The 144,179-nt window shown below is 38.6% G+C and overlaps 4 protein-coding genes and 1 long non-coding RNA gene across 9 annotated transcripts; 2 read left to right on the top strand and 3 right to left on the bottom strand.

The window, feature by feature from the left end:
* The first annotated feature begins 214 nt into the window (after positions 1–214).
* LOC137179766 (uncharacterized) lies at positions 215–11,714 on the top strand. Of its 2 annotated transcripts, XR_010927865.1 has the most exons (6): positions 215–1,096; positions 2,051–2,199; positions 10,047–10,135; positions 10,628–10,707; positions 11,168–11,240; positions 11,546–11,714. It is a non-coding gene; the product is annotated as an uncharacterized lncRNA (long non-coding RNA). The 2 variants fall into 2 exon arrangements; XR_010927864.1 differs by having other exon boundaries at positions 10,628–11,240.
* Positions 11,715–38,684: 26,970 nt separating this feature from the next.
* Positions 38,685–47,065, top strand: adra1d (adrenoceptor alpha 1D). Its single transcript, XM_067584707.1, has 2 exons — positions 38,685–40,032; positions 45,624–47,065. Exons 1-2 carry the CDS (start codon positions 39,075–39,077, stop codon positions 46,172–46,174), a joined length of 1,509 nt encoding a protein of 502 aa, XP_067440808.1. The 5' UTR covers positions 38,685–39,074; the 3' UTR covers positions 46,175–47,065.
* Positions 47,066–51,628: 4,563 nt separating this feature from the next.
* Positions 51,629–52,750, bottom strand: LOC137180561 (trace amine-associated receptor 1). Its single transcript, XM_067585948.1, has one exon. It carries the CDS (start codon positions 52,741–52,743, stop codon positions 51,667–51,669), a length of 1,077 nt encoding a protein of 358 aa, XP_067442049.1. The 5' UTR covers positions 52,744–52,750; the 3' UTR covers positions 51,629–51,666.
* Positions 52,751–60,776: 8,026 nt separating this feature from the next.
* LOC137179763 (mucin-2) lies at positions 60,777–109,146 on the bottom strand. Of its 4 annotated transcripts, none has more exons than XM_067584704.1 (42): positions 109,000–109,146; positions 105,557–105,628; positions 98,228–98,433; positions 98,012–98,076; positions 97,651–97,799; positions 97,419–97,490; positions 89,791–89,996; positions 89,577–89,641; positions 89,221–89,369; positions 88,982–89,053; positions 88,418–88,543; positions 86,649–86,854; positions 86,050–86,114; positions 85,433–85,581; positions 85,204–85,275; positions 83,781–83,986; positions 83,173–83,237; positions 82,720–82,868; positions 82,490–82,561; positions 81,075–81,280; positions 80,466–80,530; positions 80,012–80,160; positions 79,782–79,853; positions 78,610–78,815; positions 78,000–78,064; positions 77,548–77,696; positions 77,318–77,389; positions 75,810–76,015; positions 75,247–75,311; positions 74,794–74,942; positions 74,564–74,635; positions 68,622–68,858; positions 68,287–68,465; positions 67,079–67,143; positions 66,540–66,688; positions 65,868–66,412; positions 64,672–64,736; positions 64,133–64,281; positions 63,533–64,005; positions 62,594–62,658; positions 62,362–62,504; positions 60,777–62,115 (listed from the first exon to the last, which is right to left on the bottom strand). In XM_067584704.1, exons 1-42 carry the CDS (start codon positions 109,097–109,099, stop codon positions 62,012–62,014), a joined length of 5,916 nt encoding a protein of 1,971 aa, XP_067440805.1. In that variant the 5' UTR covers positions 109,100–109,146; the 3' UTR covers positions 60,777–62,011. The 4 variants fall into 4 exon arrangements, with proteins under 4 accessions (XP_067440805.1, XP_067440804.1, XP_067440807.1 ...); XM_067584703.1 differs by having other exon boundaries at positions 60,778–62,115; positions 68,287–68,486; XM_067584706.1 differs by lacking the exon at positions 88,418–88,543 and having other exon boundaries at positions 60,778–62,115; positions 68,287–68,486.
* A 1,395-nt stretch (positions 109,147–110,541) lies between these two features.
* LOC137173417 (mucin-2-like) lies at positions 110,542–128,221 on the bottom strand. Its single transcript, XM_067578234.1, has 14 exons — positions 128,120–128,221; positions 126,169–126,220; positions 125,881–125,925; positions 119,188–119,262; positions 117,403–117,608; positions 117,188–117,252; positions 116,829–116,977; positions 116,573–116,662; positions 115,763–116,158; positions 112,108–112,313; positions 111,892–111,956; positions 111,531–111,679; positions 111,349–111,420; positions 110,542–110,858 (listed from the first exon to the last, which is right to left on the bottom strand). The coding sequence occupies exons 2-14, from the start codon at positions 126,200–126,202 to the stop codon at positions 110,542–110,544; spliced, it is 1,869 nt and encodes a 622-aa protein (XP_067434335.1). The 5' UTR covers positions 126,203–126,220; positions 128,120–128,221.
* Positions 128,222–144,179: the final 15,958 nt, after the last annotated feature.

Genomic DNA, 144,179 nt, shown 5'->3' with positions numbered 1-144,179 from the left:
GGAGGGTGAAATGGGGGAGGGGCGTGCTGGTGGAGGGGGATAGACAGGTGGAATGGCGGAGGCCAGAGTGAAAGTGCTTACAGAGACAGGCGGAGCAAGGAGACAGGTGACGGGGGGAGCTGAGGACACAGAAAAAACATTTGGGTGTTGGGGAAGGGAGGGGGAGGGAGGGGGAAGGGAGGGGAACAGGGATAGCACAGTGGGAAATTGACTGGGTCCATTAGAAAGAGCGCCGTGGCTCTGTACAACTGTGGCCGAGTTAACAGCAGGACCGGAGGTGGTTGTGGAGACAGAGAGAGAGGAAAGAGCTGCTGAAGCGGGTGGGGCTGAAGCTGCAGCTGAAGGAAGGGAAGAGGAAAGGATGTGGGGATGAGGGGATGCGTGTGCGAGGGTCGAATGTGCAGCCTGTGGACACAGGGATGAAAGAAAGGACGAAAATACATGAGAAAGATCAGACACAGAGGGAGCAGGCACAGGGGGAGATACGACCTGGCCCTGCAAAAGGGCTGGAGCAGTCGGCTGCGTTATGACGTCATCGTCATGCCGTGTCCAAGTGACGCTGGGCGGGGAACCCGGAAATGACCGGCCATCCGTAGTGGTGGTGGAGGTGGAGGCAGAAAGTAGCTGGAAAAGCCTTGCCTTGTTGTCAGTCCGGCGAAACGGGACGTTCCTGTCCTTGAGGGCGCGCTGGAGACGGGCGACTGTCCGATCCGATTTGGTAGGACGGGTAGGAGCCGGAGTCAGGACATGTGCGGGGGCTGTGCTGTGGCGGCGGGTCGAGGGCAGGGAGATGGGTCGGTCGGGCGAGCTCCGTCTTGACAAGCGGCTGTCTCCGGAACGGCGGCAATGTCTACTGCGGCCTCTACGCTGGGGTGGAGGTGGAGGTGGAGGTGGAGATGGTGACCGGTCGGAGCTACTGGATGAGTAGTGGACAATGTTGTGTCATGGAATGCGGACTGTGGAGTGTGGACGAGATGGTTGGGTGGTTGGCTGCATCCGGACGGGGTTGACCAGAGGTGGAGGAGATTCGGTGACCAAGGAATGGTCATCGAACAAGTCACTATCCGAAGCACCGAGGATCAACTCGTAATCCATGGTCGGTGAGCAATCTAAACTTGCTTGTTTTTACTTTTTAAAGTGGTAGTCGGTTAGAGCGCAATCGAACGAACGAGAGAACCAAGATGAACAGGAGAGGTGGAGGCTAGGTGTGCTTATATATGCGCACAGGTATGTGGCCTGGAGGCACAGGTGATTTGGGTTAACGACGCGCAGGTGTTGTGAATTGGTGAGAAGGAGCGGGGCGTGGTTTTGTTCCTGAACCTAGTTATTATAATAACTTTATAAATTGAAAACTCTTGATGAGTTTGTGTGTAAAACAAATTAATTTCCTAATTTTCATCAAGTCTATTTTTAGAAAAGGAAAGACTTTTAACCCACATGACCTGGTCAAAGTTTGACTGAAATGTGTACTGTCAGGTGTGTAGAGACAATAAGTAACTGCAGCTGGACACTCATATATTTGAATGGAGAGTGTGAGCGAACCGCTAGGTGCTTGGGCCCTAATAAAGGAAAAACTGCAGTACAAAGCTACAAATTTTAGTTTTGATTTTATTTTTCTGATTTTTAGTGGCAGATTAATAAAGAAAGAAGAAAGAAAGAAACAGAACAGATACAAGAGGGTCTTCGCCCCTTTGGGGCTCTGGCCCTAACAATAGGGTCCTCGCCCTTAGGTGAGCCCAAAAGTCCTCTGCCTTTTGGGCTTGGTCCCTTATAAGGATTTTTTTGAACTGTAAATCATGCAAAGATATTCTAATAAAGCCCCAGAGTAAAAATATAGAAATAGAAATGTGCATGATATGTCCTCTTTAAATCATTAAACTCACTGTCACATAAGGCATTTGGGGGCTGTCTATCTGCCTGTGCCCTATGTGCTAGGGCACAGTACATCATAGAGTGGCTCACCCAGATTCCTCTGCCCTCGGTGAATATGGGGAATGTCCAGTTCCTGAGGAACAAAGTGGATGAACTTTGGGGAAATGTTCATTTTCAGAGGGACTTCAGAGACTGCTGCGTCATGGCTTCCACTGAGACATGGTTCACTGAGCACAACCAGGACATCAACCTGTTTATCAATGATTCTGGAGCTCCATTTCATCTGACTGAAAGGCTGAAGTGACGAGGAAAACACAAGGTGGTGGGGTATGTTTATACTCTAACAAATGACACTGTAGCTCTGTGACTGGCAGAGAAAGCATCTGTGTGCCAGATGTTGAACTTTTATCTGCATCATTGTGTCCTTTCTATCTGTCCCGCGAGTTTCCACAACTTTTTTATAACATCCACCCGAAGGCAAATGCTGCCTCTGACTCCAGCACTTTCTTTGATGTAGTGCAAAAACTGCAGTCAATTTCACCTGATGCAACAAACTTCATACTGGGTCATTTTAACCATGTCTCCCTTTAAAAGACACAAACCTTTACCAATATGTCTCCTGTTCAACCAGGCAGGATAAGACAGCAGATCTTTCTAATAGGTCAGTAAAGGATGCTTATAAATCACTCCCACTACCCTCACTGGGCCCTGCAGATCATAACTGTGTGCATCTACTGCCCATATATAAAACGGTTTTAAAGAGAGAGAAGTCACAGACAAAGGACATAAAAGACTAGACAGAAGAATCTGTGCTCTGCCTGCAGATGTTATGATTGCACTGACTGGGACATGTTGAAACAGTTGTAGTGATGATTTAGACAAACTTGTTGATGTAACATGCACAAATGCTGCCTTTTGTAGGGACATGATCATTCCTAGTAAGCGAGCTAAAGTTTACACTAACAACAAACCATGGGTGACCAAATCCGTTAAGTCCGGCATGCAGAAAAAGAAACTTGTTTTTAAACAGAAAATAGCCTCTGATCTGCATGTAGCTGCCAAAGAGCTGAAAACAGAAATCTTTAAAAGCAAAACAGAACTATAAATCTGAACTAAAGAACAAGATGGCTGCAAACAACCTTGGCTCAGCCTGGTCTAGCATGAAAACTATAAACTATAAAAACCTCCAGAATCCAAAGAACAGCAGTCGTGTCACTTTGGATGGCTTCAATTATGATACTGAGTTTCCTAATGCCCTTAATGATTTTTATATTCATTTTGATACTTTTGATTTGAGTAATGAAATTCAGGAACTGAGTCACAAACTTGAAGACAATCTGCACTTTGACATAGACCAATAGGATGTTGAAAAGGCCTTGCTCACAGTAAGAGTAAATAAGAGTCCTGCACCTGACAACATCTATGGTTGCTTACCTAAATCTTGTACAAAAGAACTGAGTCCTGTATTTCACTACAAGTTGTTTGTTTCAATAATTTGTTGTAACTGTTTTAATAAGCAGGCACAGTATGTACCTAAGGTTTAGAAGGATGCTGTGGTAGTCCCTGTTCCCAAAGATCAGTTGCTCTCATATCAATTTTAATGAAAACCTTTGAAAAGCTGGTAAGATCAGAAATCTTAAGGAAAACTGAGAATGCACTTGATCTCTTGATAGGCCACGCAAAGGAGTAGAAGATGTTGCAGTTGCCTTGTTTAACTTACTTGTTAAACACTTGGATCTCATGTTAGACTTTATTTGTTAACTTTTCCTCTGTTTTTGACACAGTTCTACCCCATATTTTAACCAGCAGGCTTTTAGAACAATTTGGCTTAAATAACAATCTTGTGGACTGGATTCTTAACTTTTTAACTCATATGACACAAACAGTGAAGGTAAGTTTGCTCATCCACTGGCTCCCCACAAGGATGTGTGCTTTTGCGCCTACTATTTATCCTACACACATATATGTCAGAACAGGTGTGAAAATTGACCATTTTAAAGTATTCAGATGACTCTGTTATTGTTAGTTGTCTCAAGGATAATGAGACCAGCTACGGCCCAGTCACTGTCAACTTTGTCAAGTGGTGTGAGAAGTCATATCTTCAATTAAACAAATCTCAAACCAAAGACATGATAATTTATTTTAGAAGACCTACCCACACACATGAAGTCATATCAATTAAGGGTCAGACAGTGGAATATGTGTAATCCTACAAATATCTTGGGACAATTATTGACTCACAACTGAACTTTGAAGCAAATTGTGAAGCCGTGTGCAAAAAGGGGCACCAGCTTTTGTTGTTTGTTGTTTGTCTTATTTCTATATTGACAAAACCATGATGACCTTATTCTATAATGCTTTTACTGAACTGAGTTATTCTTCTTTGGTGTCATTGGTTTGGAAACCTATCTTTAAAGAACAGAAACTCTCTGAATCAAATTGTTAAATGGCCTAGATCAAGCCACACCTTAACCCAGATTCCCTGTACACCAGACAGTTACAGCGGATAACCAGCTCGATTTTAAATGACGATTCTCACCTTTTGCACATTGAATTCCAGCTTCTTCCCTCTGGAGAGAGGTTTTCTAGTCCCAAGGTGTAGAACAAAGCGGTATAAAAATAGCTTTGTTCCAGCAGCCATCACTCAGATGAACAAGACGTAGCAACATTGCACAGATGCTATAGAAGTATTGTTTATTTATTTAATTTAACCTTGTATTTTACCTTATTTATTCTAGTGGTTATGTATTTTAGTGTGTTTTTATTGTTATTTTTCTCTTTTTAAGTCCTGATTATTGGAGCTTTGAGCACTTTATCATGTTTGTCTGCTGTCTGTGCTTTTTGTAAAATGCGTGTCAAGATCGATGCCTGTCTTCTCCTGCTGCAAACCAAATCTACCTACACGTACAAATAAAGTAACCCGAACCTGAAACTGAGGAATACAGACTATGGAATTACCAAATATAGTATCTACAAAATGTAATTTAAAATCTTGGATTGGTTATCCACAGCATCATCACACATGCATGTACAACAAAAGCCCATGTGTGTAAAATGAGCTGAATCATTGTGTTGTTAGAATTCCTCTTCTAACACAATTTAATACACTGACAGGAAGGCCCCTGTCTCAGCTCAGATGAGAAGCTACACAGTGACAAAACAACTTCTCCTTTTCATTCTGTTAATGAGTCTTCTCATCTGACACTGTGATTACCTCCCATTCACAGCTTTCACTCCCTCCTCGAGACACGTCTATCTTCCTTTCATCCACCTCCATCTCGCTGCCATTCAGACCCCATCATCAGTCAGGGGTAGACACCTCAGATGTCGACCTCCATCCTGACACACACACAATGACGCATGGTCTTGCTTTTATAGTCAGGTCGCACTCTGCCTTACATGACTCATGTCTTTGAAAATGCCACTCTCCATGTGCCACCGTCTGGTTACACACCATCCAGAAGGCGAAAGAGCCTGTGTAGCTACCGAACACCATAGAGGAATCCTGATTGAAATGCTGCCCAGTGCAGCAACTGGGCAGCAGACTGTGATAGGAATAATGGCAGTAATGATCGAGATGGCTGGCCAGCACCTGGTTTGCTCTGAGTGCTCCCTGAATTGTGTTTAGAGTTCTTTAAGATCTTTTTTTTTTGCATAATCCTGTATAGTGAAAAACTAAGTGCAGCACAAAAAATGTTATAATATGTCTGTGGAAATATAGAATATGGAGACTGTGACCAGAATAAAAGAAATGATGATCCATCACAGGAGTAAAGCCAAGTCTAATACAGTAAGATTACAGCAAGAATATGAAGAACATGAAGTACCCGGAAAGCATGCTACTAAGGCTATAATCAACCCTATTTCTGAAGAAAACATTCCAGCTATAACTGTGTTTTTTCAGTGTTAGCAATGTTTCATTTATAATAGTAGCAAAACATCTTTTTGTTTCATTTTAGCATTTGGAAAATAATCAACGTTGATTTATAGCCAGGTGCAATAGCTAAAAGCACACACTTTGTCTTCGGTGTCACACTAATCACTGATTTGATTTCATGCATGGGGAACAGAGCCACTCATCAAAAGCCGAGCGGAAAATGTTTTGGAATGATCCTATTTGATATTATCCAGATGTTTAAACTTGGCTCTGTATATTTGAGTTAACAAGCGTCATATGGACAAGAACTTTTTTTTTTATTTGTTTGCTTGTAAATCTAATTAGCGTGATGGAGGATTACTGCTTTCATCTAATCCTTAAAACTCTTACAGCAAGGACTCAAGTCAAGGTTGGAATTTGGGCTGCATGAGGATCAAAACATCACTTTCAACCTATCAATCTGAAAACCAGTTCAATATTTCATCCGGATTCATAACAATGAAGAAAATGCATCAGACACTTGGTTTCTAAGGAATTTTTGGTTATGGCTCCTTCTGGAGCGAGTGGATTAATACTGTTTACAATCATCTTCCACAAGCTTATCTATTAAAACAGGCACATACACATTTATAACAGTACCTCCACTGCTTATTTTAAGTTGTGCCCTAAAACCTGCATACCTCAGAATACAATGTTGTGCACTGAAGATAAGAAAATGAAATGTTTCCAGGAAGAGCTTTGCTGGCTCCTTTATATCAACAGACAGAACATTTAATAATTCACAGCTTACAGTAATAACCATCATCTTGCAGCACAGAGTAGTCCTAAACTGTAATGAACAGAGGTTTACCACCAGTGCAGTTGATAAATCTGCCTCAAAATTGTTGCACACATTATTGTCCACGGTAGAAAAGGAGAGATTTATGACAGAAATCACACACTGAGTCAATCTGAAATGACTATTTACCTCGTTAAGGATTCAAGCTCTGACACGTTCTCCAGTTTTAATTTTCTTGAAGCAAAATGTATTTGTGTCATTCAGCGCTTATCTTTTCTGCAGGTGAATTATTTTCTGCAATAAATGAAAACCACTATGGGCCCCAAGTTAAATAACTTACCATAAGCATAATAAACTGATACAGGTTTTAACATTTATATAATTTTCTGTCTCACCATCAACTTCCCAACTTCTTCTCTAGGGAACAGTTTTGAGTTTGTCACTGAACACTCAAATTTGTTATTTGCTTTTGGTATCAATATGGGAGCCCTAAAGAACTATTAAAAAGAACATCACTTGCTGCTTTTCCCTTCAGAAATTTCTCATATTTAATTTCTTAAAGTAAGAATAAATATTTGAAACAGCCCAAGCAATTGGAAGAAATGCTGTGCTTAGTGAAGACACTTTGTTATATAACAGAGCATCACTTTGGTAATTCAGTGATGATGATGATGATGTCTCATTTTCTGATCTGATGCACCTGTGACAGGAGGAGAATAAATAACTTTTATGAAATGCGATAATGCTATGTTTCAGGTTTGGTTAGGGTTAGGCACAAAAACAACTTCGTTTGGGTTAGAATAAGTGCCTCCTGAAGGTTAGGCAACCTTCGTTGTCATGGTTACAATAACAACCATGTGGTTAAGGTTAGGGAATGATTGTGGTCATGGTTTAAAAAAAAACAAAAACAATGTTGACTTGTGGATTTCTAGTACTATCCAGTATTACCTCTTCACTATGTCAGACAATGTTAAACACTTTGTAAACAATGTTTTTAAATTTTACTGCATAAAGAAAACTAATTATTATTATGTCGATTTTGTTGCTGTATAATCATGCCACCTGATGTCCTCCTTTGCTGCTGTCGTAATTACCACGACCACTAGAGGACATTGTCACTTGAATGTAGATATATTGTATATGACATTTGGGGACATTTACTGAACCAACTGATTTTGTCATTTTTCATGCAAGCACAGTCAATTTTGGTCCTTCTATTCAAAAATCAATACAGTTTACTTCGTCTATCAAATAGACAGATGGAGAGATATATACATACAGTGCATACATGGTTACATACAAAAACAAATAATTTTTATGCAAATACATACATACATATACCTAAAGAGGGAAAGTTTCACAAAAGTTAAAGTTGGCCATAGTTATACAGAAATGCAATACCGCTTAAACTAATTTCAAACAATTTAAACTCTGCACTTTTATGAACAGCTTACGAAACTAGATCTGCCCCGTAGAGTCCCCTCCTGATGTAGTCTGGGAAGCTGACTGCCAGCCCACCATGATTCTCATATTGCAGATTGTCAAGTGCAAGTCCCAGACAGGGTCCCAAGGGGTTTATAGTAAATAAAGAATAGTTTAATTTCACAGTTATTGCATTTTCTCAGTGTAGGGGGCTGCGAAGGGAGTGTGTTACCATGAGTCCTGCAGGACTCAACACAGATGTTATAGATGCGGTCAGCGTCATGAGCGCAGGGTGACAAATAGACATCTACATGTAAAAATAACAGAATTTAAAATTAGATTCTGCTTATTTTGCAGCCTCCCCTGTTAGCTGGTGTAAGCATAATCCTAAAGCTCATATCCTGGGAGCCACTGCTTCCACTTATTTGAGAACCAGCTATTAATTTTTGTAGTGACTTTCTCACAAGAACCTCTGGTAATGGTTGTTTTTGCTTTTTAACCTATTTAAGAAGGATTGTTTTCTAAAGGATTATCTTTGCAGGCATATGGACAGTTTAATCAGTATAATATTTGTATTTAAAATTTTAAAAATGCTTAATGGCTTTATGTGTGTATTTTCATTTTAATTTGCCTATGCCACAGGCTGGCCTAACCAATAGCAGAATAGTCTTCAATTAATTATGGCTTATACTGCCCACATTTGAACATTTGATAGCATATTTGACACACAGTAATGTGTAAACTACATTTATTGCAGGTCTTTAATAAGACAGTATCAGTATCAGAAGATTGCTATCAGATGTTTTGATGTGACTTGGATGCTCTAATAACATAATTTAATTTTCTGTAGTAAATGATGATTAATTTTCTTGACAGGATACATTTTGAGCATGTGGAAAAGGGGCATGTAATTATCTTCATTTAGGACACACAGGATAAAAATTCAGGAAAACTTAACTGATAATTACTAACTAATTAGCCTATAGCGTATTTCTCCATCTTCCAACAGAAGCAGTTTGCCTTTTCATGTGGAGCACTGCTTTTTCTTTAGGAGAACTGGCTCCAGGAAAAACCTCAAGATCTCTGTGTAGCAATGAAAAAAAACCCTGAGCAGAGGATTTGTTGTCACATTACAGTTTAGTTTCTCTCTTGTGTATCCTGGCTCATGTTTTACCATATTTTGCTACTTTTCTTTTGTTTGAAAGAAAATTATTGCCATCTGAAACCTCTCAAGGTTGGCCAAGTCAAGTTCCCTGTGTTTGTGCTCTTTAGCATGCAGAAGGTCTTGGCGGGAACAGGCCACTTGGTTGCCTTGGCGATGTGCTGTAATCAGATAGGGCCTAATAGGCCGCTCTCTGTTAACTTGTATGGCAGCTTATTCAACATACACGCAACTTCAATATTTACTGTGTGATTAACTCATTATTAACTCATTTCAGGATCTAAGCCTGCTTTATAAAAATAGCCTCTTCCAAGGCTGTATGGAACGTCATGGAAAGTGGCAAAAGATGTGTCTTTCTAGAAAACTTATACTGTAGGAAATTTTATGGCTAGACATTTCTGAGTCATGCAGCAGAGACATGAGACTGTGAAAACAAGGCAGGAATTATGGCCTTATTTGGCATTAAATCTTGATTAATTGTAACAGAATGAAATTACTTTATCATTATTTCTTAATCACTTACTGCTCATTGTAACTGGTGGTATGATTGCTAGGCGCAGTGCAAAGCAAAGCAGTCAACTTTATCCAAGTCCTCTCCACACACACCCCCATCAATAAAGGGCTGACCATAATAGAATAATATAATATATAATAATATATATATATATATAATAATAGAATAGAATAGAATAATAGGTGTTTGTTTCCCTTTTTCACTCCCATTATTTCTAACTGCAATTTTTCTGCTTTGCTCCACTTTCAAAGTCAGTGTAATGGGATGAAATAACTTGCAGTGTCTCTTTCCTTTTGTTCCTGTAAAATGTGAGTGTTCATCATCATCATCATCATCACCATCATCTCATTTCTTACTAAGAGTTGAGTACAAAGCGTGATTATAGTAGTTAGATCTAACACTTTGTCTCTTTCTCTATCAGTGTCTTTGCACTCACTGCCAGCCAAGAAGCCTCCATCTGATTCTGCTGCTTGTGTTCTCACATCCTACAGTTACTGTACACAAAAACAGGTAAATACACACTAGCCTATCATTACCTCCTAAACACAAAGTCAATCTTCTCAAATTGACTGGAAAATGGCGAGTCTCACTATTTCACGGGTCAAAGTTCACTCAGATTGAACCTTGTGTGAGACAAACAAGGTGGGATCAGTTCACCACTGAAAGCAAAATGCATCTTGTCAGCCTCATCATTGAAATGAATGGGGTGTAAATTCTAGAGTGATTCCACCATAAGGGGAATTCAATACTGCTGCCACGAGCATTGGCAGAATTAGGCACATTAGTATGTACTCAACAGCAAGATCAGCAGGAAAAAAGTGCTTGCGCCCATGTGCTGTATGTTATGTAATCTTTGCAAATACTCTATGTCCTTCCTAATTTTAAGAAAAGCTGGTTGTGTGGTCCAATAGCAGAAGTGTGGCTAGGTGCAAAAAAGGAGGTCTGAAATTACCAAATATGGGGTGGAACTAATTGCTGTTTTGTTTTTTTTTGGCTTATTAGACCTATTCTCTTGATGCTGGGGTGGTGCTGAAGATTTGCCAAGATCCAGACCCTGCCATGAAATCCATCATTGCAATACTGTAATCCAAAGTTTTTACCTCTAGTTCTTTAATTTATTACTTGTCAAACTTTCACTGTCACTCTGACCCTTCTCACCCTTTAAATGTATGTGGAACAGTTGTGCAATTATTCTTCAGGATGATACTTTTTCAGATTTTAGTGAAAGTTTTAACGATCATAAGTCGTGTTGTGTCAAACGGTGCCATGCCAGTACACAGACTAAAGGTCAATACAACACAGACACCAATCAGTATTTGTTTGTGGAGGTGGAGAATCATAGTTCATGATTGCATTGATGAATCCTCACATTTGATTTTGCAGCTTAGTACAACAAACAAGGCCACAACAGTGGTTTATGGATTTTTGTCTGCAGTCAGTCAATATGTCTCATCACAAGCTAGGAAAGTATACTGAAGATGCTGTTGACTGTCGTTGTAATGAAGTACATCAAAGATACACAGTCCATTTACATTTTTTCAGATCAGACAAGGGATGTGAGAATATGAAGTATGCTGAAGTCATGATCCAAACAAGATGATCCAAACTTCTTAAGGTGAAGAGTCCACATTCAATGGCACAATGAATGATCTTACAACACTAAAGTCACATAATTTGTGAAACTTTATACCCATGGCCTCTTTAAAGTCACATGTTGGAACTGACTGTAAGATGGAAGCACAGGTAAAATTACGTTCAGGGCACTGCTGCTTGTCACACCTCCACCAGTGCCATCAGGCCAGCTGCAGGGTCATCAGCTTGGACCCTTCTTTGATGTTTAGCTCCATTAACCCCAGTACTGTGTCCCTACTACTGACCCTAAGATCCTTTCCTTCACTACATCTTACCTTTTCTTTTCAGCCAAAGCCAGAAGCTGGTTTGTTTTGCTTCTTCGCCCAGCTCCCTGAACATATTCTTTAGCTTGACTCTCCCAAAGTCTTCAGGAGAAGTTGTGAAGATTTTCCAGTGAAGCCTCTGCTGCTTACCGCCACAGGGAATGTGATTGCTGTCCTGCTTCCCTGCACTTAGCTGTCAGCTTTGTGTACTATAAATATAATTAAATATTTATAATAAAATGAAATAATGAAACAAAAGTCACCTGCCCTGGCTGCTAAGTTCATTTATTTTACTTAGATAAATATTCATTTTATTGTTTTTCACTGTTTATTAATTCAGTTTTCCACAGATATGTACTTTATGCACTTTACATTTATTTCACAGTTTAGTTATTATTTTTGAAACCCATACATTTATATTTAAATTGTTATTTCTTTATCTCAGTCTTTCAATATATTTTCCCACACCAGGTCATTCACAAGTCTTATCTCCATTGATAATAGATAACAAATGTGATGTTTGTACCAGCAATAGTATTATAACACTACCATTCATAAATTATTGCTGTATAGAAGAAACAATATTTTAACAAGCTTTAACAAGCATTGAAACAGAAAGCAGTCTGTTAAATTATCTACTTTTAAAATGCCTATTCACAGTTTTTCAGGCTGGTAAAGATGGACTGAGAAATTAAAGAGTTTTTTTGTTAAGCAACACTTTTCTTAACCTGCAGCTTGGAGGATAAAATTGGACGGATGCTAGTTAAGTTGCCTGACACTTTCTGCGTATGGCCGGAAGGAGGAAGCTTCCCCTAATGACATCTGAGGAATTTTCCCACAGCTGAAGGAGAGGGCAGCCAGGGGATTAATCGTTTTTACATGTTCGGAGTGGAACAGGACGATGCTGATTCCCAGTGCTACTACCACCTCACCTCCCGGTCCTCAAGGTCACTGCTGCTTTTTGTTTTTGTTGTTTGTTTGTTGTGTGCATGAAAGCATCTTTCTATACGGCGTTGCAAGGACTGAACAAAAAGGTATTCATTAGCAATTGCTTTTTTTCAATTGCTTTTCACTTGCATGATCATTGCAGGGAAAGGCACTGTAGTTCAGTCACAGGATATGACCTCAGATTGCATACAGGGATGGAAAGAGTACTCAAGGGTAACAAGCAGACCCTTGAGTACAGTATTGTTACTCACGTCTTCCATATTATTTAAATGAAAGTAAAATCATGTGTGTTGCAAACTGCTCAAGTAAAAAAATCTGGATCAAGCAAACAGACCCGAAGGTAGACTAGAAATGCAAAAATCGTCATTTTTAACACTTGATAATTTTTGAATTACCACATGAAGTAAATAATCTTTGAATTAATTTCCATTAAATAAAGACTTAAATCTTTATTAAAGAAATAATGAAGATTTACAGAGTTTTTTTGTTCTTAATATTTGTTGTGTCTGTGTCTCTGCTCTGTGGGTGAAAGCTAGGCTCAGACAACTTAATCCAGTTAAATGAGGTCTTAATAATAACAGTTCTAAGCTAATGTTAAAAGTCAAATTTGGCTCTTAAACAACACATGCGAGGTAAGGGACGGCATGCTGATCTCTTTAAGAGATGTTTTTCTTGGTGTCTGCCTGCCTGTATGTCTGCCTGCTGCTCTACCCAGTACTTGGCAAGAGCTGTAGTTTAGATTACGTTGGTTGTGTAGACGGATAAAGAAAAACTCCAGGCTTTATGTTCCTTTTGTAATCCACGCCTGCATAGAGGAAAAGAGGAACAGAAACAGAGCATGCAGATTTAAAAGCGTTCTCCTGCTGTCACTAAATGAAGCACATACAGAAGTTGTTTCATGCTTCACATATCAGCACTAACTAAGATAAATCAGTTGAACTGGCTCACTTGCTTGCATTAGCATGTATGTTTAGCCCTGTGCCAGATGCTGAATTGGAGTAAATGCATTCCCCTCTTTAAAGTAAGTGAATAAAAGATTCTAATAGAAGTAAGCTTTATACATAATATATGGGCTCTTATACGTATAAGATCATTTGATTTGTAGGTTGTGGTCTTATACATGTGAATGGGTAATCAGGTACAATTCAGGGCCACTAAACATAGAGACAGTAATTTATTTAGATATAAAAAGGCAAATTAGTAAGGAAGAGATTGTCCATCACCAGTGATATTATTAAGTGAATCTTTTAAGCTGGTACTAATCTCAAGCAAAACCATTTACAGGCCTCTTAAATCCAATTTTCAACTGCACAGCATCTGTGAGGACACGCAGACGTGTCTGGCACTGATTATACACTGGCACAGACCCTGGGCACTGGCTCTGCAGCCTTACTCGTCTTTCTCCCGGGGGAGGCATCCATCACCTCAGAATCACCTGAATCTGTGAAATGATGCTCTTATTTACAAACAAATGGTTCTTAAATTTATGGACAGCTGCAACTGTTAATGTGACAGTGAATATAATCACCATCTCAGACAGATCTTTTCCATGGTTTGTCTGGACTCTCAGACTGAATTTGTCAGAGATGATGGAAATCAACATGGAGCTATTCTCTTGGTTGAGCTCTTGACTTAGCAGAGCTGCCTGAGGCTGCATCTCACCCACTGCCTTGGCCTTATCTGAACCATATCCTCTTCTGCATAGCACTAATCTCATTGCTGGAAGCACATCATAATACTCACACATGTGGGCCACACACACAAGTTGAAGTGATGTTGTGTAATAAAGAGTACACAGTCTGCCAATATAACAAATGTACTAATTAAAGCATGATATAGCAGAACCCTTGTTTGGACTGACCTCCTGGAAATGGAGGTTGTTCAGGGGAATGAAATACAATTACAGAAAGTCAGAGAAAAACAGTGAAAATAGAATAAATTGTACTAAAGCCTGCCCAAAAGATATATGCATGCACATTGTTATGTGCTGCACAATGTCATTGGCAGTATACAAGCACTGTGCATGTGCAATATTTTCAGGTACATGTGATTACCCCCCCAAAAACTCTAAAAAAGTCAGATTAAGATCATTTATACTTTTTTTAATGCATGATTTTGTATATAATATCTGCAGGGTGAGAAAATATACACTGTACTGTATGTAGCAAACTTTATTTAGAAAGCAATTTTCAAAACCAAAGTCAGTGCCACAAAATCAAAAAGTGCTTTACAGGAAACGAAAAGGGAAAAGGGGGATAAATGAGATGGAGAAAACAAAATATAAAAAGGTGTAGAAACAAGTAAGTATAAAGTTATAAATGCAAGAAAAAAAAGCAATGAAATGAGTTTAATATTTTGTTCTCTCCTCTGTGTTTATGAGTTTTTCTAAATGACTTGTTTTGTTACTTTTTTTGCTACTTGTGAAACTGTCCATTTCAGATGCAAAGCACCTCATGGCTTCAGACCGTATACCTCATTCATTCATTCATTCATTCATTCATTCATTCATTCATTCATTCACATTCTCATCATTGGACTATCTGCTCCTTTATGGTGATCAGAAGGCATGTCTAAAGAGGACACACTGAACCAGCTCCATTTGCTCACCTTCTCTCTGTATTACTGCTGAACTGTCAACAGTATTTGAGCAAATCTCGTAGTTTCAGAGTCAGTGACATTGTGTGGTTTTGTTTCCTCTGCAGGTGCTCAATTCAGCAAGAGAGGATACACTGAAGGACACATTGTTGTTGTTTTACAACTTCTGAATAAATAACTGCATAAAAATCACTACATAAGCAGAGAGACAAAACCCCCCCCAGCTTATTTCAAGGGCCGATAATGCATTTCATATCATAAAATCAAATAACATTCTTCACAACTTCATGACTGCTGAAAGGCTGAAAAGGATTGCCAGAAGAGAATCAGATGAACTTTGCAGACATATTCAAAAATCAATAAAATGCTGGCAGTTATCATTCATAAGAGAGATGCAGGAGCTGTTAATGTGCATGCGCATAGGAGATGATAAAGGATGACACATCAAAACAGCCATATGCTCGCTCCTGGACAACACAGAAAAGCTTTGACGACCATATCTTTTATTAGTGAAAACACATCAAAATAAAGAAATCTAATGGATTATTTCTGGATTTTTGATTGTTGCTAAAAAACTGTAACTTTCTCCACATTGTGGCCCTTTGCAGCCAGAGGTCATTGAAAGGCCAACAAAAAATGGTGGCATAAATGTGGAAAGTTGTGTTGAAGTCTGCTGTTTATTTGATTTTGGCTTATAGTTTTATATTTTTTATGTATAAAACTACAAACATTATGTGGAACATATACCTTCATGGATAGTATTGTCACTAAAAACAGGATAAATAAGCCTGATTTGTTTTTTTTTTATATCACAGCATACAGAGGTACTATATAAAATATACAGTAAGAAAAAAAGATACTTCTGAGTTTCATTGTGCTCTTTATTCTTCATTGGCATGGATGTGAGATTGAATCAATACCTTCACATTATTTATTTAAACTTCACCTGCAGCGTTAGGCACACCTTGGGACAAGTGATATCCACTGACCAAACTGCAGTATATTGTCACAGAACTGGATATTCATGGCAGGGTTTATTTGTCTAAACCTTTAATAACAATGTAAGTAGGTTTCACAGTATGAAAGAATAAGTAAGATATTAGAATATTTTATTTGAATATTATATCTTCTTTCCTCTATATAGAATAATAAACAAAATACACACAGATTCAAACAAGATCACTAGATCTGTAATCACTCTCACTGTCAATGGCACTTGTCAAATCAACATCAAAGTTCAAACAAAAGTCCTTCTTATCACTCCAGTGTTTGAAAACAGCAAAAATTTACATTTCAATGGAATCGCAAGGTTGAAGTAAAATTGCGTGACTCTTTTGCATCATGTTAAACTTTGGTGAACCATGACGACATGCAAAACTGCATCTTTGATGAGTAGCAGATTGGAAGTGCTGACCTCTAAGGAAAACTGGAAAGCCAGTGAGTCCAAAGCAGAGGAAACTACCTTATGCTGCACCATCCACTCTTATATAACCTGTCCGTGTATAAACTCCACAAAAGAGGCATGGTTTGCAGACAGTGATGACTTAGGAGCCAATGGTACAAATACGTCTCTTATATAAACGGTTTTAACTAATTGTTTCACTAACGACCAAGCTAGCTAGCTTGCTAACTCAGTTGCTATTGTGATTGACTGGCACTAACATGTCCCTGGCTGGCTTGCATGTAGGCACGTAGTTAGCTCGCTAGCTACACTGGTTTGCCAACTAATTCTGCGAGTAGTCACCATATCATCAAGCTTCAAGTACAACCTATTTCATGAGGATGTGTGTATGAACTCTGCTGTGCCACTTTCTGTTGTGCCCTGGGATGTACCTTACAACAGGTAGCCTACAACAGATATTTATTAAGGCCATATGGGGAGTAATTGGTAAGGCTCAACCTATAGTCATAGAAATAGCAATACAATGCGTAACTTACATCAAGGACCTACTTTAAATGTGTGCTCAGACAGAACGTGAAGCAAATTTCAGACACGGCATGATTACATACACAAAGTCAATGCAAAGACAGAGTAAACACCAATTTGCCCAGGGTGGCATGAATTATGTGAATACACGTCTGTGTGAGTTGAAAATGTTTCAACTTGGGCAAAAAAATCCTGCGTATACTCGGTCTTTATGAATCTGTTTCATAAACGTACAGAGACAAGAGGAAAAAGGAGAGAGACTGGAGGGAAATAACCAGAGTTTCTCGTGAGTTCTGAGTTCAGCCAGAGGCTGAAGTGAACACAAACACACAGGCACACTCACAGACAAAGTCAGTGTCAGAGGCTAGTTTACAGCTAATGGACTGTTATTATGTTTGGGTGTTTTGGTTGTTTGGGGCTAATATGAACAACTGATCCAGCAGTCAAACTCACACGAATGACGTGAGGTGAAAGGTCTGTCTGAACGCACCTCAGAGACTCAGAGAGTTTACAACTTAAAAATGTACAACAAGAACATTGTGTAAAACTTACATTTTTGATTTGTATTGGGCACAAGTAGAGCTCATGGAGTCTCCAAAATGACCAGCACAACAACTCAGTTAACTTCTTTTGGTTTGACTAGTTCAAGTTCCAAGTTATGAAGGAAAAAAGACAAGAGAAGAAAAGAAAAATGGACAGAACAACAAACAAATATGTCACTGTCAAACAATGCCACATCTATTTCATCTTGTCTCACTGCACACTCACACCAGCACAACATTTATTTTTCCACCTCTCTAGAGTGATCATGTGCCTTTGTCCTCTTGTCACAGATTCACAGAGTGCTTGAGTCTGATCTAGCTTCTGTGTTTTTTAAAAAATGATTTCATAGATCTGTGTCTTTATTACCTCACAAACCATCACTTCCTACAAGCTCTTGTCTCCTCCATCTTATATAGTCCAAACAAAACAAACTGGGACATTTCAGAGTGAGCTAGGATACAGGGTGGGCATATCACAGGCATCCATCAGATACACTCTCCCATGAGTCCTGGATGGAATAAATCAACTGGCCACACAATACATAAAATTGCCCTATACAGCAGCAGAACAGGTCCCAGTCATGAGAGGATTCCATTTCATCGCTGGTCTACCCAACACAATCGGTGCAATAGACTGCATGCACATGCACATTAAAGCACCCTCTCCAGATCCTTTCCCATATCTCAACCGCAAGCAATACCACTCCATGAATGTACAACTCATCTTTCACTCCCAGATCCACCTTCTGAATGTGTCCCCCCGCTTCCCAGGAGGTGCACATGATTCCTACATTTTACAAAACAGTTCTGTGTGTATGCACCTTAAATAAGGAGCAGTAATTATAAATTCCAGCATAATGACTTGTTTTATTAGGAGACTGAGGATATGCCCTGACCCCCTGGTTAATGACACCCCTCACCAACCCTCGGACTCACCAGGAGGTGTCCTTCAATCAGCAGCACGCACATAATCGCTCCACCATCGAGAACAACATTGACATTAGGGGTGTGCCATCTCATGGCAGTCACAATAATGTAATTTTTAATATGATAAAAAAAAATTAATATTGTGATAATGGCATTATTTTCCAGCTTACTGTTATGCAACAACAAGCATGGCTGAAAGCGAAAGCAATATTGCTACTGACTCTACAGTGGAGGAATTAGTTCCAAAAAGGGGAGCGACTTTAGTAGCATGGAAGTTGTTTGGTTACAAAAGATCAGATGTACAACAAACCACAGTAATATGTAAGAAGTGCCACAAGACTGTAACAACAAAAGGGGGCAATACAACAAAATTATTTCACCCCCTCAAGCAGAAGCACCTGGTTGAGCACAAAGAGAGCCAAAAATCCTGCAAGGAGTATGTTGTCATATTGCCAAGAATATCATTATCCCAGAAATACCCTGAAATATCATGATATTATTTTAGGACCATGTTGCATGTTCAGTTGGCATCTTAAAAGGATGCTGGTTGTGTTTGGACATAACAGGTGGCACACTGCTTTACAAACTGTGCTGAGAAATTGTGTTTTGTTCTTACAAAAACATTAGAGAGCCTCTAGACCAATTTTTTGCATGCATTTTATCATCTTTGGGCATCTTTTCATCATTTTAGGTTTGTAGGTAAACATGGCCTGCTGTGTCTTGCATAACATTGCCATAAAACGTGGTTTACCACTTCCCCCTCAGCCACCACAACAACAAGAGGATGTGCGTCCTCACCCACTCCTGGGACCGGACAACAGACCTGCTGTCCAAGTTCGACAGCAATTAACTGCTTGTTTGTAAATAAAGGCATTAAAATTAATTTGACTTTTACAGTGTGATTATCTATAGCTTACAATTAATCTCAAGAGAGAAACACATCACTTAAAAAAATCAAGGTTTCAAAAAAACAGGTTTCAATGCATATCTTTATTTTTTTTAAATTTGTATTAATTTCCTCAAGTGTCTCAGACATTGTGGCCAGTGTTGAGGCCATCTGTGAAAGCGTTTGGGCCATTCTCTCTTGAATGTCCAGGATCATCAGAGATCAGACGTGGGGCAGTTGAATGGGACCTAAGTGCACGCATAGAGGTACTGCTGCAGGAAGGTACTAGCTGTGAGGTGCCAAGTTCCGCATCACAGGGTGGTTGCCTCAGTGGGAGTTCATCTCTAAATAAATGATAAAAATCAAACCATAGTAGTGACCTTTTATTTTTGGTGGTTTCAATTAAACAATGTTTGGTTAATACTGCAAAAGCAAATGTTTAAAATTTGAACACTTTTTAAACACATAGATATGTTAAAGGAGAGAACATTTATTCACAAAAATAATCACTTGCCTTTAGGTTTGACACACTGGTGTTCACATATTATATATGTAATATGTTCCATGGTTTTACAGCTTTTAGATAAAATGTACTGTCAAATTGTATTAATTCTGGAAAAAAAACAGCGTACCTTCTGATTGTGAGATAGGAGATGGCCTTGGAGATGAAACCACTGACACGGGGCTCAGGTCTGTGTCCAAATGCTCAGCTGATGGCACACCTGCTGACCATGCTGTTTCTCCCATAATGGCCCCTGTGCGCTGGTCCAGCTCAGATAACTCTGGGCAAGCCTGTCCCCCTCCAGTGATCAGTGTCTCTCTTCTGTGATTGGCAATATTTTTTTTGGCCTCAGATTTGGGATCAAACCAATTTTTTTGTACTTCATCAGTGGTGCGCCCTTCTCCGGATACAGTGTTCAGTGAACGAGTAATAGCATCTCTTACATCTTTTTTTCTGTTATCTTATATCCACTGCTGACTTTACAACAAGCTCGTTTGGTGTTCACTTCCTGCACCAGTACCTCCACTTCAGAACTATTGAAGTTCTTTTTTACGTTTGGTGTCTAGTGCTCCACCCTCTTTATACTTTTGTTTGGGCATTCTTGACTCCTCTTAACTTTTCTTTTCGATTTCTGTGTGTGATTTCTCTGTGTGCACACGGCCTTGCAGCCTCATGCCCTTTTACGGGGATTGGCGGGGCGTCTACCTATGCTTATTAAGATCACCTGGCATGCACTTTAAATTTACGAGGACAATGGGATTCATCTTTATAAGAACACACATGTGAACAATTCTGTGGTTTAACACAACAACAAATTTAAGAAAAAACTTAGGAAGATGTTGGTGAATGAGGCCCAGTATCCACTTGCTCTTTGACAAAAGCTTCAATCACAGTTCAGCTATAATCACACATCTGCCAAATGTTTTTCAAACAGCATCTCATTATTCAACAGGAGTACTGAGGAAATTGAAAGTTTATTGTTTTCAGTATGGCTTTTTTTGGCATTATCTCGGTACTTCTCTCACTGAGGATACCTAATTATACAAAGTGCTGTTTCATTATTGTTTCTGATGCAGAAATGAAATGGACTCTTGCTAGAGATATTTCTCTTGTACATATCCATTAAGGTTGGGAGCTATGCCATGTGGAATTTCAATGACTAACCTGAGCTATTTTTAGTTACACTTTGACTGATTTGTCTTCACCACTTAAGTATAACATTGAAGAAATATAAAAGCATGTACACACACTCTCTCTCTCTCGAACACGCACACATGCACAGAGCTGTCTGCAGATAAGAGGTATGACGCTGCATTGTCAATTACCTGTCACAACTTATCAAGCAGATGGAGTCAGTCAGTCCCAGAACATATGGAAGAATCCCACTGGGAATTCCTCCTGCCCAGGTTGTCCTATCTTGTAGATTTCTTCATCTAGCACAGATGTGCCACAGCCTCCGTTGAAAGCCCAGGACTAAGTGTGTGTGTGTGTGTGTGTGTGTGTGTAACATGTGTGTATGTAACATGTGGGGGTTATATTCTTGTTTTATTTCTATTTTATTCTCTTATTTTTTATTAATTTGCTTATCCATTTATTTAGCATCTTATATAATATGTAAATACTCTAAATTGTACTTAAGTATTATGTTATTGTAACTGTCATTATTGCTATTTCTGTTTAATTTTGAAAAAATATTATTATAATTTTCCACTGTGGGCTACAGATCTGCAATAAAACATTCTGAATTGAAGCCAAGAGGACACTAGTGTCTTAAAAAAGGAGAGAAAATTCATTCATCCTCTATCTCATTCTCTTCAGCTGAAGATGTATAGGTACTGTAATGGAAAGCTGACTACAGTCATTTATCAGGTATAAGCAATAGTTAGTGAGATATCCAAACTGAATCTCATAATGCTGAGTGACAAAATGCTAAGAGCTAAGTGACAAACAGATGTAAATAAAGATCAGAGCAACCACATGCAGCTATGAAAGAAAGAAAAACATTACTGCCGATGTCCTCTGCACAAAACTGGGGTTATGTGAACCGACCTGCTTGAAAACTCTGAGGCCAAGATACAGAGACCACAAAGGCTCTCTTTTTCCTCTGAAAGCTGAGGTTACAGTGGCTAATTAGTATATTTGTTATTGTTAATGTTGCTCAGCAGATAAAAGCAAACTGCTGGAAGCAACAAAAAAAGGGGAGTGGTGATTTCCCATAAGCGGGAAGTCCTCCTTATAAAACGTTTAGCCTAGAGTCACATTTAACCTAAAAGATAAACTTTATGAAGTGCCTCCCTGTGGATCATTCCACAGCACATCCATCTGTTAATGAAACAATATCAAACAAGTGTGTTCAAATAAACATGTCACTGACAATCTTAAACGGTTCATTTTGAAGATCTATTCTCAGCATTGGCTAAAGTTAAAGGTAAAGGCTGGAGATATTCTATATTTTTCTTTTTGTTAATAAATACAAGTATTGTCTGTGAATCCAAAGCCTGATACAGCCTATACATCTCCGCCACAAACCTGCATTGACGTCCAAAAAACACATTAGTGAGCCACATCTTTGCACTGTTCCCTCATTACAACCAACATGGGCAATGTAATTTACGTTGAGTCAATCCCACATACACTATCCTGCTGCTGGAAATACTCATGGAAATATAGAGCACCAAATCTGTATTAATACATGGCTAGAAATGGTCTCCGATAAAAGCACAATTTACTCCTTTTTGAGTAATGTTGGGTAAAAACCACACTGCCAGGCTCTTTTTTGGAAATTGCAGCCTTTTACAGAAATGAAACCGGCCTACAGACTGTATTCGTGAGCAGTTTTTTAAAGATGTACATCTTCAATAAATGGGAGCCAAGTGCCATAGTGTAGGTAAGTCAGAAAGTAAGTGATGAACACATACACAACACAAAACACAACACATACAGTAGATAGTTATGTTTTTTCATAGGCTTAAAAAAAAAGTAGAATAACACCTTGTGTCTCAAACTTCAACAAGAGCAACAGTAAAACATTGAATATCACTCTTTTTTATTACTTTATTTATATATGTATTTCTTATGTTGAATTTCAACTTACATTAGTGCTGTCCAGATTTTTCAAAGATATCTAAATTGTGCAAAAACCCTTTTAAGTTTTTAAACTCTAAAATAACCTCTTTTTATTGTTTTCAATCAAATTAACTCATTTGTTGCAGTAGCAGTTAGTTGTTTAACATACTCATAAATGCTTCATCACACATGGACAAACGTCTAAACTTGTAAAAACAGACATTTTTCTATTTTTTTTTCTTTACGAAAGTGTTTCAGCAACAAATTAACACAAAATCCATAAAATATGATTATGGAACAGAGCAATGTGTGGCTACTACAATGTGTTTTATTTGTATTTTTATATTGATAAGCATGATGAATGCACCCAATCAAATAGACAATCTGTAATCATGATATTTGATTTATTTTTTTAAGATGGTATCCTTAAGCAATGTACCTGTCAGTCTGTTCTCACCTCAGTTTGGAGAAATGTGTGAGCTCTAATTTGACAGCGCATGGGATGGTTTAATATTTTAGAGGACACATAACAGCCATGGCTTCTCACACACCTGTCACTCTTTCCAGTCAGCTATGGAGGGTATGAGAGTGAAAATTATTTTCAGTAATTACCACAACTCACCAGAATGAAGCAGGCAATCAGCACAGACCGAGGAAGAACTAAATCATCAAATTCTAACATCACAAAATGTCCACCTGTCCACCCTTGGGCTCAGAAAGGTACAGATAATCTTCTACTCTCCAGTTTAGATTACATAAATCTTTCCAAATTTACACAACCTAGTCACAAGTTGTGGCTGTACTGTTGCTTTGTGTTCTTCATGTCAATCACTGTGTCCCAAAGCCCAAGGTGTAACCACAGATGTCTTGTTAGACAGTACACAACCCAAAGATATTCAGTTTTGTATCATAGAGGACTAAAGAAACCAGAAAATATTCACATTTAAGAAGCTGGAAAGAGAGAATTTGTTTGTCTCAAAACAAAAAATAGTTGCTGATTAATTTTCTGTCGATAAACTAATTGATCCCAGGAGTGGGATTAGTTGATCATCTAATCATGGCAGCTCAAGCGTTATGTGTTTGTTTACTAAACCGATTACTATATTCTACTCCCAATGGGGACCAATTTAATACTTTGTTTCATTTGTTCTCTTCTGTGATGCATAAGAGACAATACAACTTATTTGACAGCTGATATTTACGGTTCTCTTGTTACTATACTAAATATTTTTACAATATCTTTGGTCTAACTCCTGATCATAGTATTTTATCTTTTTTTTCTGATTTATAATCAATATTATTGTGTTTTATCCAATACTGTTTTCATAGTTTCCAGGGATGCTTTATTGGAAGTATATTTATACTCACTGCATTTCTGTGCACCAGCACACATAGTAAGGACAGAGGACCTTTCTCATTATGCCCCACCTGTTTATCTCACTGTACTTTTCCTTTCTGTTCTAAATGATGGTTGCGGAGTCTCGGAGATGCCAAAGCCAAGCAACCACTACTGTAATTAGTCGGTCTCTGTGCTTCTTTATCACCATAGTTATAGTTATGATGTAACGTCATTAGTTATTTGAGGCTAAAGACAGAATCTCACTTATGATGTGTTTACTGCACTTGAAGTCCTATTCAGTGACATTAAATCTTACTCCCCAAATTACCTATTTCACCATTATCCCAGCAGGTATTTATGATACCATAGACTCTACAGGCCAACAGACGTAAGCATGTGTTTTATTATAACTCGGGCTGGCTAAGAAGGCCTTGTAGGATTATCCAAATCCAAATCATAAATCAGATGTAGTAATTCCTTTGAGACTGCCATTCAAGCTAAAATGATATAATAATAAACTAGATAAATGGTACCTGTCTTGCACTTGCTGATATTGAGTAATACAACTTACTCAGGTTTATATTTCTGTTTCCTTTGTTAACTGTGTCTCAGTTATCATACTTACAGGGATTTGGTTTTTAGAACAACAGTTTGGGTTTTTCTGGTTTCAGAAAACAATAGATGTTCTTCTTAAACACTTTATTTGAGCATATAAGTTGCATGCGTATGAGCATACATTGCATTTCACTTAAGCTATCACTATAGTTTCCATGGCATATTTGGCAGTAATCTTTGCAACTGTTGTCAGGGAAGTAGAGGGGGTAGAGCGAAGGAGCATGAGATTTGCTTTGTATGAACTCTGACTCCGCACAGATTTACCCCTGGACATTTCCATAAGCTTCACAGACAAGTTGACACGATGGAACTTACATACATGCATTACTGTATGGCTTCACTATGGCTTAACATTTTCTTGATCCTGCAGGACAGACCGTATAGTCTAAACCAGTATGGATATATGCATATAAGTATGCACATACACACACAGTCTGCCTCTGTTATCCTCACCAAGATCACAAGGCTGCTACCTGCCTGACTGACATGTTGTTACACAACTCTGAATTACCTTTCCAACTGATTGCATTCTCCTGGGAATTTCAGACCAATCTTGAATGTTACTTGTATTATAAGGACAAGAATCTTTCAAATACACCAATACTTAACAGGTAAAGGCCGTTTTTCAATTTTGTAAACAACTATTTGGGTTTTGCTGGGTTGTCAGTGGAAGGGTAACATCCTAATTGTCTGTGTAATGACAGGCACTACAACTTTCTCCTTAAACTAATAGAAGAGAATTGTCTAATTGACTCCAATAGAATTGTTGATACTGCATGTCATGATGCAGTCTCTGCCCGGGAGGTTTCTAAGCTCAGGGACAGTCTGTGTCAAGCTTGCTCAGATTTGTTCCAGAGCATCACATGAGCAGAGCTAAAATGTATATTGTTGCAATAAATGGTTAAAACCTTGATGTGAGTGTCCTGTCTGAATTAAAGAGGTGTGTTTGTTTTTCCAGAAACTTTGTGGTGGCAATAACGAAGACTTTCTTTCCTGTCTCATTGTTCTTCTCACCTTAGTGTACATCAGTCTGGTTTCTGCCTAAACGTTCCACACTGTTGAACATTAATTTTTGCGCTCTCCTTCTGTTGCTGATCCTTTGTTGCCTCTCTTGTTGAAAAGCCTCAGTATCACTGTTACAGGCAAGTTCCAACACAAAGTTTGCTCTGCTGTCTGACCCAGTAAACCATTCAGTTTGCCAGTGTACAAATGTGAAAAAACAATATGTGGTATGTCTAGTTACAATATAAAACAATCAACAATAGCAACTTTTCTGTTTCAATGGGTCTGTAGAAACAATGCATTCCTGTGTTAAGTGTACCACTGTTAGCAACAAAACAAATGGTGTTATTAAACGGCATATAATTATTAAAATTGCCCCAATTACAGGTTAAAATTGTAGAAAACGTAGAATCGCTGTCATGTTGATTTTTAAGCTGTCACTTATCCCACACAGAGAAAACATGTTTTTAAGATCAACGTGTTACCCATAATAGCCCCATTGTCCAAAATCATATGAGAAATGTCAAGTTGCTATTTTCATGGAAACCCGTCCTCTTGACGATATGACGATGATGATAGGACAATGGCCAAGAGCAGATTTTAAATGTTACATGTAAATCAGAGTTGATACTCTGTCAGACATGGCACCTGGGTGGCACAAAGGGCAAATCATCTCCTCATCAACTGAACATTGAGCTGCTGTGTTTCCAGCTTGGCTGCTATGTTGGTGATAAGAAGTGACTAATGCCAGTGCATGAAAATGTTTAGTGTATAGTATATGAGGAAATGCAAAGTCCAACATTGGACAAAAGTGGAGACAAGAAAAGGAAAACTAGCACGTTTGTATGACTTCTGTTGTTTTATTGGATTATTCCATTATTTTTATTTTAGCAGCACAATCTTTTAAAGGTAGCTCAGAGAAACCTTTTTAATATCAAACAGCGATAACAGTTTGACGACTCTAAAATAACTCGTGTTGTGTAAGGGAATCTTTTTTTGTGACAGACTTTATTTATAGAGATTGGGACAGGAGACAAAGTCATTCGTTTGCGATGCAATGTTATTGTCATGTCATATGTCAGAAGTTATAACAAATGTTATACCACTACAATGGTAGTTTCTGTGTCGTGTTAGTCTATGTGTGGTGGGCATGACACAATAAATAGGAAAATGTAAGGCACCATTGAAATAAACATACAGTACACACTTCAAGCACTAGAATTTATTATTCTTTATTGCTCTCACAGTTGCAACCATCAACTTTACACACATGCAGTACCGGTCAAAAGTTTGGACACCTTCCTGTTCATTTGAATGGGACTTTTGACTGGTACTGTATATACAGTGGGTTCCAAAAGTCTGAGACCATTAGTCAAGATACTTCTATTTTGCATCTGTTTTGAATGTACTTTTTTCATTACAAATGATAGTACCAGCTTTACAATTTGAGTGAAAAGTTGAATCTTTGAAAAATGTACATGAATTTCAAAATATCTTAGTATTTGGTATGTCCCCCTTTTGCTTTAATGACAGCATTTACTCAAACTGGCATGGGCTCCAGTTTGTGCAAAACCTGACGACCCCTGTTATCCCAGCATGATTTGACAATATTCCAAAGAGTTTCTTGTGATATCACAGAATGATTGGCTTTCTCCGTCTTCAAGTGTCCCCATAAATGTTCAGTGGGGTTGGGGTCAGGTGACTCTTTGGTCTTCTTTAGTCTTCAAGTAGTTCTTGCAAAGCTTTGAGGTAAGTTTGGGGTCATTATCCTGCTGCAGTATGAATCCCTCTCCACAAAGATGCAAACCAGAGGTGTACAGCATGTCTCCGAAGAATGGAGTGGTAATTCTCCTTGGTCAGGGTGGAGTCAATGCGGTGCAGGTGTCTGACTCCAGAGTAGGCAAAACATCCTCAGACTTGAATATTTCCACCACCATGTTTCACTGTGGGTTTGATGAACTGCAGTATCATTCTCTCTCCTGTTTGTCTCCTTACATACACCCTTCTGTTACTGCCATAAATCTCAAACTTGGATTTATCAGTAAATAGGACTTTTTTCCAGTTAGTATGAAAAGCTGGTATTTTTTAGCCCACCCCAAGCGTTTGGTCTTGTTTCCCCTCCTGAGAAGTGGTTTTGACAGTACTTTTGCTGATTGGAGACTTTATTTGGCAAATTCTGTATCTGTGATGAAGTTGCTTTTCTATCTCTCAGGGAACTAAGCCTGATGTATTGACCTTCTGATGGTGTGGTCACTTTTAGTGTACCTGATTTTGCTTTGGATACAACTGATCCAGTTCCTGCAAAGTGTTTTAGAGTTCCATGCTCTAAGTTTGATGCTGAGAAAGCCCCTCTTTGCTTAGAGTAACAATTTGACTTCTGACACTTTCACTTAGTTCTGATACCATGTTTCTCACTATCACTACGCTAATTAGTAAGCAATGATCTACTGGAAACTTGAGGCACAGCCATATTCATAACAGGTGAACACTGCCGCAAGCTGAGTTACTTTAACAAGCCTTTTATGAGTAGATCATCCGAACACATGCTTCAATGGAAGGGATACGATTCAAGGAAAACTGACCTTTTGTACAAAGGAATTAAGTTGATCAATGCCACAAAATTTGCTTAAATTTGATTGCTGACCAAGAAATAGTGCAGAAACCTAAATATTATTTATTTATTTTATATATTCATTTTACATGTCATAACTTCTTGTATTTTTAAATGTTTTTGAATCCTCAAGCTTTCTTATTATTTCCAGGTTTACATGAAAATAATAAAGATTTTCAGTATGGTCTCAGACTTTTGGACCCCACTCTATATTTTTTGTTTCTTTCCCTTTTTGCCTTGCATCAAACACCATCCTTTCTGTGCTCTCTACACTACAGTACTATAATAAATTCTATATAGTATTTCTGCTTTCCTGGGGCATTATCAAAAGTAGAGGTTGAATGAGTGGAACAAAGCAAAGCAAGCACAGAAAAAGCTGAAGCTGTATTTTTATTGTTGTTTTGAAGAACCTCCTGCCCAGAAGATTTGATTGCCAGACTGACACTGCAGCCAACTGTGGGATAAAGGCAGCATCATAACTAACAACAGCGAAAAAAAGCTTCCCTAGCCTTCCTGTTACAAAGTTGAAATGAAGTTTTTATACTGGTGGACACGATCATTCACAAAGGAAGAGTGAGCAATATTTAATCTGGATTAATGAAGGGATAAATGAAAACCTCAGTCTCCCAAAAGATGGATATTGTGGGCTCACATTAAGCGAACAATGATTGAAAAATTTACAAAAAGTCTTTAAGGAACTCATTTCTACGTTGAGGAGAAAGTGACCCGCGGCAACTTGACTGTGTTTGCAATTAAGTTGGAAGCCTGAATTCTAATTATGGAGGAAGTGATTAAATAATCAGACAGAACTGTAATGGATGTAAAAAGGAGATGATGGCAGGAAGAATGTGGGTGAGAATCCCATTATTGCACTGTCCATTCTGCCATTAAAAAGCCCACACACATACAAGAGATGTCTCAGTAAACTAGGTCTGTTGTGAGCAATCAACTGAGATCTACACAACACTAAATATAGGCCAAGAGGATAAGGGTGTGTTTTGTGTTTAACAGTATTTTTCCGGGGATCAGTGTTGATTTCATCTTTCCACACACACACTCAACAAAGCACACTGTAGCGTGAGAAAGGCGCTGCAGGGTTCCTGTGTTTTGGAGGACACTCAGAGTACACAGAGCAGATCTCAGGAGATTTGTTTCAGTAAACTCAGTCTGTGGCTCATAATTAAGTGAGATTTACACAGTGTCAAAGAGAGGCCAACAGAACATGCATACAGATGAAAGTGTTGTGTTCTGGGAGTTACAGTAAATTCTAAGGTGTAATTTTCATTTCACTGAGTGTTTCTTCATGTGTTCATGTGTGTGTGAGACAGAGACACAGAGAAGCAGCAGTTTGCACTGACACACTGCTAAATGTTAGTTGAATTATCTCGTAAACATTGCTTGGAGGCACTTCTGCTTGATGTGAAGAAAAAGTAGCAATAACAACGCATGAATATTTAACACCTAAGACTGAATATGACTGCCCCTTGCTTGTGTCTCAGTCTCCTAAGCTGAAGTTTCAGTAGTAGTCCAAAATTCAATTCAGAATTCTCTGTTGTTTTTTTTTCTTTAAATCTTAACACGACCTAGCTCCTGGCTATATTTCAGAACTTCTGACCGTATCGGCACTGTTAAGCCCGCAGGTCCAACTAACAAAGACCAAGGTCTCAGCTATAAAAATTCCAGGGGTAGTTTTCTATGTATATATATATATATAAAAGCAAGAATAGTCTAATTAGCTGACACTGTTCTGTCTCTTACAAATTGCCTAAAAACATATTTCTGCTTTGCTGAATTTTGTATTGATTTACCTTCATTCAAGTCTTGCATTCGCACTATTCACAATATGTGAATTTCTGGAAAGCTTATACTGTTTATGACTCTTTCTCTCTTTCTCTCCCTCACTCTGTGTGAGTGTGTGTGTATGTATGTGTGTGTGTGTGTATGTGTGTGTATGGGGAGATTCCTCTCTGTCTGGACATAGATGAATGGATGGATTTTTTTGGTCATTGAGGGTCTGAAATTGGGGGCATCATTTTTAATATAATCTGGGGTCTTTTCTATAATTTATAAACATTTCAGAAGACATCTGTTTTCTTGATATTATCTACATCTGACTATGTCTGAGGTCATCTGACAATATCAGGCCTTTGTGAATCAACAAGTCCTATTTTTCCTGTTGTCAGAGATCACTGTAGATATCACTGTAGAAAATATATTTTTTAAAATGTGGGAATTGATCTGCAAATTTAAACACAAACTGTGCTCATCCTGTGCAAATGCACAAAAAAAAACCAAATGAGGATCCCAAATCCAGTATGAACAGGGTTTAAACCCCCAATCCAGACAGGATATGCCCTATAACTGTAGCTGTTTAATTTTTATTCGTCAGACATAATATTATAAAATGTTATAAAATTATGTCCATGACTGTTTGGTGTATGTACAGTGCAGACTTACATACAGCAAATTCTGTATGCAGTTTGACATGGTTGTTCCATGACAGGAGTTAATTTATTATGTAACTAAATGCACTTCATTTAAAGAATCACATTGCTTAAAGGACCAATGTGAAGGATTTAGTGGCATCTAGCAGTGAGGTTGCCTTCCAAACATGTAGGAGAACCTACGATGGCCGCACAACTTGCGAAAAAATGTGAAAGACTTTCTCTAGAGTCAGTGTTTCATTTGTCCATTCTGAGCTACTCTAGAAACATGGCGGTGCAACTTGGCGGCTTCTGTGGAAGATGACCCACTCCCTGATGAAAATATAATTGTGAATATTATATTCCATTTCTGCCAATAAATTCCCTCTAAATCCTACACACTGGTCTTTTAAAAGGAGATTTTAAATACCTATGCTTTGTGAAGGCATACACAGTAAAAATGTCAGTAAATTACTATTTCTTACCAGTGCACTTAAAGTCATAAAGCATGTCTATAAAAATTCCTCAAATGGGTCTTGGAATTAAGTTTTTAAATTTACTACTTCGATAAACTCTTCAAAGACACTACTGCATGCTTACAACTACATGATACCACATTAGAATTAATGTACTGTTTGTGCACCAAATGCTTGATGGGGGCCATTACAATTATTTATTACCTAGGCTCCCTGTTTTGATAAAAGTTTCCGACTGCACTGAATCACCAGCATATTCCCTGAACTGTGTCATACAGAGTCTACAGATTCCCTGCATGCCTCCAAATACCAAAAATTCAAGGACTATTTCACCTGTGAAGCTGGCAGCGGTCTAATCTAGATGGAAAATCTCAGACCTTGGTACCTTGGTATCTGAGGAGACAGAAATCCACAAAGCTGGTTCAATTTTTATAGTAGAAGCCGGTGAGCAGAAAAAAATCAGGTTTGCATTATAATCAGGTTAAATGTCCAAAAGAGAGTTACGTCATGTCTCTGATGGAGACTGTCCTCCCAAGAAAAATGATAGCATCAGTTATCAGAAAATGCCTAAAATGCCCAATTTTTTTACCTTAAAGTTACAATGCCTTCTGTTGCCTTCAGGAATTGTGACTCTTGCCCATAAGGAACAAAGCAAGTGCACACAGGGAGGTCAAACATCTATAAATACAAGTCAAAGCCAGGGCTTCAACCTGCTCTGAACATTCCATTTGCAAAGTTACCTTTACTTCCCCATCGAACTGACGTCAGATCATTTGTGCATGCCCACAAACAGCTGTTCGTTCTTTAGCCTTTGTTGCTAAGGTTGTTCCATGAGTTGTTCATGCTGTCCATTTGCATATTTCAGATCAGATTAGGTCCGGATGTGTTTGAAAAGTTTATCTTTCGAGTAAAGATTGGGATAAAGAAGCTAAATGTAACTACTACTGTTTGTTTATGCAGCCTTCCGAGCCGCCGAAAGGGGCAGCTTCCAGTAGCTGGCCAATCAGAACACAGTGGGCTCCTTCCCCCTCCTTAGCGGGGCTCTAAAGAGACAGGAGCTAAAACAGCCCCATTCAGACAGAGGCTGAACTGAGGGGCTGCATAAAGGGCCAGTATAAGATAAATAAGGACTTTTTTGAACTGTAAATCATGCAAAGATATTCCAGTCAAGCCCCAGAATAAAAATACAGACCTGGGAATGTGCATGTTATGTCCTCTTAAACCAAACCTTATTTATTTTGCAATAGTGATTTGTAACAGTTTAGGAAGGCACTAAGAAAAAGTTTCCAATTCTGGAGTTTACTTGGAATATCAGACATTTTAAATCAATATGAATTTCAGATCACCCAGTGTTATTGTGACCTCGAAATAGAATTGTTTTATATAGTCTCTCCTAATTTGCAATACTCTGGGGTGCTTATTAAAAACTCTAGTAGAAAATATAGATGTATATGTCTTGTCCATCTCAAACTGTATCAATTTTTACAAACTGGAGAAAACATTAAAATGCAAAAGGAATTCACATTGCTGTTGGTGCACCATGCTGTCAACAAGATGCCAAAATCAACCTTAACAAGAGAACATAAATCAACATTTCAAATGACTATCTGTCAAACAGTGCCTACAGCACTATTTTACCACCCAATTTTTCTTCCTTAAAAACCAACACAACAAAAGGCTCTGGGGGCTTGTGTTAACTGCTTATGACAGCAAGTTGTTAGGCTGGTGATGTAATTTTCTGTTGTTACTTTGCCATTTTCGCGTCACTACCTCTTTCTGTATTGTTTGGGCTGGTAGATTTGTGTTACATGGCCAGTTTTCAGTAAACAGATGGTGTCCTACCTGTGTATCTCTGACTGGCCAGACCCAAATCTGCTCTCTAGGGGGAAAACCACTTGTGATAGTAGGAGTGTGTGTGTGTGTGTGTGTGTGTGTGTGTGTGAGTTTATATGTGTGTGTATCATGGCAGACGGTAATTACCTATGATCTACTGCACGCACCTGTGGCATCTGCCAGTGGTAAAGTAGTAGCTACAAGTAGAATGGTGCTGCATTTATATAGCGCCTTTCAATACGAGTAGGACAAAGAGTTTAACAAAGCCCCTAACTTCCCCCCACCCCCACACACACTGATGGTTGCCATGGAAAGTGCTGGTGTGCTAGTTGGGAGAAATTTGGGGTTCAGTGTCTTGCTTAAGGACATTTCAACAGGAGCCATACACTTCACAAATCTCTGCTGATCCACAGCTGCCTTATGATTTTATTTGCCGACATTAATCCTGCTTTTGAGCGAGCCAAGCTGAGAAGAAGCATCATGGCACGCTCACAATCCAACCTTGGACCGTCTATGAGGGGCAGACTTCCACCAGGTACTGGCTTTCTGGAGTTCCTCAATCTACTGTGTGAGCAACAATAGACTGCCTGCAGAGTTGGACCAAACATGATTTCAGGAGAGATGCTTTGTTTCTTTTACATGCGTGTCATTAATCTTCTGCTCCATGTGGCTGCATAGACACAGCTGTGTCTATGACCACATTTGGAGAAAGCACTGCTACCTGCCCCCTTAGTTGCAGCAGTGAAACATGTCAGATCAAAAGTCAAAACAAAAGTTTGCATCATTTAGTATTGATGTGCTTTGTGTCTGTGAACAACAATGTCTGTATGCAAGTTTGTTCATGTTCAGCATATTATTTATAGTATATTATTCAGCAGATTGTTGGAAGTTTATGCCCATAGATAATCTCAATATCGAATACTACGTAGAGTGTGTTTTTATATATGTCATCTTTTATATACAATGTACAGTTTATTTCATAGTGTGTTGTTAAGACATTGTGCAATAAATGATAGCAATATCATGTGTATTTATATTCTGAGCCTGAGTGTATATCTTTTATTTCCGAAAATATGTGAATTGGAATAATCAGAATTGTTCCAAAACAATCAGCAATCAGCATTTGCCTTGATGCTGTCATTACTGAAAGGTAATTTTAAATATACACCTTTCATATATTTGCAGCCTGTATTTTACCATGTTACCTAAGATCATAACACATCCCCAGATTTGGCCAGAAAATGACCTTTAACATGACTTTCGGGAGAGTATCTGAAACAGTGTAAGTTCACTGCTAATTCTTATAGCATATCATTGTAAGTTATTCAGATTCTTCCCTGTGTGTGTGCTGGTACTCTGGTCTATGTCAGGTCCAGCACCATGGCCTCTAGGACTCTTAGACAAACAGCGTATTCTCATAACATGCCAATCCAAACTGACAATCATAATATGATTCGCATTCCACTGCTGCCATAACAGCAGAGTCCTTATTTGACACTGTTTTCAGTGTTCACATCTTAAATCAAGAGCTCAGAGCAAATATCCTTATCCTTTACCTACAGTAGCTTGCCTGCAAGTCAAAAGACTGATGTGAATAACTGTATGAAATCACCAAAAGCGTCCAGAATTGTGCTTGATGGATAGAATTCTATAAACTTCACAACAATAAACTAAAATCTCCTGATCAAATAAACAGGGTTTAGAGTTCCCATCATTAAAATAAATATCAAAGAACTCACCAGCTATGATAAAAGTTCTAATGTTGTTAAAGTTTCTATACTGTAAAAGCCAGGATTGACTGCATTTTTATTATAAAAGGTGGTAATTATGTAATGTGCCCCTGATGACACTCTTGTTTCCCCCCTTCTCTACCTAGAGATAGATGTTTTTCTGTAATGGCATTAATTAAGCATGGGTAAAGTGTGATTAATGTATCCATCCCCACACTGTTAAAATAAAACAGAGAATGCAACTAAATTTCCCTGTCTGATGAGAGTGCTCTTGGGGGCACAGGACAGATACAAGCTGTAAATCACTTTTGAATGCAAATAGGATGAGAGTTGATGGTGCTGACGCTGCTTTACAGTGAAATTTGAGTGAAAAGAACACATCTTTGTTTGACTTTGAAGCAAAGTGGCTCCAATTTACAGCCTTCCAAAAGGTGCTTTTGCTTGTGGCATATAAGGATCCCGCAGAACAGAAATAACACCAAAATGCAGCACAATTAATCTTTAAAACATTGTGAATGTGAATTGTGTTAGCTTGGAATCAAACACATGAACGCTATACTGCCCAGTTTTATCCCTGGCTACAAAATGAGGCAAACCAAGAAGCAGTATGAGAAACTTCTGATCATTTGACCTTTACAAACATTTGAGCCTTTGAACAGTCATGTATGAAGTAATATCAGAGTACAACATGACTTGTGGTTGACTGAATCCCAACGCTCTGCTGTGGACTGATAAGATGGCACATAGTCAGAGTCTAGGGCAGATTACCATATTGAGACTCTGAGGGGAGAGAGAGAGAGAGAGAGAAAGAATGTGTTTGTTTTTGTGTGTGTTTGTGTGCAAATTCTGGGTTAGCACCATAACAAATAGGACCCAAAATATGGGTGGGCAACAGAATGCCCCTCCTTCTCCTGACCGCTGTCAGCTTGCAAGATCAGCTCATTTAAAATCACACACACAGTAAAAAATAACCCCCTCAAAAGATTTTTCTCTCTTAACATATACACATTGATGACAGACTTTTGACAAATGACTTAGGATGAAATAGCTTATTCAGACAGATACAGGCAAGAAGGCTGAGAGCGTTTTTTCAACTGTACGTATACAGTACACTATCACAGGAAATACCAGGCATTTTCATAGGTCATAAGCCTCTGGGTTGAGTGGAGTGCAGCTGAAGAGAAGGTTGTGTACGACACACACATTTCATTCGAGATTACTCATAAATGGAGATAACGGAAAAGTTTAGCTGTGCGGTGTAGTGTGATGTGGTGTAGTGTGGTATGGTGGGAATGCTCTTTGCTGCTCCTTGCTGCAGCAGTACAGTATAGCATCAAGGAATATGTATCATCATGATAAGTAACACACAGGAAACATTACAAATAATCCTCTAATGGGAATTAACTTAGACAGGACTAGGAAAGCCTCGCCCTCTGGTAAGATAGACTGCGTTTGCAACTCATGAGTATTTCACAATGTGAGTGGCAGTCAGTCAGTAAGTCACATTCACTCTGCTAGATTCTCAGCACAATGAATTTGAAATTAAACAATGATTATGGGGTTAAAGTGCTGACTTAAATGTTTAATTTGAATGTTGTAAAGTACATCCATGTCAGATTAATAGTTTAATTTTAGAGGGCCAAAGTGTGTTGGAAAAATTGATTCTTTGACAAACTTGTACACCAGCCACACACACACACACACACACACACACACACACTTCTTGTATGTTATGGGGGCTTTTTGTCTCCAGTCTGGTCTTGAGGGAGTGAAACACCTGCTCACTTCTATTATGGTCAGATTGACTAACTTGACTTCCAGTCAAGAACATTCCTCTGTTTGGTCTTAAAAATATCTTGGCTGTTTTGGCTGCTTGTTTAGTATCATTGTCCTAATGAACTACACTGAAAGTGGGACTAGGCTATGAGTCCTTCACAGTTCACTCAATACAGATGTGCTCTGAAAGCCACAACTCAATTCTAATTCATTGTTTCATTACAAGAAGCTGAAGTTATAAATTCAGAAGATAATGAGTCAGAAGTAGATTAATCAGTGGATATAAGAATATTATCTTTAGCCTTTGCTGACTAGAATTCATCTGATATTGTACATCATTATCTGAAACATATTTCTGACAGGCCCATATTCTATGCCATCAAACCATCTATCCTGTACGGTGTGGTCTAAAGTTGGCTCTGCATGACTGCAGATTTAGCTCTCTCTTAAGGAGAAGCAGGTGTGCTGGATGAGATTGTAGCTTTTTTATAAATCCAATAATGAGGATGTGCTCTGACAGCTGAGAGACCCGCCGTGACTAGAAACAGAAGTGCCGCTGTCCACAGCCAGAACACATATTAGACCTAGTTGGCTAATATATCTTGTGTGCTTTTTTAGCCAAACTAGCGTAGTGGTTGGTTTGAATGTGTCATTCAAGAGTGCATGGACCAAAGATATATTTTGTCAATAAAGTGACTTTGTTTTCTGGTGTGTAATCAAGTTTAGGCTATAATACATTTTGAAATGCCTGAACATTCACCCTCCAGCATGTATCTCCAGCATATCTAAAAACTTTATCTCTAACTTTATCTCTAAAAAGTTTATTTTAAAACTAATAAGAAAATATTGATAGAGCCCAACAAATGACTTTAACTTTTGTGACACTCTTAATTGTAATCATAGACCTTTGGATGCATAGCTGTTTTATGCAATGATGTGCAAACCAGTGAAATTTCATCAAAGTAAAAAGCAATCAAAATATCCCTCAGGAGTGGTTATCCATCAGTGATGCTTATTACTATAGAAACTGAAGTTGCAAGTAGAATATTTTATAGGTGAATTTGCAGGGAACAACTGTGTGTACACTCAGGCTCAGGTAATTAAATACATTTGTTTTAAATTAAACAGTAAGAGATGATGTGCAAATTAGAATCAGCAGGGAACAATCAGCGTAATACAACAGAGGTTCAACATCAGCAGAAACTAGAGTCTTCTCTAAAATCTAGAATTGCATTCACTTATTATTAGGCCAACATGAGTATCTTTGACTACTTTTTACCATTTTATTTTTGGAATAAATCATATAGTAATATGTAATATGTAATATGTAATATGTCACATCACATTGTCTCATCACACCAGTCAAAGTGGTGATTATGCTTCTAAGGCTAATGTTTTCCCATGCAGGGCTTGTTTGTCTCCTCTGTGACTCTGCATCTTGACCTTTCATCTCCTCCAGGCTCCCTGGTGGTTTGTACAGGCCTGTCCTTCTACTTAAGCTATGCACACCAGGCCTGGGGATGTCAGCTGCAGTGTCACTGGGAAACTTCACAGCTTTGCCTTAAGGCACTCATTTTTCACTCTGGTGGTCAGAGCTGTCCTGTTGGTGCCCCGTGGCAATTTAGATGACATGACTGATGCTGCTTTGTCTTATCTATGCAGAGAAAAAAAGAGATTGTTCCAACTTGTTTTCTCTCTTTTGTTAAAACCTAATTTTTCTATCAAGACCCAAGGTTTTATAACACCTTTACACATTACTAAACACATAAATACAAACAGGTGTGGCATTTGACACCTATCAATGAAAACATGTCACATGTGAAAAGTGGCTGAACATTTTCAATTAGTGTGTCATAAGGAATTGGTCACCAGATTTAAAGTGACGCTCTCTTGTGGAGACTGTGAACACAACAGTAAATATATGACGTGTGGGTGGAGCTGTAGGTTCAGACCTGCTGTACCAGCTCTTACTCTGTGATCAGGGAGTTGTTACAAAGGATGCCACCAGTGGAAAACGAGCGCAGGGAAGGATGAAGCCAAATTTAGGCTATTTGATTTACTTTTACATCCTCCAGAACCTAACAACAACACTATTTAGTGCGTTGAATACCTCTGTTGCCAGAAAAAATGACCTAATCATGCATGTATTTCCCTCTATCTACAGGGGCTATTATTTTATTTCTATTCTTCAAATAGTATTCTTCGCTTGGTAAATTTTGCGTGATAAATTTTGACTGCGAGGACGGCCGCTTGATTGTCTTGGTGGAAGGAGAACGCAAATGAGACTGAAAACAATGCCCAACACACTGCTTTCCACAGCAAACTTTCTCTAAAGTTCTCTTTATGGCGTTTCAAAATGACAGACTCTAACTTGAGGAACGAAAGCAACTATGGGATCTATTTCACTGAAGCTTTCAATGGATCTGTTTTGGACCATATATTTCCGAACGACAGCATCACGACGTGCAGGAACTTCACACTGGACTCACAGGTTATCGGGGTTGGGATATTTCTCTCCGTTTTTATTTTGGTGGCAATTGTTGGGAATATTTTGGTCATCCTGTCTGTGCTGTGTAATAAACATTTGCAGACTGTGACAAACTTCTTTATTGTCAATTTAGCCATGGCAGACCTGCTGTTGAGCATTATTGTGCTGCCTTTCTCCGCGTCTTTGGAGGTGCTGGGATGCTGGGTGTTTGGCCGTGTTTTCTGTAACATCTGGGCAGCGGTGGATGTGCTTTGCTGCACCGCATCCATCCTCAGCCTCTGCATCATCTCCATCGACCGATACATAGGGGTGAAATACTGCCTCAAATACCCCAGTATAATGACAGAGAGGAAGGCAGTGGCTATTTTAATCTTAGTTTGGGTGTCATCCACGGTTATCTCTGTCGGACCGCTCCTGGGATGGAAGGAACCGCCGCCTGTCGACGAGAGCATCTGCAGGATCACAGAGGAGCCGGGATACGCGCTCTTCTCCTCGCTCTTCTCTTTCTACCTCCCGCTTATGGTCATTCTCATCATGTATTTTAGGGTCTATGTGGTGGCCCGCAGGACTACTAAGAGTTTAGAAGCGGGCGTCAAACGAGAGAGAAATAAGTCGATGGAAGTGGTCCTTCGGATACACTGTCGCAGCGTGCTGGAGGACGCGCGTCCGACCAGCTCAAAGAGCAACAAAAACCACCCGTTTCGAAGTTCTCTCTCTGTGCGGCTGATGAAGTTCTCCAGGGAGAAAAAAGCTGCTAAAACCCTCGCCATCGTCGTGGGGATGTTCATCCTGTGTTGGCTGCCCTTTTTCTTCCTTCTGCCCATGGGTAGGTCTTATAACTTTATATTTCTGTTCAGTGTGTGCGTAAAATGCGCTCTCGTGCGTCTTGTGCAAAGTAACAAAAGTGCACAGATAGTCATGTTTTATGAATGACATGTAACTCTATATCAGAATTAGTAGATATCGAGGGCATGTTAAAAGGGTCATTTTAAAAAAAAGTCTAACACATTGATTACCTGCAAGTTCTGTTGCCTATTTGAATTTGTAATTCTCAGCACCCCAGCTGATAATGATGTTGATGTAAATCGTTGGCAGTAATATGAGATATGTTTAGATTGAATGTGATAATTAACGCAATCGCGTCACTGGGAGTGAATTGAATTTTCTCAGATCTGATAAATAAATAATCCTGATAATTACAACAGACCCGCGTAGGTTAACAGTGCAACCCTGGCACCAGTATTTAACCAACAAGTTCAAGAAAACCTGTGGGCTACAGTAAGATTAAAGGCACATCAGAAAACTTCACTCGCTGTTTATTTGGGGAATTAAATGCATATTTGGCATGTATAAAAACTAAGATTGTTATCTCGTTATTAAAAACAGTTTTGATTAGAAAAGGTCTGCAATAGCAACGTGATTATTAATGTTGATTGTTTTCATGCCTATAATTTTCTGCGAGCCAATTTTATCAGATGGTTTATATCCCATTTATAAAAGAGCAGCAATAATAGACTGACATTCTTCAGTAATGTGCACGCTAAAACTAAATGTTCCCAGCACCCTACACACGTCACAGCTGCCCAACAGTTCCCGTAGTCTACCTGTTTTAGTGGGAGTGCCACATAGTAATGTAAAATAATGATACAAAGACCTTGTTTTTGTTAGGTTAGTGTTTTGTTAAAGGTCTGCAGTCTTTGCAGTGAAAGGTCACTGCAAAATGATTACATTAAATGCCACCTGAAAGTCTTGAAAATACAAAAGGATTTGCATTGAGGAGTAGAAAAATATAGGCGTTCATGTTGAGACTACCTCTGATATTGGACCCAGTATTGAAAGGATGATATAAGAGGAAGGGTGGAGCATGAATAAAGAAAAACAGTCATTCGCTAATCACTGCAGATGGTTGAAAGGGCGCCTCAGTGGGGATGACCAATGCAAGTCATTATGGCTATACATAAATCAAACTGACAAATGCAAAATATATTTAGACTGTACTTACAGAAAGTAATAGTATTAACACACACACACACACACACACACACACACACACACACACACACACAGACACACACACACACACACACACACACACACACACACACACACACACACACACACACATTTACAGGGGTGCTCATGGATTTTCATTGGCATATATTTCATGTAATTGATTGTAAAAGCCATTATGAACGAATGGCCGATATTTTATCAGATACAGCACTCTCAGCACTCTCATTCCTGCTTTACATCCAAATTTATAGAATTGAATGATTAGTGAAAAAAAATCCTGCAGGGAGAGAGAAGGTGCCAGATATTGAACGTGTGCTGCTAATCACTTTATTCATTCAGTCAGTGGAAGTGAAAAGGGCAAGTTTATTTGTACCAGGAAGTCTTAGTCACAGAATAAGGATCAGGGGCAAATAAGGAGACAGCAAAGGTAACTTGAAACATGACTTTTTGAGCTGATTATAACACATTTTTATATTATACTATTTTCATTAACACTATCATATATTAAATCTTTGCTCACATGAGACTGCCTGCCTTTGTGAAACGTTATCTTATATTGTAAAGAGGTTTCATGACTCTCACTGTGGCACTATACTGAAAATCAATTTAAAAGAAAAACTATTCAAAAGATGACAGAAAGAAGAACTCTGCCAAATGGAAGATTTAGCTGTGAGAAAAAAATCTAACAATATCTTGAGTAGTTTCTTTTAAATGTTTGATTCCTTATAGATGGTAGAGGCCACTAATTTAGAGGCCTTGCATGATAAAGAAAGTCAGACTATCTTGAACACCTTTATCATCTAAACTAACTTGTAGTGTCTGTATAGTATCTTATAGATGTAATTTAAATGATCGATTGTATTTTTAGGAATTTAAGCTCCTTGCTGGAAACCATCTGTCCTCTTGAATCCCTCCAGAAGTTTAACACATGCTGTTCTGCAATTTGACCCCAAACTTTGACCTCCCTGGAGGAAGTGGTCCCCACAGGGAATAGTAAAGTTTCACATTGTTGTTTGTAACAATTCATTCCAATGGGGGTTTTCTGGATGATTGATACATGTGGAGCTCTCGCAACCCACAATTTATGCGGCTGCTCATCCATACTTGGTCAGTTGGATGGATTGATGACGTTGGTACGTTGTAGGGACACATCATTAATGAGTAACCTTTTGCTGAGAGGCAGACATGCACTTTTTAGCACCTCTTATACCAACGAGGCCCTTTCTCTGTGATGATGCAAATTTAGACAGAGCAGTCTGACTCATCTGAAAGTCAAGTGAGAGTGCCCTAACACACCATTTGCGTATATTAGTGCACCGGATTCATGAATACTGTTTTTTTTATTGCCAGAAACTGATGGAATAAAGAGAAATTGCTTTTTGGATTTACTTCGAATGCATTCTGCCTCCCAGTCATGAATAAAACACAAAGCACAACCAGATTGCACAGGGAGTTTAGAATGAGCTTTTTAGTATGAATAGTTTTTTAACTGTAATTAGTAATAACATGCATGATAGTATAACATTGCTACCATAAATCCAACCAGTAAAACTGTACATTGTGACTGTTCAAATAATAATAATACCATCTACATACTTGACCTCTGTATAAATTTTCAAAAATATACAAGAACATTGAAACGATGCACTTGTCTTATGAGGATGATCTGGCTGTGCACTGAATGTGTAATTAGAGACCTTCTGTCATCATAACAACAGTTCATGCATTGAGATTAATAGTATAATTAAGTTTTTTATTACTTCAATTATACTTGATCACTATGCCTATGCTTTCATTGATTGAAATTGTTTCATTTGGCCTTCAGCTCATACAATTTATTATTTTCATTTGTGTGCATTATAGTTGTTCATCAACTAAAGTACTCAAGTTTCCCTTCCTTGTTTTTGAGAAAATCTACTGTAATACTTGCAGTTACAATTGCTGTTAGTAAGTATTTGTGGTAGGTTTATGCATTATTATGCATTTGGCCACTATGGTTTGAACACCAGTGGTTATGGGTGTATTCACTAGACTACAACATGGTCCTTGGTGGCCATATGTTGAGACTGAGTTTTAAAAGCCCTGGCATCAAATGTTCGCCTTCACAAGGAATACTAAATGTCAAAAAGATAATTCCCTAAGCTCTGTACCTGAGGACTGATCAAGGTTGTGTCTGCTCACACAAAAGAGCCGTCATAAAAGTTTGTTGGAGAAATTGCACAAGTCCCCAGATGCCTTGACTGACTTCAAAGTGAGGCATTCATTTGCTGTTCGGCTTTATGATTTGTACAAGGATATGAGTCAGTGTGAACTTTTAAAAAATCACATCCTCAGAAAGGATTTAAAATTGCAAATATCTTCTGGGCACTAGACTTAAAAGACAGTGTTATCTCAACAGCAATACAACTAAACAAAATAAAAAACTAAAAATATAACCTGACATCATGGTGTTGTGGTAGTGCATCAGACGGTGAATCACTTTCTGTCAGCAATTAAGGTGATGTCATGTCAGTGAGAAGAATCATTGGAGACCATCACTTCCTTTAATCACTTTATTTAATCTTTAACCATGTTGAGTCAGAACTGGTTTACAGATGATCATTTCAACAAAAAGGGAATCAAAGTATGCTTAACACTGAGTACACGCTACAGAAAAGTTTCAAGGGTCTGCCTCAAGTTTTCATGCCACAGTTTTGTCTGTGAGTAAATGGCACAAGCCTCCTGTTTGCAGTTGTCAGTGCACAGTATGTTGTTGGTAGCTGATGTCAAAACAGTATGAAACCAGTACTTTGAAAATCACATACAGACCATTTCAGCTATTTCACTGTACGCAAATGAAAATGGACTTCTGGGCTCAGGCACCGCAGACTTGACATTAGCCCTGTGATATGTTTCCACTGTGTCCAGGGTCAACTCTTTGTTGAATTCAAGCCCAGGGAGAAGAGAACAACTAGAAAGCAATAGGAAAAGGCAACAATCCATGAAAAACAGCATGTCATAGCATGTCATCGCAAAATTGACGTTGCAAGTATAAAGAAATGAGCAAAGGAGCTGGAGATCGGTTGTTTGTGAGCTCTACAGGAAGCAGCTTTCATTAAAAAAATGACCTTTTTAACTCAAACATTTATGCTTTCATTTATGTTTAATCACCATGCTGTAATAGTATATGCAAGAAATCTACAAAACAAAAAAACCTGTATTGATTTCAAAAGGCTTTAGGCAATCACTGTCCTAAATTTTCATGCTCCATCATCCTGAGGAGGGTATTTAAAAGTTGTCCATGGCAGGATTCATGAGTCCATGACTCAAGTACTGTTAAACTGAATCTGTGCTGACTACATCTCATATAAAACATTACAACCATCTTACAAGTTTCCTTTTAGAATCTCAGAGAATGTATCTTTTTAAATACCCTTTGCATTGTTAGCAGCCTGGTCAATATAAGAAAAGTATGCATTAATTAACATTATTTAAGAGAGCATTTATATACTATATGAACACATCTTATCATCACATATTCTGTCTCTATTCTACTGAAGCACAGGCATCATGATAGAGTTCTGTGGGCTTGTGGTTGAAGCCTGTTCTGTAAATATCTATCCCATTAATGAAAGTCCACCAAAATGTCAGAACCTCCTCTGTTCCTATTAATAAACACAACCAAACAGCTACTGCTGCAAAATAAATCATTGCCAAACAATGCCATGAATATCATACTATCAAATGCTGAAAAATATATATACATAGAACACTAGGCCTTTTTCACAGAGGACATTTTGACATGTCACAATAAGAAAAGTACAGATGTAAATAATAAAATGAATGATGGCTGAATTCCATTTAGCTGCTTCAGTTTAAGGTCTTGATATTGTACCTAATGGCTCATTGTCACACTGTCATGGCTTACTGGTACACTTGAGTGGAACGGAGCCACTGTTAACCAAATTAGCTTCATCTGTGCTCTTCCCACTATGACAAGTCAAAATGTCTGCAGTGAAAAAGATCTATACAGCTGTGCACACATTGCATTGTTGTGTGTGTAGTGTGTGAGTCATAGAGAGCAGAGCAGAGCAGAGGAGAGGAGCAGATTCAAAACCACTTTAATAATGGGGTCCTATATTGTTTTGTACATAAAAAATGAGGTAACTTCTCTGATTGAAAGCAAAACTTGAAACAAAAGAAACCATTTGTCAACCATTTATTTCTCAACTCTCAACTGGAAAAAAATCATAATCATAAATGTGATATGTCTAAAAAAAAATGTTTAGAACAGAAACTCTACTTTTCCTACATTTTTGTTAAATTTCTTTTTAAGGTATTCTTAAATGAACATAGAAAGCAATATGCTGTACTTTAATTGTGCATTTACTCACATATCTTCCTGATGGATCTATCTCTTTCCAGGTTCCTTCTTCCCGTCACTGAAGCCATCTGAAACTGTATTCAAGGTGGTCTTTTGGCTGGGCTACTTCAACAGCTGCATCAACCCCATGATTTACCCCTGCTCCATCAAAGAGTTCAAGCGGGCTTTCACTCGGCTCCTCAGGTGCCAGTGTCACCAAAGACAGAGGGTCCTGCGTCGCTTCTATGACCAGAGGTGGCGGACAGCTGTCAGGGGAATGACAAGGGATCAGAGAGGAGAATATAAACCTGGCTATGCTGTGCACGAATCCTATGGCAGCTCTTTGTTACACAAGGGGAAAGGGCGTTCGCTAGGTTTCAGGAGATGGAGCCTGTTTCCGCCGCTGCAAAAGTCCTCCTTCCAGCTCAAAGAGAAAGTGAACAATCTGTCAAATAAAATCAAGGGAGGGACAGGAAAAGGTACCACACCTGCAGTGGGCCGGATTGATATAGTCGACACAGTCTCTATGGGGATTTACAATGCCTGTGAGCAGAGCAGCTATCAGTTATATGATCTGGCAGAATGTTATGGCCTGAAAGAGACTGACATTTAGAGGGGCACCAGAGAATGTTTTATTTATTTTCAAAGAGCCGTATTGGACCAACATGCAAGAAAGACTGATAGGGCATAATTTTGTGTTCACAGAATATCTTGGAATCAAAGCTTGATCAAAGCCGTGGACTAAGAATGATGGATTGAGCCCAGCATAAACATGACGAACACTTTATATCAATCCCTCATGACCATCATGTTTATTTAGATGAAACTTCCTGTGAACATCTTAAAGCAATGTTTTCGGAAGTGGACACAAAACTAGCCAGTTCCTTGGACTTCACTTTACCGCTGTCACTTTGAAGCTCTGTGCGTTGGCACTCCGTGACCCAAAGTTCACCTGTGTATGCACTTTTGGCATTTTTATTATCATTACTCCTCTTTCTTTACGTTTATATCAGGCAATCCATGTCTTTATTAGCCATCTGACACTGTGTGATGACTGTGATTCAGCTGATTTAAAAAAGAAAAAAAAAAAAACTGTAAGTGACTGAAACAAATGTTTTGAAGCTCTAACAAAGGGACATTAGAGTCATGAGAGCAATTTCTGTTGTTGCTAGAATGAACTTACTCAAATGTAATATGTGTTAGAATGAATTATGATACTACATCTATCATTTTGTTTTGACAAGGCATTGTAAAGATAAAGGGCCAGCTAAGAATTAGAGTGCTGCACAGTATTTATTATGACTGTTGGATTTATAACTGAACTTCTTTCCGTTGATATGTTCACTTGTTCAAATAAAAACCCATACATGTACTTGGCCCACCTAACTGTAATTTTCATCGCCAAGTGAGTGCTGATGTGAAATGAACATGCTTCTTTTGTTTTTTCTGATGTTATGTTTGTTTATGTCAAATGAAAAGCAAAATAAAAATGGGAGAAAGTTGAGCCAATAATCTTGTTTTTTAGTAAAATTATAGTAAGGCAGCCTTGAAATCTGCCCCATCCAGTAGATGTCACTGTTGTTTTAGTTGTTTTATGTCTTGCACCGTTTCACCTTTGGGTCAAGCTTATGCTTCTGGGATGCAAAAATTGGTTGCTTTAAGACAAAATACCAATGAAAAGGATGGAATTAAATCAATATTTGTATATTTGAATCAAGGGGAAGACAGCAATGAAAATCTAAGTCGTGCTGAGAAACAAACAAATAAAAACAGCCTTGTGAATGGTCCTGTGATTGTGGGGTATTTAAAGAAAGAAGGTAACACGCACACTCATGTGGCGTGAGGCTGGAGCTGGATGCAATGCAGAGAATCATAGCAAGAGAGAGAGAGAGAGAGTGAGTGAGAGAGAGAGGGGGGACTCTATCAAGACTAATAAATCTCAATTGCTTCCTGTTATTAGCCTCGTTCCACCATGAGTTTACTCAAATGTTTTCTTGACTTAGGGGAAAGTCAAACAGATTAATTCTTACTTTTTTATTTTTCATTTGTAATCATGTCCAGTAATACGTGACAGAAAATAAATACCCAAGAGGAGGAAAAACAGATGAAAATAAATACAAAAGGGTCTGATGTATGGATATTCCATATATACAGTATATACTGTACATATACACAGTTCAAATAGCATTTAAACCCTGACAACAGCTGTATTTATATAAAAGAAACAAAAAGAAAGCAGGCTTGAATCGAAAATATAACTTCATCAAAGCTATTTTCCAACTCGAGTGATAAAGTTACTGGTTCCTACTGCAATATGTTGATTACACTCTCACAGTTTCACAAAGCAAAAGAGCCAACCACAGAGACAGCCACTGCCTTGACTAATTGTGTTCTGACCGTTCTGGCATTTGGTTAACAGAGATAGACTTTGACTGTGGCTTAGAGCTAATAAACAGACTGCAGATAGACATCTACGTTCATTATTTGCACAAAGCTGTCTGGTTTTTGACTATCTTGCGAAGGACAAATTTGTTATGCATTCTGTATTTTGCAGGACTGAGTTACAGGATGAATGATGCAAAAGCACATCATACATACTTTCAAGAAGTTACTAATGTTTACAAAAGCTCTTTCCACTTTCCCTGCTCACTTAACCGCAATATTGGACCCCACATATTTTCTTCTTTTTGTCAGTTGTCAGCAGGTGTGATAGTTTGTTAAAATGGAAACACAACCTTAACTCTGTCTGAGATAGCCAGGGAATAGGTTGGCTGCAGTTTCAGTTTTAGAGCTAAACCTTTTTAGCCAAAATCAGTTTGCCTTTATATTTGTGCAACTCTCTAGTATTACAGTCAGTAGAGGGTCAAAACAAGGCTGGTCAAACAAATCTCCAAATCTCACAAAAATAAAGAAATAACAAAAATAACACTGTGAATGAGATTTTGGGAATGGATGAAGGTTATAGGCAAAGAGTGGGTGAGAGACTATCGAGACTAATAAATCTTAATTTCTTCCTATTATTAGCATCATTCCACAAAAATGCAATTAGCGTTTAGGCAAAACTAAAGTTGATGCTAAAACAATATTCCTTTACAAGTACATGTTTTAGAGTGGAAGATTACAAAACTGGTTGATAACTATTCTGAGTAAAAGTGGGAAAAACCCATCCCCAAACCTGGAACACTGACTGATGGAGCCACTTAATGCTGTGTCAATACAAAATAGCACATGTGTGAAAGTTTAAAATTAATAGTTTGATTTTAAACTACATGCTACTAAACCACCCAGAACATCAGTGCAGTGCATCAATGCAAAAAATCAGTGGCAGTTGTGATACTGCAAACAAAGGAGGAAAATGAAAGTTTTGTTCGTTCAGTCTGAAGTGTCACTGGACAATGATGCACCCACACTTCATAATGTTCCATCAAACTCAAGATCAGGTACCTCATTATACCAAAAATGGTGGATTGTATCTAATGTACTATAATTTAGCTAAGCAAAACACCAACAGGTCTATGCATTAGACCAACACTGAACTGTCTTAAATAACAATACTTAATATTTCATTTCCGACAACTTGCCACAAAACTTGAAAATGACTTGTACAGTACATGCTGTTTGTTTAATGCAAACATTTCAAAATTAAAATATTAATGGCTCTTGGATGCATATATATACGTATGTATATATATATATATATATATATGCACAGCTTTAAAAATCTATAAAAATCTCTATATGAACACTTAAAAATTTAATACAGAGATTTAAAGCTTTTTTGTGCCATCATGTAGGAGGCATCATGTATTATTATGCAACAATGATTTTCATATTTGTACTGGGCTGTGTAAGAATCTGTCAGTGCCTTTGCTTTTACAAAGGTTAGAGGGGAAACATATTGCATGTGATAGATTTAGAAATGGGATGTATTTCCTCAATTGTAATCATTTAACATGTGATGTGCATTGCCTCATTTAGTGTAAACACATCTGTAATTAATAATGACAGATATAATTTGTATTAATTTCAAATTAGATTTTCATTTATGGATTAGACAAAAAAATCATACATTGATTTATGTCTTTTCAATTTCAATTCAAAAGAAGAGTTAAACATTCTTTTTTTTAAAAAAAAATAAACTGCATTTTTTCATACAGTCTTTTAAAAAGGCAAGGTGCAGTGTATATTTCTAAAAATGTTATGATAAACTAAAAAAATAAAATCAAAGGCAAGAGAATACCTTCACATATACACTGACATGCACATCATCTACCACCTGCTACTTTGTCACAAGAGCTTGAGGTTTAATATTACTTTTTATATTCCTAGTATGGCTGAAATAAGTGCTGCAACATCTGGATTTATGTTTTATTCTGCCATAGACAAGAGCCATAGGCACTAAGTTAGCCTTAGTTTTGTTAGTTTAGTAATTTTGTCTTATTTCTATCTCATAAAGTAGGTTTGCATGAACAGCACTCAAGATTACACTTTCTGCAATATCTGGCAGGAGCACATTGAAGATGTTTATATTTCAATGTCAAATTATTTATTAGTTCAGTAATCCATGACTTGTTTTCAAACAACACATGACTAAATAAACACTGAATCACACAGGGCAGAAAACTACTGCTGCACTACTCACTGTGGGGTAAATTTTTTAAGAATGCAACATTTCTCACCATGCCTGCAGCTGGCAAACAGCTGTCAAAATACCAGATTTTACACCAGTCGTGAATGTAAAAGTAGCTATGGGTCCATAGAATCTAAAGAGCAGTGCACACACAACACACAGGGGTACAGTAGTGTATTTGATGTGGTATTGGTTAATGGTAATTTGTCATCTTGGTGGATTCAAGCAATTTTTATGTGTCTTTGGAAGTGTATAAAAAGTGGCTAACATTTGATTTTGATGAAGTAAGCTGTCATGTTCATTCCCTGAAATCAAATTTCACCCCTTAGCCCTCCCCAAAGCTGTAGCCTGTTCTACAGCTACACCCACTACTGCTCCTTCTTCACGCGCAAATGCACACAGACTCAGGCAAACAAACAAAAAACACTGAGTTGCAACATGCTGTCACTCCCAAGGTGGGTAAGAAATATTTTAATATACAGAAAGAAAACATTTTAATCTAAGTCAATTATATTTTCCAGTGATGTTAAAAGTCTGTTTACTTCAGTAATGTTTGTAAGAGTAAATAAACCTGTATTTTAATTATCATCTCATAAATTTGGTCTCTTATCATGTATTTAATTTATTTATGGTCAAAGAGAGTCTGGGAGTCCAACCTCTGTAATACAGCCAGTGTCGGTGATCATGCTAAAAGTGTTATTTTCAGTAGAATTTTAACAGATCAACTTAATACTACTACAGAATATAAATATAAGCATCAATGTAAATTTCTTTTTTGTCCTTCTAATGAAGCATTAGGTACCTCTCTGATGTTGCCTCCTCATCACTTTGTAGATTGAAGGAAACCAATCATGTTCAGCCATCGCCATTTCATCCTCTTGGTCTTGTTTGCTGCTTGTTAGTCACATTTCTCTTATATCATTCCAAAATAAGTATTCAAGGAAACTTTACAACAGGTTTGATTGCAGCTATAACCAGGGAAAACTGCAGTTTGGGTGATATGCTTCAAAATATATAAAATGGGGATACACTGTACTACTACTGGCAGGTAGGTGTCCTCCTTGCAAAACTGTTCCTGCAGTTCAAGACTAGTCCCTGGTTGGATTTTCATTTAATACACTGGGCAACTGATTCCAAGGGCAACAAAGGGACATAATCCAAGGCTCATTTACTAAAAAGAGCCAATACTGGAAAAAGCCTTTCTATCTCTTTTCTTTTTCACAAAATGAAAAAGTTTATGCCACAGGGTACATTGTTTTTATGTGGAGGTAAAAGAGGTGATTTCATACATCATAGTTGAAGGCATGGTTGGTGGCAGTCCCACCTCAATAATAACTCTTTTAATAATAATTCTTCCTAATTCCAACATATTTTTCCATGCTTTTAGCAAAAATGTGTGGTTGGAGTAATGACTCAAAAAACATAGTCTCTCACTGGTCTATCCCTACATAGAATCTACGGATATAATCTTTATTTTATGGTTGATCTGCATGTTCATTTTCCTCTTTCTTAGTATGCGATAGGTCCATCCCAGGGGAGGATCCAGGCAGGCATACTTTACAGCCCATGAACATGAGAAAAGCCCTACGGAAGGAACGGTAGAAGAAACCATACAGGAAGGGATTTAGTGATGAGTTGATATATCCTAGCCACAAAAATATATCCCAGACGACCACCTCCGTGCTGTATTCAATGAAAGGGTCCACAATGTTTACTGTAAAGAAGGGCATCCAGAAGATTAGGAAAACTCCCATAATGATACCCAAAGTTTTTGCAGCCTTTCCTTCTCTCTTCATAGTATTCCGATGTCGTTGTTTCTTGCTTGAGTCTTTGCCCACTCCAGCAGCCATCTGGCTTTCCATAGCGCTGATCTGCCTGGCCTGCCGTTTGGCAGCTTTGAAGATCTTCCAGTAGGCCACCAACATAATAGCCATGGGCAAGTAAAAGGCTACCAAGGAAGCCATGACAGCATAAATGCGATTGACCAAGAAGATGCATACATTGTTAGGGAGCAGGATGTCCACACCGGCAATATGGAGATCTAGCATTATGGGACCAAAGGAAATGAGCATGGGAACAGCCCAACATATGACAATGAGGAGAGCTACCCGATTGCGGGACATCTTTAAAGAGTAAACTAGTGGGTTGCAGACAGCGTAGTAGCGGTCAAAGGCAATACAGCTCAGATGGAATATGGAGGCAGTGCAGAGCATGACATCCAGGCTAGAATGAAGCTGACAAAAAAGGTCACCAAAGTACCAGCACCCCTCTACAGTCCGAATCATACTATATGGCATCACTACCAGACCAACAAGGCAGTCAGCCACTGCCAGGGACATGACAAAGGAGTTTGTGGGTGACTGCAATTGCTTGAAGTAGGCAATGGACAAGACCACAAGGAAGTTGCCCACCACTGTGCAAACAATGCCTATAGAGAAGAAGCCATACAGGAAAATGCGAGAAGCCTGATTCCTCAATGTCGTACAGGACTGAAGTTCAATCTGAAGAGATGTGTTAGCGTCGTAGTGGAATCCCAAGCTGCTGTTATCCATGGTCTAATCAAACCTGTCAAAACACACAGATACAGTTGTAAATAATGACAGTTTTGGTCTGACTTTGTAGTAAGTGACGCATTTCAAAGCAGTCTTCTACGGTACATTAGCACAGAAAAAGTATACAAACCACCCAGATTTCTGTTTGTTTCAGACTCAATTGCTGCTCCATGGTAACTTCTCATTAGTTAATCTCTAGACCATAAGCTTTAGTTGAAATCAAAAGAGACTGTTGGCCTGAAAAGCCCTTGTTCTGTTGCGGTTGCCTTATCCAAAATGCCATCTCTTTGCTTGGTGTGGTGAGCAAAACCAGATGTTCTTTTTATCAACACAGATCTCGGTAGTATGAGGAGAATGATGTATGATTACTGTGTTGTCTAAAAGCTCTCCAGTGTCAGATAATACCTTGAGTAGCTTGAAGGCACCAAATTTTTCAAGTGTGTCAGCTGTTATCAGGTTTGTTGGATCTGTCACAAATCATGATAATCATTTTCTTGTAGAGGTATTTAGGAATTTGAACCCTGCATGTTACATCTATCAAAATATGTATCAGACTTTTGTAAATATTTTTGAAAATAATTTGTAATTTGATTTGCCATTTAGTTTTTTAAATATTGCAAATAAAAATTCTAAAATAATTAAGAATATTGGTAATTTATTTGATTTCCCCAAAGTGTCTTTGCCTTTAAGAGCAATTAAGCAATAATCAAATTTAGGCCCTCTACATTCATGCATTACATATTAAAGTAAATTACACATCAGAACACATATGACTGCAATGAACAGAATCATATTAAATTTCCAGTGCCAGTTGTGTGAACAGGGACCAGATGTTCCAGCTGACTTGGAATACATTTTAATGAGCACCACAGGGACTGTGCAGTGGTGATGGGGACGTGATGCTTAGTGAAATTTGTGTTTTTTGTTTGGTTTGTAGATGTTGCATCTAACCGACCATCATCATCTAGGCTATCAATATCAATTAAGTAAAAAAAGGGAAGAATTAATTTAAACTCAGTACATGAATATAGATCCTGCCAAACCAATCCAGTTTTGAAAATCTTGTTTATATGTATTAGTTTCTGTTGTGATCAACTCAAAAGCTTTTGATATATTAATCATCATTGAAAGCAGGTGAAAGTGCCCTTTACTCTGCCAATGCCCTCTTCAGCAAAGAGGGGGATCAGTCATCTCAACACCCCACCCCCTCACCCATACCACTGCTCCCTCTTGTCCTTCTAATCTTTCTGTTAATGTTAGAATGTATTCAAATCTGTTAACTCTGTATAATCCATCACTCTACTATTACCCAAAACTCCTCTTCTTAGTGTCAGTCTGATGACTTACATGGTCAGCTGACTCTCAATCTCATCAATGTGAGCAAATTTGTGTTCATCAATAATCAATGTGACATTAGTGCCAAAGCTTCACTAAGTAGTTTCCTGTCAAGCTAAACAAAACTTTTTCATGTCATATTTGACGCCTTTAAAAAATATTATTTTTAGAGATAATGGTATTAGTTTCAGCAATGTAGCAATACTAGAGAAAACAATTCGATTGGTACAGTATGATGTTAATGTACGCATATACATGTATTATTATTTTTCATGTAGTGACTGCAACTCAAAAAAGCACCTCTTTCCATCTGATTCTATCAAAAACAGCTCAGTTCATGCAGCAAAGCATTGCAAATAAGATCTTTACAATTCAGTTTTAAAACAAAGGTTTGTTTACTGTAACACATTCACATTAAAGAGACAAACTGAAATGTGCAAACAATGACACTCACTTGTATGGAAGAGAAGATCGTCTGTCCTCATGTCTGTATCATACTGCAGGTCTGTCAGCCTTGGTTTTACATACGAGAGGGATGGGAGAGGTGGGCTGTAATGATCGCATGCAACAATAATCACATTAACAAAATACAGTCTGCTGCCAACTCCCCTGCCTACTCAAATGACTGTAGAAACAGCAACCAGGGCACTTACATTTTGTAATTTTCTGAACCATTCTTATTGTGTCATGTTGAATAAAGAGACCAGTACCTGTATATCGGTTGGAAATATCTGCGGTGCTGGTTGGCACCTTTTTCACTTAAAAGACAGAAAATGACACCTGACTCCAAACCAGTGAAAGAATATAACCCTGTAATTATACACAAGGCTACTGGTAGAGCAATTAGCTGGATTTCTCGGGCTGAATACACAGTATTTCCTCTACAGTATAACAGACAATGCATAAAGAAATCTGTGCAAATCCTGAAGGCTTTTGAAAATTCTGTATGCATCTGGTTTGGAAGGCTGTCCAACAGTCTTAAGGCTATATTCAGTCACTTGATCAAATGGTCATCAAAACCATAGCCAGGTATGAATAGACTGATCAGACTATGACATGTTCAGAACCAGCTCTTATCCGAAGGAATAAACTTTAACCATAGCTCCATTACACCAGGATGAGCTACAACAAGACCCACTGGTATACACTGAAGATCTATATTGTTCATAGGAGAGGGCTGATTACTGTCACTCTGTGGAACTCAGACTTATGTTTTCAGTCAGTAGAAACCGGTGGAAAAGAGAGTGGTAGTGGATCATTTAAGTATACAGCATCTATCCCAGATCATCTCAGCAAATACAGAAAAATATATTTATAATAACTTCACTCAGTAACACAGAGGGAAGAGGTTAGATCCTATCACTTCAGATTTAAAGTACATATTCAGTTTTTCATTGGTGCAACTTCTTTCTACATACCCCCGAAACAGCTCAGATGATCCCTTTCATGTGCTTCAGTGTGCAGTGGAGTACAGCCAATCCTGCCGAGCTTGAATACCTTGGGCCTCAGCCAGTGACAGACGTATCTCAAGTGTGGCGGATGTGTTCTAATTAAACATGGGGGGATTTTTAATGAAGGGCGCAATAAAAGGCACATTGGCTCAATAACTAGTGTTTTTTCAGACCAGTCATTCATATGTGTAATGCAAGGGTGCTTTACAGACAGCGTAGTCTGGCTACACATCTGCTCTTTTGTTATCATAAGAGGAGTGAGTAGAGGTTGATTCCTGGGCTTTGTTGTATTTACAAAGGGGCAAATAGAGAAGCCTATCTGATATGATTACACATTTCATTATCCGTTGTCTGATACTGACTGATGGTTGTCACACTTTATCCCTGAGTGAGGGTAGTTTGGCCAAGAACTAACTGGAAAAAATATTTATTATGCTCAATAAACGGTTTCATAAAGGAAGACAAGCTGAGATGATCAATTAGTGGAATGGTGTATTTTATTGTACCCCAGAAAAAGATATATACAGGACATAGCAACAGTATATATACCAACAGTCTGCTCACCACCACACTTTCATACAGAATGACTCCCTTGCTCTGTCTGGAGTCTTTTTATACACGGCTGGCAACATTTGACAAAAATTAGGCTATGCTGGAAAATATGTCAAATTGTTCACACCTGAGTGCCCCACTAGGCACATACACAGCTTTTTCCTGTGCACGGGTACTTTTTGCCAGACCACAGGGTATGAACAAATTAGAACATAATACATTGCAATAATGTTAAATTACAGAAAATAATGAAAAAATAATAATACCTGGCAAATTCCTGTGATCTAGTGACTGCAAGTGACACAGGAGCCTGTAAGAGAACTACTATACAAACCCTAAAATTTGTAGCCTATGCCATCTGCCGTCTGGGGCCCCACAGGGGTCCTTGAGGGGGTTCCAGGGGGGTCCACAGCAAAAAGGGGAATAATTTATATTCACTACAAGTCCATCCATAAGTAACAAAATGACAGAGTGTATGAATATTTTGGTCATGGGTTTCATACACTTTCTGTAATAAAACATTTAAAAGAAAAAATCTTATCAGATGGGGGACCCTGGGACAAAATGAAGGTCTGTGGTCTAATTTGTGTCAGTTCAGGGGTCCTTGACGTGAAAAGAGAACCACTGCTTTAGGCTATGTATGAATTTGCAACCCTGTCTACTGGAAATAATGTTTGAACAGTACACCACCAATTAACAACAAACAATATGTCTTGAGAGAAACGTATGTAGGCTTGCAAGCCTGTAACTGAATGAACAAACTTTCAAAACGGAGTTTGCAGGCAGTATAACTTAAATGTTCAGTCTACAAGCTTGCAGCACAGAATTTACAGGTACAAGCATAACTGTAGAAGCTCACAAAAGTAAGGTAACAGGCACAAAAACCTGTTTTCAAGCACAGCTTTTTGAATGATAGAGGCCTAATGTTCCATAATGCAATGGACTTCCCAGCTAATGCAAATGCGCCAGCTGTGGCAGTTGTGGGCGGGGGGCCAGTGCCCTTGTAGCAACAAGCCTGGACCCCCTGTGCCCACCCCAAAATGCAGTATTTTTATGTGACACATTTCTATGCCAAATAGTGGACACTTATAAGTTTTGTTGTTGTGTCCATATCTTCACCATTTTTTATTGTGTTTCCCTTCAATGTGTGAAACAGCGCCCCTCTGTGTTATAATGGTTGCTAATGTGGTCAAACACGATATATCAGCCTAACCGACGACTACTGACAGGTGGAGAGGTGAAGTTTCCATCCTTTGATTAAAAAACAGTGAAGTATCAAACAGTTAGGAGCGGTCACTGTCATGCCACCGTGAAACTGAATGAAAGTTGCTGGAAGTGAACTGTGAAGCCTTTCCTCACAATAATAGGAAGTTAATTTAAATGAAACAGCTGGGAGAGTCAGATCAGTTATAGCTAACGGTTATTAACGGAGCTAACAAACAAGATTAACACAGCAACAAATAACTATAAATTTGAAGTTGTTAACTTTGTCAGTAAGATGACACAAAGTCCTACTTTGTAATTTATTTCTTTAGATGACCTGTTTGACTTGTTTTCTGAACCACTCCACTACTATAATGAGCCCTTAGTGTCAGAGTTTATTTGACTGGCCCCACCAAAACAACAGCTGGCTCCAAGTCTGGCCCCTGTAGTGTAATGAGCTAGAACCATCACTGTTTACTGGACCATCATACAGTACAATGATTCATTAGCTAGTTGGCCCTTAAATGCAAAAATAATAATGATCCTTTGTGATTGTTTAATGTTTCCAACGATGTTAATTGGTTGTTATCTTCAGCCTCTTTTATCAAACCAGCCTTTAGTAAAAGCTATAAATAATAAAGAGATCAAGCCATAGAACAGTAATATTCTTTTATTTCATTTTATGTACAGTAGAAGTAGATTTTCTTTCTGATATTTCATTGAAAGCAGGAGCCTTTTTTTGTTTTCTTTCTCTTGAATAAGTTTAATCAGGGAACTACTGTAATTGTTTTGGCCATTAAGATGGCATATGGAGGCCATGTTTCTCTATCCACTGGGAGGAGAGGAAATATAATAGGAAAAATGAAAATAAATCTCTACATAATAGTAATTTCAGATTTAATTTATGATTTAGTACAGTATATATTACAGTGTGTGGGGGACTGCAAGAAATCCACATAGACTGAGTTCTTCTAAAAAACAAAGTCAAACAACGCCAAAGCCAAATAAAGTCATAAATTATTTTCCTTTCTTGCTGTTATTGCTGTTCTTCTCATTGATTCTTGTTTTTCCCATTTAAAATTATTCTCTCTGGCTATTTTTTTGGGATCAAAGTCATGGCCATGGCCAGGGGTGATGTGAGGGCTGTATGACCTTGACTATTAACAGAGCTCACTAATCTGTAAATGTAACATTTCAGGGATGAAAGCAACACACGCACAGGTTTGGATGATGGTTGAGGCAATGCAGCCCTCTTCTGGTGTCCTATCTATATTGCATGTACATTATGAGAACGTGGCAAGTCACTTTTAATAGCAATTACTGTATTATATATTCATTATTAATAATACAATAGTTAATGTTTCCTCAAAGTAGACACATGGATAATTTGGTTCCAGTAAGTAAAACCCCACTTCCATGTGTGACCCTAATTTATGGTCCATAAATTTTATGGTCCATTTTACCACACAACATGCACATATGATGTGCCAGAAAATTAGAACAGTCTCTAAAGACTTGTTCCTGCCAGATGTTAGCATAGATATTATGTTTGCTTTAAAATAACAATCTCATGCAAATGTCTATAAATGCAGCCATTCTGAACCCTGTTGCTGAGCTGCCATATGAAATTTGTGTATTTTATATTTAGCTCAAGAGTGATTTATGGTCCTGTTGTTTGTAGCAAGCAGCTGTCTCCTGTTCAGGTCTAGAAACACCAACAACAACCATTTCAAACCATTCCATAACTTACTCTCATGACTGTGATGATACCATAGATACCAAAGACAAACAGCCAGTTCTTGTTTAATAGTAATATACCTCTGCAAAAGTCACCACACATTCACACTTTCAAGTGTAGCCTTGAAAGGCTCTTTACCCCTCCAGGAAGAGTATGCGGTTGCTACTTCACCAAACAACCAGGGGCAAATGTGGAAAAACAAATGTGGAACAATTTTTCACACGTAACCCTCTAGGTCAGATGATTTGGGTCCTCTGTTTCCTGCAAAATTATTTAGGAAACTTATTCTCATGCATGGGTGTTTGTTTTTTTACATGTTAGGAAAAACTATGGCTATATATTACGGCTAATTGCAAAAAGGAATAACAGACACTTTGAACTATAGACATAAGACACTAGCAGGTCTAGAAACTCTAAATGTTAACTCTCTAATTACAGGTTTAGGCAGGACAAATGTAACATAAACATCTATTTGACCAATCTTCAACCCTATCTCTTTGAGCTTGCTGGTTTTGACATGTCTGTATACAGTGTTAAACTTGTTATTGCTTTCTGTATCTCAGATATAGGCTGTGGTGACATTTCCAAAGATCACACACCTGATAATGCACTCACAGGCCAAGCAGAAGCAAGACATTTTCATAAAGACAGGTTCGTATGTGGTAAAGACTATAATGAAAAGTTTACTGTTTACTGAGAAAAGGGTATAAAAGAGTGTATCATATGTATCTGAGGAACTAAGAAGTTCACTTCAATGAAGAATGGACCTTCAAGTCCTCCAACACTGTAACACTGAAACTCCTGAAATCCTCTGTGCATAATAGGCCTAATAGACTTATCTCCAATTCTCCATCCCCAATCAGTAAACAACTAACTTATGGTACAACAAAATGTTATCTTTAATGATTTAGTTTATTGATTAGAGAGGCTGTGTTCAGAGGACTATATGGAAACGCTTCCATGTGCACAGTAATATCACCACAGCAGATATTGTGAGATATGACATTTAAACAGCAAAACTAAAAACTAAAATTATAAACCTGAGAGGACAGAGGGAGCTCTGTGGGGAGAGGAGACAGATTTTTAGCTAAAATAAAAATATCCTGACAGCTCTGATTGAGCTCAGGTTTCATTCTGAAAAGGGCTGCTTCATTCCAAACTTTTTCACTGTATAAACCTGGAATCCTGTTGACTTGTTAGATGAGAAGAAAAAACACTGAACATTAATTATTGTTAGATTCTGTTTGATCTTGTTGACGTGTTCATGAGGTTGTGCCATGTGCGTAAATGTGCACAGCCTCTGTCTCAGTTTGGAGACACACTTATCATTTTGGCTGCTGTGTGATCGTCCTCAACAGACAAAATCTGACACAGATTGTGGAGAAAAGCCTGAAACACTGGAAACAGCAGCAGAAACCGCTCCGCTAACTTAATAATCGACTGCATCCTTAATACATCCATGGAATGTATGCGTCCCCTTCATCATACGCTTCAAATCGTGGGGGGTGGGGGCCAAGTGGGTATGGCACCGTTTTATACCGGTCAATTTAAAGGGTCAGTTCATCCTTTTTTCCCGCTCTTACCTCAGTTTGATTTGTCCAGGCTTGGAGATTTCTGTTTCTGGGATTTTTGCCTCAATGTCAATACTGTGGCTCCTTAACACACTTTGTTACTCAGGTTAATATATGTGTTCACTGCAATTTTCAGCGTCATACTGATACTTTAATCTCCACATTATGATGTGTTCACTTGTATTCCCCTGAAATCCACTGTAAATCTTAGTAATGATCATAAACCTTGTTGTTGACAGTAACAAATACAAAGTTTTAGATAGTTGTATTCCAATCAGTCATCACAAAACTTACATAAATCACACCGCTAATTCCAAATGTCAGAATTGTCCATGACTTACAAATATGTAAAGGGCAAAATCTCATTTTTAATAATCTGGTAAAAAATAGAGCATAAGAAAATCTATAAAAACCACCAGTAAAAAATGTTAGATAACATTAAAACATTAACATAACATAACATTAAAAGTAACATTTTAACACATTGTTGATTAATGAAGATGCACATTTTTATTATTCCCCCTCACAGAAACATACAGAAAGAACCAGTATTCAATATGAACTTTTAATCAACTAAAGTCAATAATCTTACTACATTTTTAGACTAGCATTCAGCAACACAATCCACTCAGCAGTCCACTTGCCACACTATTCAGTTGATGCTGGATGATTCTGCAAAGCCCCCCTTTATGTTCAATGGCAATGCATTTGAATGTTCAGTGTTAACATATTCTTACACACCAACTGTGGTGTTGTTGAGATTAGGTACATAAAGCTCCATGGTTATGGTTAGGGAATGATCGTCTTCATGGTTAAATATATTAAAAAAACCAAACAGAACTGGTTTGTCTCAGACGAACATGAATCATTGGTCTCCAACATCATAACTGTATTACCTCCACACCTTTACCACAGTACATTAACTGCTACCTTCTTCCTTCATTCACACTGAACAATGGCAATGGATGTAAACTGTGTCTAGCTGAATTGTACAATGCTTTTCATTGGAAATAAATATTTAGTAAATTGTCCACTGTGTATTTGTGTTTTTTAAATGTTAACAATGCTGAAATGAAAAAAAAAGCATATAAAAAAGCATTTAAAAAAGACAAATACAATTAATAGAAGCTGCTAAAAAAAGCAAAAAAAAAAGTATTAAATATAGTATTTTTTATCTTATATATTAATGATTAGTAGTTTAAATAAAATGTAACTGAAACTAAAGTGATTGGAACATGAAATGTGGAAAATACCAAGAAACAAAGCACACATCTTTACCATAAGACATTCTACTGGTAAATTTCATCATGTACATTTGTTATGTCTTTTGTTTTTGGTTTGTTGGTACATTGCTTTTTTCCACACTTGATAGCACAGTTACAACATTTGGTCAAGTCAGTGTCCGCTTTGGATACCAGCTATAAGTCTATCAGCATTTGTGCCACAGCCAGCAGTGTTAGTGACAAGACTGACAATGACACCATTGTGGGTCGAGGAGGACTGCTTGATGTTGATGTTGACTCTGAAATATTACAAAAAACTGAGTATTAGTCAATAGAATTCAGTTGACTAAAAGCTATTTTTCACAAGTTCAAAATGCAGGCTTAAAAGAAAGCTACACCCCAACCTTGAGTACTCATTTTTCTCTTATATTTTACAATTATTCAAAAATTTACCAAAAAATAAACAATATCGTAACAAACATTTGATGTGGTAGATTCATAAATAAAACTTTCATTAAGTTTGACTTAAGTTTTCAATAACTTACGTGCAGAAACGCTGCCTGGTACAACGTTCAGGGTGGTGGAGCTGCTGAGTTCACTGCTGAATGATGAAGTCGCAGAGCTTGTTGAAGGAACAGAGTTTTTATCTTTGTACACAAGAGTCATGTCGACAACCACTGATCCACTCCTACAATTGAAAATAGAGAAAGCAACATTTTTAGTACTACATGAGCAGCAAATGTCTAGGAAAACTTAGTCTTTAAAATTTAGTCTTACTTGAATGAGTTCACAATGGACCGAAGGAAAGATGATCCATGGAGCTTTTTACCCACTTTGTTTATCTGAAAGAGAACATTAATATCATTTACAATAAAAAATACAAGTATTGGCAGAGAGCACCAATGAACACCTTACCACAAATACATAAGTTTCCTGATTGCCCTGCAAGGCAGGGGCATTGCTAAGGTTTGAAGACATTGGAGAATGAGCCCCACTGGGATCTGGGCTCAATCTCACTATGGGGGATGTTGTTAATTTGCAATCAGTAAGAAAAGAAACAGGAACACCATACAACATATTCACTGTGTAAATTATGGAAATTAATATATTCTAAAAGCATGGATCGTTTATATTCAAATAGAGCAACAGCCCTGTAAGCGAATCTTACAAATTTTACTACAGATTTGCCTTAATTTACAATATAATACATAGTATCTATTTTGCCTTATTATGACAATTATATATATTTATATTTATATTTATATTTAATTTGATATTTATTCTTGAATGTAAAAGAGCCAATACAAAATAGGAGGACAAATCTGATCATTTATCTAAAATGATATGTGTTTCCCTTTATTCTTTGCCCCAGCAGTGATACAAAGTGTCACAGTTTCATGTGTCTTACATGTTTAGGTTAGCCTTCATTAACTGAATATGCATACAAGATCAAAGAACCGTTATCAGACAGTACTACCAAAATATTGGGCAAATTAACGGAAAAAAGGACATTAACAGGAATTTCAAGAATAATGTTGGCTTTTGCTGCCCAGAATTCAGATTAGACCACAATCTTATCTACATCAATGCAAAAAATGTTTGTAACATGAGTATTCTCATATTGATCAGATTGATTTCTGTTACAAAGTAAAATCTCAGTGATTTTTAGTGGTTTTGTTGTAAGAAGCGCACTGTTATAATGCATAGACATCTTACCTCTGTGACCACTTTTGTGGCTAAAGTCTTAAACGCTGTTGAGGATGAGCTGGAGAGATCTGATGTAAATGTTTGGTCGAGACTAAACTGAAGACCCAGGGTGCCCTCACTGGATGAAGGAGCATCTGTTGATGGAATAGTTGTAGTAGTTGTAGTAGTTGTCGTTGTTGGAGCCGCAGTTGGAGCTGCAGTTGGAGCTGCAGTTGGAGCCGCAGTTGGAGCTGCAGTTGGAGCTGCAGTTGGAGCTGCAGTTGGAGCAGCAGTTGGAGCTGCGGTAGGAGCAGCAGTTGGAGCTGCAGTTGGAGCTGCAGTTGGAGCCGCAGTTGGAGCCGCTGTTGGAGCTGCAGTTGGAGCTGCAGTTGGAGCAGCAGTTGGAGCTGCGGTAGGAGCAGCAGTTGGAGCTGCGGTAGGAGCGGCAGTTGGAGCCACTGTTGGAGCAGCTGTTGGAGCTGCAGATGTAGGTGTACCAACTCCTGTAACAATAAAATTTAGACTGTTGTAGCATTTGCAGGAACTTTAGAAGCAGAGCAGTAATACATGCAGATCTACATACTGTATTTCATAATAATTACAAAACAAAGCGTATAAAACAACTCTTACTCGTTACAGAAACACTTGATGCATTGACTGGGAGGGAGAAATCGGAACTGTTGGATGCTGCCACCAGGACTTGTTTTGCAGCACTAGTATCTGGGACTGAGCTGGCACCATTAAATACCAGCTCAGCATCCACCACAACTGAACCTTGACTGTAAGAGAAATTATCATTATTATAATTATTATTGTCTTTTATCTGTGACAGCTCAATATAAAATGTTAATATAATGAAGACATTTTATAACAACAAAATTGTTAATGTTAACAATCAGATTTGAAATATTCATTGACATTTGTGATAACTTTGTGTGTTTCTTGCATACACCTATGACCCAGTAACGACACTTTACACCGATGCTTCCAAATATCTAGGTAAGGATAGTCTGTACTTGAATTTGCTGACCAAATTAACAACAAAATTTAATTTAACAAAATTAATCAAGGAATTGGAAATTGATTCTTCACAATTCCATGCATACGCATTTAATAAAGCATATATTATTTTCTTTCTCAAATGTTACATAAAGAGTAATCTGTTATACCTGAAAGAGTTGATCACAGATCGAAGGAAACTGCTTCCATATGTTTTTTTGTAGATCTCATCAAGCTGTAGAAATGAAATTGACAAACATTTAGTGATATTTTAAAATAAGACATGCAAGAGAGTTGCTATTATATCATGATTGTGTAATTTTTGTAATTCATACTCTTGTTTATTTCAAGGCAAGATATCTTGCCAGTCTCCACTGTCCATCTTTATGTTCAGTATTTTTATATTATCTGATATCCAAACAGTCTAGCTAAAATATGGCTACATAGCCTACTTGCTCATTGGTGCGACAAGTTCATGAGCACTGCAGGAGTTGTTTGAGTAGTTGTTATTGTCAAAGAAAAGAAAATGTTCTTCAGGCACTCTTTTTTTCACTGTTCCCACCCTAATGAGGTCAAAACCGGTGTACGTTTTAACCAAATATGCCCAACTAAATTAAGGCCCTTAATATAACTGCTCCTTGCTCTGTCTAAGAGTGCCTGAAGAACATTCTCTATTACCACTCTTCAAGAGTGCCTTAAGGTTTCCTGAACTTACTACATGTGAAACTGAGTAAGCATTTGGCATCTTAATTTTTCTTAGTTCTTAATGTTACTGTAACAATACTGCTCTTCTGCTGTGAAAACATCTTACCATTGTAATTAAAATGATTTCAGGCTGTTCTCTGTGAAAGTTGAACCTACCAACTTTAATCAGCCACTAACTTTTGCGACAAGTCCTCCAAATTAAACAACTGAATATGTTGTTGGTCCACGCACCACAGAACAACACAAAGAAACATTTTGTGATCTGACACTCCTATAAGAAGGACAACATAATTTGTTTGGCCCTTCCAAAACCATTACCAATCACTATTGAAAAATAAATGTTTTATGATGTCACAAAGCTATGGTTAAGGTTTGGTTATATTTAGGTTTAGGGAAACATTGAGGTTTGGGTTTAAACTACTACTTTGCGGATGGTCATTGTCTGTTAAAGGGCTTTGTCACTTGAATGTAAACTTACATATTCTGGGGGCACTTGCTGAAACAACTGATTTTGTTGATTTTCTTGGGAGGACAGTCTCAAATATTGTGTTGCATATAGCATTAATTTAACGTTTACTTGGCCAGTACATTCTTTCATTCATTTATATGGTTTATTTAGAATTACATTTAAAAGGTCAATAAGAAACATCAGTGTACTTACCGCTGTTTTTACTTTGGTAGCTAAAGACTGAAACTCTGGGGAAGACTTGTTTGCAAGTTGTGATGTGAAGTTTTGCTCCATCTTAAATCCCAATATGAGCTTTGAGTCATCTGATGGGGCTGCAGTTGGAGCTGCAGTAGGAGCAGCAGTAGGGGCAGCTGTAGCATTTGGAGCTGCAGTAGGGGCAGCTGTAGCATTAGGAGCAGCAGTAGGGGCAGCTGTAGCATTGGGAGCAGCAGTAGGGGCAGCTGTAGCATTTGGAGCTGCAGTAGAGGCAGCTGTAACATTAGGAGCTGCAGTAGGGGCAGCTGTAGCATTAGGAGCAGCAGTAGGAGCAGCTGTAGCATTGGGAGCAGCAGTAGGGGCAGCTGTAGCATTTGGAGCTGCAGTAGGGGCAGCTGTAGCATTGGGAGCAGCAGTAGGGGCAGCTGTAGCATTGGGAGCAGCAGTAACATTTGGAGCTCTAGTTAGAGCTGCAGTTGAAGCTGCGGTAGGAGCAGCAGTTGGAGCTGCAGATGTAGGTGCGGCTGTAGGTGTACCAACTCCTGTAACAATAAAATTTAGACTGTTGTAGCATTTGCAGGAACTTTAGAAGCAGAGCAGTAATAAATGCAGATATACATACTGTATTTCATAATAATTACAAAACAAAGCATATAAAACAACTCTTACTCGTTACAGAAACACTTGATGCATTGACTGGAAGGGAGAAGTCGGAACTGTTGGATGCTGCCACCAGGACTTGTTTTGCAGCACTAGTATCTGGGACTGAGCTGGCACCGTTAAATACCAGCTCAGCATCCACCACAACTGAACCTTGACTGTAAGAGAAATTATTATTATTATAATTATTATTGTCTTTTATCTATGACACCTCAATATAAAATGTTAATATACAGCAGACATTTTATAACCAAAAAATTGTTAACGCTGACAATCAGATTTGAAATATCCATTGATATTTGTGATAACTTTGTGTGTTTCTTGCATACACCCATGACCCAGTAATGACACTTTACACCGACACTTCCAAATATCTAGGTAAGGATAGTCTGTACTTGAATTTGCTGACCAAATTAACAACAAAATTTAATTTAACAAAATTAATCTAGGAATTAGAAATGGATTCTTCACAATTCCATGCATACACATTTAATAAAGCATATATTATTTTCTTTCTCAAATGTTACATAAAGAGTAATCTGTTATACCTGAAAGAGTTGATCACAGATCGAAGGAAACTGCTTCCATATGTTTTTTTGTAGATTTCATCAAGCTGTAGAAATGAAATTGACAAACAGTTAGTAATATTTTAAAATAAGATATGAAAGAGGGTTGCTATTATATTATGAATTTGTAATTTTTGTAATTCATTCTCCTGTTTATTTCAAGGCAAAATATCTTGCGAGTCTCCACTGTCCATCTTTATGTTCAGTATTTTTATATTATCTGATATCCAAACAGTCTAGCTAAAATATGGCTACATAGCCTACTTGCTCATTGGTGCGACAAGTTCATGAGCACTGCAAGAGTTGTTTGAGTAGTTGTTATTGTCAAAGAAAAGAAAATGTTCTTCAGGCACTCTTTTTTTCACTGTTCCCACCCTAATGAGGTCAAAACCGGTGTACGTTTTAACCAAATATGCCCAACTAAATTAAGGCCCTTAATATAACTACTCCTCTCTCTGTCTAAGAGTGCCTGAAGAACATTCTCTATTACCACTTTTTTCATCTTCAAGAGTGCCTTAAGGTTTCCTGAACTTACTACATGTGAAACTGAGTAAGCATTTGGCATCTTAATTTTTCTTAGATCTTAATGTTACTGTAACAATACTGCTCTTCTGCTGTGAAAACATCTTACCATTGTAACTAAAATGATTTCAGGCTGTTCTCTGTGAAAGTTGAACCTACCAACTTTAATCAGCCACTAACTTTTGCGACAAGTCCTCCAAATTAAACAACTGAATATGTTGTTGGTCCACGCACCACAGAACAACACAAAGAAACATTTTGTGATCTGACACTCCTATAAGAAGGACAACATAATTTGTTGGGCCCTTCCAAAACCATTACCAATCACTATTGAAAAATAAATGTTTTATGATGTCACAAAGTTATGGTTAAGGTTTGGTTATGTTTAGGTTTAGGGAAACATTGAGGTTTGGGTTTAAACTACTACTTAACGGATGGTCATGGTCTGCTAAAGGGCTTTGTCATTTGAATGTAAACTTACATATTCTGGGGGCACTTGCTGAAACAACTGATTTTGTTGATTTTCTTGGGAGTACAGTCTCAAATATTGTGTTGCATTTAGCATAACTTTAACATTCACTTGGCCAGTATATTCATTCATTCATTCATTTATATGGTTTATTTAGAATTACATTTAAAAGGTCAATAAGAAACATCAGTGTACTTACCGCTGCTTTTACTTTGGTAGCTAAAGACTGAAACTCTGGGGAAGACTTGTTTGCAAGTTGTGATGTAAAGTTTTGCTCCATCTTAAATCCCAATATGAGCTTTGAGTCATCTGATGGGGCAGCTGTTGTTTGGGTTGGAGCACCAGTTGTGACAACTGGTTGTGCTGATGTTCCATTTACTGGTGGAGAGGTTACATTGCCTAGAATTACATTAGATATAAAATATACATAATTTTATGAGCTGAAATAATACATGCATTGATGCTGATGCTATATTACTTGTATAAACTACTACTGATGAGAAAATAAAGTCACTGTGTGAGATTTTACATTACCTGGCGGTGGTGCTGAGGTTGCATTCACTGATGGTGAGGTTACATTGATTTGTGATGACGTTGCACTGACAGGTTGGGAGGTTGCATTTGCCGATGGTGACGTCATATTGACTGGTGGTGAAGTTGCGTTGAGTGGCGGTGAGGTCATGTTGGCTGGTGGTGAAGTTGCGTTGAGTGGCGGTGAGGTCATGTTGACTGGTGGTGAAGTTGCGTTGAGTGGTGGTGATGTCATGTTAGCTGGTGGTGAAGTTGTTTTAATTAAGTTAATTATTATATATGTATTATATATATTAAAGTCTATAGCAGTTGATTGCTTCAGTAAACTTGTTGAGTCTTATTATTTCATGGAATAGAAGTGGTGGTTAGAGACTTAAGTCACTTGCTGATTGGAAAGTACATTGTCATGACAACAAGTTCCACTGAATTGCGAATGGTAATTACATTATATTTTCCTGTAAAAAATTGTTTTGAGAACTGACTAAGCAACATTATTTGATCTTTTAAAATTTTTTAAAAATTCAAAAATTTTAAAACTGCATTGATAAACTGGCTATGGGAGAAGATGCATTACCTGGCAATGACATTGTGGTGAGTGGTGGTGATGTCATGTTAACTGGTGGTGAGGTTGCATTGTGTGGTGGTGATGTCATGTTGAGTGGTGGTGAGGTTGCATTGAGTGGTGGTGATGTCATGTTGAGTGGTGGTGAGGTTGCATTGAGTGGTGGTGATGTCATGTTGAGTGGTGGTGAGGTTGCATTGAGTGGTAGTGAGGTCATATTGACTGGTGATGAGGTTGTATTGAGTGGTGGTGAGGTTGCATTGAGTGGTGGTGAGGTCACGTTGAATGGTGGTGATGTTGCATTGAGTGGTGGTGAGGTCATGTTTAATGGTGGTGAGGTTGCGTTGAGGGGTGGTGAGGTCATGTTGAGTGGTGGTGAGGTTGCATTGAGTGGTGGTGAGGTTGCGTTGAGTGGTGGTGAGGTCATGTTAAGTGGTGGTGAAGTTGCGTTGAGTGGTGGTGAGGTCATGTTGAATGGTGGTGAGGTTGCATTGAGTGGTGGTGAGGTCATGTTGACCGGTGCTGAGGTTGCATTGAGTGGTTGTGAGGTCATGTTGACTGGTGGTGAGGTTGCATTGAGTGGTGGTGAGGTTGCATTGAGTGGTGGTGAGGTCATGTTGAATGGTGGTGAGGTTGCGTTGAGTGGTGGTGAGGTCATGTTGAGTGGTGGTGAGGTTGCATTGAGTGGTAGTGAGGTCATATTGACTGGTGATGAGGTTGTATTGAGTGGTGGTGAGGTTGCATTGAGTGGTGGTGAGGTCATGTTGACTGGTGGTGAGGTTGCGTTGAGGGGTGGTGAGGTCATGTTGAGTGGTGGTGAGGTTGCATTGAGTGGTGGTGAGGTCATGTTAAGTGGTGGTGAAGTTGTGTTGAGTGGTGGTGAGGTCATGTTGAATGGTGGTGAGGTTGCGTTGAGTGGTGGTGAGGTCATGTTGACTGGTGCTGAGGTTGCGTTGAGTGGTGGTGAGGTCATGTTGAATGGTGGTGAGGTCATGTTGAATGGTGGTGAGGTTGCATTGAGTGGTGGTGAGGTCATGTTGACCGGTGCTGAGGTTGCATTGAGTGGTGGTGAGGTCATGTTGACTGGTGGTGAGGTTGCATTGAGTGGTGGTGAGGTCATGTTGAATGGTGGTGAGGTTGCGTTGAGTGGTGGTGAGGTCATGTTGAGTGGTGGTGAGGTTGCATTGAGTGATGGTGAGGTCATGTTTAATGGTGGTGAAGTTGCATTGAGTGGTGGTGAGGTTGCATTGAGTGGTGGTGAGGTCATGTTTAATGGTGGTGAAGTTGCATTGAGTGGTGGTGAGGTCATGCTGACTGGTGGTGAGGTTGCATTGAGTGGTGGTGAGGTCATGTTGAGTGGTGGTGAGGTTGCATTGAGTGGTGGTGAGGTCATATCGACTGGTGATGAGGTTGTATTCAGTGGTGGTGAGGTTGCATTGAGTGGTGGTGAGGTCATGTTGAATGGTGGTGAGGTTGCATTGAGTGTCGGTGAGGTCATGTTGAATGGTGGTGAGGTTGCATTGAGTGGTGGTGAGGTCATGTTGAATGGTGGTGAGGTTGCATTGAGTGGTGGTGAGGTCATGTTGACTGGTGGTGAGGTTGCATTGAGTGGTGGTGAGGTCATGTTGACTGGTGGTGAGGTTGCACTGAGTGGTAGTGAGGTCATGTTGAATGGTGGTGAGGTTGCGTTGAGTGGTGGTGAGGTCATGTTGAGTGGTGGTGATGTTGCATTGAGTGGTGGTGGTGTCATGTTGAATGGTGGTGAGGTTGCGTTGAGTGGTGGTGAGGTCATGTTGAGTGGTGGTGAGGTTGCGTTGAGTGGTGGTGAGGTCATGTTGAGTGGTGGTGAGGTTGCATTGAGTGGTAGTGAGGTTGCATTGAGTGGTGGTGAGGTCACGTTGAATGGTGGTGATGTTGCATTGAGTGGTGGTGAGGTCATGTTGAATGGTGGTGAGGTTGCGTTGAGGGGTGGTGAGGTCATGTTGAGTGGTGGTGAGGTTGCATTGAGTGGTGGTGAGGTCATGTTAAGTGGTGGTGAAGTTGTGTTGAGTGGTGGTGAGGTCATGTTGAATGGTGGTGAGGTTGCGTTGAGTGGTGGTGAGGTCATGTTGACTGGTGGTGAGGTTGCGTTGAGTGTTGGTGAGGTCATGTTGAATGGTGGTGAGGTCATGTTGAATGGTGGTGAGGTTGCATTGAGTGGTGGTGAGGTCATGTTGACCGGTGCTGAGGTTGCATTGAGTGGTGGTGAGGTCATGTTGACTGGTGGTGAGGTTGCATTGAGTGGTGGTGAGGTCATGTTGAATGGTGGTGAGGTTGCGTTGAGTGGTGGTGAGGTCATGTTGAGTGGTGGTGAGGTTGCATTGAGTGATGGTGAGGTCATGTTTAATGGTGGTGAAGTTGCATTGAGTGGTGGTGAGGTTGCATTGAGTGGTGGTGAGGTCATGTTTAATGGTGGTGAAGTTGCATTGAGTGGTGGTGAGGTCATGCTGACTGGTGGTGAGGTTGCATTGAGTGGTGGTGAGGTCATGTTGAGTGGTGGTGAGGTTGCATTGAGTGGTGGTGAGGTCATGTTGAATGGTGGTGAGGTTGCATTGAGTGTCGGTGAGGTCATGTTGAATGGTGGTGAGGTTGCATTGAGTGGTGGTGAGGTCATGTTGAATGGTGGTGAGGTTGCATTGAGTGGTGGTGAGGTCATGTTGACTGGTGGTGAGGTTGCATTGAGTGGTGGTGAGGTCATGTTGACTGGTGGTGAGGTTGCACTGAGTGGTAGTGAGGTCATGTTGAATGGTGGTGAGGTTGCGTTGAGTGGTGGTGAGGTCATGCTGACTGGTGGTGAGGTTGCATTGAGTGGTGGTGAGGTCATGTTGAGTGGTGGTGAGGTTGCATTGAGTGGTGGTGAGGTCATGTTGAATGGTGGTGAAGTTGCATTAACTGGCGGTGAGGTCATGTTGACTGGTGGTGAGGTTGCATTGAGTGGTGGTGAGGTCATGTTGAATGGTGGTGAGGTTGCATTGAGTGGTGGTGAGGTCATGTTGACTGGTGGTGAGGTTGCATTGAGTGGTGGTGAGGTCATGTTGACTGGTGGTGAGGTTGCACTGAGTGGTAGTGAGGTCATGTTGAATGGTGGTGAGGTTGCGTTGAGTGGTGGTGAGGTCATGTTGAGTGGTGGTGATGTTGCATTGAGTGGTGGTGGTGTCATGTTGAATGGTGGTGAGGTTGCGTTGAGTGGTGGTGAGGTCATGTTGAGTGGTGGTGAGGTTGCATTGAGTGGTGGTGAGGTTGCGTTGAGTGGTGGTGAGGTCATGTTAAGTGGTGGTGAAGTTGCGTTGAGTGGTGGTGAGGTCATGTTGACTTGTGGTGAGGTTGCATTGAGTGGTGGTGAGGTCATGTTGACTGGTGGTGAGGTTGCATTGAGTGGTGGTGAGGTCATGGTCACTGGTGGTGAAGTTGCATTGAGTGGTGGTGAGGTCATGTTGACTGGTGATGAGGTTGTATTGAGTGGTGGTGAGGTTGCATTGAGTGGTGGTGAGGTCATGTTGAATGGTGGTGAGGTTGCATTGAGTGGTGGTGAGGTCATGTTGACTGGTGGTGAGGTCATGTTGAGTGGTGGTGAGGTCATGTTGACCGGTGCTGAGGTTGCATTGAGGGGTGGTGAGGTCATGTTGACCGGTGCTGAGGTTGCATTGAGTGGTGGTGAGGTCATGTTGACTGGTGGTGAGGTTGCATTGAGTGGTGGTGAGGTCATGTTGACTGGTGCTGAGGTTGCATTGAGTGGTGGCGAGGTCATGTTGACTGGTGGTAAAGTTGCATTGAGTGGTGGTGAGGTCATGTTGAGTGGTGGTGAGGTTGCATTGAGTGGTGGTGAGGTCATGTTGAATGGTGGTGAGGTTGCATTGAGTGGTGGTGAGGTCATGTTGACTGGTGGTGAAGTTGCATTGAGTGGTGGTGAGGTCATGTTGACTGGTGGTGAGGTTGCATTGAGTGGTAGTGAGGTCATGTTGACTGGTGATGAAGTTGTATTGAGTTGTGGTGAGGTTGCATTGAGTGGTGGTGATGTCATGTTGAGTGGTGGTGAGGTCATGTTGACTGGTGGTGAGGTTGCATTGAGTGGTGGTGAGGTCATGTTGACTGGTGGTGAGGTTGCATTGAGTGGTAGTGAGGTCATGTTGACTGTTGACGAGGTTGTATTGAGTGGTGGCGAGGTTGCATTGAGTGGTGGTGAGGTCATGTTGACTGGTGGTGAGGTTGCGTTGAGTGGTGGTGAGGTCATGTTGACTGGTTGTGAGGTTGCATTGAGTGGTAGTGAGGTCATGTTGACTGGTGATGAGGTTGTATTGAGTTGTGGTGAGGTTGCATTGAGTGGTGGTGAGGTCATGTTGAATGGTGGTGAAGTTGCATTGAGTGGTGGTGAGGTCATGTTGACTGGTGGTAAAGTTGCATTGAGTGGTGGTGAGGTCATGTTGAGTGGTGGTGAGGTTGCATTGAGTGGTGGTGAGGTCATGTTGAATGGTGGTGAGGTTGCATTGAGTGGTGGTGAGGTCATGTTGACTGGTGGTGAGGTTGCATTGAGTGGTGGTGAGGTCATGTTGACTGGTGGTGAGGTCATGTTGAGTGGTGGTGAGGTTGCATTGAGTGGTGGTGAGGTCATGTTGAATGGTGGTGAAGTTGCATTGAGTGGTGGTGAGGTCATGTTGACTGGTGGTGAGGTTGCATTGAGTGGTAGTGAGGTCATGTTGACTGGTGATGAGGTTGTATTGAGTTGTGGTGAGGTTGCATTGAGTGGTGGTGATGTCATGTTGAGTGGTGGTGAGGTTGCATTGAGTGGTGGTGAGGTTGCATTGAGTGGTGGTGAGGTCATGTTAAGTGGTGGTGAAGTTGCGTTGAGTGGTGGTGAGGTCATGTTGAATGTTGGTGAGGTTGCAGTGAGTGGTGGTGAGGTCATGTTGAATGGTGGTGAGGTTGCATTAAGTGGTGGTGAGGTCATGTTGACTGGTGGTGAGGTTGCGTTGAGTGGTGGTGATGTCATGTTGAGTGGTGGTGTGGTCATGTTGAGTGGTGGTGAGGTCATGTTGGCTGGTGGTGCAGTTATTTGAATTAATTAATATATATTTATTATATATATTAAAGTCTATAACAATTGACTGTTTTGGTAAAGTTGTTGAGTCTTGTTATTTCATGGATTAGAAGTGGTGGTTAGATACTTATGTCACTTGCTGATTGGAAATTATATTGTCATGACAGCAAGGTACACTGAATTGTGATATGGTAATTACATTATACTTTCTTGTTTAAAATCGTTTTGAGAACTGATTAAATGACAGTATTTGATCTCTTAAACTTAATAGAGTTGAAATTTCATGGATGGGTTGTGTTATGACAATACCTGGTGAGGGAGTTGTGTTCATCAGTGTTGAAGGTGCAGCCGTGGCTGGGGCTTGAGTTGGTGCCATCACAACTGAAAACAACAATTTTCAAATAAGTAATTGTGTTGTCTTAAAAATATTTTTGTCATCATACATGCAGTATGTGCTTGAAATAGTAGTTTTCAAAATTTAACATTCAATGATTGGTAATTTTTTTAAATTATTATTTGGTAATACTATATGGTCTTACCGGTTGCAGTAATAGATGATATGTTGACACTGAGGGAAAAGCTTGAGTTGGAAGCAGCAGTCTTCAAAGTTTCAGTCACAGAACTGGCATTTGGTAGTGTAGTCGCATTATTGAATTTCAGCTCAGCATCAACCACAATGGAACCTTGACTGTAAAATATATATTTTTGAGATGTTACTTTTCATTGCTGTAGTCTTATTTGGCCATTGTTGCCATTGTTGTTTAACTAAGTCTCCATGACAAGGATGAATGATACATGTAGGAATGAAAAACAATAAAAATCTTTTTGTAAAATCTAAACTCTTTTCTCTTATACATATGATAAACCATACAATTGAAACTTAAGTACAAAACTCCTCTCAATTTCAATTAACAAGCAAATACAAATGTATTCATTAGCACATCAGAATATGCAATTTTGTAAAATGTCATAGGAGGAGCAATATTTCATACCTGAAGCCGTTGATGACAGTTTGATTGAAGCTTGTTCCAAATTTTTCTGAATACACCTTGTCGAGCTGTAAATGGATTTTAATAAAAACGATTACACAATTTTAAAGTAGAAGAAAAGAAATATGTTAATTTATTTTTTGTTTGAAAGAGTTTTCACCTTTTCATACGTAATAATCATTTGTGTCTGACATTAGCCATGTTTTGTCATGTAAAAACTCACATCTCTTAGGTATCTTTTTCTTCCATCTATAACTTGAGTATTGAAAATATAATGCCATGTGATAAACTTATGTGAACTGTTCCAAATTGTATTTCTCCATATTTTAAGTGAAAGCTATTTTTATTACTGTATTTGTATAAATAATGTATATTCTATCACCTGCTATTGTATCTTGAGAATCCATTCCCACTACAGGATTAAAGTTGATCTAATTTGAGAATCTCTTTAAAACATTCCTAAGGAGACAGGATCTTTTGAAGTTCTGTCATCTAAACTTTCTATGCTTCATTTGGGATTTCATTATGGAAAGATGAAAAAAGGAACTAAATATATACAAACTTACCTGTGTGGTTACTTTGTTTTCTAGTTTCTTGAACTCTGTAGAGGATTTATTTTTAAGTTGTGATGTAAAATTTTGCTGCAACTTAAATCCCAGCTTAATTGTTGGCTCTTGAGTTGGGGCAGCAGTTGTGGTTGTAGCTGGGGCAGCAGTAGTTGTGATTTTTGGTGGTGCTGATGTTTCATTTACTGGTGGAGAGCTTGTGTTAGCTAGAAATAAATAAAAAAAGTACAGCAAGACAAACTGCATTAACAAATATAAAATTACAAATGATAGTGCTAGTGATAAAGATACCTTATGTAGCTGCGTTTCTTAGTGTAGCACTCAAGCTACCTATGAAACTGACACTTTATTGGCTGGTGGTGAAGTTGTGGTGATTGTTCCAAAAATTTTGAAAACTTCATTGATAAACTGGCTGTGGGAGAATATGCATTACCTGGCAATGACATTATGGTGAGTGGTGGTGAGGTTGCATTGAGTGGTGGTGACGTCATGTTATCTGGTGGTGAGGTCATGTTGACTGGTGGTGAAGTAGCGTTGATTGGTGGTGAGGTTGCATTAACTTGTGGTGAGGTCATGTTAACTGATGATGAGGTTGCATTGACTGGTGGTGAGGTCATGTTTACTGGTGGTGAAGTTGCGTTGAGTGGTGGTGAGGTAATGTTGACTGGTGGTGAGGTCATGTTGGCTGGTGGTGAGGTCATGTTGACTTGTGGTGAAGTTGCATTGAGTGGTGGTGAGGTCATGTTGACTGGTGGTGAAGTTGCCTTAACTGGCTGTGAGGTCATGTTGACTGGTGGTGAAGTTGCATTAACTGGCGGTGAGGTCATGTTGACTGGTGGTGAGGTCATGTTGACTGGTGGTGAAGTTGCATTGAGTGGTGGTGAGGTCATGTTGACTGGTGGTGAAGTTGCGTTGAGTGGTGGTGAGGTCATGTTGACTGGTGGTGAAGTTGCATTGAGTGGTGGTGAGGTCATGTTGACTGGTGGTGAAGTTGCATTAGCTGGTGGTGAGGTCATGTTTACTGGTGGTGAAGTTGCATTGAGTGATGGTGAGGTCATGTCGACTGGTGGTGAAGTTGCATTAACTGGCTGTGAGGTCATGTTGACTGGTGGTGAGGTCATGTTGACTGGTGGTGAAGTTGCATTGAGTGGTGGTGAGGTCATGTTGACTGGTGGTGAAGTTGCATTGACTGCTGGTGGTGAAGTTGTTTTAATTAATTATTATGTACTTATTATATATATTAAAGTGTAAAGCAATTGATTGTTTTGTTAAATTTGTTAAATTTTGTTATTTCATTGACTAGAAATGTTGGTTAGATACTTATATCACTTGCTGATTGGAAATGACATTGTCATGACAGGAAGGTACACTAAATTGTGATATGCTAATTACATTATATTTTCTTGTGTAAAATTGTGTTGAGAACTGATTAAGTGACAGTAATTGATCTTTGCAACTTAATAGAGAGAGAATTAAAATTTCATGGATGGGTTGTGTTATGATAATACCTGGTGAGGGAGTTGTATTCATCAGTGTTGAAGGTGCAACTGTGGCTGGAGCTTGAGTTGGTGTCATCACAACTGGAAAAAACAATTATCAAATAAGTAATTGTGTTGTCTTAAAAATATTTTTGTCATCATACATGCAGTATGTGCTTGAAATAGTAGTTTTCAAAATTTAACATTCAATGATTGGTAATTTTTTTAAATTATTATTTGGTAATACTATATGGTCTTACCGGTTGCAGTAATAGATGATGTGTTGACACTGAGGGAAAAACTGGAGTTGGAAGCAGCAGTCTTCAAAGTTTCAGTCACAGAACTGGCATTTGGTAGTGTAGTCGCATTATTGAATTTCAGCTCAGCATCAACCACAATGGAACCTTGACTGTAAAATAAATATTTTTGAGATGTTACTTTTCATTGCTGTAGTCTTATTTGGCCATTGTGGCAATTGTTGTTTACCTAAGTCTCCATGACAAGGATGAATAATACATGTATGAATGAAAAACAATAAAAATCTTTTTGTAAAATCTAAACTCATTTGTCTTGTACCTATGATAAACCATACAAATGAAACTTGAACACAAAAATCCTCCCAATTTCTATTAATAATCAAATAAAATCTATTCATTACCAAACCAGAATGAGCAACCTTTTAAAATGTAATAGCAGGAGCAATATTTCCAACCTGAAGCCAATGATGACAGTTCGATTGAAGCTTGTTCCAAATTTTTCTGAATACACCTTGTTGAGCTGTAAATGAGTTTTAATAAAAACAATTATACAATTTTAAAACATGAGAAAAGAAATATGTTGCAAGTACACCATGGCTTTTCCATTTTTCTTTACTACTCTGCTTTTTTACTTTCTTTTGTTGTTTGAAAGAGATTTCACCTTTTCATTTGTTTCTGACATTTGTGTCTGACATTAGCCATGTTTTGACATGTAAAACATCACATCCCCAAGTATCTGTTTCCTCCATCTCAAACTTGAGTACTGAAAATATAATGCCATGTGATACACATACTTGAACTGTTCTGACCTGTATTTCTCCATATTTTAAGGGAAAGCTATTTTCATTACTGTATTTGTATTAACAATGTATATTCTATTACCTGCTATTGTATCTTGACAACCCATTCCCACTACAGGATGAAAGTTGATCTAATTTGAGAATCTCTTTAAAACATTCTTGAGGTGACAACGTCTTTTGAAGTTCTGTTATCAAACTTTCTATGCTTCATTTGGGATTTCATTATGGAAAGATGAAAAAAGGAACTAAATATATACAAACTTACCGGTGTGGTTACTTTGTTTTCTAGATCCTTGAACGCTGGTGAGGATTTGTTTGCAAGTTCTGGTTTAAAACTTTCCCGCAACTTAAATCCCAGCTTAATTGTCGGTTCTTGAGTTGGGGCAGCAGTTGTGGTTGTTGCTGGGATACCAGTGGTTGTGATTCTTGATGGTGCTGATGTTTCATTTACTTGTGGAGCGCTTGTATTAGCTAGAAATAAATAAAAACGTACAGCAAGACAAACTGTGTTAACATATACAAAATTACAAATTGTAGTGCTAGCGATGTGACAAAGATACCTTATGCAGATTTTTTCTTGGTGTAATGTGCAAGCTACCTATAAAACTGACATTTTATTGACTGGTGGTGAGGTTGTGGTGATTGTTCCAAAAATTTTGAAAACTTCATTGATAAACTGGCTGTGGGATATGATGCAGTACCTGGCAATGACATTGTGGTGAGTGGTGGTGAGGTTGCGTTGAGTGGTGGTGACGTCATGTTGGCTGGTGGTAAAGTTGCGTTGAGTGGTGGTGACGTCATGTTGAATGGTGGTGAAGTTGCATTGACTGGTGGTGAGGTCATGTTTACTGGTGTTGAAGTTGCATTGACTGGTGGTGACGTCGTGTTGACTGGTGGTGAAGTTGCATTAACTGGTGGTGAGGTCATGTTGACTGGTGGTGAAGTTGCGTTGAGTGGTGGTGAGGTCATGTTGACTGGTGGAGAGGTTGCATTGAGTGGTGGTGAGGTCATGTTGACTGGTGGTGAAGTTGCATTGAGTGGTGGTGAGGTCATGTTGACTGGTGGTGAAGTTGCATTGAGTGGTGGTGATGTCATGTTGACTGGTGGTGAAGTTGCATTGACTGCTGGTGCAGTTGTTTTAATTAATTATTACATATTCATTATATATATTGAAATCTATAACAATTGATTGTTTTGGTAAAGTTGTTGAGTCTTGTTATTTCATGGACTAGAAGTGGTGGTTAGATACTTATATCACTTGCTGATTGGAAATAACATTGTCATGACAGCAAGTTACACTAAATTGTGATATGCTAATTACATTATATCTTCCTACGTAAAATTGTGTTGAGAACTGATTAAGCGACAATATTTGGTCTTTTAAACTCAATAGAGAGAGAATTAAAATTTCATGGACGGGTTGTGTTATGATAATACCTGGTGAGGGAGTTGTATTCATCAGTGTTGAAGGTGCAACTGTGGCTGGGGCTTGAGTTGGTGCCATCACAACTGAAAAAAACAATTATCAAATAAGTAATTGTGTTGTCTTAAAAATATTTTTGTCATCATACATGCAGTATGTGCTTGAAATAGTAGTTTTCAAAATTCAACATTCAATGATTGGTAATTTTTTAAAATTATTATTTGGTGATACTATATGGTCTTACCGGTTGCAGTAATAGATGATGTGTTGACACTGAGGGAAAAACTGGAGTTGGAAGCAGCAGTCTTCAAAGTTTCAGTCACAGAACTGGCATTTGGTAGTGTAGTTGCATTATTGAATTTCAGCTCAGCATCAACCACAATGGAACCTTGACTGTAAAATGAATATTTTTTGAGAAGTTAGTTTTCATTGCTGTAGTCTTATTTGGCCATTGTGGCAATTGTTGTTTACCTAAAATTCCACGACAAAGATGAATGATACATGTATGAATGAAAAACAATAAAAACCTTTCTGTAAAATCTAAACTCTTTTGTCTTGTACCTATGATAAACCATACAAATGAAACTGAAACACAAAAATCCTCCCAATTTCTATTAATAAGCAAATAAAAATCTATTCATTACCAAACCACAATATGGAACTTTGTAAAATGTAATAGGAGGAGCAATATTTCATACCTGAAGCTGTTGATGACAGTTTGATTGAAGCTTTTTCCAAATTTTTCTGAATACACCTTGTCGAGCTGTAAATGAGTTTTAATAAAAACAATTATACAATTTTAAAATACGAGAAAAGAAATATGTTGAAAGTACGCCACAGCTTTTCCATTTTTTTTACTACTCTGCTTTTTTACTCTCTTTTTTTGTTTGAAAGACATTTCACCTTTTCATTTGTTTCTGACATTTGTGTCTGACATTAGCCATGTTTTGACATGTAAAACATCACATCTCCGAGTATCTGTTTCCTCGATCTCAACTTGAGTATTGAAAATATAATGCCATGTGATACACATATGTGAACTGTTCTGACTTGTATTTCTCCATATTTTAAGTGAAACCTATTTTTATTACTCTATTTGTATTAACAATGTATATTCTATTACCTGCTATTGCATCTTGACAACCCATTCCCATTACAGGATGAAAATTGATCTAATTTGAGAATCTCTTCAAAACATCCTTAAGGAGACAACGTCTTTTGAAGTTCAGTCATCTAAATGTTCTATGCTTCATTTGAGATTTCATTATGGACAGATGAAAAAAAGAATTGAATATATACAAACTTACCTGAGTGGTTACTTTGTTTTCTAGATCCTTGAACGCTGGTGAGGATTTGTTTGCAAGTTCTGGTTTAAAACTTTCCCGCAACTTAAATCCCAGCTTAATTTTTGGCTCTTGAGTTGGAGCAGCAGTTGTGGTTGTCGCTGGGGCACCAGTGGTTGTGATTCTTGGTGGTGCTGATGTTCCATTTACTGGTGGAGAGCTTGTGTTAGCTAGAAATGAATAAAAAAAGCAAAGGAAGACAAACTGTGTTAACAAATACAAAATTACAAATTGTAGTGCAAGCGATGTGATAAAGATACCTTATGCAGATGCATTTCTCAGTGTAGCGCTCAAGCTACCTATGAAACTGACATTTTATTGACTGGTGGTGAAGTTGTGGTGATTGTTCCAAAAATTTTGAAAACTGCATGAATAAATGGCTGTGGGAGAAGATGCATTACCTGGCAATGACATTGTGGTGAGTGGTGGTGAGGTCATGTTAAATGGTGGTGAGGTTGCATTGAGTGGTGGTGACGTCATGTTAACTGTGGGTGAGGTTGCATTGACTGGTGGTGAGGTCATGTTGACTGGTGGTGAGGTTGCATTGACTGGTCGTGACGTCATGTTAACTGGTGGTGAGGTTGCATTGACTGGTGCTGAGGTCATGTTGACTGGTGGTGAAGTTGCATTGACTGGTGGTGACGTCATGTTAACTGGTGGTGAGGTTGCATTGACTGGTGGTGATGTCATGTTAACTGGTGGTGAGGTTGCATTGACTGGTGGTGAGGTCATGTTGACTGGTGGTGAGGTTGCATTGACTGGTCGTGACGTCATGTTAACTGGTGGTGAGGTTGCATTGACTGGTGGTGAGGTCATGTTGACTGGTGGTGAAGTTGCATTGACTGGTGGTGACGTCATGTTAACTGGTGGTGAGGTTGCATTGACTGGTGGTGAGGTCATGTTGACTGGTAGTGACGTCATGTTAACTGATGGTGAGGTTGCATTGACTGGCGGTGAGGTTGCATTGACTGGTGGTGAGGTCATGTTAACTGGCGGTGAGGTTGCATTGACTGGTGGTGAGGTCATGTTGACTGGTGGTGAGGTCATGTTGATTGGTGGTGAGGTCATGTTGGCTGGTGGTGAAGTTGTTTTCATTAATTAATATATATTTATTATATATATTGAAGTCTATAACAATTGATTGTTCTGGTGAAGTTGTTGAGTTTTGTTATTTCATGGATTAGAAGTGGTGGTTAGATACTTATATCACTTGCTGATTGGAAATAACATTGTCATGACAGTTACACTAAATTGTGATATGCTAAGAACATTATATTTACCTGTGTAAAATTGTGTTGAGAACTGATTAAGTGACAGTAATTGATCTTTTAAACTTAATAGAGTTGAAATTTCATGGACAGGTTGTGTTATGATAATACCTGGTGAAGGAGTTGTATTCATCAGTGTTGAAGGTGCAACTGTGGCTGGAGCTTGAGTTGGTGCCATCACAACTGAAAACAACAATTATAAAATAAGTAATTGTGGTGTCTTAGAAATATTTTTGTCATCATACAGACAGTATGTGCTTGAAATAGTAGTTTTCAAAATTCAACATTCAATGATTGATATTTTTTAAAAATTATTATTTGGTAATACTATATGGTCTTACCGGTTGCAGTAATAGATGATGTGTTGACACTGAGGGAAAAGCTTGAGTTGGAAGCAGCAGTCTTCAGAGTTTCAGTCACAGAACTGGCATTTGGTAGTGTCGTCGCATTATTGAATATCAGCTCAGCATCAACCACAATGGAACCTTGACTGTAAAATGAATGTTTTTGAGAAGTTATTTTTCATTGCCGTAAACTTATTTGGCCATTGTGGCAATTGTTGTTTAATGAAGGCTCCATGACAAGGATGAATGATACATGTATGAATGAAAAACAATAAAAATCGTTTTTGTAAATATAAACTCTTTTGTCTTGTACCTATGATAAACCATACAACTGAAACTTAAGCAAAAAAATCCTCCCAATTTCTATTGATAAGCAAATAAAAATCTATTCATTAGCAAACCAGAATCAGCAACTTTGTAAAATGTAATAGCAGGAGCAATAATTCATACCTGAAGCTGTTGATGACAGTTCGATTGAAGCTTGTTCCAAATTTTTCTGAATACACCTTGTTGAGCTGTAAATGAGTTTTGATAAAAACAATTATACAATTTTGAAATATGAGACAAGAAATATGTTGAAAGTACGCCACAGCTTTTCCATTTTTCTTCACTCCTATGCTTTTTTACTTTTTTTTGTTTGAAAGAGGTTTCACCATTTCATTCATTTCTCACATTTGTGTCCGACATTAGCCATGTTTTGACATGTAAAAACTCACATCTCTTAGGCATCTGTTTCCTCCATCTATAACTTGAGTATTGAAAATATAATGCTGTGTGATACGCATATATGAACTGTTCTGAATTGTATTTCTCCATATTTTAAGTGAAAGCTATTTTCATTACTGTATTTGTATTAACAATGTATATTCTATTACCTGCTATTGTATCTTGACAATCCATTCCCACTACAGGATGAAAGTTGATCTAATTTGAGAATCTCTTTAAACATTCTTAAGGAGACAGCGTCTTTTGAAGTTCTGGCATCTAAACTTTCCATGCTTCATTTGGGATTTCATTAATGAAAGATGAAAAAAGGAACTAAATATATACAAACTTACCGGTGTGGTTACTTTGTTCTCTAGATCCTTGAACGCTGGTGAGGATTTGTTTGCAAGTTCTGGTTTAAAACTTTCCCGCAACTTAAATCCCAGCTTAATTGTTGGCTCTTGAGTTGGGGCAGCAGTTGTGGTTGTCGCTGGGACACCAGTAGTTGTGATTCTTGGTGGTGATGATGTTCCATTTACTGGTGGAGAGCTTGTGTTAGCTACAAATTAATAAAAAAGTACAGCAAGACAAACTGCGTTAACAAATATAAAATTACAAATTGTAATACTAACAGTGTAATAAAGATACCTTATGCAGATGCATTTCTTAGTGAAGCACTCAAGCTACCTAGAAAACTGACATTTTATTGACTGGTGGTGAGGTTGTAGTGATTGTTCCAAAAATTTTGAAAACTGCATGAATAAATTTGCTGTGGGAGAAGATACATTACCTGGCAATGACTTTGTGGCGAGTGGTGGTGAGGTTGCATTGAGTGGTGGTGAGGTCATGTTAAGTGGTGGTGAGCTTGCACTGAGTGGTGGCGACGTCATGATGACTGGTGGTAAAGTTGCATTGAGTGGTGGTGAGGTCATGTTAACTGGTGGTGAGGTTGCATTGACTGGTGGTGACGTCATGTTAAATGGTGGTGAAGTTGCATTGTGTGGTGGTGAGGTCATGATGACTGGTGGTGAGGTTGCATTGACTGGTGGTGATATCACGTTAACTGGTGGTGAGGTTGCATTGACTGGTGGTGACGTCGTGTTAAATGGTGGTGAGGTTGCATTGACTGGTGGTGAGGTCATGTTGACTGGTGGTGAAGTTGCTTTAGCTGGTGGTGAGGTCATGTTAACTGGTGGTGAGGTTGCATTGAATGGTGGTGAGGTCATGTTAACTGGTGGTGAAGTTGCTTTAGCTAGTTGTGAGGTCATGTTTACTGGTGGTGAGGTGGCATTGAGTGATGGTGAGGTCATTTTGACTGGTGATGAAGTCGCGTTGAGTTGTGGTGAGGTCATGTTGACTGGTGGTGAAGTTGTATTGACTGGTGGTGATGTCATGTCAACTTGTGATGAGGTTGCATTGAGTGGTGGTGAGGTCATGTTCACTGGTGGTGAAGTTGCGTTGAGTGGTGGTGAGATCATGTTGAATGGTGGTGAAGTTGCATTGACTGCTGATGCAGTTGTTTTAATTAATTATTACATATTTATTACATAAAAGTCTATAACAATTGATTACTTTGGTAAAGTTGTTGAGTCTTGTTATTTCATGGACTAGAAGTGTTGGTTAGATACTTATGTCACTTGCTGATTAGAAATAACTAATGCTAATTACATTATATATACCTGTAAAATTGTGTTGAGAACTGATTAAGTGACAGTATTTGATCTTTTAAACTTAATAGAGTGAAAATTTCATGAACAGGTTGTGTTATGATAATACCTGGTGAGGGAGTTGTGTTCATCAGTGTTGAAGGTGCAGCCGTGGCTGGGGCTTGAGTTGGTGCCATCACAACTGAAAACAACAATTATAAAATAAGTAATTGTGGTATCTTAAAAATATTTGTGTCATCATACATGCAGTATGTGCTTGAAATAGTAGTTTTCAAATTCAACATTCAATGACTGACATTTTTTAAAAATTATTACTTGGTAACAATATATGGTCTTACCAGTTGCAGTAATAGATGATGTGTTGACACTGAGGGAAAAGCTTGAGTTGGAAGCAGCAGTCTTCAGAGTTTCAGTCGCAGAACTGGCATTTGGTAGTGTAGTTGCATTATTGAATATCAGCTCAGCATCAACCACAACTGAACCTTGACTGTAAAATGAATGTTTTTGAGAAGTTATTTTTCATTGCCGTAAACTTATTTGGCCATTGTGGCAATTGTTGTTTAATGAAGGCTCCATGACAAGGATGAATGATACATGTATGAATGAAAAACAATAAAAATCGTTTTTGTAAATATAAACTCTTTTGTCTTGTACCTATGATAAACCATACAACCGAAACTTAGTTAGTTTTCATTGCTGTAATCTTATTTGGCCATTGTTGTTTAACTAAAACTCCATGACAAGGATTAATGATACATGTATGGATAAAAAAAACAACAAAAATATTTTCATAAAATCTAAACTCTTTTGTCTTGTACCTATGATAAACCATACAACTGAAATTTAAGCACAGAAATCCTCTCAATTTCTATTAATAAGCAAATAAAAATCTATTCATTACCAAACCAGAATATGCAACTTTGTAAAATGTAATAGCAGGAGCAATATTTCATACCTGAAGCTGTTGATGAGAGTTCGATTGAAGCTTGTTCCAAATCTTTCTGAATACACCTTGTCGAGCTGCAAATGAGTTTTAATAAAAACAATGATATAATTTTAAAATACGAGAAAAGAAAAATGTTGCCAGAACTTATCCATTTTTCTTCACTAATACTTCACTGCTTAATTTAGTGTCTTGTTTGAAAGAGCTTTCTCCTTTTCATTTATAATAATCATTTGTGCCTGACATTAGCCATGTTTTGACATGTAAAACATCACATCCCCAAGTATCTGTTTCCTCCATCTCAAACTTGAGTATTGAAAATATAATGCTGTGTGATACACATATGTGAACTGTTCTGAATTGTATTACTCCATATTTTAAATGAAAGCTATTTTTATTACTGTATTTGTATTAACAATATATATTCTATTCCCTGCTATTGCATCTTGACAACCCATTCCCACTACAGGATCAAAGATGATCTAATTTGAGAATCTCTTTAGAACATTCTTAAGGAGACAACGTCTTTTGAAGTTCTGTCATCTAAACTTTCTATGCTTCATTTGAGATATGGAAAGATGAAAAAAAGAACTAAATATATACAAACTTACTTGAGTGGTTACTTTGTTTTCTAGATCCTTGAACGCTGGTGAGGATTTGTTTGCAAGTTCTGGTTTAAAACTTTCCCGCAACTTAAATCCCAGCTTAATTTTTGGCTCTGGTGGTGGCGCAGCAGTTGTGGTTGTAGCTGGGACACCAGTAGTTGTGATTTTTGGTGGTGCTGATGTTCCATTTACTGGTGGAGAGCTTGTGTTAGCTAGAAATAAATAAAAAAGTACAGCAAGACAAACTGCGTTAACAAATATAAATTTACAAATTATAATGCTATCAATGTGATGAAAATAGCTTATGTAGATGTATTTCTTAGTTTAGCACTCACGCTACCTAAAAAACTGACAATGTATTGATTGATGGTGAAGTTGTGGTGATTGTTCCAAAAATTTTGAAAACTTCATTGATAAACTGGTTGTGGGAGAATATGCATTACCTGGCAATGACATTGTGGTGAGTGGTGGTGAGGTCATGTTAACTGGTGGCAAGGTTGCATTGAGTGGTGGTGAGGTCATATTGACTGGTGGTGAAGTTGCTTTGAGTGGTGGTGAGGTCAGGGTGACTGGTGGTGAGGATGCATTGACTGGTGGTGAAGTTGCTTTGAGTGGTGGTGATGTCATGTTAACTGGCAGTGAGGTTGCATTGACTGGTGGTGAGGTCATGTTAACTGGTGGTGAGGTTGCACTGACTGGTGGTGATGTCATATGGACTGGTGGTGAAGTTGCTTTGAGTGGTGGTGAGGTCATGTTGACTGGTGGCGAGGTTGCATTGAGTGGTGGTGAGGTCATATTGACTGGTGGTGAAGTTGCTTTGAGTGGTGGTGAGGTCATGTTGACTGGATGTGAGGTTAGATTCACTTGTGGTGAGGTCAGGGTGACTGGTGGTGAGGATGCATTGACTGGTGGTGAAGTTGCTTTGAGTGGTGGTGATGTCATGTTAACTGGCAGTGAGGTTGCATTGACTGGTGGTGAGGTCATGTTAACTGGTGGTGAGGTTGCACTGACTGGGGGTGATGTCATATGGACTGGTGGTGAAGTTGCTTTGAGTGGTGGTGAGGTCATGTTGACTGGATGTGAGGTCAGATTCACTTGTGGGGAGGTCATGGTGGCTGGTGGTGATGTCATGTTAACTGGCAGAGAGGTTGCATTGACTGGTGGTGAGGTCAGGTTTACTGGTGGTGAGGTTACATTGACTGGTGGTGATGTCATATTGACTGGTGGTGAAGTTGCTTTGAGTGGTGGTGAGGTCATGTTGACTGGACGTGAGGTCAGATTCACTTGTGGTGAGGTCATGGTGGCTGGTGGTGAGGTTGCATTGAGTGGTGGTGAGGTCATGTTGACTGGTGGTGAAGTTGCATTGAGTGGTGGTGATGTCATGTTAACTGGTGGTGAGGTTGCATTGACTAGTGGTGAGGTCACGTTAAATGGTGGTGAGGTTGCATTGACTGGTGGTGAGGTCATGTTAACTGGTGGTGAAGTTGCATTGACTGGAGGTGAGGTCATGTTGATTGATGGTGAGGTCATGTTGGCTGGTTGTGAAGTTGCATTGACTGGTGGTACAGTTGTTTCAATTAGTATATATGTATTATATATATTAAAGTCTATAACAATTGATTGCTTTAGTAAAGTTGTTGAGTCTTATTGCATGGATGAGAAAACTGCTACCTAGACCTACTGTCATTTTATTGAGTAGTGGTGAATTTATGGTGATTGTTACAAACAGATTGAAAACTGCATTGGCAAACTGGCTGTGGGAGAAGATGCATTACCTGGCAGTGACATTGTGGTGAGTGGTGGTGAGGTCATTTTGACCGGCGGTGAGGTCATATTGACTGGATGTGAGGTTGAGTTGACTGGCAGTGATGTCATGTTGAGTAATGTAGAAGTTGCATTTCCTGTTTGAGATGTAGCATTACCAGGGTGGAGAATAATTAGGATTATATGTAAAAGTTAAGTGGATGTATGGACTAGATAGACGTATTACTTCCTATTTGTTTTGTTTATTTTTTCATTTTAAATGACCATTGCTGTGTAAAGTTCAACATTTCACTTTCTTATACAGCTGTTCATGATGTTTAACATGCAAAAATAATTTTATTTATTTCATTTTTTGAGAAGTTTAGGGCAGAGAAATTTATAATTTCAATTTGTTGATACAATTTTCATACAGTAGTCAGTGTACAGAATTTATCTGTGAGGTATTTCCATACCCAAATGAAACATTTGAAATTATTGACAAGAATTATTCCTAGTTATTTTATGAAAACAAATTGTCGTTGTTTAATGAGAATTTACAAAACAGGGAAAGATTTTCTTTTTGTTTTTCGTCTTACCTTCTAAGGGACTTGCACTTGTTGGAGTTGAAGGTTGGGCTGTGGTGGGGGCTTGGGTTGGTGTCTGCACAACTGAAAGTTTAAGTTTTAAATTAAAAAAAATGTCATATTTTCAACACATGGGCAATCGCAATTAAATTATTTTGTCATTGAATATACATTGTGTTGTAAGTGGATGTAATAAAAACTTTCAAAGTTAAGGTTTTCTTTTGAATCAGGGAATAATCAAACCAATTTACCAGTTGCAGAAATGGACGATGTATTGACGCTCAGGGAAAAGTTTGAGCTGGAAGCAGCAGCCACCAATGTGTCAGCAGCTGAACTGGCATTTGGCAGTGAATTCACCTCATTGAATATCAGGTCAACATCTGCCACAACGGATCCCTGCCTGTAACATAATATTTTTTGCATAATTATTGATCATCGAATGCCACATATTGATTAATTTTACCATTTATAAACTGTAACTGTAGTCATGACAATTATAACTATGTATAAATGAAAGAACAAATCAAATCAATTGATGAAACCTGACTACTGTCTTTTTTCATCTACTACAGCAAACCATTCGGTAAGAAGAGGCAATATTGTATACCTGAAACTGTTGATAACAGTTCGATTGAAACTCTCTCCATACTTTGTTGAATAAACCTTGTTGAGCTGTGAATGAAGTATATTAAAAAAACAAGTTAAATTTTTTCAAAACACATATGAGACAAGATAGCTGATATGTCACAAATATTCCATGTTATGTCTCTACTCTTATTTATTTCAAGGCCATAAAAGAGGTTGAAAATATATAAACTCACCTGTGTGGCTACTTTGTTTTCTAATTCCTTGAACACTGGTGAGGATTTGTTTTCAAGTTCTGGTGTAAAATCTTGCCGCAACTTAAATCCCAGCTTAATTTTTGGCTCTGGTGGTGGTGCAGCAGTTGTGGTTGTAGCTGGGGCACCAGTAGTTGTGATTCTTGGTGGTGCGGATGTTCCATTTACTGGTGGAGAGCTTGTGTTAGCTAGAAATGAATAAAAATAGTACAGCAAGACAAGCTGTGTTAACAAATATAAAATTACAAATAAAGCTGAAAGCAGCGATGTATGGGCCCTCACACCGCACACATGTCGGAGGGAGTGGCAGCTGTGGTATTGCTAATAGAGGTCGGTTGACAGGGCTCTGAATTTTCAGGATTATTGGACACTGTGTGAATGGGTAAAATATTAATTCCTGTGGGAAGGATGTGGCACTGGAGATGACATATTGGAAATTGTGTATACATTTGATGAACTATATGTCAATTAGGCTTCACTTCTTGTTGCCCATAGGCAACACAACATAAGTGAAATATTAATGCACTAGACAGCAATGTAGGAGATAACTAACACCTCCTCTGCCCAATATGTGGTGCAAGAGAACACCCACTATTTATAGGTCATGTTGATGTATATCATGTGTAGACCACACCATGTAAATTTCCTGTAAATCAGATGTTGGTCACATAAGGCTGACTTCCTGTCGTCAGAAGGTGGCACTTATCAATCATGAGAAATTTGGGGCAGATTAGACAATGTAAAGTGGAGTAACAACAACTATGTGTTTAATGTTTTGATGATCGGCATGCCATGCCAAAGGATTTCCACGAAGGCTCAAAAGCTTTGCAATTTAACATTGCAAAAAAGGTCTATAGATGTTAACTACCAAATTTAACGTTGTGGGGGTTAAATCTCTAGGTCAAATTTGTTAAAGTCCAACGCCTCTCAGTGGCTTCAAATGCAAAGCAGATTCAAAATGGATGACTTCCTGTTGGACTTAGGGTATGACTCCAAGAGGCCTTTTTTTTGGTCTGGAGATGGTACGTCTGCGTCATACATATATGTCAAAATTAAAGGTGGGGGCTTACACTCTGAAGGTTTTTATGGGTAGCCCTCAAGCAATTTTGCCACACCCATGTTCAAGACCCATATCAGATATCAAGTTTCTCCACTCCTGATGCATGTTCAAAGTTTCATTACTTTTTGAGCACCTCTAGAACCTCAAAACTGGTAAAAGTAATTAGGGCGTGCTATAGAGCTGATGTGAAATTTCCAAAAAAAGTATTATGTCCAGAAATGAGCAAGCAATTATCTCACCGAAGTTCATGAACATCCAAGAAACTTTATCCCAAGATGGCCCTTTGTTTAGGAGTGCTATGGAGCCCGGTGGTCATGCCCAAACCCAGTCACTACAGAACTTTGCAATATTCTGTGTTTCTGACATGTATGCCAGTCTTTTTGAGTTTTTTAGCATCCAAAGCCCCTCAAAAATGCAAGGGATCATTGGGCCACTTGCGTTTTGGTGCTCGGGCCCTAATTATAGTGCTAGCTAGGTGATAAAGACACCTTATGCAGATACATTTCTTAGTGTAGTGCCTACATTACCTAGTAAACTGACAATGTATTTACTGGTGGTGAAGCTGTGGTGATTGTTACCAACATTTTGAAAGCTGCATTGATATACTGGGTGTGGGAGAAGATGCATTACCTTGCAATGACATTGTGGTGAGTGGTGGTGAGGTTGCATGAACTGTTTGAGAGGTCATATGGACTGGTGGTGAGGTTGCATTGACTGATGGTGAGGTCATGTTGACTACTGTGGAGGTCACATGGACTGGTGGTGATGTCATGTTGACTGGTGGTGAGAACATATTGACTGGATTTGAGGTCACATTGACTGGTGGTGAGGTTATGTGGGCTGGTGATGAGGTCATATTGACTGGATTTGAGGTTGCATTGACTGATGGTGACATCATGTTGACTGATGGTGATGTCATGTTGACTGCTGGTGAGGTCATATTGACTGGATGTGAGGTTGGGTTCACTTGTGCTGAGGTTATATTGTCTGGTGGTGAGGTCATATTGACCTGTGGTGTGGTTGGGTTGACTGGCAGTGATGTCATGTTGACTGGTGGAGAAGTTGCATTTCCTGGTGGAGATGTGACATTACCAGGATGGAGAATAATTAGGATCACATGTAAAAGTTCATTGAATGTATGAGATAGACACATTCATTCCTACCTTTTTTTTGTTTGTTTATTCATTTTAAATGACAACTGCTGAGTGATATTTAAAATGTCATTTTCTCCAGCTGATCATGATGTTTAACATGCAAAAATAATTTATGTATTTTTACTTTTTGAGAACAAATTTTTAAAAAGAGAAATCTACAATGGTTTTGCAATTTCTTCATATCACAGTCAGTGTACAGATGTACCAGTGAGGTGTGTCCACAACCAGACATTTGAAATAATTATTAAAAAAAGGTATTGATGGATTTATTTTATAAAAATAAATTGTCATTTGTTAAACAGAATCTACAAAAGAGGGGGGAAAGTTCTCTTCTCTTCTCTTTTTTTTCTTTTTTACCTGACAAGAGATTTGCACTTGTTGCAGTTGAAGGCACAGCTGTGGTCAGGGTTAAAACTCTGCGAGGAGTTTGTTAAAGTACAATGCCTGTCAATGGTTCACTTTGCGAAAAAAATGCAAATCAGATTCAAAGTGGCATACATTTACATCAAATTTAAAAGTGGGGGCATGCACTTTGAAGTTTTTTAGGGGGAGCCCTTGAGCCATTTTGCCACACCCATGCCCAAGACCCATATCAACTATCACGTTTCACCACTTCTGATGCATGTGTAAAGTATTATTACTTTTCGAGCACCCCTAGCACGTCAGAAATGGTAAAAGTAATTTGGGGATACAGTAGAGCCAACGCCATGCCCAAGCCCAATTGTGATATCAAATCGAAATATTTACTAGTTCGAAAATGAGTGCAAACTTTTGTGACTTTTTGTGCATCCTGAGGGCCACAAATGTGTGTAAGTAAATGTAAAATGGAAATTGACACACAAAATCAAAAATGGCTAAAAAAAATCAAAAAAATGTATTATGTCCAGAAAGATGATAGCAATTATCTGAACGAATTTCATGAACGTCCAAATAACTATCCCAACATGACCCTGTTTTTGGGGGTGATATGGAGCCTGCTGGCCACACCCAAGTCCTGTCACTACAGATCTTTGCAATTTTTGCCAGTTCTGCCATATGTGCCAATTTTGTGAGTTTTTGAGTATCTCAAGCCCCTTAAATATGTAAGGGACCATTGAGCCCCTTGCACTTTTATGCTCAGGCCTTGACTATACTGCTATCAATGTGATAAAGACACCTCATGCAGCTGCATTTCTTAGTGTGGTGCTCATGTCACCTAGAAAACTGACATTGTATTGACTGGTGGTGAAGTTGTGGTGATTGTTACAAACATTCTGAAAATTGCATTAATAAACTGGCTGTGGGAGAAGATAGATTACCTGGCAATGACAATGTGGTGACTGGTAGTGAGGTTATATTAAGTGGTGGTGAGGCTGCATCCACCGGTGGTGAAGTCATGTTGACTGATGGTGAGGTTGCATTGACTGGTAGTGAGGTCATGTGGACTGGTGGTGCAGTTATATTGACTGGATTTGAGGTTGTATTGAATGGTGGTGAGGTTATATTGACTGGATTTGAACTTGCATTGACTGGTGGTGAGGTCATTTGGACCGGTGATGAAGTCATGTTGACTAGATGTGACGTTGGATTCACTTGTGGTGAGGTTATTATGTCTGGTGGTAAGGTCATATTGACCTGTGGTGTAGGTGGTTTGACAGGCAGTGATGTCATGTTGACTGGTGGTGAGGTTGCATTTACTGGTGGTGAAATCTTGACTGGTGGGGAGGTCATATTGACTGGATTTAAGGTTGCAAGGACTGGCGGTGAGGTCATTTGGACTGATGGTGAGGTTATATTGACTGTATTCAAGGTTACATTGAATAATGGTGACGTCATGTTGACTAATGGTGGTGTGGTTGGATTGACTTGCAGTGATGTCATACTGAATGCTGGTGAAGTAATATTGACTGGATTTGAGGTTGCATTGACTGGTGGTGAGGTTATGTGGACTGGTTGTGAGGTCATGTGGACTGTATTTGAGGTTATATTGACTGATGGTGACGTCATGGTGACTCTTGGCAAGGTCATATTGACTGGATTTGAAGTTGGGTTCACTTGTGGTGAGGTCATTATGTTTGGTGGTGAGGTCATATTGTCTTGTGGTGTGGTTGGTTTGACTGGCAGAGATGTGATGTTGAATAATGGTGAGGTGATATTGACTGGATTTGACGTTGCATTGATTGGTAGTGAGGTCATGTTGAGAGGTGGTGAGGTCATATTGACTGGATTTGAGGATGCATTGACTGATGGTGATGTCATGTTGACTGCTAGTGAGGTCATGTCGACTGGATGTGAGGTTGGGTTCACTTGTGATGAGGTTATTACGTCTGGTGGTGAGGTCACCTTGACCTGTGGTGTGGTTGGTTTGACTGCTGGTGAGGTAATGTGGACTGGTGGTGAGGTCATATTGACTGGATTTGAGGTTACACTGACTGCTGGTGAGGTTATGTAGACTGGTTGTGAGGTCATATTGACTGAATTCGAGGTTGCACTGGCTGGTGGTGAGGTCATGTGGACTGTTGGTGAGGTCATATTAACTGGCTTTGAGGTTGCATTCACTGGTGATGAAATGTTGATTGGTGGTGAGGTCATATTGACTTGATTTGAGGTCGAATTGACTAGTGGTGAGGTCATGTGGACTGTTGGTGAGGTCATATTGACTGTATTTGTGGTTGCATTGACTAGTGGTGCAGTCACATGGACTGGATTTGAGGTCTCATTGACTGATTGTGAGGTTATGTGGACTGGTGGTGAGGTCATGTTGACTGGATCTGAGGTTGCATTGACTGGTGGCAAGATCATGTGGACTGGATTTGAGGTTATATTGACAGGATTTGAGGTTATATTGAATGGTGGTGGGGTTATGTGGACTGGTGGTGAGGTCATGCTGACTGGATCTGAGGTTGCATTGACTCGTAGTGAGCTCATATTGACTGGATTTGAGGTTACATTGACTGAGGGTGAGGTCATGTGGAGTGGTGGTGAGGTCATGTTGACTGGATGTGAAGTTGGGTTCACTTGTGGTGAGGTCATTATGTCTGGTGATGAGGTCATATTGACCTGTGGTTTGACTGACAGTGAGGTCATATTGACTGGAGGTGAGGTCATGTGGACTGGATTTGAGGTTGTATTAAGTGATGGTGATGACCTATTGAACGCTGGTAAGGTCATATTGACTGGATGTGAGGTTGGGTTCACTTGTGGTGAGGTTATATTGTCTGGCGGTGAGGTCATATTGACCTGTGGTGTGGTTGGGTTGACTTGCAATGATGTCATGTTGACTTGTTGAGAGGTTGCGTCTCCTGGTGGAGATATGGCATTACCAGGATGGAAAATGATTAGGATTACATTTAAAAGTGCACTGAATGCATGAGTACATTTGAGAAGTAATTGTAAAGCAGAGAAATCTACATTTTTTTCGCAATTTCTTCATAATACTCTTATCATAGTGTACCGAATGTAACTGTTAGGTGTTTCCATACTCAAACATTTGAAAAAATTATTGAAAAGAATTATTGACACAGTTATTTTTTAAAAAAATTGTCATTGTTTAACGTAAATTTACAAAAATAGGGGGGAAAATTTTCTTTCCTTTTCTTTTTTTACCAGATCAGGGATATGCACTTGTTTGAGTTGAAGTCATAGCTGTGGTAGGGGTTAAAACTCTAGGAGGAGTTTGTCAAACTACACCTGTCAATGGGTTCACTTTGCGAAAAAAATGCAAAGCTGATTCAAAATGGCCGACTTCCTGTTGGACACATGGTATGGCTCCTAGAGGTATTTTTTTTGTATCGAAATGGTGCATATGTCTTCCAAATATCGTACATGTATGTGAAATTTAAAGGTGGGGGATTAGACTTTGAAGTTCTTTAGGGGTGCCCCTCGAACCATTTTGTCTCACCCATGCCTAACCCCCAAATCAGATATTACTTTTCATTACTTCTGATGTATGTGCAAAGTCTTGTGACTTTTCGAGTACCCCTAAGACCTCGAAAATGCTTAAAGCTATTAGGGGACGCGATATAGCTGATATTCCACTCCCAAGCCCAAGTGTGAATATGGGTGTAAAATTTTCTGAGTTTTTGTGTTTCCAAAGGTCCGAAATGTGTTTGTAAAATGAAAATTAATATGCAAAATTTAAAATGGTTGACTTCCTGTCAGGCGAAAATTTAAAAAAAAAAAGATTATGTCCAGAATGATGAGAACAATTATCTCACTGAATTTCAAGAACACTCAAGCAAGTTTTTCCTAACATGGCCCTGCGTTTTGGGGCGATATGGAGCCCACTGGCCACACCAAGCCCAGTCACTAGAGAAATTTGCAATTTTCGACAGTTCTGACATTTGTGCCTATCCTTGTGACTTTTTGACCATCACGAGCCCCTCAAAAGTGCAAGGGACCATTAGACCCCTGGCACTTTCGTGCTCGGGCCTCAATTATCGTGCTAGCAATGTGATAAAGACACCTTAGGTAGCTGCATTTCTTAGTGTAGTGCTCATCTTACCTAGAAAACTGACATTGTATTGACTGGTGGTGAAGTTGTGGTGATTTTTACAAACATTTTGATAACTGCATCGATAAACTGGCTGTGGGAGAAGATGCATTACCTGGCAATGACATTGTGGTGACTGGTGGTGAGGTTGCATGAACTGGTTGAGAGGTCATATGGACTGGTGGTGAGGTTGCACTGACTGGTGGTGAGGTCATGTTGACTGGGGGTGAGGTCATATTGACTGGATTTGAGGTTGCATTGACTGGTGGTGAGGTCATGTGGACTGGTGGTGAGGTCATGTTGACTGGATTTGAGGTTGCATTGACTGATGGTGACGTCATGTGGACTGCTGGTGAGGTCATATTGACTGGATGTGAGGTTGGGTTAACTTGTGGTGAGGTTATATTGTCTGATGGTGAGGTCATATTGACTTGTGGTGTGGTTGGATTGGCTGGCAGTGATGTCATGTTGACTGGTCGAGAAGTTGCATTTCCTGGTGGAGATGTGGCATTACCACGATGGAGAATAATTAGGTTTACATGTAAAAGTTCATTGAAGATATGAATTAGGTAGATTTATTACTTTCTTTTTGTTTGGTCTCATTTTTTCTATTTAAATGACAACTTCTGAGTTATGCTTAACGTAATTTTCTCATGCAACTGATCATGATATTTAAGATACAAAAGTAATTGATGTATTTTACTTATTGAGAAGTTGAAGGTAGAGAAATCTATGTTTGTGCATTTTCCTGGTACAATGTTCATATCACATTCACTGAACAGTGAGAAATGTTGCCATACAAAACTTTTGAAACGTTTCAAGTTATCGACAAGAAGTATTGATACAATTATTTCATAAAAACAAACTGCCATTGTTTGAAGAGAATTCACAAAAAAGCAGAAACTTTTTCTTATTTTTGTATTACCTGTTAAGGGAGCTGCACTTGTTGGAGTTGAAGGTTGGGCTGTGGTGGGGGCTTGGGTTGGTGTCTGCACAACTGAAAGTTTTAAATTAAAAAAATAATTTATATGTCATATTTTAAACACATAGGCAATCATTATTTAATTATTTTGTCATTGAATTCACAGTGTCTTGTAAGTGTATGTAACAAAGTTAAGGTTTTCTTTTTGAATCAGGGAATAATCAAACCAATTTACCAGTTGCAGAAATGGATGATTTGTTGACGCTCAGGGAAAAGTTTGAGCTGGAAGCAGCAGCCACCAATGTGTCAGCAGCTGAACTGGCATTTGGCAGTGAATTCACCTCATTGAATATCAGGTCAACATCTGCTACAACGGATCCCTGCCTGTAACATAATCATTTTTACATAATTATCAATCATCGAATGCTGTATACTGATTAATTTACCATTGTTTAACTGTAACTGTAGTCTACATGACAAGTATAAATATGTATAAATGAAAGAACAAATCAAATTAATCAATGAAACCTGACTACTGTCCTTTTTCACCTACTACAGCAAACCATTCAGTAAGAAGAAGAAGCAATGTTGTATACCTGAAGCTGTTGATAACAGTTCGATTGAAACTCTCTCCATACTTTGTTGAATAAACCTTGTTGAGCTGTGAATGAAGTATATTAAAAAAACAAGTTAAATTTTTCAAAACACATATGAGACAAGAAAGCTGATATTATGCCACAACTATGCCATGTTATATCTCTACTCTTATTTATTTCAAGGCCATAAAAGGGGTTGAAAATATATAAACTCACCTGTGTGGCCACTTTGTTTTCTAATTCCTTGAACGCTGGTGAGGATTTGTTTTCAAGTTCTGGTGTAAAATTTCGCTGCAACTTAAATCCCAGCTTAATTTTTGGCTCTGGTGGTGGTGCAGCAGTTGTGGTTGTAGCTGGGGCACCAGTAGTTGTGATTCTTGGTGGTGCTGATGTTCCATTTACTGGTGGAGAGCTTGTGTTAGCTAGAAATGAATAAAAAAGTACAGCAAAAGAGGCTGTGTTAACAAATATAAAATTACAAAATAAAGCTGCAAGCAGCGATGTACGGGCCCTCGCACCTCACGCATGTCTGAGAGAGCGGCAGCTGTGGTGTTGCTAATGGAGGTCGGGTGACAGGGCTCAGAATTTTCAGGATTATCGGACAGTGTGAATGGGTAAAATATTATTTCCTGTGGGAAGGAGGTGCCGGTCGAGATGACATATTGGAAACTGTGTATACATAGTTGATGTTTCAATTAGGCTTCACTTCTTGTTGCCCCAAGGTAATACTACATAAGTGAAATATTAATGGAGAAATACATTTACAAGATGGCAACTGACATGGATATACATTTTCATGAATATTGGACATTGCATGTAGGAGATAACACCTCCTCTGGCAAATATGTGGCGCTGGAGAACACCCACTATTTATGGGTGATGTCAATGTATATTGTGTAGACCACACCATGTAAATTTCTTGTAAATCGGATGATGTTTGTCACATAAGGCTGACTCCCTGTTGTCAGTAGGTGGCGCTTATCAAGCATGAGAAATTTGGGGCAGGTTAGACAATGTAAAGTAGAGTTAGAACATCTACATGTTAAATGTTTTGGGTAAAATTGATCATCAGCCAAAGGATTTCCACAACAGCTCAAAAGCGTCGCAATTTCACATCGCAAAGGTTTATAGATATTAACTACCAAATCTGAAGTTGCTCGCGTTAAATCTCTAGGACGAGTTTGTTTAAGTCCAATGCCTGTCAATGGCTTCACTTTGCAAAAAGATTGCAAAGCAGATTCAAAACAGATTACTTCCTGTTGGACTTAGGGTATTGCTCCAAGACGCGTTTTTTAAATCTGGAGATGGTACAGCTGTGTCCCAAATTTCGTATATATATGTCAAATTTAAAGGTGGGGGCTTAGAGTTTGAAGTTTTTTGGATAGCCCTCGAGCCATTTTGCCACACCAATGCCCAAGACACATATCGGATATCAAGTTTCGCCACTTCCGATACATGTGCAAAGTTTCATGACTTTTCAAGCACCTCTAGAACCTCAAAAATGGTAAAAGTAATTAGTGGGCGCTATAGAGCTGACGTGCCATGCCTAAGTCCAAGTGTGAGATCAAACTGAAGTATTTACTAATGTGAACATGGGTACAAAGTTTTGTGAGTTTTTGAGCATCCCCAGCCCCTCAAAATGCAAAGGATCATTTGGCCCCTTACACTTTCGTGCTCGGATGGGCTCTGATTATAACGCCAGCGATGTGCTAAAGACACTTTATGCAGATGCATTTCTTAGGGTAGTGCTCATGTTACCTAGTAAACTGACATTGTATTTACTGGTGGTGAAGTTGTGATTGTTATGAACATTTTGAAAGCTGCATTGATAAACTGGCTGTGGGAGAAGATGCATTACCTGGCAATGACATTGTGGTGACTGGTGGTGAGGTTGAATTAACTGGTGGTGAGGTCATTTGGAGTGGTGTTGAGGTTGCATTGATTGGTAGTGAGGTCATTTTGACCAGTGAGGAGGTTGCATAGACTGGTGGTGAAATGTTTACTGATGGTGAGGTTGCATTGACTGGTAGTGAGGTCATATTGAGTGGATTTGAGGTTGCATTTACTGAAGGTGAGGTCATGTGGACTGGTGATGAGGTCATATTGACTTGTGGTGTGCTTGGTTTGACTGGTGGTGAGGCAATGTGGACTGATGCTGAGGTCATATTGACTGGATTTGATGTTACACTGACTGCTGGTGAGGTTATGTAAACTGGTTGTGAGGTCATATTGACTGAATTCGAGGTTGCACTGGCTGGTGGTGAGGTCATGTGGACTGTTGGTGAGGTCATACTGACTGGCTTTGAGGTTGCATTGACTGATGGTGACATCATATTGACTGCTGGTGAAGTCATATCGATTATATGTGAGGTTGGGTTCACTTGTGGTGAGGTTATTACGTGTCGTGGTGAGGTCACGTTGACCTGTGGTGTGGTTGGCTTGACTGGTGGTGAGGTTATGTGGTTTGGTGTTGAGGTCATGTTGACTGAATTTGAGGTTAAATTGACTGATGGTGACGTCATGGTGACTATTGGCGAGGTCATATTGAGTATATGTGAAGTTGGGTTCACTTGTACTTGTAGTGAGGTCGTTCTGTCTTTTGGTGAGGTCATATTGACTTGTGGCGTGGTTGGATTGACTTGCAGTGATGTCATATTGAATGCTGGTGAGGTTATATTGACTAGATTTGAGGTTGCATTGACTGGTGGTGAGGTTATGTGGACTGGTTGTGAGCTCATATTGACTGAATTTGAGGTTGCACTGACTGGTGGTGAGGTCATGTTGACTGGATTTGAGGTTACATTGACTGATGGTGACATCATGGTGACTCTTGACGAGGTCATATTGACTGGATTTGAAGTTGGGTTCACTTGTGGTGAGGTCATTATGTCTGGTGGTGAGGTCATATTGACTTGTGGTGTGGTTGGGTTGACTGGCAGGGATGTGATGTTGAATAGTGGTGATGTCATATTGACTGGATTTGAGGTTGCACTTAATGGTGGGGAGGTCATATGGACTGGATTTGAGATTGCATTGACTGGTTGTGAGGTCATATTGACTGGGTTTGAAGTTTCATTGACATTTGTTGAGGTCATGTGGACTGGTGGTGAGGTCATGTTGACTGGATGTGAAGTTGGGTTCACTTGTGGTGAGGTCATTATGTCTGGTGATGAGGTCATATTAACCTGTGGCGTTGTTGGTTTGACTGGCAGTGAGGTCATATTGACTGGATTGGAGGTTGCATTGACTGGAGGTGAGGTTATATTGACTGGATTTGAGGTTGCATTGACTGGTGGTGAGGTTATGTGGACTGGTTGTGAGCTCATATTGACTGAATTTGAGGTTGCACTGACTGGTGGTGAGGTCATGTTGACCGGATTTGAGGTTACATTGACTGATGGTGACATCATGGTGACTCTTGACGAGGTCATATTGACTGGATTTAAAGTTGGGCTCACTTGTGGTGAGGTCATTATGTCTGGTGGTAAGGTCATGTTGACTTGTGGTGTGGTTGGGTTGACTGGCAGGGATGTGATGTTGAATAGTGGTGACGTCATATTGACTGGATTTGAGGTTGCACTTACTGGTGGGGAGGTCATATGGACTGGATTTGAGATTGCATTGACTGGTTGTGAGGTCATATTGACTGGGTTTGAAGTTTCATTGACATTTGTTGAGGTCATTTGGACTGGTGGTGAGGTCATGTTGACTGGATGTGAAGTTGGGTTCACTTGTGGTGAGGTCATTATGTCTGGTGATGAGGTCATATTAACTTGTGGCGTTGTTGGTTTGACTGGCAGTGAGGTCATATTGACTGGATTGGAGGTTGCATTGACTGGAGGTGAGGTCATGTGGACTGGATTTGAGGTTGCGTTCACTTGTGGTGAGGTTATATTGTCTGGTGGTGAGGTCATATTGACCTGTGGTGTGGTTGGGTTGACTTGCAGTGATGTCATGTTGACTTGTTGAGAGGTTGCGTCTCCTGGTGGAGATGTGGCATTACCAGGATGGAAAATGATTAGGATTACATTTAAAAGTACACTGAATGCAGGATTACTTTTTGAGAAGTAATTGTAAAGCAGAGAAATCTACATTTTTTTTCACAATTTCTTCATAATACTCTTATCATAGTGTACCGAATGCAACTGTTAGGTGTTTCCATACTCAAACATTTGAAAAAATGATTGAAAAGAATTATTGATACAATTATTTCATAGACACAAATTGGCATTGTTTAGATCTACTCTAGATTTACATCAGATATCACGTTACATTACTTCTGATGCATGTGCAAAGTTTTGTGACTTTTCGAGTACTTTTCGAGGTCGAGTACTTAAGACCTCAAAAATGCTTAAAGCTATTAGGGGACACAATAGAGCTGACATGCCACACCCAAGCTCAAGTGTGTTATCGCGTCGAAATATTTACTAGTGTGAACATGGGTGTAAAGTTTCCTGAGTTTTTGTGTATTCGAAAGGTCTGAAATGTGTTTATGAAATGTAAATTGACACAGGAAATTCAAAATGGTTGACTTCCTGTCAGGTGAAAATTTTCGAAGAAAAATCATTTGTCCAGAATGATGAGAGCAATTATCTCACCGAATTTCCTGAACACCCAAGCAACTTTATCCCAACATGGCCCTGCGTTTTGGGGAGATATGGAGCCCACTGGCCACACCAAGCCCAGTCACAAGAGACATTTTTGACAGTTCTGACATTTGTACCTATCCTTGTGACTTTTTGACCATCACAAACTCCTCAAAAGTTCAAGGGACCGTTAGACCCCTGGCACTTTTGTGCCTGGGCCTCAATTATTGTGCTAGCAATGTGATAAAGAAACCTCATGCAGTTGCATTTCTTAGTGTAGTGCTCATGTCACCTAGAAAACTGACATTGTATTGACTGGTGGTGAAGTTGTGGTGATTGTTACAAACATTTTGATAACTGCATCGATAAACTGTCTGTGGGAGAAGATGCATTACCTGGCAATGACATTGTGGTGACTGGTGGTGAGGTTGCATGAACTGGTTGAGAGGTCATATGGACTGGTGGTGAGGTTGCGCTGACTGGTGGTGAGGTCATGTTGACTACTGTGGAGGTTGCATTCACTGGTAGTGAAATGTTGACTGGTGATGAGGTCATATTGACTGGATTTGAGGTCGCATTGACTGGTGGTGAGGTCATGTGGACTGGATTTGAGGTTGCGTTCACTTGTGGTGAGGTTATATTGTCTGGTGGTGAGGTCACATTGACCTGTGTTGTGGTTGGGTTGACTTGCAGTGATGTTATGTTGACTTGTTGAGAGGTTGAGTCTCCTGGTGGAAATGTGGCATTACCAGGATTGAAAATGATTAGGATTACATTTAAAAGTACACTGAATGCAGGATTACTTTTTGAGAAGTAATTGTAAAGCAGAGAAATCTAAATTTTTTCTAAATTTCTTCATAATACTCTTATCACAGTGTACCGAATGTAACTGTTAGGTGTTTCCATACTCAAACATTTGAAAAAATGATTGAAAAGAATTATTGATACAATTATTTCATAGACACAAATTGGCATTGTTTAACATGAATTCATGAAAAAAGGGGGAAAACTTTTCTTTCTTTTTCTCAGGAATATGCCCTTGTTGGAGTTGAAGTTATAGCTGTGGTAGGGGTTAAAACTCTAGGAGGAGTTTGTCAAACTACACCTGTCAATGGGTTCACTTTGCGAAAAAAATGCAAAGCTGATTCAAAATGGCCGACTTCCTGTTGGACACATGGTATGGCTCCAAGAGGTATTTTTTTATGTATCGAAATGGTACATCTGTGTTCCAAATGTCGTACATGTATGTGAAATTTAAAGGTGGGGGATTAGACTTTGAAGTTCTTTAGGCATGGCCCTTGAGCCATTTTGTCTCACCCATGCCTAACACCCATATCAGATATCACGTTACATTACTTCTGATGCATGTGCAAAGTTTTGTGTCTTTTCGAGTACCCTTAAGACCTCAAAAATGCTTAAAGCTATTAGGGGACACAATGGAGCTGACATGCCACGCCCAAGCTCAACTGTGATATCTCATCAAAATATTTACTAGTGTGAACATGGGTGTAAAGTTTCCTGAGTTTTTGTGTATTCGAAAGGTCTGAAATGTGTCTATGAAATGAAAATTGACACAGGAAATTAAAATGGTTGACTTCCTGTCAGGTGAAAAATTATTTGTCCAAAATGATGAGAGCAATTATCTCACCGAATTTCATGAACACCCAAGCAACTTTATCCCAACATGGCCCTGCGTTTTGGGGAGATATGGAGCCCACTGGCCACACCAAGCCCAGTCACAAGAGAAAATTTTGACAGTTCTGACATTTGTGCCTATCCTTGTGACTTTTTGACTATCACAAGCTCCTCAAAAGTGCAAGGGACCGTTAGACCCCTGGCACTTTTGTGCCTGGGCCTCAATTATTGTGCTAGCAATGTGATAAAGAAACCTCATGCAGTTGCATTTCTTAGTGTAATGCTCATGTCACCTAGAATACTGACATTGTATTGACTGGTGGTGAAGTTGTGGTGATTGTTACAAACATTTTGATAACTGTATCAATAAACTGGCTGTGGGAGAAGATGCATTACCTGGCAAAGACATTGTGGTGACTGGTGGTGAGGTTGCATGAACTGGTTGAGAGGTCATATGGACTGGTGGTGAGGTTGCACTGACTGGTGGTGAGGTCATGTTGACTACTGTGGAGGTTGCATTCACTGGTGGTGAAATGTTGACTGATGATGAGGTCATATTGACTGGATTTGAGGTCGCATTAACTGGCGGTGAGGTCATGTGGACTGGTGATGAGGTCATATTGACTGGATTTGAGGTCGCATTGACTGGTGGTGAGGTCATGTGGACTGGCGGTGAGGTCATGTTGACTGGATTTGAGGTTGCGTTGACTGATGGTGACGTCATGTTGACTGCTGTCGAGGTCATATTGACTGGATGTGAGGTTGGGTTTACTTGTGGTAAGGTTATATTGTCTGGTGGTGAGGTCATATTGACCTGTGGTGTGGTTGGGTTGACTGGCAGTGATGTCATATTGACTGGTTGAGAAGTTGCATTTCCTGGTGGAGATGTGGCATTACCAGGATGGAGAATAATTAGGATTACATGTAAAAGTTTATTGAATGTATGAGTTAGAGAGATTTATTACTTCTTTATTGTTTGGTTTTATTTTTTCTATTTAAATGACAACTGCTGAGTTATGCTTAACATGTCATTTTCTCATGCAGGTGATTATGATAATTAAGATAAAAAAAGTGATTTATGTATTTTACTTATTGAGAAGTTGAAGGTAGAGAAATCTATAATGTTTGTGCAATTTCCCGGTACAATGTTCACATCACAGTTACTGAACAGAGTGTACGTGTGAGGTCTTGCCATACTCAAGCCTTTAACACATTTCAACTTATCGACAAGAAGTATTGATACAATTATTTTTTAAAAACAAACTGACATTGTTTAAAGAGAATTCACAAAAAAAGCAGAAACTTTTTCTTCTTTTTGTATTACCTGTTAAGGGAGCTGCACTTGTTGGAGTTGAAGGTCGAGCCGTGGTGGGGGCTTGAGTTGGTGTCTGCACAACTGAAAGTTTAAGTTTTAAGGTAAAATATTACATCATATTTTAAACACATAGTTCAAACATAGGTGCAAAGTTTCATGAGTTTTTGAGTTTTTGAGCATCCCAAGCCTCTCAAAATGCAAGGGATCATTCGGTGCCTTGCACTTTCGTGCTCAGATGGGCCCTAATTATGACGCCAGCGATGTGATAAAGACACTTTATGCAGATGCATTTCTTAGTATAGTGCTCATGTTACCTAGTAAACTGACATTGTATTTACTGGTGGTGAAGTTGTGACTGTTATGAACATTTTGAAAGCTGCATTGATAAACTGGCTGTGGGAGAAGATGCAATACCTGACAATGACATTGTGGTGACTGGTGTTGAGGTTGCATTGATTGGTATTGAGGTCATCAGGACTAGTGGGGAGGTTGCATGGACTGGTGGTGAAATGTTTACTGATGGTGAGGTTGCATTGACTGGTAGTGAGGTCATGTGGGCTGGTGAGGTTGCATTGACTGGTAGTGAGGTCATGTGGGCTGGTGATGAGGTCATATTGACTGTATTTGAGGCTGCATTGACTGAAGGTGAGGCAATGTGGACTGGTGGTGAGGTCATGTTGAGTAGATGTGAGGTTGCATTGACTGATGGTGACATCGTGTTGACTGCTGGTGAGGTCATATTGACTGGATGCAAGGTTGGGTTCACTTGTGCTGAGGTTATATTGTCTGGTGGTAAAGTCATAATGACCTGTGGTGTGGTTGGGATGACTGGCAGTGATGTCATGTTGACTGGTGGTGACGTTATATTGAGTGGATTTGAGGTTGCATTGACTGGTGGTGAAATGTTGATTGGTGGTGAGGTCATATTGACTTGATTTGACGTCAAATTGACTAGTGGTGAGGTCATGTGGACTGCTGGTGAGGTCATATTGATTGGATTTGATGTCACACTGACTGGCAGTGATGTCGTGTTGACTGGTGGTGAGGTTATATTGACTGAATTTGAGGTTGCATTCACTGGTGGTGAAATGTTGATTGGTGGTGACGTCATATTGACTTGATTTGAGGTCGAATTGACTAGTGGTGAGGTCATGTAGACTGGTAGTGAGGTCATATTGACTGGATATGAGGTTGCGTTCACTTGTAGTGAGGTTATTACATCTGGTGGTGAGGTCATGTTGACCTGTGGTGTGGTTGGTTTGACTGGCAGTGATGTCATGTTGACTGGTGTTGAGGTTATACTGACAGGATTTGAAGTTGCACTGACTGCTGGTGAAGTTATGTACACTGGTTGTGAGGTCATATTGACTGAATTCGAGGGTGCACTGGCTGGTGGTGAGGTCATGTGGACTGGTGGTGAGGTCATATTGACTGGCTTTGAGGTTGCATTGACTGATGGTGACATCATATTGACTGCTGGTGAGGTCATATCAACTGGATGTGAGGTTGGGTTCACTTGTAGTGAGGTTATTACGTCTAGTAGTGAGGTCACATTGACCTGTTGTGTGGTTGGTTTGACTGGCAGTGATGTCATGGTGACTGGTGGCGAGATTGCATTCACTGGTGGTGAAATGTTGACTGGTGGTGAGGTGATATTGACTGGATTTGAGGTTGCATTGACTGGTGGTGGGGTTATGTGAACTGGTGGTGAGGTAATATTGACTGTATTTGTGGTTGAATTGACTAGTGGTGAGGTCACATTGACTGGATTTGAGGTCGCATTGACTGGTGGTGAGGTCATGTGGACTGGTGGTGAGTTTATATTGACAGGATTTGAGGTTATATTGAATGGTGGTGAGATTATATTGACTGGATTTGAGATTGCACTGACTGATTGTGAGGTCATGTGGACTGGTGGTGAGGTCATGTTGACTGGATCTGAGGTTGCATTGAGTGGTGTTGAGGTTATGTGGACTGGTGGTGAGGTCAAATTGATTGGATTTGAGGTTGCATTGACTGATGGTGATGTCATTTTGACTGGATGTGAAGTTGGATTCACTTGTGGTGAGGTTATTATGTCTGGTGATGATGTCATATTGACCTGTGGTGTGGTTGGTTTGACTGCCAATGATATCATGTTAATAGGTGGCGAGGTTGCGTTCACTGGTTTTGAAATTTTCACTGGTGGTGAGGTCATATTGACTGGATTTGAGGTCGCATTGACTGTTGGTGAGGTCATGTGGACTGGATTTGAGGTTGTATTGACTGATGGAGATGTCAAGTTGAATGTCGGTGAGGACATACTGACTGGATGTGAGTTTGGGTTCACTTGTGGTGAGGTCATATTGACCTGTGGTGTGGTTGGGTTGGCTTGCAGTGATGTCATGCTCACTTGTTGAGAGGTTGCATTTCCTGGTGGAGATGTGGCATTACCAGGATGGAAAATAATTAGGATTACATTTAAAGGTGCATTGAATGCATGAGTACTTTTGAGAAATAATTGTAAAGCAGAGATATCCACAATATTTTCGAAATTTCTTCATCTGATGTTCATATCACAGTGTACAGAATGTACCTCTGAGGTGTTTCTGTACCCAGACATTCGAAAAAATGATTGACAAATGGTATAGTATGTGTCCCTAATTTCATACATGTATGTGAAATTTAAAGGTGGGGGATTAGACTTTAAAGTTCTTTGAGGGCGGCCCTTGAGCCATTTTGTCTCACCCATGCCTAACACCCATATCAGATATCACGTTTCATTACTTCTGGTATATGTGCAAAGTTTTGTGACTTTTCGAGCACCTCTAGGACCTCAAAAATGCTTAAAGCTATTAGGGGATGCGATAGAGCTGATGTGCCACGCCCAAGTTCAAGTGTGATATGAAATCGAAATATTTACTTGTGTGACTATGGGTGCAAAGTTTCCTGAGTTTTTGTGTATTCCAAAGGTCTCAAACGTGTTTGTAAAATGAAAATTAACACACAAAATTCAATATGGTTGACTCCCTGTCAGGTGAAAAATGTTCGAAAAAAATTATGTCCAGAATGATGATGGCAATTATCTCACCGAATTTCATGAACACCCAAGCAACTTTATCCCAACACGGCCCTGCGTTTGGGAACGATATGGAGCCTGCTGGCCACACCCAAGCCCCGTCAATACAGAACTTTGCAATTTTTGCCAGTTCTGACCTGTGTGCCTATCTTTGTGACTTTTTGACCATCACAAGCCCCTCAAAAGTGCAAGGGACTGTTGGATCCCTGGCACTTTTGTGCTTGGGCCCCGATTATCATGCCAGCAATGTGATAAAGACACCTTATGCAGCTGCATTAATTAGTGTAGTGCTCATGTTACCTAGAAAACTGACATTGGTGGTGAAGTTGTAGTGCTTGTTACAAAGATTTTGAAAACTGCATTGATAAATTGGCTGTGGAAGAAGATGCATTACCTGGCATTGACATAGTGGTGACTGGTAGTGAGGTTACATTGACTGGTGGTGAGGTCATGTTGACTACTGTGGAGGTTGCATGGACTGGTGGTGATGTCATGCTCACTTGTTGAGAGGTTGCATTTCCTGGTGGAGATGTGGCATTACCAGGATGAAAAATAATTAGGATTACATTTAAAAGTGCATTGAATGCATGAGTACTTTTTGAGAAGTAATTTTAAAGCAGAGAAATCCACAATATTTTCGAAATTTCTTCATCTGATGTTCATATCACAGTGTACAGAATGTACCTCTGAGGTGTTTCTGTACCCAGACATTCGAAAAAATGATTGACAAATGGTATAGTATGTGTCCCTAATTACATTCACTGTGTATAGAATGTACCTGTGAGGTGTTTCCATACCCAAACATTTGAAAAAATTATTGACAAGAATTATTTACACAGTTATTTTATAGAAACAAATTGTCATTGTTTAATGTGAACTTTTTAAAAAGGGAGGGGGGGATCTCTTTTCATTCCTTTTTTTTTTACCTGATAAGGGATATGCACTTGTTGGAGTTGAAGGTATAGCTGTGGTGGGGGTTAAGACTCTTGGAAGAGTTGTTAAAGTATGCCTGTCAATGGCTTCATTTTGGAAAAAAAATGCAAAGCAGATTCAAAATGGCCGACTTCCTGTTGGACTTACAGTGTGGCTCAAAGAGGTATTTCTTAATGATGGAAATAGTACATCTGTGTCCCAAATTTCATACATGTCAAATTTAAAGGTGGAGGATCAGACTTTAAAGTTCTTTAAGGGTGGCCCTCGAGCCATTTTGTCTCAGCCATGCCTAACACCCATATCAGATATCACATTTCATTACTTCTGATGCATGTGCAGTTTCATGACTTTTCAAGCACCCCTAGGACCTCAAAAATGCTTAAAGATATCAGGGAACGCTATACAGCTGACATGTCACACCCAAGCCCAAGTGCAATATCAAATCGAAATTTTTACCAATGTGAATATAGATGCAAAGTTTCTTGAGTTTTTGTGTATTCCAAAGGTCTCAAACATGTGTTTGTAAAATGAAAGTTAACACGTGAAATTCAAAATGGTTGACTTCCTGTCAGGTGAAACATTTTCGAAAAAATTATGTCCAGAATGATGATAGCAATTATCTCACCGAATTTGAACACCTAAGCAACTTTATCCCAACACGGCCCTGCATTTGAGGGGCACTGAGGAGCCTGCTGGCCACACCCAAGCCCCTTCACTACAGAACTTTGCAATTTTCATTGGTTCTGACATGTGTGCCTATCTTTGTGACTTTTTGACCATCACAAGCCACTCAAAAGTGCAAGGGACCATTAGATCCCTGGCACGTTCGTGCTCGGGCCCCCATTATCGTGCTAGCAATGTGATAAAGACACCTTAGGTAGCTGCATTTCTTAGTGTAGTGCTCATGTTACCTAGAAAACTGATCGACTGGTGGTGACGTTTTGTTGATTGTTACAAAGATTTTGAAAACTGCATTGATAAATTGGCTGTGGGAGACAATGCATTACCTGGCAATGACATTGTGGTGACTGGTAGTGAGGTTGCATTGACTGGTGGTGAGGTCATGTTGACTGGTGGTGAGGTTGCATTCACTGGTGGTGAAATTTTGACTGGTGATGAGGTCATATTGACTGGATTTGAGGTTGCATTGACAGGTGGTGAGGTCATGTGGACTGGCAGGGAGGTTATGTTGACTGGATTTGAAGTTGCATTGACTGATGGTGACGTCATGTTGATTCCTGGTGAGGTCATATTGACTGGATGTGAGGTTGGGTTCACTTGTGGTGAGGTTATATTGTCTGGTGGTGAGGTCATATTGTCCTGTGGTGTGGTTTTGTTGACTGGCAGTGATGTCATGTTAACTGGTTGAGAGGTTGCATTTCCTGGTGGAGATGTGGCATTACCAGGATGGAGAATAATTAGGATTATATGTAAAAGTTCATTGAACGTATGAATTAGGTAGATTTATTACTTTCTTTTTGTTTGGTCTGATTTGTTCTATTTAAATGACAACTGCTGAGGTATGCTTAACATGTAATTTTCTCATGCAGCTGATCATGATGTTTAACATACAAAATAATTTATGTATTTTACTTATTGAGAAGTTGAAGGCAAGGAAATCTATCATGTTCATGCAGTTTTCAGAATGTATGTGTGGGATGTTGCCATACCCAAACACATGAAACATTTGAAGCTATCGGCAAGAATTATTGATACAATTATTTTATAAAAACAAATTTAGAAGAGAATTTAGAAGAAAATTTAGAAGAATTTACAAAAAAGCAGAAACTTTTTCTTTTTTTTGTCGTACCTGGTAAGGGACTTGCACTTGTTGGAGTTGAAGGTTGAGCCGTGGTGGGGGCTTGGGTTGGTGTCTGCACAACTGAAAGTATAGATTTTAAATTTAAAAAAACAGTCATATGTCAAACACATAGGTAATCATAATCACATTATTTTGTCATTGAATAAACAGTGTCTTGTAAACCAATTTACCAGCTGCAGAAATGGATGATTTGTTGACACTCAGGGAAAAGTTTGAGTTGGAAGCAGCAGCCACTAATGTGTCAGCAGCTGAACTGGCATTTGGCAGTGAATTCACCTCATTGAATATCAGGTCAACATCTGCCACAACGGATCCCTGCCTGTAACATAATCATTTTTACATAATTATTAATCATCAGATGCTGCATACTGATTAATTTACCATTGTTTAACTGTAACTGTAGTCTACATGACAAGTATAAATAAATATAAATGAAAGAACAAATTAAATTAATAAATGAAACCTGACTACTGTCCTTTTTCACCTACTACAGCAAACCATTCAGTAAGAAGATGAAGCAATGTTGTATACCTGAAGCTGTTGATAACAGTTCGATTGAAACTCTCTCCATACTTTGTTGAATAAACCTTGTTGAGCTGTGAATGAATTATATTAAAAAAACAAGTTAAATTCTTCAAAATACATATGAGACAAGAGAGCTGATATTATGCTACAACTATTCCGTGTTATGTCTATACTCTTATTTATTTCAAGGCCATAAAAGAGGTTGAAAATATATAAACTTACCTGTGTGGCTACTTTGTTTTCTAATTCCTTGAACGCTGGTGAGGATTTGTTTTCAAGTTCTGGTGTAAAATCTTGCTGCAACTTAAATCCCAGCTTAATTTTTGGCTCTGGTGGTGGTGCAGCAGTTGTGGTTGTAGCTGGGGCACCAGTAGTTGTGATTCTTGGTGGTGCTGATGTTCCATTTACTGGTGGAGAGCTTGTGTTAGCTAGAAATGAATAAAAAAGTACAGTGAGACAAGCTGTGTTAACAAATATAAAAGTACAAAATAAAGCTGCAAGCCACAATTTTCGGGCCCTCACATCTTGCACATGTTGGAAGGAGCGGCAGCCGTGGTATTGCTAATGGAGGTCGGTTGACAGGGTTCTGAATTTTCAGGATTATCGGACACTGTGTGAATGGGTAAAATATCATTTCCTGTGGGAAGGAGGTGGCACTGGAGATGACATATTGGAAACTGTGTATGCATTTGGTGTGTCAATTAGGCTTCACTTCTTGTTGCCCCAAGGCAATACTACATAAGTGAAATATTAATGGAGAAATACATTTACAAGACGGCAACTGACATGGATATACATTTTCATGAATATTGGACATTGCATGTAGGAGATAACACTTCCTTTGTCCAATATGTAGCACTGGAGAACACCCACTATTTAAAGGTGATGTCAATGTATATCATGTGTAGACCACACCATGTAAATTTCCTGTAAATCGGATGATATTTGTCACATGAGGCTAACTTTCTGTTGTCAGTAGGTAGCGCTCGTCAAGCATGAGAAATGTGGGGCAGATTAGACAATGTAAAGTAGAACTACAGCATCTACATATTTAATGTTTTGGGCAAAATTGACATGCCATGCCAACAGATTTCTACGACAGCTCAAACACTTCACAATTTCACATCATTAAGGTCTATAGATGTTGACTACCAAATTAGAAGTTGCTCAGGTTAAATCTCTAGGACGAGTTCGTTTTTTTACCATCCCAACCCCTCAAAATGCAAGTGATCATTCGGTCCCTTGCACTTTTCATCTTGAGGCCCTAACTCGAGTGCTGGCGATGTGATAAAGACCATTATGCAGATGCATTTCTTAGTGTAGTGCTCATGGTATCTAGAAAACTGACATTATACTGACTGGTGGTGAAGTTGTGGTAATTGTTATGAACATTTTGAAAACTGTATTGATAAACTGGCTGTGGGAGAAGATGCATTACCTGGCAAAGACATTGTGGTGGCTGGTGGTGAGGTTGCATTAACTGGTGGTGAGGTCATGTGGACTGGTGGTGAGGTTGTTTTGACTGGTGGTGAGGTTGCATTAACTGGTGGTGAGGTCATGTGGACTGGTGGTGAGGTTGTTTTGACTTGTGGTGAGGTTGCATTCATTGGTGGTGAAGTCATGTCGACTGATGGTGAGGTTGCATTGACTGGTAGTGAGGTCGTGTGGACTGGTGGTGAGGTCATGTTGACTGGATTTGAGGTTACATTTACTGATGATGACGTCGTGTTGACTGCTGGTGAGGTCATATAGACTGGACGTGAAGTTGGGTTCACTTGTGAGGTTATTATGTCTGGTGTTGAGGTCATATAGACTGGATTTGAGGTTGCATTGACTGGTGGTGAGGTCATGTGGACTGGTGGTGAGGTCACATGAACTGGATTTGAGGATGTATTGAATGGTGGTGAGGTTATGTAGACTGCTGGTGAGGTCATTTTGACTGGATTTGAGGATGTATTTAATGGTGGTGACGTCATGTTGACTGGATTTGAGGTTACACTGACTGATGGTGATATCATGTTGACTGCTGGTGAGATCATATTGGCCTGTGGTGTGGTTGGTTTGACTGGCAGTGATGTCATGTTGACTGGTGGTGAGGTTGCATTCACTGGTGGTGAAATGTTGACTGTGGGTGAGGTCATGTTGACTGGACTTGAGGTTGCACTGACTGATGGTGAGGTTATGTGGACTGGTGGTGAGGTCATATTGACTGGTGGTGAGGTTGCATTGACTGATTGTGAGGTTATGTGGACTGGTGGTGAGGTCATATTGACTGGATATGAGGTTGCATTGACTGATGGTGATGTCATGTTGACTTCTGGTGAGGTCATATTGACTGGCTGTGAAGTTGAGTTCACTTGTTGTGAGGTTATTATGTCTGGGGATGAGGTCATATTGACCTGTTTTGTGGTTGGTTTGACTGCCAGTGATGTCATTTTGACTGGTAGCGAGGTTGCATTTACTAATGGTGAAATGTTGACTGGTAATGAGGTCATATTGACCGAATTTGAGGTCACACTAACTGTTGGTGAGGTCGTGTGGATTGAATTTGAGGTTGTATTGACTGATGGTGACATCATGTTGAATACCGGTGAGGTCATATTGACTGGATGTGAGGTTGGGTTCGCTTGTGGTGAGGTTGTATTATCAAGTTGGGAGGTCATATTGACCTGTGGTGTGGTTGGGTTGACTTGCAGTGATGTCATGTTGACTTGTTGAGAGGTTGCGTTTACTGCTGGAGATGTGACATTACCAGGATGGAAAATAATTAGGATTACATTTAAAAGTGCACTGAATGCATGAGTACTTTTTGACAAGTAATTTTGAAGCAGAAAAATCTACAATATTTTTGAAATTTCTTTATGCAATGTTCATATCACAGTGTAAAGAATGTACCTGTGAGGTGTTTCCATACCCAAACATTTGAAAAAACTATTGACAAAAATTATTGATACAGTTATTTTATAGAAACAAATTGTCATTGTTTAACGTGAATTTACAAAACAAGGGGGAAAAGATCTCTTTTCTTTTCTTTTTTACCTGATAAGGGATAGGCACTTGTTGGAGTTGAAGGTACAGCTGTGGTGAGGGTTAAAACTCTAGGAGGAGTTTGTTAAAGTATGCCTGACAATGCCTTCACTTTGCGAAGTAGATTGAAAATGGCCAACTTCCTGTTGGACTAGTATGGCTCCAAGAGGTATTTTTTTAAGTATGGAAATGGTACATCTGTGTCCTAACACCCATATCAGAAATCACGTTTCATTCCTTCTGATGCATGTGCAAATGTGCATGACTTTTCAAGCACCCCTAGGACCTCAAAAATACTTAAAGCTATTAGGGGACGTGATGGGCTGACATGCCATGCCACAGCCCAAGTACGATATCAAGTCGAAATATTTACCAGTGTGAATATGGGTGCAGTTCCCTGAGTTTTTGTGTATTCCAAAGGTCTCAAACATGTGTGTGTAAAATGAAAATTAACACATGAAATCCATGTATTATTTCCAGAATGATGAGAGCAATTATCTCATCAAATTTCATGAACACCCAAGCAACTTTATCCCAACAAGCTGGCCACACCCAAGCCCAGTCACTACAGAACTTGGCAATTTTCATTGGTTCTGACGTGTTTTTTAACCATCACAAGCACTTCAAAAATGCAAAGGACCCTTAGATTCCTGGCACTTTTGTGCTTGGGCCCCAATAATAATGCTAGCGATGTGATAAAGACACCTTTTGCAGCTGTATTTCTTAATGTAGTGCTCATGCTACCCAGAAAATGACACTGTATTGACTGGTGGTTAAGTTATAGTGATTTTTACAAACATTTTGAAAACTGCATTAACTGATAAACTGGCTGTGGGAGAGCATGCGTTACCTGGCAATGACATTGTGGTGACTGGTGGTGAGGTTGCACGAACTGATGGCGAGGTTATGTGGACTGATGGTGATGTTACATTGACTGGCGGTGAGGTCATGTTGACTGGTGGTGAGGTTGCATTCACTGGTGGTGAAATGTCGACTGTTGATGAGGTCACATTGACTGGATTTGAGGTCGCATTGACTGGTCGTGAGGTCATTTTGACTGGATTTGAGGTTGCATTGACTGATGGTGACATCATGTTGACTGCTGTCGAGGTCATATTGACTGGATGTGAGGTTGGGTTAATTTGTGGTGATGTTTTATTGTCTGGTGATGAGGTCATATTGACCTGTGGTGTGGTTGAGTTGACTGGTAGTGATGTCATGTTGACTTGTTGAGAAGTTGCATTTCCTGGTGGAGATGTGGCATTACCAGGATGGAGAATAATTAGGATTACATGTAGAGGTTTATTGAACGTATGAATTATATAGATTTATCCCTTCCTTTTTGTTTTTTTTCCTTTTTCATTTTAAACGACAATTGCTAAGTTATGCTTAACATGTCATTTTCTCATACAGCTGATCATTATGTTTAACATAGAAAAATAATTTGACTTATTCAGAAGTTTAAGGCAGAGAAATCTATAATGTTCATGCAGTTTCCTGATACAATGTTCACATCACAGTCACTGTACAGAATGTACATGTGGTGTTACCATACCCAAACACATGAAATATTTGAAATTATCGGCAAGAATTATTGATACAATTATTTTATAAAAACAGATCGTTATTGTTTGAAGAGAATTTACAAAAAAGCAGAAACTCCTTCTTTTTGTCTTACCTGCTAAGGGACTTGCACTTGTTGGAGTTGAAGGTCGAGCCGTGGTGGGAGCTTGAGTTGGTGTCTGCACAACTGAAAATATAAATTTTAAATCAATAAAACCAGTCATATGTTAAACACATAGGCAATAATAATCAAATTATTCTGTCATTGAATATACCGCATCTTGTAAATGGATGTAATAAAAACTTCCAAGGTCAAGTTCTTTTTAAATCAGGGAATAATCAAACCAATTTACCAGTTGCAGAAATGGATGATTTGTTGACACTCAGGGAAAAGTTTGAGCGGGAAGCAGCAGCCACTAAAGTGTCAGCAGCTGAACTGGCATTTGGCAGTGAATTCACCTCATTGAATATCAGGTCAACATCTGCCACAACGGATCCCTGCCTGTAACATAATCATTTTTACATAATTATTCATCATTGAATGCTATATATTGATTCATTTTACCATTGTTTAACTGTAACTGTAGTCTACACGACAAGTGTAACTATGTATAAATGAAAGAACAAATCAAATCAATTGATGAAACCTGACTACTGTCCTTTTTCATCTACTACAGCAAACCATTTGGTAAGAAGAAGCAATATTGTATACCTGAAGCTGTTGATAACAGTTCGATTGAAACTCTCTCCATACTTTGCTGAATAAACCTCGTTGAGCTGTGAATGAATTATATTAAAAAACAATTTACATTTTTCAAAATATATATGAGACAAGAAAGCTGATATTATGCCACAACTATGCCATGTTATGTCTATACTCTTATTTATTTCAAGGCCATAAAAGAGGTTGATAATATACAAACTCACCTGTGTGGCTACTTTGTTTTCTAATTCCTTGAACGCTGGTGAGGATTTGTTTTCAAGTGCTGGTGTAAAATCTTGCTGCAACTTAAATCCCAGCTTAATTTTTGGCTCTGGTGGTGGCCCAGCAGTTGTGGTTGTCGCTGGGGAACCAGTAGTTGTGATTCTTGGTGGTGCTGATGTTCCATTTATTGGTGGAGAGCTTGTGTTAGCTAGAAATGAATAAAAAAAATTAGAGCAAGAAAAGCTGCATTAACGAATCTAGAAATTAGTCAGTCCTAATGAAGTGAAAAAGACATCTTATGCAATTACATTTCTTGGTGTAGCTCTCAGACCGTGAAGTTGTAAAAAAAAAAATTAATGAAACTGCATTGGTAAATTCGCTGTGGGAGAAGATGCATTACCTGGCAATGACACTGTGATGACTGGTGGTGAGGTTGCATTAATTAGTGGTGAGGTCATGTGGACTGATGGTGAAGTTGCATTAACTGGTGGTGAAGTCATGTGACCTAGTTGTGAGGTTGCACTGACTGGTGGTGAAGTCATGTTGACTAGTGGTGAGGTTGTATTCACTGGTGGTGAAATCATGTTGACTGGTGGTGAGGTTGCATTGAGTGGTGGTGAAGTCATGTTGACTGATCGTGAGCTTGCATTGACTGGTTGTGAAGTCATGTTGACTAGTGGTGAGGTTGTATTCACTGGTGGTGAAGTCATGTCGACTGGTGGTGAGGTTGTATCGACTGGTGTTGAAGTCATGCTCACTGGTGGTGAGATTGCATTGACTGGTGAGGTTGCATTGACTGGTGGTGAAGTCGTGTTCACTGGTGGTGAGGTTGCATTGACTAGTGGTGAAGTCTTGTTCACTGGTGGTGAGGTTGCATTGACTGGTGGTGAAGTCATTTTGACTGGTGGTGAGGTTGCATTGACTAGCAGTGAAGTCATGTTGACTGGTGAGGTTGCATTGACTGGTGGTGAAGTCATGTTGACTGGTCGTGAGATTGCATTGACTGGTTGTGAAGTCATGTTGACTAGTGGTGAGGTTGTATTCACTGGTGAAGTTTCATTGACTGGTGGTGAAGTCACATTGACTGGTGGTGAGGTTGGATTGACTGACGAGGTTTCATTGACCGGTGGTGATGTAATGTGGACTGGTGGTGAGGTTGCATTGACTGGTTGTGAAGTCATGTTGACCAGTGGTGAGGTTGCATTGACTGGTAGTGATATCATATTGACTGGTGGTGAGGTTGCATTGACTGGTGAGGTTGCATTGACTGGTGGTGAAGTCATGTTGACTGGTGGTGAGGTTGCATTGACTAGCAGTGAAGTCATGTTGACTGGTGAGGTTGCATTGACTGGTGGTGAAGTCATGTTGACTGGTCGTGAGATTGCATTGACTGGTTGTGAAGTCATGTTGACTAGTGGTGAGGTTGTATTCACTGGTGAAGTTTCATTGACTGGTGGTGAAGTCACATTGACTGGTGGTGAGGTTGGATTGACTGACGAGGTTTCATTGACCGGTGGTGATGTCATGTGGACTGGTGGTGAGGTTGCATTGACTGGTTGTGAAGTCATGGTGACCAGTGGTGAGGTTGCATTGACTGGTAGTGATATCATATTGACTGGTGGTGAGGTTGCATTGACTGGTGAGGTTGCATTGACTGGTGGTGAAGTCATGTTGACTGGTGGTGAGGTTGCATTGACTGGTGACAAAGTTAGGTTAAATGGTGGTGAGGTGGCATGAAATTAAATCAACTGGCAGTGATAAATTGACTGTGGGAGAAGTTCTATTACCTGGAGTTGATGTGACGAGTTGTGGTGGTGACGTTGCATTGTATGGTGGTGAGGTTGCGTTGACTGCTGATGAAACTGGTAATGACAAACATTAAAGTTACACATAAAAATTAAATTGTTCAGATCAGCTAATCATAATCACAGTTATTTTGTATGTATTTTTCTTACTTGTAGAGGTTATTGTATTTAGTCATTCATACAATTAAATGTACATTTTTAATAATAGGGTAAGTGTGAGAAACCTTTTTGTTAGGTGTTTTAATTGATGAAAGTTGTATGTTTTCGTCATTACCCCTCTCGTCCTTACAGTATAGGCTGTGGACATGGGGCTCATTTTTCCTGAATGGAAAGTAAAGGGCATCCACTTCCTCTTACATACAGTGCAGATATCGTGTTTACATCTATAGGTCTTTCACTAAAGCTTTTTTTGCAGATGATTAAATATCATGGCCACAACCACAAAGTGAGAAAACTACATGTCTACATTTCATTTGAGACAACAGTCTGAATTTAAAATGTTTTAAATTATACATGTCATTATTAGCAGACTGCATATAAAATTGTTGTCATGACAGGTGATTGGATGAAACATCTGTCAATCATCGTGTATCACCGTCTTACCTTGCAAGGCAGCTGGGTTTGCAAGATCACGCAAGGATCCTCATAGGATGCTGATTAGTCCGAACCACTGGTGGTTCGGACACAAGTGCATAACATGAAGCCTGACAAGATGGATTCTCGCGTGATCTTGTGATGTTGTGATTTCGTGAATTCAGCTGCCTCACAATTTCACCTTGGCTGTTAGCTTCGGCCATTGTTTCTATTACTTATGATGACACTGTACTCGCCATAGAAAGTACTGAGATCTGGGAATGTGGTGATATTGCTACAACAAAATCATACAGGGCGAGAAAAATGAGTGTTCAGACAACCAGACAGGCTGTAAAGAAGTCAGCTTCAGCCATATAATCTCCCACTTTAGTTACCATTGGCAAAGTGAATGGTTCGGCACACAGTATACTGATGCAAGAGACTGAAAATAGTCACCCCCCCTTTTTCTATTCATTCAGTTGAGAATCAGACACCAAAGAATCAAATTGTGAGATTCCCAAAGATCCCCACCGTTACATTTTATTTCTCTGAAATGTGTGGAAATCTGACATTTTCACACCACAGATGATGAACAGCATTATTAAAATGCAAGTCTTACAGGTAAAACATGAGACTCATGTTGACTGTTATTGGAGGTCAGTGTGGGGCAGTTGTGCTTTGCAGGTGAGCTAGATCGTACTGTAGCTGGGCAGAGAATTGGAACAGTATTTTGAACAATATTATAGAAACTAATAGCATAGAATTTCTTGGTGTTGATGCTGTATTACAGAGAAATGAGGAGATAATTAACTGATGATGACGTTACTAGTTGAATCGACTAGTGAATTCACTAGCTTCACCACTAGATATTCACTAGTCAATTGGTGACCAACTAAATTTAAAATTATAAAAGTGAAAAGTTCCTTTACCTGAAAATAAAGTTGTGGGGACTGGTTGTGGTGAAGTCAGATTGGGTGGTGGTATTGATGCATTGCCAGATGGTAAGGTTATGTTTTCTAGTGGTAAGGTTACTGGTGGTGGTGTAATGTTGACTGTTAGTGAGATTGCATCGATTGGTGATGATGTCATGTTGACTGGTGGTGAGGTTGCATTAACTGGTGGTGATGTAATGTTGACTGGTGAGGATGCATTAACTGGTGGTGATGTAATGTTGACTGGTGGTGAGGTTGTGTCCACTGGTGTTGATGTTGCCTTCACTGGTGGTAATGTCATGTTGACTGGTTGTGAGGTTGTGTCCACTGGTGTTGATGTTGCCTTCACTGGTGGTAATGTCATGTTGACTGGTTGTGAGGTTGCATTAACTGGTGGTGATGTAATGTTGACTGGTAGTGAGGTTGTGTTAACTGATCTCGATGTTGCATTGACTGATGGTGATGTCATGTTGACTGGCGGTGAGGTTGTATTGACTGGTGGTGATGTCATGTTGACTGGTGGTGAGGTTGCATTGACTGGTGAGGTTGTGTTTACCAGTGTTGAGGTTGCATTAACTGGTGGTAATGTCATGTTGATTGGTGTTGAGGCTGAATTGATTGGTGAGGTAGTGTTCATTGGTGTTGATGTTGCATTGATTGATGGTGATGTCATGTTGACTGGTGGTGAAGTTGTGTTTACTGTTAATGAGGTTGCATTGAGTAATGGAGAGGTTGTGTTCACTGGTGGTGAAGTTGCATTGACAGGTGGTGATATCATGTTGACTGGTGATGGTGTCGCACTGACTGGTGTTGATGTTGAATTGACTGTTGATAATGTCATGTTGACAGGTGGAGGGGTTGTGTTCACAGGTGTTGGTGTTGCATTTACTGGTGGTAATGTCACGCTGACTGGTGGTGAGGTTGCATTGACTGATGGTGAGGTTGTATCCACTGGTGGTGAGGTTGCATTAACTGGTGGTGAGGTCATGTTGAGTGGTGGTGATGTTGCATTGATTGATGGTGATATCATGTTGGCTGGTGGTGAGGTTGCATTGACTGATAGTGATGTCACATTGACAGCTGGTGAGGTTGCATTGACTGGTAGTAAGGTTGCATTGACCGGTGGTGAGGTGATGTTGACTGGTGTTGAGATTACATTAACTGGTTGTGATGTAATGTTGACTGGTGGTGAAGTTGTATTAACTGGTAATGAGGTGGTATTGACTGGTGGTGAGGTCATGTTGACTGGTGTTGAGATTGTCTTCATTGGTGGTGATGTAATATTGACTGGTGGAGAGATTGCATTGACTGGTAGTAAGGTTGCATTGACTGGTGGTGAGGTGATGTTGACTGGTGTTGAGATTACATTAACTGGTGGTGATGTAATGTTGACTGGTGGTGAAGTTGTATTAACTGGTAATGAGGTGGTATTGACTGGTGGTGAGGTCATGTTGACTGGTGTTGAAATTGTCTTCATTGGTGGTGATGTAATGTTGACTGGTGGAGAGATTGCATTGACTGGTAGTGAGGTGGAATTGACCAGTGGTGATGTCATATTGATGGGTTGTGATGTCATGTTGACTATTCGTGATGTGATGTTGATTGGTGGTGAATTTGTGTTCACCAGTGGTGAGGTTGTATTAACTGGTGATGATGTAATGTTCACTGGTGGTGAGATTGTGTTGCCTGGTGGTGAGGTTCCTTTGATTTGTGGTAATGTTGTGTTCCCTGGTGGTGAGGTCCTGTTGCTTGGTGATGAGGTTGTAGGGACTGATGGTGAGGTTACATTTTGTGGTTGTGATGTCAAAATTACCTGTTGTGAGGCTGTATTGCCTGACGATGAGGTTATGTTTACCGGTAATGATGTTGTGTTGATTGGTTGCGAAGTTACATTCCCTGCCTCTAAAGTTGTGTTGGCAGGTGTTGCATTGACTGAAATTGAGGTTGGGTTAACTGGTGTTGATGTTGCAATGAACATAGGTGAAATTGCATTGATTGGTGGTATGTTTGCATTGTCTGGTGATGTTGCATTGAATGGTGATGATGCATTGATTGTTGGTAATGCTGAATTGATTTGTGGTGACGTAATGACTGCTGTTGCAGAGCTGTTGGCTGGTTGTAATGTTGCACTGTCATGTGATGAAGTTGTGTAGACTGGTGGAGATGTGTGAAAAAAACAAGTTACTCATCTCTAATATGGTTTTCAGTTTTTACCACACATTGTCTTATTTTCATTTGAATGATCAATAAGTTAATTAATTTCATTTAATGGATTTCATTTCATAGTTGGGGAAAAAATAGTTGCTAAGATGCATCCCGATGCGGATGTGGATGATTCTGCATTGATTCTCAAATATCAAAATTCAGTTTTCTAAATGTTAGTTAATAACGTGATGTTGATAGAACGAAAAGGTGAAACTCAACTGTGAGGGCAGTACATCTGCCACACACTCTAGAGTTAATCTTCACAAAAGGCAGTGGTTGCAGGCATTATTTGATTTAATGATTACCTTTGTTAGACGAACGTGAAATATATATTGTAAACTTTCTACACCGTCACTCAGAGACTAACCTTAATGTAGAGAAGCAGCAATCAGCAGTAACAAATAAGACTGGCTGACCAACACACACTGCAGCATTAAACAACTTAAACCAACTCTGAGGTAAAGAAAATAACTCAGTGCTCAGTGTGTTTCACCTCCAAAACCCAGCAGCAGCGTGTTGGACAACAATGGCTTTCCCCAGAGCTAACAGTGTAGCAGAGAAGCTGCTCACCACTGCTGGAGATATGATGTTAGTAACAACACATAGCACTCCGCCTTTCAGTGGACTAAGGACACCAGTGAGTGGTTCAGCACACAGTATACTGGAGCAAGAGACTGAAAATGGACCCCACCCCCCCCTTTCAATTCATTCAATCAAGAATCAATTCTGGATCAAATCGGATGCCAAAGAATCAGAATTGAATTGAGTTATCCTTTAAATTGTTCTCTGTCCTAACTTAATAGGCATCAAAGGCACTTATCAGCTCAGTTACTTGCTCTCTCTATTCTTGCACATTCTCAGGTGATGTGTGCCTGACCATTGCAAGTGAAACCAACTTGTGAAATAAACTTCAATTATTATTTAGTTATGGATATTACATTAAATGTTATAGAGAAATAATTAAGCTTTGACTTTAAGCCCTTGAAAACTTTAGGGGCTTAAACTCCATTCCAAACCACCGAGCTCCAGCTGACTACACAATCCACTGCCAGAACTTTCATCCAACCAGTGTAACACAACATGATCCACTCACAAAGTATTAACCAATCTCCATGTACTCTGCATAAAAACCTAGTGGCTTTAGATTTTTCTTGAATTAGCCACATCTACCCACAGTACTGTTTCTTAAGGCTATATAGGCAGGGAACAATCACTGCAAGAGAATCTGATCATTTTGGTAAATATTGGTTTTTGTTTCTTTATTTTTTTTACATGCCCACCCAAGCCCCAATTTTACAGTTTTAGTACTTCTGTTATTTTTAATTAGTTTCTCTATTATCTTTGTTTTTTTGTGTTGTTTTTAATATAGTTCATAAAAAGATGTATAACATAAATTTGATTTGTCCTGTGTTTATTTGATCACATTTTGGTCACTATACTGTGGATGATAGGCTAGCAATATTCTATATCTTTATTACCATTAACAAATCAATTTGTTAGCCTATCTGTCAATGCTTCCAGCTTCCTAACCCTGTTACTACACTTGTTCCTACTAAAGATGCAAATCTTTCCTTTGATTTGTATTTTAAAACTGTTTTTAGCAAATGTTACTCAAATAGAATTTGAAAATATTGTTTGATAACTCTGCCATGTGAGTCAGTTTTTTCATAAAGTACTGTATGTATTTCATCCCTATTCTCTATAGGGTAGCTATAGGTATTCTTGGCTGTATGCTGCCTTTTGGATTAAGGAGCAGAACCTGTTGATCGACAGGTGTGACACAAAGTTTCGGTACACAGGCCTTTATCAGACCACTAAAGACACCTATGGGTCACTTTTTGTGACTCACAAGTCACTGGTACATCAGAAAACAGCACCTTCTCCTGTGCCTGCTGCATGTCAAAAAATATTCCCATTGTTTTGGACTATTTTCAGCTGTGGATTTGGTGCTCTAGTATTTTCATTGCCAGGATATGTGGTATTGACTCAAAATAAAGTACAGTGCTCATGTTCATGTCACCCAGTTTAACAATATGTCTGACTGGTGTGTTTTTAATTATTTTTGGACAACAATGAAGGTCTATGGAAGAGGAATGAGATTAGTAATAAATATCAGGCTCTAGCTACACAGACAATACTTTTAGGAAAAAGCCATTGTTGCTTTTGGGCTTTCTATTGTATGTTTTGACAGTGAGAAAACTATAGAATATGATCAGATAGATTTTTCATTTAGATAAAGTTACATTTATCCCAAAAAGTTTCCTTTATGATTGTTATTATTTCTATGCAGTAATCATTGTATTATACACTATAAAACATCATACAAGTATTTAGTGGAATCAACTAATCTTTGTCATAAACTTAATGTAAATGTGAACAAGTTTTATTAACATCAAGTTAATTCAAATTAAAAATTCTGGTTTTTCATTTTAAGACAATTTCAGAACTTTAATACATGAATTCACCTGACTTGAAGTTTCTGAAGAAATGTGATTAGCATATTAGCAGACTTAGCAGAGTTAAAACTCTCAAACAATGCAGTAGTTTGAGGAAAACATACATGATGGCTGATGGCAAACACATTTCAAGCAAAAGAAAAATGTATATCACATGGTATAAAAGGTATAAAAAGTGTTATAGTGTCTTTCTGTGGGTCTAGAGGTCATTATGGCTGACTAACAAATGAGCTATGCAATCAGTATCCATAGTTTTAACCCCATTGATTCAGATCAACCTAAACAACAGTACTTCTCCAGCTCCACATCTTGGTTATTAAAACCTAAACTATTTAAATATGAGTAAGTATTTGGTTTGATTTGGTTTCCTGTGGCACCATATGAATACATTGATTTAAGTGTGTTTCAGGAGCACATGTTGTTTGGGAGTTGGCACTGTTGTCTTGAAAGAATGCAGTATCATAATGATGAAGGTTTCTGAATTCTCCTCTGTATGTGTCCTCTCTTACCTGTAGTCGTGTTAGTGGTTGTAGCTGACGTTGTTCCCGCTACCCCTGAAGAGAAAAATGTCACAATGATCAAATCAAAATTCAGACCAATTCAAAATCATTAAAATTATTTTTGCAGTTATTTAGAAATTAGTCTCCCTTAACCTTTCCCACTTTGCCCTCTCTCTCATGCTCTCTTTCTCTCACTCACTCACTCACTCATTCACTCACACACACACACACACACACACACACACACACACACACACACACACACGCAAACAAAGAGAAGCATGCTCTCTAAAATACCTGCAAATAGGAGAATGAATATGAGGGGCTCCATCCTCCCTGTTTCTGGTTCCTGTGACATATTAAGAACTCATTATAAATACATTTTTGTATGCAGAACATACACAATTATGCACACTGATGTAACCTCCATGTATAACATAGCAACTCAAATATAATAAAATAATATGAGCACTTTTAACAGAATGACTGGCCCCAGTTTTCCATCTTCTCCCTCTATGTAAAGCACTTTGAATTGACTTGTTGTTGAAATTTGCTATACAAGTAAACTTGCCTTGCCTTGCCTTGTGTTGATTGATTCGCTGATAAACTCATTCTCCTAACTTAGCAGCAGCTTCAAAGCGCAGAGATTGAACCCACCCTAACACATTCTGTGACATTCCGAATCAGGTATGCCAACATTCTGGAGAGACGAGACTCCTCCGGGCCATTCAAGATTCCAACCACAGATGTATGATCCGCCTACAACACTACTAAAGAATAATATAAATTCTTTGCATAACTATTGATGGCTTAGGAAGATTTTCAACTGCTTCAATTGGAATTCAATTCAACTCAAATTTATATCATCTGAATATATCAATTCTATTTTTGTGGAATTATCAAATCACAATTAAAGTAATATTCTGATAAAAAATTCTGATTGGCTTAGCCTTGCTTTCACAGGCATCACTTAAAGTGCATACAAGTTTAAGTTAAGTAAGTGTAAATAAGTATAATAAGTATTTTACCAGCTAAGCCTGTATAAGCAGATATACTTTTCATATAGGTTGAAATCACAAGGAGTCTGTGAGGAGTCTATGAGACACTTGGTTTGTGATGCCACACTAATGTCAAGCTCGGTAGAGGATAACAATAAGAAATAATGATACAAGACAACAACCAGGATAATTATCAAGAGACCGGATAATCATCAAGAGAAATTATCTTGCGATCTGGACTCTGACTCTGCCATTCCAGCACATTTACATTTTATTATAAACTGATAATGATACAGTTATATGATTATAAATATCAAACAGAAAAATGAATTAAGTCTTTAGATTCCGTAAACCTCTTGGTGCAGTATGGATCTGTCTAAGCATGGGTATACCAGCCTTTTAGTTTTAGATTCATTAAAATACGTATGTGAGAACCTGAAGCACTGAAATTTAAGGTCATTTACATCTGAACACTTACTATTACACATTTTCTCCAATTAGAAGCCATCTTTATCGATTCTTGTAAGAAATATTGGTATGTATTTGTCAAGCAAGGTAATTGTCTCTACAAAGATTATTACTCATTGAAACACAAATTTATCAATCTTAGTGACAGTACAAGAACTTTTATACTTTTTATTAATTATATCTAGCTGACAGCAGCAGATCATGCGGATAGAGCAGCCACACCCTGAACAACCAAACCATAATCCACAAGACATTTAACTTCTTATTTATTACAGCCTTCGGAATTATGTGTGCATTGCTTTGATTTATGTTACATTCCTCAGGCTTTTTTTTTTTTTTAGCAAGATATGATCTACTAACATAGATGGAATCACAGGTGTGTCTGAGCAAACAATGGATAAGCAAGAGTCAATATAAAAATCGGCATGTAAACGCAGTAGATCTATATCAAAAGAAAAATATACACTGCAGAAATTATGATTGGAATTCCTTTCTTAAGTTTCCCCTGAGCCCAAATGGAAATCTTATTAAAGTCAAAGAAATCAATTCATAGTCCCAAAAAAGCTGTACAAAAAATCAAAGATTCAAATGTAGTATGAATACATGTAGGCATTAACATCTAAAAAAAATAATTGCAAATCCATGAGTCATTAAGATTCTCCTTCTTTAGGGTTTTTATAAATTAGTAAATTAGTATATATACCGGTGATACCAATAGGTTTCTTGGTATTTTAAATTTTTTTAGATACAATGTCAAATGCAATGAATATTTGCTTTCTTACCTCAGTTGAGTCCCAAGTCCAATAATATTGTTCTATTTGCAGCAATTACCTGTTCAGTGAATGGTTCACTCTGACACTAAGTATACACGCTGCCTTGTTGAGTCAAAATATGGAAGTGAGGACTTGTCAGTGGGTGAGGTTTTTGTCAGAGAGAGAAGAAATTCTTGCTTTTCGAAACGTCTGACATAACTTGCAGGACTTGTTCTGCTGATGTACATCATTACCATTTAAAAAGATTAAGTAGGGCTCACAAATCCAACCACACACAGTCAGCCCTCGTAAAATGGAGGGGGGGTTGATGTAGAGTTGAGAGATGTAAATACCAATGCTGTTTGAGTAATGGAAGCATCCTTGCTATTTCAAATATGTATAAGGTGCTACAATATAGTATCAGCCACTGGTGCCAAAATTCAACTGTATCATAAATGCTCGCATAGAGCAATGCTGCAAAGTTGGTGGACTGCATCTATATAGTGCCTTTCTAGTCTTCCAACCACTCAAAACACTTAACACTATATGCCAAAATTCACCTATTCACACACATTGATATACTGTTGGAAGAGGCTGCCATGCAAGGTGCCTGCTCATCTGGAGGAGTTTCTAATGCTCACTCACACACACACTCACACACAGATGGCACAGCCTTTGGGAGCAATTTGAGGTTCAGCATCTTGCCCAAAGACACTTTGACATGTGGACTGGAGGATGCGAGGATTGAACCACTGATCGTAAGCTAATCGGAAGCGATTAGCGGATGACCAGCTCTGCCTCTGAGCCACATCCGCCCCAAATGATTGATTTGTCCTTAATAACATTATTGAGTGAAAATAAAACTCCTCTTGATAAACCAATATAATTAATCTTCATCATTAATATAATCGATCAGTAGAACCTGTCAATAGTTTCATCAAAGAGCAAAAGTTTGGCCAGAGAGACTGCGTCATTCCTTTACACTTAACTACATTTTTGCCACTAAGCTGTTGTTTTCATATGTGATTTCCTTCTTTCCTCTATTTAAAATTCAAGAGGCAACACTGTCTTTGCTGGTTGTCCAGTGTCCAATCTGCAACCCTGCAAATGATATACCTCCTTCTTATGCATAATAAAGCCAATCATTATTCAGTATGATCTTTATTAACTTAATTATTTGTAGCTGTAGGAAGTTGGCTGTGGCTTCTTACCAAACTGCTTGACTGACAACATCAAGCCATTAATTTTCTACACGAAGCTGCATCAGGTTTAGTTCCATAATCAGTTATTTAATATTTTCAGTTTTTCTCAGTTGCTTTTGCACAGTTGTCAAATGAAAATCAGGGTTCAGGATTGTGGAAATCCTCACTTGCAGAATGTGTCATTCCATTGTTACAACCTTTCAAACATAAATGTTTAATAGGTTTTAGTAATATATGATAATATAGCATAAAAAGATTTGATGACGATGAATTTTTAACTTCAATCAGTAACATGTTCAGCTAATATTTTAGTGCAACTTACAGTGACATGTTGTCAAATGTAGTTTACAGGTGCAAAGCCTCAACTGTCATTTCCCAAACCTGGACATAATAGACATCATAGAGGGACAACAGTCTGCTTATACACAAGGGAGGACGTAAAAATACACTGATTGTGATGTGTTTGGTCAGAGGAAAAGACACAGCTTGTCTGTTATCTGTGAGGACATGTAAAGGATGGCTATTATGTCAAATTATTTTTTGTATATTGTAAGGCTAAATGAAATGAAATGCAGTGAACAGATAGACAGGAGAGTTTGAATGGCCAGCATGGTGTTGGAGGATTTACTCTTACTTTTTATTTCTAAATAGTTCCTAATGTACATTAATTTGTTTCAGTTTTTGTATTTTCTGTTACTGTTATTGTTACTCTGTTACATTACGGACACATTTAAGGTACTTGTGACTAGACTGTTGAAACTGGTCTTTGTATGAGCTGAGTTGTAGACAATATTTGTCTCAATGAAAAATGACATAAAGAAACAAATGAAGTTGTGCTGCTCAGTATAAAATGATGTGGGTATTGCTCATAATGTTTTCAGAACGGCAGCAGTGTTACAGAAATATACTATACATACTGTGCTTTCTTTAGTGTAGTTTACAACATTTATGTATTTATATCCTCATAGAATACATGCACAGGACTATCCAGTTGACAGACACACACACATACAATACTGTACATACAATATACATTCCACTCATCACAAAACTAGGCTACGTAAACGCAACTAATTTTAGACACAAACGTCATATGGCGGGCTATTATAAAAATATGACTGTCAGGTTTTTACATACTGACATTCCTGCCATGACGTAGAGGATAACAAAAGGACAACAGTATATGAAAGAGACGCTGTACGTAAAACCAATTAACTGGTGTTACAGTAATCTTAATAATTGCTTCAAAAGCTGCACGCACCATCCAACTAAGAGTAAAACCAAGGTGATTCTTGAATATAGGCTTACTGGTGGCTAGCTAGCCAGAAACGATACATAACATGTAAATAAGACAACTTAAATAGTAGTTTGACAAAATAATCTTAATTAAAGGTCTACATATTAGCTTTTTCTGGAGCTTTCAATCACATCACAAACTTCATCAGTAGTTGGATTAGTTATTGCTAGATTTTTTTTTTGAGAGTCTTAAGTGGAACATTGGACTGTAAAACATTGAGAAAATATAAATTCTACAATCATACTAGCACACTCATTAGAAGAGGTGAAATTTGCAAGTGAGATAAAATTGACTTGTGGAAAAAATACTTTGAATTTGACTTTGAATTTCTAGTGCTCTTCTCAGAGGTGAACACAGACAAACAAGTTGTACCTTTTCGTTTTCTACAGAATCACTCTGCTTCCTGGATTGGAACAAAATATTGTTTATGTTCTGTTCCGCTTGGTGTTAGGTTTTGTTTTAGCTGTATTTGAGTATCATGTGCTGTCTTCCAGGTAGCATACCTGCATAAATCCTTGTGTAAAGGAGTCTATGCACATTGTAATGCACCTGCTGACCTGCAGATGCGTCAGAAATGGAATTTCTGTTTAAATAGCATAGACTGAATCTGAAAAGGGAAAAGATCATGGGTGGGGACATTGGTGAGGGTTGACAACAGAAACAGATGAAAGCCATGCCAGAAAGACAATTCATGTTCAACTGGCAGAACAATAGAAGCTGCACAATTTGCACAACCGATGACTCACAACATGCATTTCTCCCCAGGGGTAATGAAAGCATAGTTATTTGCATAAATGCATTGAGACTAATTTATTAGTTTACTATGGACTAGATAACATTCATATTCAGTACATATTCTTCACATGATTTATCCTGCTTATGATTTTAAATAATAAATACAGGCTGTCTTTGTTTGCTTGTTGTATAAATGGATTACACAGAGTCTATAGCCTCTTGTTTGAACGAGGAAGTTGGCAATATTTTTCTGGAATCCTGAGATGTCATATTAGCATGGGGACTTCTGAGCATAATTCCAGTATGTGGGGTGTGGTGTTTCTGGGAGTGTTACTTCTGCTGTATATTCTGCTGAGAGTGAGCAGGTCCAACTACATTGTTAAGCCTGTGACAGCCAGTGGCAAACAAATCTCTACACTTTGGTTTCGAAGAGCCTCTGTGTATAGGATGCACAGACTGGGAGGTTGAGATAAAATGCAATAAATGAGCACAACAGAACATATGTTACTTTAGGTGTTAAATGTAATAGATATGATAAACAAAAAGCAAATATATTAAGTTTAATAAAATCAGTCCAAATCAAATATTTAGTAATAAAGACACATTGTTGACAATAATAGAAATATTTAAGAATATTGTCATAATGGTGTAAGTCAAACTTAAAGCTAACTTAAATGTAGTTTATTCAATTAATAGAGCATATCTCTCAGGTATATAAATATTAATATGAAATATTAATATTACAATTAATGAATATTTTTAACCCCAGAACAATATAATATACAAACTGAACAAATAGGCCAATACTCTATGAAGTGTAGCATCTTCATTTTGTTTCTAAACAGAACCCTTTTTTACATTGCTGGAAAGATTATGTGCTCAAACAATAAAAAGCATGCTATACAAAGACTAAAAGTGACTGACAATTACTCAATGATTAAGGATAGCGAGAGTGAGAGATAGAGAGAGATACTTTATTGATGTCAATGTAGTACAGTACAGAAAAATTCTAAATATTAGTCAGTAGTCAAAAAATATATACACAGAATCAGGTTTTTTTCCCTCTCTTTGCTGCCAAGGGGTATAACATAGAAGAGTATGAGCCGCTTTTGTTTGTTTATGTTGGTAATGTAAAAATTCCTGGACAGAATTGTTGACACATCTTGTCTGAGTTTTAGATGCACTATGTTCTTTGTCTGAATGCATCCAGTTCCCTTTGTTATGTGCCCTGAACCCTTACAAAACTACATGAAGAAAAAGTAATAAAAAAGTTGGTCACAAAAAAGCAAAAAAGCCAAATAGTGAAAAGCAGATTTAAAAAATTAAATTAAATAAACAAAATAAAGCTGAGCTGAGTATTAGTGAGATGTGCAAAAGTAACTACACATGTATAACATTACATGCAGCTGTAAGGGTCTCAAGACAGTGTGTTATGAAGAAACAATTAGTAATTGCAAAACCAAACAGGGAACAAAAGAGAAGACTTAAGGAGGAGCATCAGAGGACAAATTCCTCCTCCCAGCTGGACAGACATGCAATGGTGTTGTATATAGAGAGAGTCTCTATATACAACACTTTCAGCAGAACCAATTTGTATTTATTTCTTTCTTGCAACATAGGAACAAAACAGTTGTACAAACATACAGATAGACAAAAGGCTCAACATTGCATGAATCAAGAGTCACAGAAACAAAATTATGATAAATATTAGGCTAAATATAATTATCAAGACAAGCATACAAACAAAAATAAAACAAACAGGTAAAAGAATAGTAAAAATAGTAATAGTAATAATAGCAAAAAGGAGAGAAAAAAGGGAAACAAACAGTAAGTAAGTAGGTGAGTAAGGAATCTATTTTTGCTCAGAAATGAGGCATGTTTGGTACAGATATTACATAAAATATATTAAGTGTAATAAATGGAGATGTGGAGCAACCAAGACTAACTACGACCAGGACCACAAAACCTTGTCTGTGCCACAGAGCTCTGGAAAGAGGACAGACAACACATGAGAAGCAAAACTCAAGCATACCATTCTTTCATAGGCAGAACAAACAAGATATGCAAGGAGGATGAAGTAGTTAATTGCATGTTTTATGGTCTGACAACACTGCGGTTTTGTTAGGTTTTGGCAAAAAAAACAATTTATTTGGGGTTAAGGGAAAATCATGGTTTGGGTTAAAATAGCTACTTGGTTAGGTAAACATTGTGGTTTAGGTTAAAATTACTACTTCATTAAGGTAAAGGGACCTTTGTCATTATGATTACAACAATACTTTGGTTAATTAGGGAATTAGGGAATGACCCCATGGTCATGGTTAAAGTGTTGGTAGGAAATGGGAAACAAACTTTATTAGTATTAATCAACTACTCCAACTTCTCCCTCTGTGGACTTTGTTTCCCTTAAGTTAATGTCACACTGCTTCCTCCTTTACTGCCAGTGGACAAAAATCTTAAATTATACTGCTGCCAGATGGCTTTGACATTCAAACATCTATGTCATTTTTTGGCATTTGAAAAACAACTGATGCTGCCAGTGACGGACACATCACACAGGCTCATGCTCATGACTTGGCAGCTTCAGAAAGTACGGGGATTTACGCAATCCTAAGACTGAATCAGGTTTGCTAACATTCTGAAGAGACAAGTTTGGGTTACGTGAGGAGCTTAACGACTTCAGGGCTTTTTTGACATTCCAACTGCAGGTACATGATCCACCCACAGGAGTAGTCAAGAATCACACATTTTTTCTTTTGTAAGTTCAGCAGTTATGCACACCAAAATGTTGCCCACTCAGACTTATTTCACACAATGAGGAATTGATCAAATTATACTTTAAATGTGAGACTACTCTGATAATGACTCTTTGGGTGGCCAGATTGAAAAAATGTAGTTCTCAGTGCTGCTTAGCTTTTGACATGATTACTGAGTAAGAAAGGTTCATTTATGTAAGACATAAAAAGTACAAGCCCCTATGAACTCCAAAACTTACTGAGAAAGTATTTAATCAATCTAGGATAAACCTATAATATATATATATATATATATATATATATATATATATAGATAGATAGATAGATAGATATATAGATATAGATATAGATATAGATAGATAGATAGATAGATAGATAGATAGATAGATAGATAGATAGATAGATAGATAGATAGATAGATATAAGAAAGGCATGCACTACAATTAAGTCAGTTATACTGGATTATAAGAAAAAAATCACTGTAGTATACAGCAGTGTTAATATAGGCTTAATATTTGCACTTGAAACCTTGCTGTAGTGGAGAATTGCTTGATCACTCCTTAAGCACACAAAGAAAGTATTGTCAGGTTATGAAATAAGTACAATAGTATAATTCATCATATCTCTGAGAAACAAAGGATACATACCGCCTAACCCTAACCCTAACCCTTTTCTTTGTCTAACAAGTTGGCACTCAGCCACTCCTCAAATACTGTTGTACAGGACACAACTAGCCTAGGGATAGTATTTATTCACGACCATATATGCCAGAACAACAGCACACGGGTGTAGACCAAAGCAGCATGACAAAATAACATTGCTTTCAAATCAAATTAAGAACCAACAACACTGTCGTCTATAGGCTTGTCAAATCAACACATTAAAGAGACACAGCAATCTACATAACTATAATTGCATACAATAGGCAGGACCTGCTCTGTTGATGTGCATAAATGTCCATGTATCCAGGCTCACAAATCCAAATACACCCAGGCAATGTCCTTCTATCTGCTTACAGTGTGTGTATACGTGTGTATATGTAGTATGTGTGGTGAACCATTTTATTTAATGTTTGTATACTGCTTAGAAATGCTAAATGGGGCAACTTAAAATTAAGTGTTACATCATTTTCCATATATTATAAGTGTTATTTAGTGCTCATATTAAGGTATGTTATAACTTTTAAGGACAGTGTTAATTTTAAAGAAACCTACCTTGAGCAGTAGGTAAATCAATGTAAACCAAGGATAGTTGCTTTAAAACTTTACAGTAATATGTTTGAAACAAAATGAAGAAAACTGTGAGATCTGAGTGTACATTAAAATAAGTTTGCTGAGTGTACTCAGTGTGACAACTGTACATATTTATATTATCATTTACTTGCTTTGTAATTTATATGTATGTTTCATCCATTTCACCATTTTTGTACAAAGACATTCTCAGAAATCACTATTGACCTCTATGATCAGTTATCATGGGGACCTGGGGCACAGGGCATTTAATATATATATATATTAAATATATATATGTGACATTTTGTCACTTCACACATGTGGAAACAGAACGAATTGCATCATGTAATCAAATCTGAAAAAAGAAACATGAAATTGGATTGCTAGTCATGCTTGAAATGAATTAATTCATATGGCAATTAAATCTTAATTTGAGTATATAACTGATCTTTAACATCACTCAAAATTAGAACCAACAACAACATCATGAAAATGTAATTAAGAATATAAATTATGAAGGTAGTAGATCATCAAGACTAGAACATTTTTTTCAATATTAATATATGTTGCTGATCACATCACAGTTTAGAGGCTTCATTCCCCTATTTGTAGATTTTTACTTCATAAAATAAGGTCTTATAGCCTTTAAAATTTCATATATATTACAGGGGCTATAATTATAGTACATGTGAGAAATTGAATGAATTGGTAACTAGTATAAGTGCCTGAAAGATTACTTTAGCAGGTGTTGAGATTTCAGGCCTTTAAAGCTGAACCTCCTGGAATCAGTTTTTAAATTTCTGCACACTTCCAACCCCATATCCATCTCATTGTTAAGCTAAAAACAGCCAATGCCAAAGCATTTTTATAATTGTGAAAATGTAACTTTCTGACTTATCTGTGTTACAGCATGTCTAAACAGGTTTATATTTTTATACTGGTAATAGTTATGAGAATAGGTGATAGAAATCTATTTGACTAATAATCAAATAAAATAGGAAAGAAACACAAGTTATATTACCAGTAAATGTGTAAAAAAATGAAATGTTGTGTGTCTCACTGATTAAAAATACTCACATTTTATGTTGCCTCTTGCAGCGTTTTCTTCAACACTAGATAACACTGCAAAGGCTCTTTATGCAGTCAGTGACTGTCTTGGATGTCATCTATAAGCATGTCTGCATCTGTGCCACAGCCAGTAGTGTAAATGATAAGACTGCCAGTGAGAGCACTGTAGGATGAGAAGGGCTACTTGATGTTGCTGTATCATATATGTATATTAGTAAGTGAAATCCTCTTGACTTAACACAATTGTACGCTTCCAAAACAGAGGCTTACCATACAAATGTTACACTTTCTTTTATACATGATTACACTTGAAATATTTAAAGCTAAAAAAAAAAACATAACACTGTTGGCTCAAAGGTTTGATCATCAGCTAAACTAATAACACGTCTTCTAAATAATGTATCATTTAAGTTATCCTATGTTGGCGAATCAAGTCTTATAAAGAGAAATTTCCTTGAACTTAATTGTTATCATTACTAGAAATCCCCTGACTCTGTTATTTTAAAATATGACATCTTAAGAGAAATCGCATTGTTAGCCTTTCTCGAGCATTTTTGATGTCTGTCACTTGTCCATCTCACAAAACAGATGTAGCTATCCACTTGACTCCAGAGATGAGTATGTGATAACCCCCTCACATCTTTTAGGTTTCAAGTATATTTTTCTTTTCTCTTGTGCACATGCATAACCTCCCTAAGCAACTATTCAAAACAAGTACATTTTCCACTGTCTATGTTATAAACTTATTAACAATATCTGTTATGATTAGCAAAAGGCCCAAAGTTTCATGATGAGTTATCCCATTTCACTATAGGCATGTTGAACTACGTTGAGCAAGAGAAATCAAATAAATTCATCAATACATAAAAACAATGCCATCTTCTTGTATACACCTTATGGAGCCTACTTGAAAACTATTTTTGTCTTGTGAGTTACTAATATTAGTCAGCCTGGTGAAGACCGTCTGTCCACCTGCTGTCCTGACAGCAGCTGGTTCTGAGCACAGTGATGCTACAATAAAGGCTGGATATGGTGTGGATTGAATGGATGAATGGATACTACATGTATGGGCTTACCTGGTATTAGTTCTTAGACAGACACATTTTTGATTATATGTTAAGCTAACTTTTGGCAGAATTTGAATGAATTTGAATTTGAACATGAATTAAATTAAAATAGAATGTTTTTTAACAACTTTCATGCTGCCTGATATATTTTTCAGAGATGTGGAGTCGCTGGTCAGTTCACTTATGTTGTGCATTAGTGCTGATTGTTGTAGGAATTTATCTTTGAAGACAAGAGTCATGTCAACAACCACTGATCCTCTCCTGCACTGACAGGGAGAGAAAGCAGCACTCTGAAATACTTACCTAAACAATATTAGTCAATATCCCAGCAAAAAAAGTGAAAAAAGTATATTGTGCACCCTGCCTTGGCTATCCTAAAGTCTGTGTGACATGTGATCTGTCTTCACTTTTATTATCAGAAATAGGTATGCTTATTTTTGGTGAAAGATGTCTACTAATCACAAAGCAAGGCCATCTTACCTCTGAGACTACTGTTATAGACAGTGTTCCCTCACTGCATGATGGAGGATTTGTTGATGCAGTTGTGGTTGTTTCTGTAGTCAAAGTAGTGGCAGCAGTAGAAGAAGCTGTTGTAGTGGGAGCAGCTGTGGAACTGAGAGTAGCAGTGCAAACAGCTGTAACAGCAAGAGTAGCTGATGCATCAGTAGTAGGAATAGCTGTTGCATTAGGGGCAGCAGTTGGAGTAGCTGTAGCATTGGGATCAGCAGTAACAGCAGCTGTGGAATGTGGAGCAGTAGTTGGAGCAGCTGTAGCATTAGGGGCAGGAGTCAGAGGACCTGTAGCATTGGGAGCAGCAGTTGGACTAAGAGGTGTTATAGGAAGAGATACTGATGCAGTTGTCTCTGTCCAAAATCCTGTAATAATAAAACACAGTACAAAAACATGAATAAATACAATATGACAGGTGCAGCAGTTGGGTAGCAGTTGACTGCAGCTCCATGTATTTAGGAAAACAAATCTTACTTTGTTGCAAAAATGTTTGATGCGTTCACTGAGAGGGAGAAGCTGGAACTGTTGGATGCTGCCTTAACCAGAACATTTTTGCCACAGCTCTAGTATCTGGCACTGAGCTGGCTTTGTTTAATATCACCTCAGCATCTACCACAACTGAACCTTGGCTGTAAGAGAAATTATTATTATTATTGTTGTTGTCTGTTATTTCTGACATTTCACTTAATTTGATGACATATAAGACGAAATACCAGAATGAATGCCGCTTACACTGACTATTGTTGAAATTACTCAGCTGTGTTTACTGATAAGGAACTTGTTTTACCTGGGAATGATGATATTGACATGACTCATGGTTGTGTTGTTGTGTTGTTGTTGTGTTAACTGGCAGTGAGCTTGTGGTGACAGAAGAGGAAGTTGAACTGAGTGGCAGTGAACTTGATCCAAGTGGCAGTGACTTATGAGATACTGGTTGTGAAGATGCAGTACAACAGCTCAGGTCGGAGAAACAGAGGAAAAGCAAGTACATGATAGGATCCATGACAATCAGCAACCTCCTTAATACCAGTAATGGAAAGTAGCCAAACACATTTACTCAAGTATTATGCTTAATTATGCTTATGCTCATGTAGACTATGTTTATTTATAAACAGCAGTATATGAAGTAGGTAAAATACTCCACCTTAAAGTAAAATTTTGAATGCAGAATTTTTACAGTGTGACAATTGCTAAATCTGCCCCTGGTTAGGATACCATAGAATTATCATTGAAAATTTGTCATTATAATCAAGCAACTACCGGTGCAACATTCCAGCAAATCCCCATGCTTACTGTAGCAACCATTCAGTAACACACACTGCTCAATTTAGAAATAATCACCAGTTTGTACACCTCAGCAATTACCTTCTGACACTGAAACATGCCATATACATGTTCGACTCACAAACAAGTGTTTAGCATACACCATTTGAAAACATCCTAGCAACTACAATATCATCATGCTTACACGAAACTCCAGCTGTTTTGTTTTTGTTTTTTGTTTTTTTTAGGGATGGTTATGGCACCATGTGAATATTTTACTTTTGGTGTGGCTCAGCTGTAAGAGGAGCCACACTTTACCACACTGTAGTGTAAAAGGGCCTTGTGTCGTATGTACATTGTAACAAGATAACTGTTTGTGACAACATGGTCAATTTTAATCTTTAAATAACCTATTTACAAAACAACAGTAACTTGTAAAACATGTAGCACATTCATTAATGTTCTTTAATAGAGCATGAAAACAAAATCATAAAAACTGAAAACTAAACCCAGAATGGAAATACCTTAAGAGCTGTCTTGGCTAACAAATGCTAAAGGTATGTAGAAAGATTTGTGATTTTGGTGATTTTTTATTTTTCTCTCTTTTTAAACAAACATTAAGGTTGAATTTATTTTTAGTACATGGACATAAACACAGGAGGGAAAAGACAAAATAAAAACTGAAATTCACAGAATTCTAAATCTTTTCTTTCAGGGCTTCAGTATACGTCACTTTTGAGGTTTTTGCACTGTAACTGACATTGTTCCCACCAGTCCTGCAACAAAAAAGTTATTTTTGTAAGTACTCAATTGTAAAAATAAATATTAGATCTACCAATTCTCCAATTCCACTCCCTTCTCTCTTTCTTTCTCTCTTTCACAGTCACCCTCAGATCCATGCACACTCTAACAAATACCTGCTAACAGGAAAAGGAATATGAGAGGTTCCTGTGTAACAATGATATATTAGCAACTCATTATAAATTCATGATATCTTGCAGATGAATGTACGCACTGCATCTCACTATAAATGTATCACAGGCTAAATTTTATCTTACAGAGGCTCCAAGGTAATATATAACCTGGAATAAATTGCACTTTTTGTCATTGCCCCAGTCTTCGATCTTTTACAGTATATTCTTGGAACAGAAAAAAATCACATTTATTTGTCATAAAATAAGTGCAAAAAAAGGCAAAAACATCCCAATAGTATATAAGTTAAGCTAAAACAGCAGGCTAGTAAGAAATTCAGTTCACTAAGAAATTAACGAATTACTAGAGACATAGAGAGCAATATAATATGTATTTATATAATTTGTATAATATATGTATTATACAAAACCCAATGTAAATTGTCAAAATACACTTATCATTACAAAGCAGTTTGCAAGTTTCACAGCTTAGGGCATAAAGGAGTGTATAAAATGTTCTGTGGTGTATCTGGACATCTTCAACTGACCATTTCTAGTGAACCCAGTTCTTCCCAGTTGTTACTGCCCCTGTCACATTGAGTAATGCTCTTACCCCAACATGACATAAAACAAGGGACTGGCCACACAGCTCTAAACAAAGCAAATCATGTGCAAATGACACCACACTGCTGCAAAATAACAACACAAACTTCCGTACGCTAATAACCCAGCACACACTGAGAGATAGACTAGCACACTGTTGCTTTGGGTCTTTTTATGGGATTTGTTGAGAATAAAAAAAAAAAAAAGTAACAGGACCCTGATCTAGTGTGTTAAGTTGTAGTGATGGAGCACTGAAAACTGTTCTATGTGACAATTTTTCAGACTGGTTTGTATTTGTATCAGAGCAAGTGTGGAACTTTTGTGTGTAGGCAAACCATCCAGACTGCGAGAGGAATGCTACAGTGCAGGCAAGAACATTCCAGTTGTTTCTGCATAGAGCTTTCAAGGTAGGGAAAAAAAAGAAAAAAAAGTTTTTTAAAGTAGCAATACACACATATGAGCAACATATACCAACATTCTGACTACATATGTGACTTTTCTTTGTGAGTATTCCAGGCAGTTTTTTTAAAATTAATTTGTGATTGATTTATCAGAAGCAGAAATTTGTTTGACTTTGTGTATGTAATGATAAAGTTAGGGGATAAAGTTAGGGTTATGCCATGTCAGAGTTAAATAATAGAATAAGATGATGAACGCAAAATCACATATGAATAGGACTAGGTGCAGATATCACATTTTGATTGGATTAGGGTTAAGACAGTAAAATCACATTTATAAAGTGTGTTTGAAAGTGCTGTACAATAAAAATAGCAAAAGCCATAAAACAACACAATAAAAACACAAAGACTAGACTAATAAAAACACAGACAAAAAGACAAAGAGAGGCAACTCTAATACTGAATTAAAAGAAATAAAGATGTGTTTTAAGATGGGACTTAAAAACAGGAAGTGTGGGGGCCAGCCTAACATGCAGAGTCAACTCATTCCAGAGTTTTGGGGCTACAACTGCAAAGGTACAACAACCAGAAGCAACTGGTCAACAGACCTGAGTGACCTTGATGGGACATGTGGTTGATAAAGGTTAGAGAGATAGATTGGAACTAGCCCATTTAATAATTTGTAGGCAAACAATAAAATCTTAAAATCAATCCTAAAACATACCGGTAGCCAGTGAAGGGAGGCCAGTGTGAAGGGAATGTGCTCTCCTTTGCATGTTCCTGTTAAAAGATTAGCTGAAGTATTCTGATATTAACAGATAAATGGACCCAGTTCCCTCAGCTAATCTCACAAAAGATGAGAAATACACGGTTTACCACAGCGACTTATACCACTCAACAAAGATGGTGACTTTTGTAGCTTTAGAAATTACTACTTTATTGCAATTTCAAACAAGAAAAGAACATAGCAGTATCTGGTAACCTGGCTTAATGATATGTATTTACTAACATGATAAACATGCAGTTGCGTCTCTTCTTTCAATATCTTTTGCTCAAAACACTCCAGAGTTTTAATGACAGCTGGCCAACAGCCAGTTGGATTCGGTGTTTGCGTGAGAAATTTCTGCTAATGACACTTTGCTTTATAAAACGTTTTGACGTACATTCATGTTGTACCTTTGCCGTCTCTGAACACACCCTTGCTAAGTTTATACTGAATTGTCTTGTGCTGGCAGTAACCCATCTGCATTCTAAGTGAGCTATGGCCTGAACAGCAAGTTGTCACAAAGGAACTACAGATAGGTGACAATTTAAAAGAAAAGTGAGGGGATCTGGTGGCTCTGTTATGCTTTGAGGGGCATTTTGCTGGCATGGTTTGGGTCCACTTGTCCCCTTAGAGGGAAGAGTCACTGCAAATCAATACAAAGTTGTTCTGAGTGATCACCCTTATCCTATGATGAAACATTTCTATCCTGATGGGAGCCAATTCACAGGGCACGAGGGGTCACTGAATGGTTTGATGAGTATGAAAATGATGTGAATCGTATGCTATGGCCTTCATAGTCACCAGATCTCAACCCAATGGAACACCTATGGGAGATTTTTGTTAGACGGTGCTCTCCACCACCATCATCAAAACACCAAATGAGGGAATATCTTTTGGAAGAATGGTGATCATCCCTCCAGTAGAGTCAATGCCAGTGTGTGCTGAAGTTGTTCTGGCAGCATGTGGTGGCCCAACACCTTACTAAGACACTTTATGCTGGTTTTTCTTTTAATATGTCACCCATCTGGTAGCTTCATGGGAATGACTATCTTCTTCAAAGGGAATAAGTTTTTAAATGTGACATTGATAATGCGTTTTTTGTTTATTTATCTAACATTGCACCACATTTTACATATCATTTTCTCTCCTGTAATGGTAAATCTGTTCAAAAACCTTCCTTCTGTGGTTACAGGAAGAAAATCTTGTTAACATGACAGCATAATGCCAGTGCCAGCACCTAAAGCCAAAAAAATGTGGGCAAGTGAAGCCGCAAACAAGGTTGTCACTTGGCATATCACTTGAAGATGCTTGGATTAATTTAGTGTGACTGATGCATTAACTGCTTGCCTGATACTGAATAGCTTGACCCAGATTTTATCAGTCAACAAATTCCTGTTTGTGCTGGAGAAATACTGGTATCTAAAAATAACAAATTAACAGTTGCCACTCCCAGCAACACTGAATATGCATGTCATGAGAGGCAACCTAGACAACCATCATACATACAAACTCTCAAAAAAAAAAATGCTTATAGGTTTCTCATACCCTCACAGGTGTTTTCAAGTATTGTGGCTGATTATATTTGTTGAAGTTTCAGGTTGAAGTTGGAAAAGTAATTACTATATCTACTTTGCAATTTCTTCACTCTCTTCACCAAAGTCCACATGCTAATAAAGTGTAGTAAAAGAGTTAAGTTGTTTGGCCCCAACAGGCACAACAGGAACTGAAAGGGAGTGGCCTGTACATGTCTACAGTCTTGGTTTATTTATTTTAAAGTACAAAAAGAATACCTGCCTGGAGTTTCTTGGGTGTGTAAGGCCTCAAGACTGATTTAAAAAAAAAAAAGCTTCACATTAAAGCTGAAAATGACTAAGAGTCTGAAGCCATGCTAGTGGCTCTGAGGCTCTATTTAGGCATGCTGCTAACATTTTCTCATGACAATACTAACATGGTGATGTTTAGCAGGTACAGATATAACTTACTATTTTCATCATCTTAGTTTGAAGTGTCAGAATGCCAACTTTGCTGATTAGCACTAAACAAAAAGTACAGCACAGACTGATGGGCAGGTCATTAGCTTTGCATGTATTTAGTCATAATGCAAAGTATTAGACAAATAAAAACATGGACCTGATGATGGCACTATATAAAAAATAAGAGGATCACCAAAGTTATTACAATTAAACTTGTGAGGAACATCAATATCTGCACCAAACTCCATGGCAATCCATCAAAAAGTTGTTGAGATATTTCAGTGTGGATCAAAGTGGTGGGCAGACTGACAT

This window comes from Thunnus thynnus, chromosome 3, assembly GCF_963924715.1.
Source record: "Thunnus thynnus chromosome 3, fThuThy2.1, whole genome shotgun sequence".
Taxonomy (NCBI): Eukaryota; Metazoa; Chordata; class Actinopteri; order Scombriformes; family Scombridae; genus Thunnus; species Thunnus thynnus.
The sequence above is the reverse complement of the archived record's forward strand: the minus strand, read 5'-3'. Positions and strand labels throughout refer to the sequence as shown.

Bases quoted from the DNA above. Each gene is read 5' to 3' on its own strand.
- LOC137180561 (XM_067585948.1), bottom strand. From the start codon at position 52,743: ATGGATAACAGCAGCTTGGGATTCCACTACGACGCTAACACATCTCTT.
- adra1d (XM_067584707.1), top strand. From the start codon at position 39,075: ATGACAGACTCTAACTTGAGGAACGAAAGCAACTATGGGATCTATTTC. The intron at 40,033-45,623 runs GTAGGTCTTATA...ATCTCTTTCCAG, and splicing joins TTTCTTCCTTCTGCCCATGG to GTTCCTTCTTCCCGTCACTG.
- LOC137173417 (XM_067578234.1), bottom strand. From the start codon at position 126,202: ATGGAGCCCCTCATATTCATTCTCCTATTTGCAG. The intron at 117,253-117,402 runs GTGAGTTTGTAT...ATTCATTCACAG, and splicing joins AAAACAAAGTAGCCACACAG to CTCAACGAGGTTTATTCAGC. The intron at 111,680-111,891 runs GTATACAACATT...ATTATGTTACAG, and splicing joins ACTGTTATCAACAGCTTCAG to GCAGGGATCCGTTGTGGCAG.
- LOC137179763 (XM_067584703.1), bottom strand. From the start codon at position 109,099: ATGACATCACCACCAGTCCATGCAACCTCCACAGTAGTCAACATGACC. The intron at 98,434-105,556 runs GTAATACAAAAA...ATTCATTTCTAG, and splicing joins AAGTGCAGCTCCCTTAACAG to CTAACACAAGCTCTCCACCA. The intron at 64,006-64,132 runs GTAAGAGTTGTT...TTATTGTTACAG, and splicing joins ATCAAGTGTTTCTGTAACGA to GAGTTGGTACACCTACATCT.